We start from the raw sequence: 142,865 nt of genomic DNA, 5'->3' as shown, positions 1-142,865 counted from the left end.
ATATCAGTGATTCTGCTCTTTCATTTCTTTTTATATGCCATTGGGGTAGGCTGTGTAATTCCGTAGGGACGACACTTTTTCCGCGGACACTGTTCACTCGTTTTCCTCGCGGAGAAACGAAACGACGACGAGGACGAGGACGACGATGTCGTCGACGGCAACATTTTTCCATACAATTAGCCGCGGACACGTACCGTCGACAGTAAGACGGGAAAATCCAGTGGCGGCTTCGTGTCGCAGTGTGAAATCGTGTACACGCGGAATCAGGGTCGCGTGACCGGGACCCTGACCGTGGGCCAATGTCGGCATTTTTCAGTGGGAATTCTCCTCGAATCCTTTCGCAGACGTCTGACATATTTAGACGCGGGCGAGTGCAGCGAAGTCATTTCCGTCCGACGTGAAACGTACGAATTAAGTCGAGTACTGTTGCGTGTAACTGTATCACAATTACAACGATAAAGATACAAGCTTGAGATGTCTGATTATGATTCGTCGTTTCACGGTTCTTGAAGTTCGCTGTTCAGAGAAGCCAGTAGATTGTATCTTGAAAAATATTTCAGGACCCGGTGTCGCGCGTTTACCGTGGTGGAAAAATTATTCTCTTTTGCATATAAGATTGCAGGATAAAAAAAAGTTATTTTTATCCTGCAGTCGGCCCAGGAAGTTCCTTCGAGTTGTTTTGATCATCGTCATTCTCGATACAGGTACATACAGCTTGGTCCCGATCGCCCTGTCTCCTAGCATGACAATACTTTTTATAAAAAAGGATCAACAGCACGAAGGCCATCCGATATTTGTCGTACTTCTTTAAAAATAGGCATATCCGAGGTAAACTGATATGACTGGTCAGTATGCAAAAGAAGTCGTCGGCTCCACCGTGGAATCTCCCAAATATTTATTTCGGGACTTGAGATCGTCGGCCTTCGAACGTGCCTCCCCGAATGTGCCTCGAAGGCCAACTGGTGCGTATAATCTGTCTGATTCACGAAATTCGCGAGTCGCAAATGTCGCGGTTCTGTCCAATTTATTTAAAAATAAAGTACGGCTAGAACAAGTCCAAGTTTAGCCTGGAGATGATGAGAGATTTGCTGTCTCAGGACGCTCGAGTGTACGTGCGTGTGTAAAAATTTATGTATACGTTAAATTCGCCCGAAACTGGAGGCCGAAAATCGATCGTCGAGTGGGTCAGTGGGTCGTCGTCACGTTAATTACAAAGAATTCAAACACGGTGTGTACAGTGCAATCACCTCCTGTCCAAGAATCCTCTCCAATCCCCTCTTTTCGCGTGCTCTGCGCCATCCCTTTCCCGTGCGACATCTCGGGTACACATACATACGTACGCGTTCAACGACGTTTCTCTGCGTGACCAGTTCGCTTATTGGTGATGTACACACAATCATAACAGTGGCGGGGGGCAATTAGCTCATCGCAACTATCTCTCAAAAGAAGTTGTGAATTTCTTTGCAACGGTTCTCTTATCAGAAGAAGTAGCAAATTTTGCATAATACAAAAAAGAAATTAATTAAAGGAGGACCTCTCGTGAGATACATCAGATCAAAAATTGAAGCGAACGCTGCGATGAGTGCGCAAATCAGCGTTTATTATTCAAGTCAGGATAACGGACCGTTATATAAGATGACGCTTCCGATTCGGAAGCCGTCCTTGAAATGAGTAATCCCCCGATGAAACGGAGCAGATACGTCTCGCACAAAATAAGTTAAATCCGACGAATCGGCGTGGCCGGCAACCGCGAGAAAGCATGCCGCCACGTCGGGGATTTTAACGGCTTTCTAACAGACGGGCAGGCGGACAATTCGAAAGTTTTATGCAAACAGAGGCGACGGCCGAGAGGTCTTAGGTGCGCGGGGGGCTCGCAAAAATCTATGAAACCCGCAAGTTTGTCGACCCGGCATAAATATCTACAGGCGCTCTGCCGCCAGTACGTACATGTCGAGACGCGGTGGTTTCTTTCACATGCGACGGCCAATTGTTTTCCGCATGCCTGGAACTTCTACGATGCGTAAATGACGACGTCCGCGCGATTAAACCGCGAGAAAGTTTGGTGAAACGTCTTGGAAAAGACGACTAAGCGCTGCGAATCGCGAGTCTCCTCGAAGCCGATGTAACTTCTAATCACAATTCTTCCAGGACAATGCGTGCAATTTTCCAAAAATATGCGTAAAACGCGCATAAAATTTGTCATTTACTCGTATGTTATTTATCCTACCCGAATATTTTCATTTGTTTTTATTTTTGCATTTACCGTTACTTGAATTTAGATTCAGTGAAAAATTGTCACAGTGTCACGTATCTTGTTTTTCAATATCTTTTGTGTAAAATTTTTATTCACCGTTGATTCATGTGGGTGAATTTTTCTTTCTTCCATCAAACTTCAACCTTCCACTTCGTCTAAACATTTTTATGCTACAAACTGCTCGCGTTCGATTGCACTCGCTGCCGTCCACCGCGCGATGGTCGATCGCGCGACCAGGCATTGAAGTCTCCGGATTGAGTAGAGTAACGGGAGATACAGACGCTACAGAGAGCAGATGTGCCGCGCGCATGAGCGCCGCTGCCGCTATCGTGACGGTTCACTTTTACTCACTAAAAAGGCGATCGGATTTTTTGAAACGCTGTAAAAATAATATTTTAGAATTTCCGTCGATGCGATGGTGATCGAAGATTTTTCAACGAACTGAATAAAATATAATGATGTGATAGAAAACACGTGATATTAATGGAAACGTTGAAAATTAATCAGAGACTTCAACCGCGCGACGGTGTCGTCCGCAGCCACAAATGTTACACGAGTGTCGAGTGTCGAGATAATCACATAGGAAAAGCATAAAAGAATTCCTCCTCGTACGCGCATCGGGAGCAACGGCACTTCCGACATGTAGCATCCGTTTTTTCCGTCACGTACTTCTGCTTTTAGACAGGTCGTGGCTCGCAACGACTCGTCGTCATGCCTACTGATGGCAAGTCGGATCGTACGAAGCCTGCGCGAAAGTCAAGCCGTATCGCGTGCGGATCACAGATCTGTTCAGAGTATATGACCGCGCCTAAAAGCTGCTCATGAATTTATTCAGCGATCGAATACCTTAGTATACGTCTCGCTATCATTCTACTCGGTCTGAAGACTCTCCAATACTCGGTCGCGCTCTTGCAGCCACAGCCGTATAATTTCCGAATCCTGCTACAAGATTATTGCCATTGTTTGAATAGTCCCTATAAAATATAATTCTTATAATTATGCACATCTCTCCCAGGAGATTTACCTCGTTATTATTTCAATACATTTCCTATTTTATAAATTTAGATAATGCTGACACACAGACAGACGCAGCAATCAGACCAGGACAGTAATATATCTTAAAGAAAAAGTCCCGCAAGAAATCGATATCGTAATGAACGAACACGCTGAAGAGTAGCGCGAGCAGAGTGGAAAATGCGAGTTGCATTCTGCAACTTTCTTTCGCGGCGCGAATAAAGGATAAGACGAGATCGCGGAGTATATAGGTTTAGAGCGTAGCGTCTGGCGTTAAACCAGGAACTATCACGTGCGCGAGTATAAAGGCCCTGGGGCGCGTGAGACCCCTATAACAGGTCACTGCCATCGAGAGAAGCAAGCAGGTTCGAAGCACTGAATCCCTTTGCCGGAGAAGGGGAGCCTGTTTATCCGTACTGCGCTTACACGCACATACCGACACGCGCGCGGTGCCATCTGCGAATCGATGGATCGCGCATCTCGAGCACGAGAAACGTTGCGCTCTTGTCGAACTTCTTTTTGTTCGGATACTACAGACTAATATGATAATGATAATGATGATGATGATGATGATGATGATGATAATGACGATACCGTTCCCCGTTAACACGAATACGCTCGTTTAATGAGCCTGAGGCTGGGGAGAGACTATCGTTCGCTACTTTTGCATTCGAACGACGCGACACAGTTGTGTCTCTGAGAAATCACAAGCGGAGAGCCTTTTAACGCAACGGTATAATCGTTGACTCTTGAATTACATCGCATTAAGCGTCGTGCGAATTACTTTATTACACTAGAGAGAACTCGTCCAGTACTGTTTTCAGCTTAGGCAACGGTAACCCGGCCACCCGGTATATGTGCCCTGCTCTCCAAGGATGGAGCAATGTTCCGCGCGATTGCGAAGCTCATCAGCGGGAAAAACGACGCAGCGACAATTCCACGCGTCTTAATCTCGGCTGCAGTCTTGCGAGACTGAGGCCGAGGGTGATTGCGGTATACGAAACTTCTTGGGAACATTTCCGTGGCGAGAAGTTGCGTGTAGCTGCTGCTGCAGCTACAAGCTGCACGACGATCGTGTGCGGAGTGAATTGTAACGAACAGCGGGGAGAGGGCATGGGCACGTATAAGTTGGAAATATCGAAATGCGTGCGGAGTTATGTCCCAGGCGAAAAGACTTTCACGAAATTACGCTAATGCGCCTGTTGCACTTTCCTTCGTAAACCACGAGGTACATATATCAATTTCTTCTTGCGCAAAGCCGCCTCGCACTGCATTTCTCCTCTTAACGCGAACACTGAAAGCCGACACACAGCCACATTCCCAGCTATCACTTCGTTGTTACACATTTTTTACGGGTAACAACGTACCGCAAGTTGTTACGGCTGCACGAGCGCGTATGGAAAATGCGTTGGAAATGGATCGATTCATCACTGCTAAGCGCGGTAAAATTGATGAGCGTACTCTAATAATAAACGACGGAGCCTGTACTATTCGATATATCGTCGGTAAAATTCACCCACGACAATATGCGATACGATGATTATTCCGATAGACTTCAGTAAAATAATCGTGGATGGAGACGAAAGACACAGATCGTGAAAATCTGATTAAACATGAGGAAAGATCTATTTATCTTCTAAACCGGTGCGGGAGAAATTTCTACTCATTTATTACTCACGGAGGAACCGTAAATATTGAAATAGTGCATAGTGGTCAACTTCCTGCTTCGTTAACTGTGAAAATAATTTATCGTACTAACCGGTTTACAGCGAGCCGGCCGAATAAAAGACGCTTCTCATTACGCGATAAGCTTTCGAGGCTACGTAAAAACTGCCAATTTATCTCTGCGAGAAGTAGGAACGCTGAGTGCGCACCAGTTATCTTCCCGCGCATTTCTACCGTGCAAAAAATTTCGATGTGCTTCTTTTTCGCCCGAGCATATTGTTCGATAAACTGCGAAACATGATGTGTCCGTTACATGCGAGGTATAAGCTTCGACGACATATAACATAGCCCGAGGGTACCATCTTCCTGGAAGCCGGAGAAATTGTTCCTTGCTGGTCCGATTTTTACCTCGCACGCACATCCTGTGCGCAAGCGCCCGCGCAGGATTCGCCGAATTCATGTTACCACAACTGAATAACCTCTTTACGTAACGTTCCGCCAACGTTGCCGACGATATGGCTGCGGAATAAATTAAACATAGGCTGACGAGGTATTGTAAACGAGCTGTCTCGTAAAATAAATATCCCTCTTATGCAACTGGAAATCGAGAGATGTATTATTCTGTGTGTCCTAACACACAAAGTTACGCAACGAGAGAAAAATTTTAATTGTTCTTCCATCTTTACATCGCGCAGAAGAGAGCTTTACGAATCTTTAGAAATTATACCATATATCGCGTCTTATCTGATAATTAGACATCTCAATTAATAAATTTAATTAATAATTAGACACCCTAATGATTAAATTTAATTAATAATTAGACATCCCAATGACTAAATTTAATTAATAATTAGACACCCTAATTATTAAATTCTCGTGATAAGACAACAGATACTCTGCTCTTTCTTCCAAGAAGAGGAAAGAGGCGGATGCAGTAGATGGATAACATGACAATATGTATATTCTATGAATTGTGGAATGAAAATCGTCTCAGTACATCGATGGATATAATATGTTCTTTAAGCACGCTTACGGCCGTATAAACTGCTGTACGTTTAAAGGGGATTTCCAGCTTCCATGCTTCCAGCGACTTTAGTCGAACAATGGAGGAAAATAAGAAAAAAGATATGAAAACTTGTTGTTACGATTATTATTGATATCGTTATTATATCAATATTATTGTTATTGTTGTTATTACTGTTGTTAGTGTGGCATCCGACGAATAACAATACAGTATGCACTCGGGATCGCGCGTGTTACAGGTCGTTCCCGCGCGGAATCATCTTAGCAACGACATCCTGCGTTCGTACTTTGACAACAAATGATACATAAAACGGTACATAATTGTATTCATCTCAAAAGTGATAATACATATACAAGCTAATTTACTGTCGTTACGTACATACACAATCTCCGATTGTGGCATTGACTGTTCAGTGAGGGAGAGGGCAGGGGAATGAAGAAAACGTCACGCAACATCTGTGATTAGGCGTACGCGAGATTATCAAAAAAAATTCGTATTCTGCAATAATTATTATCGATACGATTTGCGCCAATGTTGGGAAGAGAAAAGAAAAAAGTAACTCTTTCGTGCTGGCGGTCCAAATTCGAGAAACGAAAGCTCTCACATATCGCGATCCTTGTTTTTGCCTTCCTTCGTTTTTCCTTCATCCTGCGTTTTACGACGACGGCAGAGTCGAGGGTCTCGTCCCGTCGCTCGCAAACACACTGAACACACTGAACTGATCAAGGCGTGATACGAATAATGCGTGATAACGATGCGATAATGTCGGTTAATTAAATAATTCATTAATTAACGGGGCTAATCCATCAGTAAGGATGGAGCGCTGCTAGACCCAATCTCGGCGGCTCGGCGTAACTGTAGCGATATCTACCGAGCGCCGGGGCCATTTCCAACGCTGGTCTGGCACTTTCACGATCGAGTCCAGGGTATCTCTCGTGCTCCGACAGTTCCTGGTAGGTCGTGCTCCTCGTTCGTAATTTGTCGCGGAGTTCCCGCGAGTGCTGCGTGCGCTGCTCGCGAAAGTCTCGCATCTGTGACAATGAGCGAACGCGCAAGGCGTGATGAATGCGAATACGATTGCCTGACAGTGCAATTCGTAAACGGTGTCGCTTACTTCTCTTTGATCAACGGGGTTCCTCTGATCTCTGAAATCCCTAGCCGTTGACAAGTCCTCGTAGAAGCTTTTCGGTCGTGGCCTCGAAGTTTCCGTCTCGGGCGGACGTTCAATCGCGTAATGATGAGTCCTTGGTCGCGGTCTGCCCTTGTATGACACGCCATTCTCGCGGTCCAGCGCGTCCGCCTGATTTCGTCTCATCACGTGCTCGTGCGAGGACACGGAGTTCATACTCGCCGGATACTGGCGACCGGATCGGTCGTCGTGAACTTGTCTGGCTGATTCGACCCTGTCAGGTAACATTATAACTTGATGAGTTAGTGACAAATTATGTTCAGCACCTCGGTGAGGTGACTAACTTTTAACAGACTAACTTAAAGAACACAATATTTCCCAATTATCGCCTTGTCAATCATCTGACAGATTTATCGGAACTGCGAGATGTCCTTCAGACGGTTCCTTTCTTTAGAAAAATAAGATCCGACCGACTAAATACGAGCCGCGCTTTACACTTTTGAAAGAGAAAGAGAGATTTCCTGTTAAAAGCTTCACGGAATGTGGAAATGTGGTACCGACGCTAACTGCAATTTCCATCGACCGAACACGCATCGATCCGTACCCTTATAAATCCTCTCGTAGGAATGCGTTTGATCGGTGAAATTGTTCGTTATCTCTCTAAACCCGTTTCGAACGTGGAAAGCTGCGCACAGCCGTATACGTGCAAAACGAAACGCGCGACGACGAAACAGTCGGCGTCGTGTTTGGATCTCTGCACCGATACAACGACAACGCATTCCGACTTTTACTCACGATCGGCCCGTGCACGAGCTGTCCCATGCACCCGCTGAGTGTTTTACGAACTACAAACTCGCTGGTCGAATTTCCTCTTTTCCTTTTTTTTTTTGCAGCGGAAGATAAGCTCTTCGCCGCGGTGCTTCGATTTTCATTTCGCGCGCTTCAACGGGAGCTCTCTCAGCCGTTTTTTATGGAATATTCGAAAGTCGTGAGTTGTCTCTTCGACACGGCGCCCAGCACACACCGTGCACATCGATCACGCTACGTCGGCGACAGTCGCGTCGTCGCGACAAAATCATCGACCCCAGCAATCACCTGTGAACAGGATGATGCTCGGCGTCTCGTTGCCTGGAGAGAACGGGTCTGGCGATGGCCTCCCTCTCCATGGCCCTAAACATTTCCTTAGCATCTTGGAACCTCTCTCTAGGACTGGTCACCTCGCTGGGATTGACTCTGGGCTGGTATTGAGGACTCGGCGATCGCTGTCTGAATTCTGCCGCTCTTCGGTTCCTGTTGCAGTTCGGCGAGACTCCCCTGTTCACCTGGCTGGCCAGTCTTTCCGGGCTCCGCGGTAGCCGCGGCAACGTCAAGCTCGACGCGGCCGTTTCCACTTCCGGCAGATAATCATTCTCTTCGTTTGGCGCGCCCCAGTCGTCATCTGGAAAGATCGTTGTCGAATTACAGATCTTATCGCAACCCCTGGCACGCTAAATCTTACAAAAATAGAACAAAACAAAGAGAAATGTACCGCGCGTGAGAAGCCTATCGCGAGTTAATTAATCGTCGCTCGCTTAATTGCGCATTGACACTTGCGCGATCCAGACTATCCTCCACGAGTACTACGTTCCTCCTGCACCGTACGTGACAAATTCCGCCGAGCATTTCCCCACTCCGGGCGACCCGCGGTAAATCGGTCGGCGTAATTCTCGCGGAATCTGGCATCTCGATGAGGTCAGGAAGATTTAAAGAGCGGTAGCGGGCTACGGGGCAGTGGAGGTGAAGGAGGGGGGAGGGCACAGATGAGATTCGAGGAGACACGTGGAGGAGAAGGAGGAGGAGGAGGAGGAGGAGAAGGAGGAAGAGGAGTCTGAGAGGTGCCTCGGGCTGTGGGCCGAGAATGCGGAACTTTATTCCGTACATGTGGCCTCCCACGAGGTCGACTCACGCACGAATTTACAAGTGCCCGCGTCGTCGTCCCCGTCGTCCTCGTCCTCGTCGTCATCATCGTCGTCGTCGTCGTCGTCGTCGTCGTCGTCGTCGTCATGGTGGCAGGGTCTCATCATCATCGGTATGACTGTCATTATCCGTCGCCGTAACAGCGACGACACGGGGCGCGCTCACGGCCTCTGTTCTCTCGGCCGCGCGCGTGGAAACGCGCCTTCAAGAGAGGCTCTTTGCGCAACGACCCGCCGTAAAACGGAGAGGCGGAGTGCCGTTACTGTATTAGGTAAGAATCGTCGGGTGAAGTCAATCGCGTGCGGGATCCCCTATTGGTCGTCGCGAAATTTCAATGCGTCGCGTCGCGGGCGATGCAGCGTGTCGAGAGGTCGCGCGGGCGTTCCGATCGCTCGTTCGACGTTCGCTTGACGTTTGATTTCGAGCGGGTCGGTGCAATAATTTCGGAGACGACTCGCGGACGACGACGCGATCCGACTGTCCGTTTCGTTTTCACGCTTTTCGACTCCGCTGTCGACAGGCGGCATAACGGCGCGGTATATCCCGTTGAGATCTTACACTCGCGCGCAATAAAGCATCGACGACCGCGTAATTGATTAGAGCCACTACGAAGCGATAAGCCGATAGATCTAATCTCCGGCTGAAGTCTCAGCGCGCTGCGTTAGAACAGTCTCTCTCGCGCGGAATATACAGCTACGTCATGCGTGTGAGGCGACGCGTGCGTGCGCGATAGGCGCACTAAGTGTGTCATCTCTCTTTACACCGCGAGCATTTCTGGCGGAATCGGCCGCCATTCGCACGGTAGTGTGAGAATGCCAAAATTCAAGAGCGTGAACGTGACGGAAAAGATGCATCTCTCTCTCTCTCTCTCTCTCTCTCTCTCTCTCTCTCTCTCTCTCTCTCTCTCTCTCTCTCTCGCTCGCTCGCTCGCTCGCTCGCTCTCGCGGCTGGGATGATTTTTTTTCTCCGACCAAAAGTGACGCGCAGAGAGAAAGCTCCGATAATCATTGGCCGTTGATAATTACTGAACATCGTCGCTTATGAACAAGTCTCTCTCGTTCCGCAGCTGGAAGAATACTCTTTCTTTCCCCCGCACAAAGCGAAGCGCGCAAAGAGAAAGCTCCGATAATCATTAGCCGATTATCTCAGACCATCGTCACAATACTTATGAATGAGAGTATCGTAACTGGGCTAAGATTCGCGAGACATCGTTCCTAGGTGAGAGACGACGCTGAGAGAAATCCGTCGGGGTAATTCGGTTATGTTCGCGATGACAAGCGGCTGATTGTTCTCGCACGCGGTCGAAAATATAATTGGACCTCGACGAGCGTCTCCCGCTCGGTGAAACCCTCCATCGCGTGCGCCGTCAGTTGACACAAACCAAATCTTCCCGCCCCATCCCGCCGCTCGTGCCCGACGATTATGATGACAGCCGACTCGTCGTCGTTGATGCACCTCCGACCGCACGAGTAATAAGGCTCACCGTGAATTCTCACGAACTTCTGCGCCCTACTTGTCAACGACGGCGTGCCGATCGACAGTATCGAGGTAATGGCACTCGGCGACCCCGAGCGCCGGCCGATCGCGCCAATGACACATTCAATTTCAAGACATCGCCTGGCGATCACGACCTGCTGCCTATTGTGTTGCTGCTTCACAGAGCAGGGATCAGCTTCCGGGTGGTAGCTGGAATACGCTCGATCGATTCCGAGTACTCGCCAAGTCCGTCGCGAAGCTGTCGCTGAGCTCACGCGCTGAGCCCGGTTGTTTAATCTCGCCACGGCGCGTCTTCTTTCCAAGCAAATCGGCCACCGGCTGCTTTTTGCGGCCATGCATAGAGGCCCTGGAGCCAGCCGAGATACGTACACCCATAAGCCGTGGTACCTGTCGCTGACACGACGTCCTAACGGTATTCCTTCCACTGTAACAGGTGCTCAATACAATCTCTCTCTCTCTCTCTCTCTCTCTCTCTCTCTCCTCCCCCCCTCCCTCTCTCTCTCTCTCTCTCTTCGCCCTCCTCCTTTCTCTCTCTTTCTCATTCTCGCGTACGACAGAGCCGAATATATCTACCAGTACATGGCACGACCAAGAGTACCGGATCTTTCTTTCTTTCCTTCTTCCTTTCTTCTTTTTTCCCTCCTCTCCTTCATCTCGAAATTTATTCACCGACAGTATATGGGTCAGTCGTCCGTTAAAAACACGTTTCTCGCGAGAGAAGAAGGCACGGCCCAGAAGACGAATGCGAGCACCACCAGGGGCTCTCGGAGGATATCGCGGTGTACGCGCATCCCGCGCATACCTAATGCCGCGCATCGCCGCAATTGTAAGATCTCCGCGTCGGATCGCGCGTCGCTTGGCACAAAAGCAAGATAAGGCAAGTAGGATGCCTTCTTCTTCTTTCGCGGTAATAAAGCATTTACCGCGCTAGGCCGCGGATACCCTGTCCCTACCATTGCGTCCTCGTTCTCGCGAGATGGCTGAAAAGTGTATCGCCAAGCAGGTAAATCTCTCTCTCTCTCTCTCTCTCTCTCTTGATCAGATCGTGAGCTTTCGTTGCGGAGGAGACGATGTCCCTCGTGGGGCGGCGGCAATCACGGTTTGTGGTCGATAATCATACCGGAGCACGGATAACCGCGAGAAAAGAAAAAGAAAAGAAAAGAGAAAAGGAAAACTTGGACCGGGTCGGCAGAAAAGTCTAAACAGCAGACGGGAATTATTAAATGCGAGGAAAACGCACGAGTGCACACGCGTGCGCTCAGCGTTGATCCGGCGATGCAGAATTTTTCTGCGCCACCACCGACTCTCCTGCACGCATTTTCGTTGCTGCCACGCCCGGTGATCGACTTTCCACGTTCGGAGACGCGATTTCGCACGTTTTCCTCGCGACGACACGCGGTGCGTGAAGGCATCTCGCCGATGTGAGGATTTCGGGGTTGGCCGAGGTGAAAGTGGACGATTTTATTGTCAAACGGGACGCGCGCGCGCGCGCGCGCACGTTCTGCGGCGGAATCCGGCCGCTGAATTCTGCATTCAATATGACGGCTCGATAAAAAGGAGGGAAAAAAAGCGAGCGCGCTTAAAGACGCGCGACGGACGCGCGAGGCGATTTTTCGTAGCTACTGGCAACTAGGTTACGAGGTCGCACGGTTCGCCACTGCCCAGTTTTCTACGACAGCCGATAAGATTCGAGTCGGCACACGTGGGCACTTGTCCCACGAGTAGAAAGCGCCGAAATTTTTGTCGCTACCGTGCCCGGCGACGATACGAATTTCGCGAGAGCGAGGTGCCGTTTTCGCGTATCCGCGCATTTTCACGGCGAGTGAGGCTCGGGAAATCTTTAGAGATTGGCGAAAATGTTTATTTAAGAGCTGTTTATTCTCGACACGTGCGTAAATCATCCCGAGGGAGAGCGTGAAGTTTATGAGTCGGCTCTCTCTCTCTCTCTCTCTCTCTCTCTCTCTCTCTCTCTCTCTCTCTCTCTCTCTCTCTCTCTCTCTCTCTCGCTTCCCGATGGCCACGAGAGGCCAGACAAATATGCCATTATGTTATTCGTTCTGTTGACGCCACGCACATATGGCTCTTTATAGCTGCGAAGAAACGACCCTCTCGTAATTATTTCCACGCTTAAACGAAAAGAACCGATTTCACCGATCGCGGTAGTTCTCCTCGCGTCGAAACAAATGATTATTGGATGCGCGATCGTTTCCTGCGACGAATCGCGAAAAGAAGAAGCGAGGACTTTCACTTTCGTCGTGCGGCGCCCAGCTTCGGCTTGCGTTATGCGGTGTAATGATGCGTCCAGTCCCAATATCGCCGCGAGATAATTCTAAAAACTTTCCAATTAGCGTGCAAAACTCTGCAATTAGCGTGAATTAGCGGTGTCAATTACGCAAGAATGTCGCGCAGCTTTCGGAAGCGGAGCCTTCGTTCCATCAAATAGCATATTTATGTTGGTTCCCGATCGTCCTCCCGCGGTCGACCTCACTTCTACATCGTCGACTTTCGGCATTTTACGACGCGCGATTTACAGGTCGATCTTGGCGACGCAAACACCGAGCGGAATGTTCAACTCTGACATAAATATACATAAATATACCTCGTGACGTAGGCGATGTTTTCGCGTCAGTTTTAATCTCCACCGCAGTCTGAGCAGAGAGAGAAGGAGGAAGATACGTATGTACGCATGACACAGCGCGATTTTCTCATCAAGTATGCCAAGTAAGAACGTACGTATTGCAACGGAATACCCAGTTTCGCGGTAGTTTGTGTTTACGTCCTGAAAACCTATTTTCGCGACCATGTAATGCCTACGCAACGATGCTCTCGGAGATATTGGCCAATAACGCGGAATTTCTACGCGGCGCGAATGTAATACTCGCGGCGAGTTTCACACTCGCTGGCGCCGCAATTGTCACGCTCGTAGTCAATATTATGCGCGCTCTGCGTGGCTTTCTTGCTTGAAATGGGGTGTTGCATAGTAACTTGACGTAACGGCCGAGCCGCGAAACTTGTCCCTCAATACTCTGCGATTACAACGATTTGTTTGCCAATACCTGTTCTTCGCCCACGTCCCTCTCAGCGCCGGCGCGAGTTCCAGCTCGTTAGGGACGACAAGTTTGTTTAGAAAATTGCACCACAATCGAGAGTTCGGATCGACAACTGACCGAGGAAAGGCATACGAAAGCGAAGATGTGTAGAGTCATCTCGAGTGATCTCTACGAAACTTAAGAATGCCCGATAATTTCTCTTAATAATCCGCGTAATAAAATATTAATTTATAGAACGAAGAGAATCGTTTGTTATAATTCGAAGAACGATTTGGGAATCTTTGGGACCGAAAATTTTGATTTTATTTTCTAAATTTTGCTATCCTTCTTAACCGTTTTCTCTGACGTCAATGGTTCCTCAGATATCATTCTAGGTGTCGAGAGTGACATCGTTTGGTCTGGCTTATCAACTAATCGGACACGACAGCCGGATAGAAGGGTTCTGTCGTGACGGAAATCACTCACCGGAAGATGAGTCTCTGGACGGTCTGGACGGTCTCGGGCCGAGAGGGTGGTGAGTCTGGTAGGGCGGTGGTGTCGCCGCGCTGTCGGATCCTATTCCGCTGCTGGCTGCGCTTCTCGTGCCACCCCTGTCGACGGCCGTGCTACCACCCACGATCGTCTGATTGAGGCAGCGTCTGAACTCAATCCCGGCCAGGTTGCCGCGGTGTCTGTGCACGGTGTCGTAGTCACGCGGCGGCAATAATATCGGCCCGACGTCGTTATCGCCGGAATTACCTCTGCCTGAAACATGACTGCCTGCTCGTATCTGCGTCGCCTTGACACGTATTCGTATGACGCGCGTGGATACGCTGTCTCGCGCTCATTCTTTCCGGCCGATTAAAATCACCGAGTTGCGCCCGTTTTTTTTTTTTTCTTTTTTCCTACGCCAACAAAGCGACATGTGCCCCTCCAGACCTTTCAGCAATTTTGACTGGAATTAATTCTCGAATCTCATCTAATCCCTTGGTTAAATTTCCGTCGTTGAATTCGATCGATTCTGATTCAATCCACAGGGTTTGTTCTCGTTTTACTCCTGTCCTGGTTATTTTATTTCTCACGTATGCGACAAAATATTCGTCTGATCTTACCGCGCACGGTATGCATAATGTCGTTTGACATTTCTGAAAAATATATCCCATATATTTTTCGCATACCTCGTGCAACGGCGAAATATCAAACGAAATGCAAAAGAAGACATTCACCTAATTTCGCCCGCAACTCGGCGGCCAGAGACTCGTAAATGGTCGTGGTTTGGACCGGATCGTGTCTGAGCTCACCGCTGCCTTCGGAGGACTCGGATTCTCTGGTGCTGCGGCCGTCGCTGCCTAGATTGTTGCGGATCCTGCCTTCGCCCGTCGTGACCCTGGCCAAATTGTCGGCGTGTGACGCCAGCGCTTTCAACTGGCCGCCCAACAATTCGGCGGTCTCGACCGAATCACATCTAAAACGGCCAAGAAGCAAAGGACGGGGGTGAACCGAAAGTTCTGCCTGATCCCTTGAGTCATCAAAGCGAGGGAACAATAAATTAAGACATAAATCGAATCCGGTCTCTCATTGGCCTTTTACCCGTAGTAAACGAGCAAATTGAAATTCCTTTGCCTTTTGAGAGGTTGCATCGCACGCACAGCTAAATCGACTGTTTCACAACGATCCACGGAATTCTACACGGAAATAAACCATCGTCGTATTAAGAGACCATGATATTAGAACACCTGTGTGTACGACAAGAGGTAATCTTAGCGTGGGTTAAAGTCGCCCTGTTTGCGGAAAACACGTGGAAAATGCGCATCGTGTTAAGTCGTGATGTAAGCACACGATAAGAAGCAGGATCGGTGTTCCCAGTGAGAAAAATACCGGCTCTCTCTCTCTCTCTCTCTCTCTCTCTCTCTCTCTCTCTCCCTGTCTCTCATTCAGGTCGTCAGTATACTTAACGAAGCTCATCATGGAGTATAATTGTTATTTGCCCGAGCTGTACTACGAAATGCTCTTTAACGGGATTTTCATTGAGCATACCAGGGAGATTGCGCACCTTCGTACTTCGCTCAAACAATCGGTGCCGACCGATCGACGGAGCGGCGTACAGTGTACGTTTTTTGGACAAAAAATGGCTTGCCGACGTAAAAATCAAATAACTTTAACGAATTTTTTTTTTAAATACGGGGGAAAACTGCAGCAACAACGAAGTGCTACGGAAAATTGGATACTTATAAACCTAATCTATAAAAAACGAGTATTTTCGAGTGTTTACAATACTAGAGCCTTAGACTCTTCCAAGTCTACCTATATTTTCATGCTGATTAATCTAAATTACTTATTGTATATTAATTTAAATTACTTTCGTATTTAAGATACCATTCTAGGATGAATGATGAAATGTAACAATGGACCAAAAGGCAGTCAAATCACTAACTAAACCTCATGATGGCATAGTATGCATTCGCGGATTCGATTCCACAATAATATCCCACTGGAATGTTACTACATAAGGGTCAAAGGTTTGAGCACTCAAAGTTGGAAGGTTGAAAGGTTTTGGGGTTAGAGGATGTCGTAAGTTGGGATTAAATGAGGAAATTCTCGAGTTTAACGTCCGAGGATTTCAGAATTTTTATGGATTGAAGTTTCTAACTAAATGTTAGGGTTACAAGATCCTTAAGCTTATGAGTGTCTATCCCGTATGGATTATATACGTTTCTTACGGGTTAAATTCATAAGTACCCAATTTTCCGCAATAGTTCGTTATTGCTGGAGTTTTTCCCCGTATTTAAGGAAAAAAATTCATTAAAATTGGTTGAGTTTTACGCTAGCGAGCGATTTTTGTCCAAAAACATACCCTGTGCGGCGTCGAGCGTTCTCTTTTCAGTCCCGATCGCGAAATGAAATTCGACCGAGACCTCCGAGCTTCGGACCCGATTACCCGAGAAGTATGTAATTAATTATCGTGCCGTTGTAAGATAAATCGTTGAACTAATAGCCCCAATAATCTGTAATTTAATGACAAAGTTGCTCTGAATATATCTAATCCGCTTGTTTCGCTCCGAGTCGATGCAACGCGGTCGGGCGGCGTGACGTGCGAATATTGCCGGGATGCTTATGAAAATCATTAGCGATCCGTTAGAATTACGAAAGTCGTTAATTAGAGAATGAATTGTGGCTTGTAACGTTGCGGTGGTGAGATCAAGGCGATGAACCGAACGACCTTTATTTAACCGCGAATTCCTCACGCCAGACTCGATGTATAAACAACGTGACTGCATTATTACGTTCTCATGCTGCATCTCATAAAAGGTGTATGGAAAGCATAAATATGTAAGATTGCGCGGAAAGAACAAACTCACTATGTACATACACGAGAAATCGATTAATATTTATGTCGAGTCTCAACGCGTTTCTTATTAATGTCTTCAAAAATATTCTATCACGTTATCCGTGTAACGAGAATTTCTCGAGATAAATTAGAAACGAGTCGAGATTATGTTCATGTTTACACGGGAAGAAAGAATATTTGAACTTCGAATGATGAACTTCGAAGACGAGTAATTTCAATACGTGGATAAAATATTAGATAGTCCTGTCTTTACATCAGCGATAGTCTAACGAAACTCGTCGATAGATTGACGGAGAGATGCTAGCTTATATAGATTTGTAATTCCTTTATAGCTGTACATCGACAAAATAACGCAAAAGTAAGAACGTCGATCTGCAAAGGATTCAAGGATCTTCGCTCGCGACTATCGCAGCTGCAAGTAAAGAAATTTATAATTTCATCTATATTCGTTACTTGCCATTGCGACGGTCACGAGAGTTTCCATCTTCGAGCTGTTCGAAAAAGAGAAATATACGAGCGTGTAACTTCAAAGTTACCCGGAAGCGCACTACGGAAGGTCAATTGAATTTCGCGTAAATTTGCGATTGTGGAGTTAATCGATCACGACTGACTACAGTCGACAGGGATTAGTTGTTACCAGCAATCTAGCTTGATCTAGCTTGCGGAATAAAAGAACGTGCGGGGAGCAACCTGTACGCGTGCACGTGCACAGGATTGTTGGTGGCAGGATTCGGCAGGAGCAGAGTCGCGGCCACGATGTCCTCCCGCTGCACAGCTGCCAGCACCGCGTGGCCTGGTACCAAGTGCTTCACCGCCGACCTCGTGGAGCCACCTGGGTGAACCGTCTGTATAATCTTCAGACCTTTGTTGCTCACCTATCAAATATAAAAGCACTCCGTTCACGTCGCTGGTTGCGAAGCGTGCGCGCTCCTTGCGCAAACCGTGCCTTTGTTTGCGCTCTGTGAATCGCGAGAGAGTACGCCGCGATACATTTCGTACAAGCGTTGCGGCATTTGAATGTGTGGCACGCGATATATTAAATGGATGTAGGTTGACACACACACACACTATTGAATACGCACCGTGCGCCGGAATAAGGCCTCGCTGCTTGAATATTTAATAGAAAAACACTCGCCGAGCGCGTCTATGACGCGCGTGTGCGCGCGTGTATAATATATGAACGGCGGATGTATCGGAGACATATTCATTATTAATAAGACAATCAAGGTTTCCCGCCGTAAAGTTTTAGCTCAGTTAATTGCGTTGTTCTTTATCGCGTCCCATCCTGCGCGAGCGCTCGTCCTTGTACTTAAAGAGAGTCACGTGAGAGCAGATATGCCGCAAGAAGGCGTGTGCCGCCTGCGATTCTGTCCGGCACAATGTGTTCCACTTCGCGAAAGCACTTAATTACCGCGTTGTCGATCATCGCGACGATTCGAATTGCTGAAATGCTCGCGAGAATATCTCGCCGCTCTACCTACGGACTCCCGCGTGGACTCTCCTGCGCGGCAATTAGACTTACACAATAATTAGGTGGGCGTTTCGTAACGCGTTGTTTTCTCTCTTTTTCGGCACGACGCCACTAAATGCTAAATCGTGATTTCCGAATAGTAACCAGAAATCGAGTAGTAACCAGAAAGGATCTTCTCGCTCCTCCCACTCAGACGTGATATAATCGATCTTGATGTTTTTGCACTTTTGATACTTTTGCGATATAAAAAACGCGAACGTTAATGGGGTCGCGATATAATCGGGACTCTATTCAAACGCATAAACACACACGCGCACTCTTTCTCTCTCTCTCTCTCTCTCTCCCCTATCGCGGACCGTTATCGTTTTACACGTGATAATCTCCTTTTAACAGCACGGACATCTGGCGAATTCTAATTCGGTGTAGGTGAAAAATTTGCATAATTACGCGAAACCGCTCGCTTCATTTGACACCGTTACCATGTTAAATCATTCTTTGCGCGGTTTAGATCCGACTTGCGCTTCAACGAGATTTATTGCATTACTTACCGGCGACAAGTACGATTTTGAAGCGAGCGAGCGTTGCCTTTTTCAGATGCTACTTGGTATGCGACGAGGTAGCGCGTGCCACGTGCCCGGTTTAACGGTCGCGAAACAGTTTTGGCGAGTCAGTTTATTTTCTCTTTTCCGTATCGAAGGCATCTAGAAAAGCGTACCTTGCTCCGCACTCGTTCCGTGGGAGAGACTCGCGCACGCGCACGCGCGCGAGCGCGGGTCAGTGAATTTATTATTATGTATTTATTCACGAGCGAACTTATCATGTCGCACATACGCGAGCAGAGTCGCCTACTTGAAGGAAACGGTTTCGTCGCGTATGTTCCTTATCGCGAAGCAAGTATAACAATTAATGTATCTTTCTCTTTTTTAAGGAATATAGACAGACGTTCCTCACTCTTTCTTCTCACTTTTTCGTCATCAGTCTCAATCGACAGTCTCGAGGATAACCGAAAATTCTTTAACGGAGACGAGCAAAACGTGTTACATGATGACTCGCACGCTGCGTGAGAACGTTCTCCTCCACCTTCTCCTCCTCCCCCGCAAAACCTATCGCGAATGCGCGTTCCATCGAGGTTAACACATTTCTCTCTATAGCTCCGCCGATTACCAAAAATTCCCACGTTCTCAAATTACGCATTAAAGCGTCGTCAAGTCGCGTCGCAACTCGCCCGTTCTATCGCGATCGATCGCACGCAGGAATCGCGAGGGATCGTTCCGAGAGGAATAAGATAATCGAGCGAGCCAAGAGAACCTGACCCGCGGCTAAGGTCGTAATTTTGCGATTTTTATGCGATCTCGCGAGTGCTTTCACCGGCATATGTGCGGATAGGCAGGGACAATACGAACAAAAGGAAAGGAAAGCACGAGACTACATCGGCGCGAGGACGGTCATGCGGATTGTCGTCGGTTAATCCGTTTCGCCGAGATTTTCGATGCGCGCTGCCAAAACCGGACACCTCTCTCTCTCTCTCTCTCTCTCTCTCTCTCTCTCTCTCTCTCTCTCTCTCTCTTCTCTCTCTCTCTCTCTCTCTCTCTCTCTCTCTCTCTCTCTCTCTCTCAGGATGTTACCGCTCACCTGCAGTGTGACCTTGAAAGGTTCTTGAAGTCGTTCCCGCTCCAGCAGGTAGGCTATGGCACTAGGCATCGCGTCCACCCCTTTGGCCTCTCTCGCGCCGAGGTACCAGACGTAATAGAAGCTTTTCTTGACATCCTTGCTGCCCCTCAGGCGCAGGGCCATCACTCACTATTCACGGAAACAAACGGAATTTCATCATCGCTCTCGGCTAAGGGCACGTGGAGACGGATTGCGAAACGACGGACACGGTGGACACTTTGACCGCCCGTTATCGCGGAAATATTTAACGTTTCTGACGGACTCGTTAGATGAGTTAGCTGATAATTCGCTCGACTTCGTTTTCAGCGGCCTCCTACGGTCGAAAATAAGAAGTGACGCAAATAAGAATTCTCGTCGCACCCTTGTTCTCAATTTACCTAAAATTCGCTCATTTCGTCAAAACGGATTGTGATGAAACGTGGTGACTACATAATTTATCTTCTGATGAAGACACAACGAGGATGATGTAATGTTTGAGATAAAAGGATAACGTAAAGCGAGCGTTTCTATATATATTCTATATGTTTCTAATATGTGTACTTGTGTAACAAACATAGCGCTTTTGAGAGAACGACTATGACAACAAAATTTTCCGTCATCGAAGGCTTTCTCTGAGAAAAGGTACGATCGTAATCGCTGCTTGAGCGATGAAAACCTGCAAGGGCAAGTGTCTCGATTAGCCATCTTTCGCATACCTAGATAACGATACACAAGTAACAATTTGAAGTTGTACAGCGAAGGTTATTGAGTGATGCGAGCGTTAACACGGAACGTGTTTGAGCGCACGCTTGCGCTCGCGGAAGTGTTTAGTCAAAACAGCGGAAACTGCGGATAATGTTACGAGTGTGTGTGTGTGTGTGTGTGTGTGTGTATGCGGAACGTAAACGGATACTATTTCCTGCATATAATTTTTCTCTAACTATACTCCGCCTCTATCGATCGGAGAAAAACGTCCATTTTCCGCGAGCGAGTCTTCCACCGTGCCTACCGTACGAGAAGCGCGGCCAGCCTGTCGGTTCATCCACTTCCTCAATTACTTTCACGCTTAAACCCGTTTCCACGTTATCCATCTAGCAACGAATGGTTTCCCACTGATCCTTTAACGACGGTGCTTTATAAGAAAAATATTTTACGAGATGAAAGTGCACCGATGTGGATGTCACCTTATGAGATATATCATCAAAGAAAACGCGCCGGTATTTAATGCGGACTATCTCAACGGACAATTGCTGCAATTTATTACATCGTCGCTTCTCTTGTGAAACGAGAATTCTTTTACACACGATATATTTTTCTCTCTCACATCGATGAGAGACACCTCTTGTTTAGCAGCACCGACTCGGCAGACTTGATCAGATTCAATTTCACCTCGTATTCGAGATGCGTGCGAGTTTTCTTCTTGGATTCTCTTCGGTCTGACTTTGACGCAAAACGTTTATCCACTACTCGAACGTACTGCGCACGTCCTATTTCCACTTATTACAGCGAGCGTGCATGTCGAATATTGAATATCTCGTTTTGCATTTGCGCGCAAACAGCTTACATTGTCTCAAAAAGAAAAAAGAAGAACACACTCCGTGTGAAGGCGAGAAAAGTAGCGCAAATTCGTAATTTTTCAAAGATATAAAGTGCGATCAATCAGAGCATCTTCGCGCATTCGCGTAACACCGAGCAACTCGCCGTTACTTCAATCGCGTGGAGTCTCGAAAGGCGGAGCGCGTTTTTCTCAGAGCATCGAGGATCTATTGATACTCATCAGGATCGATGTTGGTAGCCCTACTACCGAGGCCTCAGTCCCTGCAGCGGGGAAATGCCGGGGCCCTATGCCTACACTATTGTACGTTGCCACTTGCTTGGTGTGTGTGTATATATGTATATATATGTATATATAAGTGTATATGTATATATACATATATATGTATGCGTGCGTGTTGTGTCTGTGTGTGTGTCTGTGTGTGTGTATCCCGAGGTCTTCGCCTCGCGTTTTACAGCTACCTCGATGAAGAAACAGCAAAATTCGCGTACGGCCCCTCGTCCCTCGCGCATAAAACACACGCGCGCCTCACACCCGTCACACGCACATGCACCGCGCGCACGCACGAGCACGATATGCACACCTGTAACTCGCGGACTCTTCTGACAGCTGCGGGGACCACCGTTCCGTGCACTGGCCGCGTAAGGCCGCTCCGTTCTTCCGGGCGACGCTCGCCGATCTGAACGGCGGAACGAAACGGAATGGAACGGGGGCCAGCGGGCCCCCGCGGGCCCCGTTGGCTCGCGAGGCGAGAGATCGGCTTTTTTTCAAGGCCCCTCTTGACTCGGCTCGCTCACTCGCGCGGCCGGAGACACGCCGAAAGTCATTTCGGCGTATCGACAACGAATTCCACTGCGATGCTGTTAAATATGACGCGTCAACGAGTCTGGAGAAGGAATGAAACTGCTCAACATGAAAGAACGAGGGAGGATGGGAGGGTGGGAAGGAGGGAAAGAAGGTGTAATGATCAGTGATTCTTACGTCTTGCGATTCTATAGCGACCTCTCACGCTTGTCTCGAAGGTGCTCCTGACGTCTTCCGATCTTCTCTGCCCTTTCTCTCGCTCCTCCTTCCACGGGCTCTGTCTGACCGCCACACCTTGTCGAAGATCGGTCTGAGATCGGTCGGCGGTAACGCGTCCCGCGCTTGGAGAAAGAAAGAGAGAGGGCAGCTTCTAACTGGCGCTGTGTCGGACGGATTCCGTCCTGAATTCGTGTCTCGGACCCCTTTCGTCTCTCTCTCTCTCTCTCTCTCTCTCTCTCTCTCTCTCTCTCTCTCCTCCCTCTCTCTCTCTCTCTCTTTCTCTCTCCCCGAAGAAGAAAGAGAGAGGAACGGGTATTTCCTCCCTCCCCCTTCGGCTCCTCTTCCTCCCCCTCGTCTCACTACACCTTGCTCCTTTCTCTCTTTCTCATGCTCTTTCCACTAACATCTAAGGATTATCTACCTGTCCGTGTCTATGTAGCTCCGTTGCTCGTATTTCACCTATCCGCTTGTCTTTATGCCTTCACTGCATCGATCGTACAGGACAGCGGTCTGACTCGATTTGAAGAGAAAGGGAGAAAGGATGTGTGCTCACCTTTGCCTTAATATCTTCTTGTCTTTCGAGGTGTAATGTTGCATCGTGCACCTTTCCTTCTTTTCTCACCGTGCTGCACCCTCACCCGAAATCTCCTGCGGACCCAAGGAAGCAGCAGGGACCGCTTCTCCCCTCCACGTCTGTGTATTATAGACGCCGTAAATGCGCTAGGATGCAGGATGCTGGATGCTTCCACAAGGTATGACGAATAGTGTTCGATGAGTTATGTAAATTAGTCGCCCCGTGGTAATTCGTAGACTACGACGATAAGAATTTATTTATATCAGAAAACCGAGAACCATCGATGATTGTTATTATCATGTTCAAACGATCAGCACCTGACGTAGCATCTGACGGTATCCAACGGTTTCACAAATATTGTGGCGCAATTTTGCAAGTGTTTTTACGGTTTTGTGATGCAAATATTGCTTTATCATCCGACTGAACTGGAAATTTTTAATTAATAAACCTCATATAATTATAAATACAATTATAAATACTACAAACGTTAGATGTTCCTTTTCGTAATTATATCTCTATTTACAGGAAACTGTTCAAATATTTTTATAATAACATCTCTATCAAGATCGACTGCGTAATTTTTAGTTCCGTAAAGAAATTCAACAAGCATTAACTCTTATTAAGTATTCGGCATACGGTTACTGTTAATGAGACCTTTCTATTAAAAGAGGTCATGAGCGATTTATTGTAAGTAAAATAGACAATTCTAATACAGAGAGGAAATTGTTACGAGGAGATAACTTTATTCTCTCCAAATGAAAACCTCGACGTTCCGCAGTATCATTTTGCAGTGCTCGTCACTAAGTTGAGTCATTAAGTCTATTCAAAATTTTTGTAACGACGGGAAACGATTTTTGTGGCGATTTTCAAACAATACGCTCTGAAACTCATGAAAATGAGTTTGCGTAAACATAACATGAAGTGTATCTTCGTGGTTATTCGAGAGACCGTGTCGCAGGAAAAGATAAAGGAAACTGGAAGAAATCACGTCGACGTTGAAACATTGAGCGTAGGGAAAGTGCACCGTCGATAATAAAACTCGCACACGTCCATACGAAGCAGCTGTTGGCAATTCGTAGAATGTAATGCGTTTCTTCTGAAATTAGAAACTCTATCCGATAGAAACTTACACCCCGAGATTAAAATCGAGAAGATCGTTGCTTCTAAACGCTTTTCCATTCAAATAAAATTGTATCATTTCAGACCGGCTTACCGTGAATGGAAAGGAAAAGTACCGTAATAAAATAAACGTCACTTAAAATAAATGATGGTACGAGGTAAGCTTCTTGTCGCAATACATTTCCCCGAGGAAGATGAAGCCACTGGTGGGAATAGCGGAAATAATATACCTCTGTCGAACAATGAAATTGCTTACATTGATGTCGTTTTACAGTGATATACGCGCAGAGCGGAACTCATTTTTTGACCTTACGACGCGAGCGATGTTAATACCAGCCAAGCTCATAATCTGAGAAATTCCTTAAGCGTGATTAAATGTCGAGAAGTTCTTCTATTACGGTACCAACGAGGAGGATATAGAAAGTTACGATGTCACGTAATGCAAAATTGTAGGATTGGATCCTGGAGTTCCTGCGAGAATTCTGCGACTTTGAATATAAATTGAGGAGAGAAAAAAATGGAATGCATGAGCAAGATGTAATAAAATGTTGAGGGAAAATGCTTCCACCTATTTTGTCCTCTGAATCATTAAATTGAATATTTAAACTGAATATTTTAAAATATTTTAAAAATAGTACAAGGAAAGTCTCATTAGTAATGCTGCTGCGTAAACAAATCAAGAGTTCGACACGAATCATTGTGTCGACAGTATGCGTACGCAAATAAAAGTCAATCTGTTAACTGCTCGCCCGATAATTGTTAGTAAGAGAAACCTACGTGCGAGAAACGGTAAGACTCACCTTTAGCCCTGACATTTCGCCAATCGTACGAGATCACGTGATTTAATTTGCATTATTCCTGTTAGTATTGGGTTGGCAAGAAAGTAATTTCGGTTTGCGCCAATAGATAGCGCTATGTTTGTGTCGTTATTCTTCTGTCAATGTTATAATTTTTTTCTTTTCAGATTTGGTAGTTGACACTCTTAGGTTACTATAGAAACAAATTCCGTGTAATTTTGTTTACAACTGTTGGTTTACGGTCAATTTTAACATGGAGTGCAAAAATGATCATTTTCGACATATTTTACTTTTTTATTTTCGTAATGGCAAGAAAGCGGCTGAGGCTCACAAAGAGATATGTGAAGTTTATGATGTTAGTTGAATAACAGAACGCACGTGTCAGAATTGATTTAAAAAATTTCGTTCTGAAGATTTTTCACTTAAAGATGACCAACGTTCTGGCCGACCTTCTGAAGTTGATGAACACAAAATGAAAGCCATAATTGAATCAAATCGTCAAATAACTGTGCGAGAGATTGCAGAAAGGTTAAATGTGTCACACAGAACAATTGAAAATCACATAAGACGCCTTGGACTCGTTAAGAAGCTGGATATTTGGGTTCCGCACGAATTGAAAGAAATTCACTTAACACAACGGATCAATATTTGCGATACGCATTTCAAACGTAATGCAATCGATCCTTTTTTGAAGCGAATTATCACTGGTGATGAAAAATGGATCGTCTACAACAACATTAATAAAAAAAAATCATGGTCCAAGCATGATGAACCGGCACAGACCGTATTAAAAGCTGAATTGCATCAAGAAAAGATCATGCTGTCAATTTAGTGGGATTACAAAGGTGTTGTGTATTTTGAGATGCTTCCAAGCAACCAAACGATCAACTCAGATGTTTACTGCCAATAACTTATGAAATTGGAGGAAGCAATCAAAGAGAAAAGGCCAGAATTGGCAAATCGTAAAGGAATCGTGTTCCACCACGACAATGCGAGGCCCCATACATCTTTAGCAACACACACGAAATTATTGGAGCTTGGTTGGGAAGTGATGTCGCATCCTCCATATAGCCCCGACCTTGCACCATCGAATTATCATTTACTTCGAAGTTTACAAAACTTTTTAAACGGTAAAAATTTCAACAACAACGATGATCTCAAATCGCATTTGGTTGAGTTTTTCGCTGATAAAGACCAGCAGTTCTATGAGCGCGGAATCATGAAGCTACCAGATAGATGGAAAAAGGTCATCGAACAGGATGGAAAATATTTGACCGAAAGTTCATTTTTTGTATAGAAAAAATTGAGTTTTATTTCACACTAAAAAACCGAAATTACTTTCTTGCCAACCCAATATATGTTAACATGTTCCTCATTCCTACGTTCTTTTATGTAGTACACAGCCATCTTAACAAAAATTATTTCTATATTCAATCTCGCAGTAATCTCGCAAACGGTACATTACAAAAATGTTCTATAGGAAATTACAATTGAAAATGACATACCCATACGGTGTGTATTATTTGAATAGGGAGCATAAAGACAGGCGTTCTGTACAAACGATATCTCACCTTTACATTATTCTAAAGTAAGACTTATTCTCTTATCATTTCGAAGTCAACATATGATATCATACGCACATATTCACGCGCATTCGCGCACGTGCGAGCTTGCACAGAAAATTTTTTTTCAATATTTTTTTATATGCTTTCAAGCAGCTATTATGACTTCTCTACATCGTAACATTATAATAATACTGCTCAGTAATAAAATTTATACGCATGTAATACGTATGCAATATTATATATGAGAGAAAGAATAATAGCATTCGTTATATGCAAATATGAATGTTGGAGCGAAAATGCATCTCTCTATAATAAATTTACTTAAGTTATCATAATTATCATAAGTCATTATCATCGATCGGTCACTTCCTAGACGTTGCAGTAACTGTTACCGTTCATACGTAACAGCTATATCAATCCAAACATCACGACGACCGCTGATAAACCGTTGCTATGCACAACGTAGCAAAAATGATCTGCAAGGCAGATATTATGAAATTGTTTCAACTGGAAACCTTGATACGTGTAGTTTTATAATACTTGCCCACATAGATATAGATTATTATAAACAGAAGGAAAAAAAAATTATTCCTCGGTTGTTCGGAATGACTCTACAAGATATAAATAAATGTAAATAAAATTAATAGTTAAATTGTCACGTAGAATAAGACTCATGAAATAAAAGAGCTGAGTATGTTAAAAACGACTACTTTACGAAATTGAATAAAATTAATAGTAAATAAAATTAATAGTTAAATAATAAATAATAAAATTAATAGTTAAATTGTCACGCAGAATAAAACTTATGAAATAAAAGACCTGAGTATGTTAGAAACGACTATTTTGTGAAACAAATTAAAAAGCTTCCAAAAGTTTATTTAACCTGCTGATCTCTTAAAGCAGATTAATCAATTCAAGAAGATCAAGGGGTCACTTTGAGGATGTAAAGTCGAATAATTACGTGAATCTGAGAAACTTTCGGCTCATGTAATATACTCTTACATTGGAACTTTATCACAGTGGGCGCGTATTGCCGTTAAAAAATATTCTCTTTAAAATTTTGCACATCTCTTTTCTCTGTACAATAATCATGAAAATATGTCGTCACGTAGTGACTGTGTTTAGTTTACAGTATGGACTATATTTACACGTAATTCTTCGTTTTCGACGTCAGGATGTAATACGGCTGCAGTAACGAAGATATAGTTACAATTAATATGATATCGATCTTTGACCGCATTGCAATAGAAGTATATTACATAGAGCGAATGTATATTGATAAGACTTGTAATATGTAAATCACTCATTGACTTCCGTAATAATATAAATACAATTATAATTATCTCTTACGTCTTACGATAGTGTTTCTCCGGCCAAATACTTATATGTGTTTCCTGCATATTATGTGTGTGTGTGTGTGTGTGTGTGTGTGTGTGTGTATAATTATTTAAATATAATTATTTAAATGTATAATTGTATATAATGTGAAAATGTGAACGACTTCATTTAGCTTAACTCAAAATAAATATTTGAATTGTTAGGAATATGTTTTCGTATTATATGTATAAATATACAATATTAATTTTATATGTACACTATATTTTACACAATAATTTTAAATTAAATCAAGGTAAATGAGGTCGTTCACATTCTAATGCAAATATCCCTTTGTACTTTATTATATAGGAAACATTTCGAGTCGCGACAATAAAATGTTTAGCATACAATAGTTTCCAATCACCATGCCGAAATACTTTGCATACGGTACTATTTTTTTATATAAACCGTTCCTATCTATTTGGCCATTAACGTGCGAACATCAGACCATACTATTAGAGACTTCAAATATACTAACGAAGAAAAGTAACATCAGAAGTTAAGGTTGTGCCATAGATGTGTAAATAGAAGGTCAATAACGCTGGAAATAGTGTATCTAACCTAATTAAAGCTAAACAATGAATCGCGACGGGAAAACCGCACTCTTCGAGTCTGGAGATGAAATCGTTATTTCCGGGATCGCAGGCAGATTTCCTAAGTCTGACAACATCAAGCACCTTCAAGAGAATCTACTTAACAACGTAGATCTCGGTTCGGATGACTGTCAACGTTGGCAACACGGTGATATTTTCTTAAATTTTATTACTGAGAGAGGCTCGATGTATTGCGTATTATAGAAACTAATATGTTTTTTTTCGTTTGTAACGTGGCTAATATACAGAACATATGGACGTGCCACGACGCACGGGAAAGGTCAATAATATCGAGAAATTTGATGCGGAATATTTTGACATGCCCTTCAACCAAGCCCACCTGATGGATCCTATGTGTAGATGCCTCTTAGAACATACGTACGAAGCCATCGTCGATGCAGGAATAAATCCAAAGGATTTACGTAATACCAAAACCGGAGTGATTGTCGGAGCGTGTTACACTGAAACGGAGAGGATTTTCTTCTATGAAAAAGTACAGGTACGAACTATTTTGTTCATAATCAACGTACACTAGAAGATCTACTTAAATATTGGCATCATGAATATCTTCAAAATTATGAAAAGCACATAAGAATAATCATCACTCAAAGTGTACTCAAAGCAACAGGGGAATGTCAAACAGCTTGCGTGCGAGATTGCATGCAAGGCATTAAGAGTTATCGAACCATTTAGCAAATATTTAACTTTAAAGAAAAGTTCATGAGCAATTAACTATAGTAGACTGCGAGGAATAAATACTAATGTTTACATAAGAGATACAGAATGAATATTCGATATTTTAACATACGATAAACATATATGACATAATTTCGTAATCATTGCCACAGGTCGCTGGTCTTGGATTACTAGGCATCAAGAGTATGCTAGCAAATTTGATTTCTCGCTGGTTAAGCCTCAAAGGACCGTCTTGTCTTATCGATACCGCCTGCAGTTCAAGTCTTTCCGCTATGGAACGCGCTTACAGAATAATTCGATCTGGAGAGTGCGACGCTATGATCGTTGCTGGGACAAATCTATGCTTGAATCCTTTCATATCCTTGCAGTTTGCGCGACTTGGTACTTGATATTAACATTTCAGTACATTTTCAGAACTTGGGAGATGAAAGATTTTAGGGAGAAATATAACCAAGTATACTTGATTCAAATTTTACTTTACAATTGAACATTTTCGACTTCAGGTGTTTTATCGCCTGACGGATTCTGCAGACCTTTCGACAGAGATGCCAATGGTTACATGCGCAGTGAAACAATCGCAGCGGTTTTCCTTCAGAAAGCGAAGAACGCTAAAAGAATTTACGCATCTGTGGTGTATGCCAAGATGAATTGCGACGGATTCAAGGAGCAAGGCATTACTTTCCCATCGAGCGAAATGCAAGGACGTTTACTTGAAGAGTTTTACAACGAATGCGGCGTCTCGCCGTCTTGCATTAGTTATCTAGAAGCTCACGGTACCGCTACGAAAGTGGGCGATCCGGAAGAAGTTAATGCGATAGAGAGGGTTTTCTGCAAAGATGAACGTAGTCCCCTCTTGATTGGTTCCGTCAAGTCCAACTTGGGTCACTCTGAGCCTGCCAGTGGCATGTGCCAAATTGCTAAGGTAGAGTAACAGTCCTTAATAATTAAGTAATAATAATAGATAATAACAATAATTGTTGAATCTATATTTCCAAATTTCAAAATATAAACAATAACATTATATATATATATATATATATACACATATATATATATATTTATTTATTTCTCATTTTATCGTAGTAAACTATATAAGTAGAGTAACAAAAGTTCTTTTTACAAAATTCATCTTTCCGATAAGGTGGTGATAGCAATGGAAATTGGCATAATCCCACCAAACTTACATTTCACAAAAGAACGAGATGATATTGAAGCTTTTAAGACAGGGACTGTACGAGTCGTGACTACTCCGACAACATGGGAGCCTACTTTAGTGGGTATAAATTCTTTCGGTTTTGGCGGGGCCAATACTCACATTTTGTTAGAACCTAATATGAAGCAAAAAGTCAACGGTGGGGCACCAAAGGACGATTTGCCAAGACTCGTCGTCCTGTCCGGTCGTACCGAACAAGCAGTGGAGTCATTCTTACGTGAGGTAAGTAAAAATTGTGTCAGTTAAAAGACAGAAGTCTGCATTCATGCAAAATACGTCCAATTTAGATTGAAAGTCAATCGGTAGATGTTGAATATATTCGGTTGTTGCACGACCTCCATGCGGAAGAACTTCTAAATCATCCTTACAGAGGTTACACGATTGCTGAAAACCAAATATCGAGCAACGTAACAAGCGAAATACATCATTATGATGGAGTAAGAAAGCCAATTTGTTTCGTGTTTCCCGGCATTGGATCCCAATGGCTTGGCATGGGTACTTTCCTTTTTTCCTAAAAATTTACGAGCAAAGTGATTATATTTATTATTATTTATTAACAAATCTGGATTTACATGTCGATAGGAGAAGCATTACTACGATTTCCAGCATTTTCTAAGGCTGTAAAAGATTGTGACGCCATTTTAAGAGCTTATGGGGTAAACATCATCAACATTTTAACAAGTAAAATGGAAGATACCTTCGATAGCATATTAAACTCGATTGTAGGGATCACCATGATGCAGGTGACAAATATTTTTCTTTAATAACTATTGTACTTATGGTAAAAATCAATATCACACACATATAGACATAAGCACACAATAGCTACCGCCTCACATATTAGTTCAAAATTTATTTATTACGTTAAATATTCAATAAAAAAAACATGTATACACTAAATGCTCTTTTTTATTGAACATTTAACGCAATAAATCCAGAAATGGTGGTAGCTTTGCTTCTACAATTCGATTCACAAGAGATAACTATTTCATATCTTACTCTAGCTTGGATTAATCGACCTCTTGACTTCTGTGAATATCGTGCCAGATTATGTTATCGGTAATTCAATCGGTGAACTCTGTTGTGGATACGTGACAGGCGAATTCACAGCCGAACAAGTGATTTTATCCGCTTATTACATTGGACTGGCATTGAGTGAAGTAAAAACAATTCAATGCGCCAAGGTGGATATTGGTCTGGACTATAAAAGTCTGAAGGCCATATGCCCGGCAGATATCGAAATAATCTGCAGCTATAGCCCGAATGCTTGTTCCATAAATGGACCGATAGAGTCAGTGAAAATATTCGTTACAAAATTACAGGTATCCATTCTTACTTAAACGCATATTGTCTGGCACACTATATTACATTGATGGAACTGTTTATCTATTTTACAATAGGATAGCAAGGTTCCTACAAAGGTAGTTGCTTGCAGCAATATTCCTCTCCATACTTCTTATCTTGCCAATGCAACGCCAAGGATTTCGTCTTATTTGTACCAAACGATATCGCAAAAGATGACTCGCAGCCAGATATGGCGCAGATCGCCTTGCGATTATAACTTATCATACGCAGAATACTTTACCAACAGTTTAGTGAATCCTATATTTTTCGAAGATGTCGCGAAAATGATTCCGGAGAATGCAGCGTTCGTGGAAATTGCGCCGGATGGAATTCTGCAGGACATCTTGAATAAAATTTTCGATACGACAACCATCACGTTGGCTCAACGCCATCACGAAGATAACGCTAAAGTATTTTTGCAAGGACTCGGCAAGATGTACAACTGTGGCTCGCAGCCGCAATTAGCCAATCTCTATCCGGCTGTAGAATTTCCGGTTAGTCGCGGCACACCTATGATCTCGCCGTCGATCAAGTGAGTCGTAGTTACAGCATCGTAGACGATCAATTCAATATCTTGGGATTCATGAAATATACCACGAATCAGCATAGAACAATTCATGATTCATCGATGTATGCTGATGTTTGCTTTATATCACGTTCTTCCAGATGGAAACACTCCGAGGATTGGTACGTAGCGTTCTACTCTAACGAGAAGTGCATCACTTCCGGAGAAAGAATAATCAGGATCTCATTGAGCGACGAAGATCACGAATATATGAACGGTCATGTAATTGATGGAAGGAAATTGGTACCAGCTACAGGATATATATTTTTTATTTGGGAAACAGTTGCCATGTTAAAGGGCCAGTGGCAAAGTAACGTACCTGTCGTGTTTGAGGATATCAAATTTCTCCGGGCGACCCATATGTCCAGCCAGGGAAATGTAGAATTGACGTTAATGGTGCAGAAAGGTGAAATTTGCTTAATGAATAATATGCGCATTCGCATTTTACGCTCCGTAGATTTGTGGTCATAATTACATATCTATGTTTTTGCAGCAAGTGGGATATTTGAGATAATAGAAGGTAACACCACTATCGTTACTGGCAAGGTGCGTGTACCGTCGGATCCTGCCAAGGAAAGAATTGTGACTGATTTCTTACAAAACGACGATGACGAAGAAGAAGTGATGAAGACAAAAGATGTCTACAAGGAACTCAAATTACGTGGATATCAATATACTGGCGTGTTTCGAGGAATAAAAAGTTCATCCATTATGGGCACGCGGGGGCATATAGCTTGGTTAAATAACTGGGTAGCTTTCATGGATAATATACTGCAAATGCATATTCTCGGCACAGACACGAGTAGCCTTTATGTCCCTACTGGGATAGGCAGGATGGTAATCGATCCGCAACTTCACGCTCAGCACATTCAGGACATAACAAATGAAGATAAACGTAAGACTTTTTTTCCTAAACGGCATACGTAGGAATCTCCTCAGATGTCTCGCTTCAAAATTTACCTTTCTCTTCAATATGTACTTTAAATAAGCTTTAAATAAGCTTTTATAATATGGATCCTTGCGTTAAGGCCTGATCAGTTAAAGTGCAACAAGTTGTACAAGCTGAGTAACACATTTTTAAATTTTCACCTAGAACTTGCTGTGTGTATGTACAAAAAGTTGGACACAATAGTATCCGGTGGTATAGAGATCAACGGTATTTCGGCTACTCCTATATTACGACGGAAGCCAATCGGACATCCTGTTCTTGAAGAGTACAAGTTCGTAGCTCATCGTGACGGAGACAAGGTTCCCTTCGAAGATGGAATAATCCTGTCGACGCATTTGGCCCTGGAGTATCATCAAATGACGAGAGTGAACATTATCGAGCTGATCGAAGACGGCGACGTCTCCGAAATAACAACCAAGGAATTAGCGTCCCCAATTTTCGTCGAAATCTTGAGCAATTTACCACTCATTCAACCCAACATCAACCTAATAGCGAGAACCAACAGCCTCGATTGCGTCATACTTCCTCCAGAAATTACAATATCGCAGTCGAAGAAGCTGTCAAAGGATGACAATGCGATATTAGTGTCGGGCTATAATTTGTTAACGAGTGGCAAGAACGATACTTTGAGGGACATCTTACAGGCATTGAAATCCGGCGGGTTTTTGTTGACACGAGGACAGCCACTCGACAAAGAAGACATTGCGACTGCTGAAAGCTACAATCTAGCTGTGGTACTTGAAAAACAGACAGAGAAGGAGCATATTACACTTTTGAAAAAGAGAGGCCAATCGACGAGTAAAACGGATGTTATATTCGCGAACAATCACGAATTTTCCTGGGTGGAGCAACTCAAATTAAGTCTGAGCGAGGAAAATAAATTGACTAACACCACGAGAATAATTATAGTTGGTGAAGGGGACACAGAGTGCGGCTTATTGGGTCTCGTTAACTGTTTGAGGAAAGAACCGGGCGGTGAATTAATTAGAGGAGTATTCATTCAGGACGAGAACGCACCGAAATTCTCATTGCACGATCCCTTCTACGCGGAACAACTTCGAATGGATCTCATTATAAATGTCTTACGCCCCGAAAAAGTATGGGGTTCGTACAGGCATCTTCCGTTAGCGCCTTTGAAATCTAAACTTGTTCACCATGCCTTCGTTAATCAAATGGTATGAACATATATCGAATAGAGTATATTCTCCATTATATCGTTTCCTCCGACATACGACACTTCCAGTAAATTATTTGATTTCACACAGAAATTTTGACATTTACAGGTTCATGGTGATTTAAGTTCATTTTACTGGATCGAGGGCCCGATTAATCTGAATTATGAGCATCCTAGATTTGTCAACATAATATACGCGACTCTTAATTTCAAAGACGTGATGACAGCAACCGGTAAAATTAAAATGGAACGTTTTATGTCTCGCGGAAGAATGGAGGACTGCATGATAGGTTTGGAATATGTTGGTATCGACGATACTGGACGCAAAATAATGGGGCTGGCCGAAAATAAGTGTGTGACTGACAAATCGTGTAATATCAACGAAAAGATATTGTAAAATAATAACGACATAATTCTTTATTCAGGTGCATATCAAACATGCAGGTGTTCGATCAACATCTATCCTGGGAAATTCCGGACGGATGGACTCTCGAGGACGCTGCGACGATTCCCTGCGCTTATAGCACATTTTATTACGGACTGTCTCTTGGTAGAAAGTTAAGGAAAAGCGACAAAATATTGATCCATTCAGGTACCGGCGCTGTAGGACAAGCCGCTATCAATATTGCGCTTCACGAAGGTTGCGAAGTATTTACTACTGTTGGTACCTTGGAAAAACGAAAGTTCATACGAGATACTTTTCCGTCTATTCCGGAGGATCATATCGGAAATTCGCGCGACACCAGTTTCGAGCAGATGATAAATCAACAGACCAAAGGTCGTGGTGTGGATGTTGTATTAAATTCATTGGCCGAAGATAAACTTCAAGCGTCTGTACGTTGCCTTGCCAGAAATGGACGATTTTTGGAAATCGGAAAATTCGATATACTGTCTAACAATACATTGGACATGTCCATTTTTTCGAAAGGGATCAAATTTTACAGCATTATGTTAGATAAAATATTCAGTAGTTCTTTCATAAAAAAAAGCCAATTAAATAATGTATTACGTGAGGGTCTTGATAACGGAGCAGTTAAGCCACTTATTAGAACAATTTTCCAAAAAGATGAAGTAGAGACGGCGTTTAGGTACATGGCAGCGGGTAAACATATCGGGAAGGTAAGATAGTCGATACATATTATTATAGACATTAACTATCCTCAATATATGCGTATATAAGAAAAGAAGTTGCAGTTATATAAAAAACATAAGATTATTGACTTTATTTCGGATTTTCAGATAGTTATAAAGATACAAGAGGAGGGAAAATTCATGAACACGCCTTTGCTTGCCTTACCGCGTTATTATTGTCTACCGAATAGGTCATACATTATCTTGGGAGGATTGGGTGGTTTCGGCTTGGAATTAGCCGACTGGTTAGTCGTTCGTGGTGCCAGAAACCTCGTGCTTATCTCACGAACTGGACTAAAGAACGGTTATCAGCGTATGAAGGTTGAGCTGTGGAAATCTTACGGAGTAAAAGTATTAATCGTATCGAACGTCGATGCGTCAGACATCAAAGATTGCGAGTACATATTGAGAACAGCGGAGGAGCTGGCGCCAACAGACGCCATATTCAATCTTGCTGTTGTACTAAACGACAAGATTTGTCAGAATCACACGATAGAGACATTCCAGGAACCATTCAAAGCGAAAGCGTGGGCCACGAAGAACTTGGACCAGTTGTCCAGATGCATATGTCCTGAGCTACGTCACTTCGTCGTCTTCTCCTCCGTGTCGTGCGGTAGAGGCAATGCCGGGCAGAGCAATTACGGAATGGCAAATTCTATCATGGAAAGAATCTGCGAGAGAAGAACACAGGAGGGCTTACACGGATTGGCGATTCAATGGGGCGCCATCGGCGATGTCGGTATTGTGGCCGACATGCAAGAGGACGATAAAGAAATGGTCATTGGCGGTACATTGCAGCAAAAAATAAGTTCCTGCATCGAGAAGCTGGAAGAATTTCTCTTACAAAAGCAGCCAGTAGTGGCGAGCATGGTTGTGGCAGAGAAGCGTTCGGGCGCTGTTAGCTCCATCAGTGTCATTGACACCGTAGCCAACATTATGGGTAACTTGATAGCGTTAATAAAAACTGATAGAAAATTAATTGTTATATTTTCCGGTGAAATGTATATAAATGTGGGCTATTTATTGCGTTTAATTATTGTCATTTTTGGGGACAACTAATTGGATGTTGGTATATATGTAGGGGAGTTCTGTTAAAATACAATACAATATCAACATTACTTGATTAAAAGCGATTTGATAAAGCCGAAATTTTGGATGTGTATAATATAGGTTTGAAAGATTTGAGTACTGTGTCCGCTCATGCACGCTTGTCTGAGATTGGGATGGACTCAATGATGGCCGTGGAAATCAAGCAGACCTTAGAACGAGAGTATGAAGTCTTTCTCACTGCCCAGGATATTCGGAACCTGAACTTCGCCAAACTTGCCGAAATGTTTAATCAAGAAACGCTGAATGAGAAACTGCGTTCCGATAATCTTAAAGATTCCAGTGACTTGGCTGGTCTAAAATTACTCGTCCGAGTGATAGGCGATGATAATTACTCAATACCCGACGTTTGTATAAGTCTTCCGACGAAAGCTGATACAGCGAGAGACGAGATATTTCTGTTGCCGGGAGTGGAAGGTTGCTGGAGTATTTTCAACTTATTGGCGCCAAAAATAGAAGCTCCAGCTGTATGCTTACAGTACGGAACGTATAATATTGGCAACGACTGTCACACGATAAGCGAAATTGCTGATTGTCTTTTAAAAGTATGATGAATTCAATTTAATACTGTTAAATATTATGTCGATAATCGTAATGCCACACAAGCAAAATATTTCGTTAACTTTGCTTCTCATTATACATGCTTTATGCCTCTTTCCTATGTTTCCAGCATATAACAGACAGAATCAAGTCGAGAAAGAACTTCGTCATAGTCGCGTATTCATTTGGAACAATCATAGGAATTGAATTAGTAAGAAGGTTGGAAGAAATGAGCCTGCGAGGCAGATTAGTACTTATTGACGGCGCACCTGAGCAGATGAAAGCATTGGCGAGTCAGCATCTACCTTTCACTACGATTGATGAACTTCAAAATAATGTTCTACTGGGTATAACGGACATGTTACAACCTGCTGTCAGTGGAAAGGTATTTACTCTCACCAATGTGTGTTAATTTGAGGCTTGAATTTCTCTGGCAAAGATAAAATAATTTCATTATTCCGCAGCTTCTGTTGGAATTAAATAAATTTTCTAACTGGGATGATAAGTTGAATGTGTTTATGAGCCATATTCCGCCAACATATAGGAAAATGTCAATCGACTATTCAAAAGCTACATGTACAACTGTATACAAACATATTCAAGCTCTTCATAAGTATGATGTGACACAAATACAGAAGATTGTGTCATCCGTAATACTTCTAAAACCAACCATGCAATCGTTGCGTGTGCCCGATGAAGATTATGGTCTACATAAGGTACTTGATACAGCTCTTTTAACATTTTGATGGCCGCACATTTTGCTCGTTGACTGTCATTTGACGCCGGTATATCTCGCGTAATTCCTACCCTCTAACGCCGCAACTTTTTGATTAATTTTTGCCAGTATTTTATGAAAAAACTGCACTGGACATATCTTTATAATTTAAATCGTACCATATAATAATACCAACAGCAAGTGGCAGAGCGAAATCACGTAGGCGTGACAGCGGCTGGTAACCGATGGGCTCGCGAAATCACATATACATGAGAGCGGTCATCAAAGTGTTAAGAATTATACTGTGTAGCTCAATAAGCAAAATGTCAGCAGTATGTCAGCGGATGGACAACGAAAAACAAGCAGGACATCTACCATACGTTCCATTTAAATATATTTAAATAATTACAGAAGGACAGGTTCTGCTCGGTTTCTTCCATTAATCTATTATCATATTCTGTTAATAGATTTTGTTGTATCTCCGCTAATAAACTGCTGACGAAACTCACAGAAAACTAAAGCTATGCAAAATGCGATTTTGCAAGTCTGACTAGCTGGAAGTATACGCGGTAAACAAGTTTTAATCAATAATGCAATTTTCAGATTACTACAGGAAGAGTGCAAATTCATTCTGTAGAAGGTAATCACATTACGATCCTTGACAGCGATAAAGTAGTAGCTGCGATCAATGGGCAACAGATTGAAGGTGTCAAAAAAACACAGTCAAATATAATAGACGATAAACCAATAATCTCTGTTGAAAGTAACCGTACTAGATCATAAATACGTTTCTTCCAACAGATATATTAATAGAGATATTAATTTTAACATTTTCAATCCGTTTATCCGTATATCATAGAAATAATTATATAATCCCACTTAAGATAGCAATATTTTCAACCGGTTTTATAAGAGTTATACCGCATGACATATGATTTCTCAGATATATTAATTTTATATGCAAATTTATTACAATTTTATATAATTACAAAGGGAAGTGCTCATGGCATATTGTTCACCGATTCTTTTTGCCTTCAATAACTGCAAAATATTTAAATTACTAGTACCGATACATGTAATAAATAAATTTTGCATTCCCATTTTCCTGTAATATGATGTTCAATGAACATATATCCCTTGCAGTTACTAAAAGCAATAAAAAAATCGGTGTGCAGTATATCAAAAGCACTTCCTTTTGTAATTATACAAAATTGTAATAAATTTGCGTATGAGATTAATATATCTGAGAAACTATATGTCTTACGGTACGACTCTTACAAAACCAATTGAAAATATTGCCATCTGTCTTAAAAGGGATTGTATAATTATTTCTATGATATATGAAAATATCTAAATATAATATAAACTTAGGTCGTTAACTTTTATCAGAAATGTACTATTAATAATAAAATAAAAGATTTTAATAGCACATATGCGCACTACAAAAGAATAACTCCAGAAGATTTTTTCATCCATTTTGTGGTCCTCGAAATTCGAATTAAACTATGTGCCAAACAATACTATAAAATGAGTATTAATTTTAGAAAAAAATTTACTGGGGTATAGAGGTAGTTTTCGAGATACAAGGAATCAAAATGGCCAAATTCTCAATATTATTCAAACACAATAAATACGAGAAGAAAGTTAAAATTTCTTTGATTAAAGTTAGATTTTAATTAAAGTTAGTCAAAATAATATTCTGATCACCGGTCTCTCCACTCTTACTATTGTTTGCTTAATTTCTTTAAAAGAAGAACAATACTACACTCAAAAAACATTTTTGTTAAATTTCTCGAGGACAAATGCAGATATAAAAAAATGTTTCAAGCAATGTGTTATTTGTTTCGGAATTCTGCATAAAAATAGTTCTTTTCTCATACTTTTTTCCCCTTCTTTTTCTTTTTTTTTTTTGTAAAAATAACTTTTTGACCGGAAATGTCTGAAGAAAGATACGAGATTAATTTTACTACGTAATGCGTCACCTAAAATTCTAAAATTCTAGAAGAAAGATATGTAATTTCTGAAAATAAAGGGAATCCTACAAGAAGAAAAGATTACTACAAGAACAAATTGTTAGCGATACTCTTGGAGCGGCAGAAACAGATAACAGTTCTTTCTACTCAATCTGATCTTAATGACCTGGACGATAAGCATAGACCAAATACGTTTTGACAAGGTTAGTCTAAATTATTCCTCGACTTATTGTCTACTGATATAGCGGTAGCCAATCGCAGCCAGAATCAAAGTTTACCGGATGTCATATGAATATGGAAATTTATGATTACGTCTGGGAAACGTTTCTTGCGTAAGCATAACATTAATAGTTATTTTGCTCGTACGATATATTCTATCTAGAATGTATCAAAAAAATAAGGTCAACATACCTAGAAGATAAAAAGGAAGTTTAAATAGAATAGATAAAGCATATAAACTTTCTGTGTATTTCCTATGGTTTAGTAAATACAACGTTCTATACAGGTATACTATATAATACTATTACTATACTATATATATTTATATAGGAAATGTTGGAATCTGTCAATATTTCAAACACTGCACATTTGAAAAAAGGTGTTTTATACAAAAGTTTTAGAATTTTAGGTGACGCGTTACGTAGTAAAATTAATATGACCACAAGTAACGTTATCATGGTCGCGTAAAGATTACATTAAAACTTCTAAATTATAGGTCTTTGCATGATCAAATTTTAAATTTTTACAAAAATATTGATGTCTCAATGGAAAAAGTCCTTCGCACATGATCTACTATAACCGTAAATAAGCTTAACATCTTAACACATAAATAGTATAAACACATAAATAGTATAAGACTGTCGATGTGTTAAAAATACTATTTAATATAGCTCATACGGTGACGGTTTATTCGTAAAATATATAATTATATTTCCGTAATATTTGTTTCATAGAGGGATTAAAAGTGAATATAATAATCAGCGTCTTAATTCATAGCGTCACGGAAATGTCAATGCCTAAATAACGTACGAAACAAATGACACCTCCTAGACGCCAATGTGTAGCTAAAAATTAAACTGAAGAACCAGCTAAATCATTGTCTTGAGTCTATGCATTCTAAAAGATAATATAACTGACGATAAATTTGATGTATGTAGTACTAGTATATTTAAAACCAGTGAATTTTACATTTCTTTGATCCATATAGAGATCATCATACCATATGGCGCGTACTGTTTTGCTAATTTTCATTATTTTATATATTTAATATAATATACACAAGATATCCCATTTTAATAGTGCACCTCGATTATCATTACAGGGAGCGGTCGTAGAGAAAAATGTTTCAGACGAAAGTTGTAGGGTTCAAGGGAGATCATCTGACGGTAACCTTCATCTTGATCTTGGGGTCAAATTTGAAAGTCATACGAAGGTCAACATAAAAGTTTTAAACGAGAACCCCTACTTTTCAGTACATATTCTTACATCTCAGCTCGAGAGCTTTCTAAGACAATATAATTAAGTATTTCTTTATTCTGTATTTTCCGAGGTACAAGGCTTGAAACAGTACCGCCAGCATTACCCAAGGTGTATCAAGCTGGAGGTTGCTCGGTCAGATTTACACCTTTCTTGTGTGTGCGTGTGCGTGTGCGTGTGCGTGCGTGTGTGTGCTGAACTACAAAAATATATACTCAAAAATAGGGGTTCCCGTTTAAAATTTTTATGCTGATCTTCGAACGACCTTCAAATTTGACTCCAAGGTCAAGATGAAGGTCATCATCGGATGACTTACTCTGAACCCTACATCTTTTGTCTGAAACATTTCTCTCTACGACCGCTCCCTGCAATGATAATCGAGGTGCATCATTAAAACGAAGCAATCTATATAACATTATATTTTTAATAACTGTTACGGAAATATTGTTTAATAACGGAAATCGCAAAAAGAGTATTTTACTATTCTCTTTACTACAGTATTTTACTATTCTCAGCCTGATGACCCTTAAATATATCTTAACTTTGTTTAATTACCTTAGTTAATTTATTAACTAGCATGTAATCTAATATGCTAACATACTAACTCAGCTTACTCAGCATGTTATATTCAACATTCAACATAGTGAAAATCAAAGTGTTACAATACTGTTAGCATAATATCGAATTTGCATATATTTCCCTATAACTGCTGCACTTGCTTTATGTACAGGGTGATAATTGATGACAAAAAAAATTTTATGTTTTGCGACTTTCGTTACAGTTATTAAGAACGTTATTCTGTCATTACATGAGAAGATTGGGAAATAAGCACGATTCTTTTAAGCAATTCATTTTATAACAAAAAAAATAGAAAATAGTTGTTTCAGTTCAGTTCAATTCAGTTTTGTTTCTCTCATAGTTCAGTTATTTCTCTCATTCTTGTCGAGTCTATCAAAACAGTTAGGTAATGATTCCATTATACTCCTACACGCTGCACTGATTTCGTCTCCTAGATTTATATTCCTAGATTGTCCTTATAATTAATACGTCAAATGCGAAAAATTATCCCAGAAATGTTGTTACATTCTGTGGAAATTGTATTAGTTTACTTTTACTCTGTTTGTCGTGTATTAATACAATAAGGCCATACATGCATATAACTTATATATGATTGCAAATAAAAATGTTAAATATGTTCTATGATGCATTAGTTTCTTCACATTATTGCAATAAAAATAGCAATGTTGAAAATTTTGCAAATTTTACAAATTATAACTTACCATTTATTTGAATCAAACATCTTTATTAATCTTGATATCGCCGGTCACCGGTGACCTTCACTACGTGACTAGTAAATTACCGGACCCCGTTGACCCCAACAGCATTCAACGGCGTTCGTATAAAAGCGTTCTGCAATTTTTCCATTTCGTCAGTAATGTGTGAGGCTTAATACCACATCGTTAGAAATCTAACATATTTTCAGAGTAGGAAGTAATTTAAAAAAAGTGACATACAATATATGTGAAAACTAAATATAGATAACATTAAAGTTTGCGAGCTTGTATTAATTGTATAAATATATTTAAATATGTATTGTAACGGCACATCCACGATTGATTCGGCGCCGATTCGGGATGAAATCGTTATATCCGGAATTTCTGGCAGATTTCCCGAATCCGACAACGTCAGACATTTAAAAGAAAATCTACTGAATAAAGTAGATCTAGGTTCGGACGACTGTCGACGTTGGCAACATGGTAATATCTTCTTAAGTACTATTATCCAAAGAAGTATCGATATATTACATTTTATCTCATATCTGAGTGTTGTTGCTTTCCACATGTTATTTAATTCGCAGACCATCCGGATATACCAAAACGCACGGGAAAGGTCAATAATATCGAGAAATTTGATGCGGAATATTTTGACATACCCTTCAACCAAGCCCACCTGTTGGATCCTATGACTAGATGTCTTTTGGAACATACGTACGAAGCCATCGTCGACGCTGGGATAAATCCGAAAGATTTACGCGGCACGAAAACAGGAGTTATCGTCGGGACAAGTTTTTCCGAATCGGAGAAGATGCTTGTTTATGAAAAGACGCAGGTACAAAAATGCAAATAACATGCAATTAATTATCCCAATCTTTCTCACAATTAAGTTTGTATGCAGATAAATAGATTTCTTATAAAATTATAAAATCTGTTTCTTATTTCGAAAGATTTAACCGTCTCATTCAAAATTTAATAAAATGTAATCAGTTAATATAAAAAGAAAAGTATGAGGATAATTTAATTTAATAGATAAAGGATTTCTGATCGATTTTTAAACGGAAGTCTATTTTGTATTTTCTCCAATAATTTACGATTTTGATATTTAAATCACAAAGAGATGAGATTGAATGAACTAAATCAAGACAAGAATGAATGATAACAATTGTACGTTATTTACAGGGTGTCCCATTTTAACTTTCGCATTAAAAAATACCGGAAACTATGAAACACATTAAAAAACGCTAAAACACGTTTCCCATTATTTCGAAGGGGAAAGAGAATGGCATTATCAGTTTTTTATTTGGAGGGCATTTTCAAGTTCAGTTGAAGGTCAACTTAATTTTTTTAAACAGAAAGCCCAATTTTTTATTATATCTTCTTCTGTTATTAATCAATTTTAACAACTTTTGTCTGAAAAATTTTTTTAATTGTCTAATATTTTTGAAATATTTAAGAAAACTTGGTAACTTTTTCAACATTTAATTTACGATATGTCGTTAACTATTCGTCGAAAGAAAAATCAGTATTAGACTTGTTTACTTTATTTACTACCAAGAATATATTATTATAATAGTGCCCTAACTTTTGTAAACTTGCCGACCTTTGGAAATTTCAAAATTATTAAATTAACCAAAATTTGGACTATTATAATAATATATTCTTAATAATAAATAAAGTAAAAAAGTCTAATACTATTTTCCGTTTCGACGAATAGTTAACAAAATATTGTAAATTAAATGTTGGAAAAGTTACCAAGTTTTTCTTAAATATTTCAAAAAATATTACGCAAATACAAAAATTTCTGAGACAAAAATTGTTAAAATTAATTGGTAGAAAAGGAAGATGTAATAAAAAATTGGGCTTTCTATTTTAAAAAATTAAGTTAACCTTCAACTGACCTTGAAAATGCCCTCCAAATAAAAAACTGATAATACCATTCTCTTTCCCCTTCGAAATAATGGGAAACGTGTTTTAGCGTTTTTTAATATGTTTCATTGTTTTCCAGATTTTTTAATGCGAAAGTTAAAATGGGACACCCTGTATATAGCTAACCAGCGAAAACTCTTGATAAACTAAATTTGAAATATTGATTGATGAGTTTGTGCTTGTTGCCGTCTGTTCAAAGCACGATCAATTGAGAAAATTTGGAGTTTTATTGCTACTGATTTTATATTAACTTCATCTTAACCGTATAAAATACGATAAAATTATACTATATAAAAGCAAATTAGATAGATATTATAAGATATTATAAAGAAGAAACTATCTACAAAAAATACTATATATATACATATATAATTTTATATAATTATTTCCATACTATAGTATTATATATTGTATACATACATGCAGTTTGCTGGTTATGGAGGACTAGGATGTAGAAGATTCATGCAAGCAAATTGCATTTCTCACTGGTTAGGTGTCGCAGGGCCATCTTACACGGTCGATACGGCTTGCAGCTCGAGTATATACGCTATGGAGCACGCATACAGAAACATAAAATTTGGACAGTGTGATAACATGATCGTTGCTGCGACTAATCTCTGCCTAAATCCTGTAATATCTTTGCAGTTCATGCGACTAGGTACCTTATAATTACTCTTTAAGCCGCACTTCGAACGTCACAGTTAAAATAATCGTTAAAATAATCGTTAAAATACGTTAAAATAATCAATCCCAAAATTTAATAAAGAAATATATTTATAAACATATTTCTTTATATTTTTTTACAAAAGTAACTGCTATCATTTAGCACTTTGCAATTTCAGGTGTTTTATCGTCCGACGGATTTTGCAAACCTTTCGATATTAATACGAGTGGTTACATGCGCAGTGAGGCGATCGGGGTAGTGTTTTTACAAAAAGCGAGGAATGCTAAAAGAATTTACGCAACTGTAATTCATTGCAAGACGAATTGTGACGGATTCAAAGAAGAAGGCGTTACCTTCCCATCGACAAAAATGCAAAGCTTTTTATTACAACAGTTTTACGACGAATGCAATATATCGCCGTCTGTTGTTGCCTACGTCGATGCTCATGGTACCGGCACGAAAGTTGGCGACCCAATAGAAATTAATTCAATCGAAAAAGTTTTTTGCAAGGATAGACAAGGCCCTTTACTAATTAGTAGCAGCAAGTCAAACACTGGTCATGCTGAGCCTGCCAGCGGCCTGCTTCAAATTATTAAAGTAATGTGATAGATATTAATAATTAAATAAACTTATCAAAGACACAGATATTATCAATATCAAAAATAGCTATTCCGTACGCTATAATAATAAAACATCAACTTACGCCATACAACTGAGGTGTTCTGCGCTCATTATTTAAATAGTGTTATTCTTGAAAATATTTGAAATTTTTTTAGTCGAATTGTTGAAAGAGATCATTATTCATAAGGATATTCAAATTTTCAACATAACGCGTCTTTGAAGTTAGAAGTTTTCTCAAAATGGATATTTCCCTCTCTTTCTCCGACAAGGTGCTGATAACAATGGAAACTGGCATAATTCCACCAAACATAAATATCACAAAAGAACGAGATGATATTGAAGCTTTTAAGAGAGGGACTATAAGAGTCGTGACTACTCCAACAATATGGGAACCTACTTTTGTGGCTATAAATTCTTTTGGTTTTGGCGGAGCCAATGCTCATATTTTGTTAGCACCTAATATGAAGCAAAAAGTCAACGGTGGGGCACCAAAGGACGATTTGCCAAGACTCGTCGTCCTGTCCGGTCGTACCGAACAAGCAGTGGAGTCATTCTTACGTGAGGTAAATAAAAATTGTGTCAGTTAAAAGGCAGAAGTCTGCATTCATGCAAAATACGTCCAATTTAGATTGGAAGTCAACCGGTAGATGTTGAATATGTTCGGTTGTTGCACGAACTCCATGCGGAAGAACTTTTAAATCATCCTTACAGAGGTTACACGATTGTTGAAAACCAAATATCGAGCAACATAACGAGCGAAATAGATCATTATGATGGAGTAAGAAAGCCGATCTGTTTTGTGTTTTCCGGCATTGGATCCCAATGGTTTGGCATGGGTATTTTCCCTCTCTTTTACGTATTTACGTGAGCGAAACGATTATAGTTAATTATTTATCAATAAATTTGGATTTATACGTTGACAGGAAAAGCATTACTGCGCTTTCCAGCTTTCTGTGAAACCATAAAAAAGTGTGATATACTTCTAAAGGTACATGGAGTACACGTCATTGATATTTTAACAAGTAAACAAAAAGTTGCCCTTAACTATATATCGAACACAATCGTGGGCATCACTGCAATGCAGGTGACAAATTTTTTAACAATTATTTATAAAGATCAATATCGAAGAGAGAAGATCACTTTACTGATTTCTCTAAAACTCACGTGCTTCGTAAATTTTAAGATAGCTCAATTAAGCTAAAACGCGTGTAATAAAATATTCTTATTTACTTAACATATGATATGGTCGATTTGAAGAATAATCCTTCATGCCCTTCCCAAGCATTACGTGAAATTCGAAAAACATGACTCCTTTATTTCCTTCCCCAGCTTGGATTAATAGATCTCTTGATGTCGGTAAACGTTGTGCCAAACTATACCATAGGTCATTCTATCGGTGAACTTTGTTGCGGATATGTAACTGGTGACTTCACGATCGAACAAGTGATTTTGTCCGCGTACTACATAGGATTGGCGTTGGAAGAAACAAAAATAGCGAAGTACGCCATGACGGATATTGGCGTTAGTTACAAAAAAGCGAAAGTCATGTGTCCAGTAGATATCAAAGTAATATGCAGCTATAGTCCAGACACATGTTCCATCGTCGGGCTGAGGGAATCAATAGTGGCATTTACGAAGAAATTAGAGGTATTCCTCATTTTTCCTTCAGTATATTCAGTCTCTTACACAATATATTAAATATATTAAATAAGTAATTCTGTTTATCCACACACACACAGATTAACAAAATCTCTTATAAGGAGATAAATTGCTGCAATATTCCTCTTCATAGTTGCTATATCGTCCCTGCGAGAGAAAATATTTTGGCTAAATTACAACGGGCATTACCACAAAAGATGATGCATAAACATAAATGGTGCAGATCGCCTTGCGATTATAACATATCATATGCAGAATACTTCACCAACAGTTTAGTGAATCCTATATTTTTCGAAGATATCACGAAAATGATTCCGGAGAATACAGCGTTCGTGGAAATTGCGCCGGATGGAATTCTGCAGGATGTCTTGAATAAAATTTTCGATACGACAACCATCACGTTGACTCAACGCCATCACGAAAATAACGCTAAAGTATTTTTGCAAGGACTCGGCAAGATGTACAACTGTGGCTTGCAGCTGCAATTAGCCAATCTCTATCCGGCTGTAGAATTTCCGGTTAGTCGCAGCACGCCGATGATCTCGCCGTCGATCAAGTAAGTTGATCACATTACTTGGGCACTTTCCGATCCACTTATGATGCGACTGTCTCACTTCTAGACTATGTCATCTAGAATCTAGAGTTAATATTTACTATAGTATATAATGTAGTAAAAAGTTTTCTATTTTACAACTAAATCTTATGGCATTTATTTTGCTTTTTATACAGGACAAATAAATAATAAAATGTCTTTAAAAGTGTTAAGAAACAATATATAAACATAATATATCTACCTAATTCATTTATAAATTTACAAGGTGGAAGCATTTGAAAAACTGGTACGTCGCGTCATTCGCAACGGAGGAACAAATCACGTCAGGAGAGATTGTAATGGAAGTCAACATACAAGAAGAAGATTATGAATACATGAGCGGCCACATAATCGATGGCAGAAATCTGTTGCCAGCTACAGGATATATTGAATTAATTTGGAAAATGGTTGGAAAGTTAAGGGGGAAGCCGTACAACAATATACCCGTCGTATTTGAAAATCTCAAATTCCTCCGAGCGACACTTCTTTCGAACCAAGCAGCTGTAAAACTAACGTTAATGGTGCAAAAAAGTAAATCAATAGTGTTTGCTCAACAAGTATCTTTTTTTCGAATTTTCGATATAATATATTATATATTTGTTTACGCAGGTACTGGGAAGTTTGAAATAATAGAAAATGGTAACGCAATTGTCACTGGCACGGTACGTGTTCCACTAGATGTTGACAAGGAAAATGTGCCCATCGATTATCTAGAAGAAGACGATAACGAGAAAGAAATAATGAAAACGAGAGATATATATAAGGAACTTAAATTACGCGGATATCAATATACGAATCTATTTCGTTCTTTAAGAAGTGCATCCATTACAGTCAGCCGAGGACACATAGAATGGATGAATAACTGGGTAGTGTTTATGGATAACCTGCTCCAAATGAGGATCCTTGGGACAGACACGAGAAGTCTTCGTGTTCCTACTGGGATAGAAAAATTGGTAATCAATCCGAGGCTTCATGCGCAACATCTAAAAAATATTACGACTGAAAATACAGGTAGGTTGACTATGAGACATAAATGTAGATAGACTTCTAGATTAATATAAACAAATATAGATAGAATGAAAGAAATATAGATTTCTTTCGATGTTCCCTTGTCTGTAATCTCCGTAATATTCTCTTTCAAATATTCCTTCATAATTAATATTCTAATTAGAATGTCACTTATAAGATATATATATATATATATATTATATAAATGAATTAGATAAATGATATAAGCTAAGTAAAACACGTTCAAATATTCTCAGAACTCGCTGTGCACGTATACAAAAATTTAAATACAGTAATATCTGGTGGTGTGGAGATACGTGGCATTACCGCCACTATTATACCTCGACGGAAGGTAACGGGGAGTCCTGTCCTTGAAAAATACCAATTTGTAGCTCATCGAGACGGAGCAAAAGTTTCTCTTCAGGTTGGAATAACTCTGTCGACACATCTTGTTCTGGAGTACCATCAAACAACCAAAGTGGGCATTATCGAACTACTCGAAGATGATGATGACATTTCAATAGAAGAATTAGCCTCTCCGCTGTTTGCTCAAATTTTGGGGAACTTACCGCTTATTCAACCTAATATTACTCTGATAAATAGAACTAATCGTTTCGATGACATTAAACTTCCTTCAGAAATCGAAATTACAAAGTCAAAGAAGCTATCGACGAAAAACAACATAATGTTAGTCACAGGCTGTAATTTGTTAACGAGCAGCAAAAAGGAAACACTAAAAGAAATCTTACCAATATTAAGAGATAACGGCTTTTTGTTGACACGTGGGCAATCCCTCACAAAAGCGGATCTTGCTTACGCGGACGCGAACAACCTAGCGGTGATACTCGAGAAACAGGCAGGCAATGAGTCTATAACGCTCTTGAAGAAGAGAGGTCAGCCGACGAATAAAACGCAAGTTATATACGTGAACAATTACGAATTCTCTTGGCTGAAACAAATCAAATCAATTCTAAGCGCGGGGGACGAATTGACTAACACTATGAGAATAATTATTGTTGGAGAGGAGGACACAGAGTGCGGCTTACTGGGTCTCGTTAATTGCCTGAGGAAAGAACCGGGCGGTGAATTAATTAGAGGAGTGTTCATTCAGGACAAGAACGCACCGAAATTCTCATTGCACAATCCGTTCTACGCGGAACAACTTCGGATGGATCTCGTTATAAATATTTTACGCCCCGAAAAAGTATGGGGATCATACAGACATCTTCCGTTGGAGCCCCTAAAACGCAAGCTTGTACATCATGCCGTGATGAATCAATTGGTACGAATCGCTGTCGGACAAAACGAAATATATCTTATATTACCATTTCCATATGGTTAAAATATTATTACACTAGATATGTTACTTATCATAGATAATTAAACAAGGTATCATTTTTATTGTATTAAACATTGTATCATTTTTAGGTGCGCGGAGATTTGACTTCATTACATTGGATTGAGGGCGATATCATTCCGGATTATCAGCACAAAAATCTCGTTAACATAATTTACGCTTCTCTTAACTTCAAGGATGTAATGGTAGCAAGCGGTAAAATTAACATGGATGATTATATGTCTCGCGGACGACTGGAGGACTGCATGTTAGGTTTCGAATATGTTGGTATCGACGATACTGGACGCAAAATAATGGGGCTGGTCGAAAATAAGTGTGTGACTGACAAATCGTGTAACATTGACAAGAGGATGTCATAAAGCAATAACGATATAATTTTTTATTCAGGTGCATATCAAACATGCAGGTGTTCGATCAACATCTATCCTGGGAAATTCCGGACGGATGGACTCTCGAGGAAGCCGCTACAGTTCCCTGCGTTTATGCCACATGTTACTACGCATTGTACCTTCGTGGGAAATTAAAGAAAAGTGACAAAATACTGATTCACTCAGGTACCGGCGCTGTAGGACAAGCTGCTATCAATATTGCACTTCATGATGGTTGCGAAGTTTTTACCACTGTTGGTACCTTGGAAAAGCGAAAGTTCATACGAGATACTTTCCCGTCTATCCCGGAGGATCATATTGGGAATTCGCGCGACATCAGCTTCGAACAGATGATATACCAACAGACCAATGGTCGTGGTGTGGATATTATATTAAATTCATTAGCCGAAGATAAACTTCAAGCGTCTGTACGTTGCCTTGCCAGAAATGGGCGATTTTTGGAAATCGGAAAATTCGATATGATGTCTAACAATACATTGAACATGTCGGTGTTTTCGAAAGGGATTACATTTTACGGTGTAATGTTAGACGCTCTTTTTAACAGCAGCAACGAACAAAAAGATAATTTGAAAACGATAGTAGCAGCAGGTCTTAAAAAGGGAGCCATAAAGCCAATTACTAGAAAAGTTTTTCAAAAGGACGAGATAGAAGCGGCTTTTAGGTACATGGCAGCTGGAAAACACATTGGAAAGGTAAGATGATTGATAAATGTTCCTAATGACATTAGTTATAATAAACGAGAATGTACAGAATTACAAAAGGTATAGTGTTGATATAATATGAAAAGTTTTATATGATGTTTTCAGATAATTATAAAGATACAAGAGGAGGGGAAATTCATGAACACGCCTTTGCATGCCCTACCGCGTTATTATTGTCTACCGAATAGGTCATACATTATCTTGGGAGGATTGGGTGGTTTCGGCTTGGAATTAGCCGACTGGTTAGTCATTCGTGGTGCCAGAAACCTCGTGCTTATCTCACGAACTGGACTAAAGAACGGTTATCAGCGTATGAAGGTTGAGCTGTGGAAATCTTACGGAGTGAAAGTATTACTCGTATCCAACGTCGATGCATCAGACATCAAAGATTGCGAGTACATATTGAGAACAGCGGAGGAGCTGGCGCCAACAGACGCTATATTCAATCTTGCTGTTGTACTAAATGACAAGATTTGTCAGAATCACACGATAGAGACATTCCAGGAACCATTCAAAGCGAAAGCGTGGACCACGAAGAACTTGGACCAGTTGTCCAGATGCATATGTCCTGAGCTACGTCACTTCGTCGTCTTCTCCTCCGTGTCGTGCGGTAGAGGCAATGCCGGGCAGAGCAATTACGGAATGGCAAATTCTATCATGGAAAGAATCTGCGAGAGAAGAACACAGGAGGGCTTACACGGATTGGCGATTCAATGGGGCGCCATCGGCGATGTCGGTATTGTGGCCGACATGCAAGAGGACGAGAAAGAAATGGTCATTGGCGGTACATTGCAGCAAAAAATAAGTTCCTGCATCGAGAAGCTGGAAGAATTTCTCTTACAAAAGCAGCCAGTAGTAGCGAGCATGGTTGTGGCAGAGAAGCGTTCGGGCGCTGTTAGCTCCATCAGTGTCATTGACACCGTAGCCAACATTATGGGTAACTTGATAGCGTTAATAAAAACTGATAGAAAATTAATTGTTATATTTTCCGGTGAAATGTATATAAATGTGGGCTATTTATTGCGTTTAATTACTGTCATTTTTGGGGACGACTAATTGGGTGTTGGTATATATAGGGGAGTTCTGTTAAAATACAATATAATATCAAAATTACTTGATTAAAAGCGATTTGATAAAGAAGCCGAAATTTGGATGTGTATAATATAGGTTTGAAAGATTTGAGTAGTGTGTCCGCTCATGCACGCTTGTCTGAGATTGGGATGGACTCAATGATGGCCGTGGAAATCAAGCAGACCTTAGAACGAGAGTATGAAGTCTTTCTCACTGCCCAGGATATTCGGAACCTGAACTTCGCCAAACTTGCTGAAATGTTTAATCAAGAAACGCTGAATGAGAAACTGCGTTCCGATAATCTTAAAGATTCCAGTGACTTGGCTGGTCTAAAATTACTCGTCCGAGTGATAGGCGATGATAATGACTCAATACCCGACGTTTGTATAAGTCTTCCGACGAAAGCTGATACAGCGAGGGACGAGATATTTCTGTTGCCGGGAGTGGAAGGTTGCGGGAGTATTTTCAACTTATTGGCGCCAAAAATAGAAGCTCCAGCTGTATGCTTACAGTACGGAACGTATAATATTGGCAACGACTGTCACACGATAAGCGAAATTGCTGATTGTCTTTTAAAAGTATGATGAATTCAATTTAATACTGTTAAATATTATGTCGATAATCGGAATGCCACACAAGCAAAATATTTCGTTAACTTTGCTTCTCATTATACATTTATTTATCCGCTTTTCTATGTTTCCAGCATATAACAGACAGAATCAAGTCGAGAAAGAACTTCGTCATAGTCGCGTATTCATTTGGAACAATCATAGGAATTGAATTAGTAAGAAGGTTGGAAGAAATGAACCTGCGAGGCAGATTAGTACTTATTGACGGTGCACCTGAGCAGATCAAAGCATTGGCGAGTCAGTATCTACCTTTCACTACGATTGATGAACATCAAAATAATGTTCTACTGGGTATAACCGACATATTACAACCTGCTGTCAGTGGAAAGGTATTTATTCCTACCAATGTGTGTTAATTTTAGGCTTGAATTTCTCTGGCAAAGATAAAATAATTTCTTTATCCCGCAGCTTCTGTTGGAATTAAATAAATTTTCTAACTGGGATGACAAGTTGAATGTGTTTATCAGTCATATTCCGCTAACATATAAAAAAATATCAATCGATTATTTAAAAGCTACATGCACAACTGTATACAAACATATTCAAGCTCTTCATAAGTATGACGTGACACAAATACAGAAGATTGAGTCACCCGTAATACTTCTAAAACCAACCATGCAATCGTTGCGTATGCCCGATGAAGATTATGGTCTACATAAGGTACTTGATACAGCTCTTTTAACATTTTGATGGCCGCACATTTTGCTCGTTGACTGTCATTTGACGCCGGTATATCTCGCATAAGTCCTACCCTGTAACGCCGGCACTTTTTGCTTAATTTGTCCCAATATTTTATGAAAAAACTGCGCTGAACATATCTTTATAATTTAAATCGTACCATATAATAATACCAACAGCAAGTGGCAGAGCGAAATCACGTGAGCGTGACAGCGGCTGGTAACCGATGGGCTCGCGAAATCACGTACACATGAGAGCGGCCATAAAAGTGTTAAGAATTATACTGTGTAGCTCAATAAGCAAAATGTCAGCAGTGTGTCAGCGGATGGACAACGAAAAACAAGCAGGACACCTGCCATACGTCCCATTTAAATAGATTTAAATAATTACAGAAGGACAGGTTCTGCTCAGTTTCTTCCATTAATCTATTATCATATTCTGTTAACAGATTCTGTTGTCTCTCCGCTAATAAATTGCTAATGAAACTCACAGGAAATGCTATGTAAAACGCGATTTTGCAAGTCTGACTAGCTGGAAGCATACACGGTAAACAAATTTTAATTAATAATGCAATTTTCAGATTACTACAGGAAACGTGCAAATTCATTCTGTAGAAGGTAATCACATTACGATCGTTGACAGCGATAAAGTAGTGGCTGCGATCAATGGGCAACAGATTGAAGGTGTCAATAAAACACAGTCAAATGTAATAGACGATAATCCAATAATCTCTGTTGAAAGTAACCGTACTAGATCATAAATATGTTTCTTCCTATAGATATATTAATTTTAACATTTTCAATCCCTTTATCCGTATATCATAGAAATAATTATATAATCCCACTTAAGATAGCAATATTTTCAATCGGTTTTATAAGAGTTATTCCGCATGGCATATGATTTCTCAGATATATTAATTTTATATGCAAATTTATTACAATTTTATATAATTACAAAGGGAAGTGCTCATGTCATACTGTTCACCGATTTTTTTTTGCTTTCAACTGAAAAATATTTAAATTACTAGTACCGATATATGTAATAAATAAATTTTGCATTCCCATTTCCTTGTAATATGATGTTTAATGAACATATCTCCTAGGTTTTTATATTATATATATAGGGTTAATTATATTATGATTATAATATAATTTATTATATTATAATTATAGTATAATTAATTTCATAAAAAACTGGAAATTATATTCATTGAACATTACATTACAAGGAAATGGGATTGCAAAATTTATTTATTACATGTGTCGGTATTAGTAATTTAAATATTTTGCAGTTACTAAAAGCAATAAAAAATCAGTGAACAGTATATCATAAGCACTTCCCTTTGTAATTGTACAAAATTGTAATAAATTCGCGTATAAAATTAGTATATCTGAGAAACTATACGTCTTACAGTACTAACTATACTCTTATAAAACTCTTATAAGACGAATTGAAAATATTGACATCTATCTTAAGTGGGATTGTATAATTATTTCTATGATATATGAAAATATCTATATATTATAATGTAAACATATATCGTTAACTTTTATCAGAAATGTACTATTATAAATAAAATAAAAAATTTTAGTAGCAAATATGCGCGCTACAAAAGACTGACGCCAGAATGTCTTTTACGCCAATTTTGTGGTCCTTGAAATTCGAATCAAACTGCTAAATGTGCTAAACAATACTATAAAATGAGTATCAATTTTAGAAAAAAATTAACTTGAGTATAGAGATAGTTTTCGAGATACAAAGAATCAAAATGGCCAAATTCTCAATATTATTCGAACACATTAAATAGGAGAATAAAGTTAAAATTTCTTTGTTAATAGTGAGATTTTAATTAAAGTTAGTCAAAATAATTTTCTTATCACCGGTCTTTCCACCCTTACTGTTGTTTGATTAATTTTTTTAAAAGAAGAACAAAACTATACCCAAAAAACATTCTTGCTAAATTTCTCGAGAACAAATGCAGATATGAAAAAACATTTCAAGCAACGTGTTATTTGTTTCGGAATTCTGGATAAAAATAGTTCTTTTCTCATACTTTCTTCCTCTTTTTCTCTTTTTTTTGTAAAAATAACTTTTTGACCGGAAATGTCTGAAGTAAGATATCAGATTAATTTTACTACGTAATGCGTCATCTAAAATTCTAAAATTCTAGAAGAAAGATACGTAATTTCTGAAAATAAAGGGAATCCTATAGGAAGAAAAGATTATTACAAGAACGAATTGTTAGCGATACTCTTGAAGCGGTAGAAACAGATAATAGTTCTTTCTATTCAATCTGATCTTAATAACCTTAATGGACGATAAATATAGACCCAATATGTTTTGACAAGGTTAGTCTAAATTATTCTTCGACTTATTGTATGCTAATATAGCAGTAGCCAATCGCAGCCAGAATCAAAGTTTACCGGATGTCATGAACCGGATCATATGAATAAGGAAACTTACAGTGGCGTGCAAAAGTTTCGAGCCATAGTGTCTTTTTAAGATACATGACAATATATTGATTTGCTCTAAAAATTAATTATATAAAATAGTTGACATAACATTCTTACAAATAATAGTACAGTTACAAAATTTTGAAATTACATAGTTTCTAATTATTTAATCATATAATATTTACATGTGTTCAAAAGTATTGAGCCATATTCTTATTGTGTGACTTTATGAACCCGGTTTATTTAGGTTTCTTATGAAACTCCTTCGTATATATTTGCTTTAACTATTGTTAACAATAAGTTACAGTCTATTGTTTACCGCAATGCCGAAACATACAAGCCTTCAGTTACGCAATGCCGTGATTAATCTTTCTCAACAAGGAAAGGTTTCTCGCGAAATTGCTAATTGCTTATTAATTGATAAAAGTACTGTAAATAGGATTATTGCTAAATATAAGTTGACGAATTCTCTAGCTAATAAACGAAACGGTAGACCTCGCAAAACTACAAAGCGCGTCGATAAAATGATCATATAGAGGAAAATGGGCAATACATTGATATATTAATAATGGAAAACAATGATTTATAATATACAATATTATAATAATATTCGTTAAATATAAGAATTAAAGGGTTAATATAAAAATTAAAGAATTAAAACGTAGATTACCTGTTGTACAAGGGTGGAATTTGAAAAAGAATACAATGGTCAGAATTTCTGACGTTAATATAAAATATTTCCTTTCATCTTGTACGGCTAAACCGCTGTATTCTTTTTCTAATTCCACCCTTCTACAACAGGTAATCCACGTTTTAATCTTTTAATTCTTATATTAATCCTTTAATTCTTTATTAAACTTTATTAATTCTCTAATAAACACTAGTTCGTAAAATGGCAAAGGACTCTTTTAAAATGTAGATTACGTTTCAGAAGAGTCCTTTGTCATTTTACGAACAAGTGTTGTCCTTAATCGTCAGGCACATTGCACATAGAATTGTAATATGTGCGTGTATGTATACTATATACTCTATATTCTAATTTAATATACTAATAAACAAATACTTTCGACAGATACAGAGAGGAAAGATCATGGTATGCTATTTACTGATTCTTTTTTACTTTCGCGAATCTTTTAATTTCTATAATTAATTTGTAGATGAGATTAAATATTAAGAGGCCGATTTTAAGACTGTTTAATAATGCTTAAGAAACCTTCCTTTCTTGCCTTTTCAGAAAGTAAACTGTACGATAAAACATTATCATTATTTGGACAGTTAACCAATTTGACATATCGTAATTTAAGAAACGATATACGTAATTCAAGAGATAATATTTCCTTTTTTATTATTACTCACGAAACCACAGAGCTCTCTATTTTTTTATATTTGCCTTGCTCTCTGAATATTGTTTATTCACAACACTCTTGTTAAGACGTTACTTTAAAATCTTACCACCGAAGGTAATTTATTTGACGATACTAAGCGAAACATCCTGTAGTTATTGATACTACCTGTGCGTGTAGCGTCGGCAGGTAAAAAAGATCACGGTAAAATGTCGCGCAAGAACGATCTCACATTTTACCGCAAATACATCGTTGTACGTTAAAGTTCTACTCGAATGGGAAGAATGGCGTGATGAAAGAAAAAAAGAAAGAGAACAATGATGTGATTAGATCAACAAAAGCGATTCCCTTTTTCATTTCATTTACCTACGCTTTACTTTTTCTGTCCGCACGATTTCTGCGCATACTCCGGCCTACCTGGCCAATTTGTACCTATTCGTCCATGTGCAGAAACACTCCCTAGTGTCGTCGATTTAGTATAGCGGAGCGCGCTTAACGCGATGCTACTATGCGGTGTATTGCGTGCAGCATTATCCGCATCTTTCGGCACCGTCGTGCAAATCGCGATTTTTCTACTGCAAAATTCGAATATTTCGAGAGTGCTCGCGTCCATGCCACCAGGAACCGGTCAGTGATAAATATATATATATATATATACATATGTACCTACATACACGTACACACACTCACATATGATTCTGTATATTTTAAAAATAGTTTCATTCACCATGAGTGAAAATGTCATCGTAGACTGACGAATTCTTTCCTATAAAATAAAAGCGTCATGCACATAATTTTGTATCACCGAAATTGGCACCCAGTTTAATTGCAATATTTTCTGAGATTACATTTTTACTTAACTCAGTTCGTAATCGCCGAATCGTCGATTTTTTTCAACGTCGAGTGCCCGACGAACTCGCTTTATTTTTGTCGCGCAAAGTTAGTCTCGTGAAAAACAGGAGGAAAGAACTGACACTTCCTCTTGCGTGCTACTTATGCTGCATTAATTTTTATTATCATGCCTACCTTTACTACGTGTGTGCTTTCTTCACCAAACAACAGCCGAATACCTGTACTTCGTTTTACCTTCTCTCTCTCTCTCTCTCTCTCTCTCTCTCTCTCTCTCTCTCTCTCTCTCGCGCGGCATATTTTACGCGCGTACACACGGCGTATGTGTGCGTGTATGTGTGAATCAAGCAACGGCAAGCACATATACGTAGTTGGTTCCACGTGCTCGATCGATTCGGGAGCGCTCTTTCATAAAGCGATACACGTGCACGTGAGAACACAAGCGCTCCGCGTCCCGTGATCCCATTTCCGCACGGGGTGCATTCTTCCGCGACCTTGTTGTCAATGTGCTGGCAACTGAAGTCAGTCAGATTTCAGCAGATATTGCCAGCTGGGCGCCAGTCTGCAACACACGGCTTAAGTAATTCAGCACTCTCGTGCAGGTGTACGCGGTCTGCACAATCGATATTATTATCAGCATACATGTGTACGTGTCAAGAGCGACGTGCTCGCCGGAATACGGCAGCGCTATTCTGCGTGATGGTGGCAAGACAGCGCAAGATGTTTCCGATCGATAAACCATAAGCATAATTTATCGGGATATACTTGCTGATACTTCGAATTTTGCACATCGGCGTCGGGTTATCGTGGACGGCAGAAGGCGCGACCATGGTCGCTCCTCGGAAGGAGTCACACGGAGACGCTCCTCATTATATCGACACGTATGCGTCATAGAGACGCGTCAGCACGAGATTACCCGTAAATTCGCGGGAATGCCGGCGATAATGCGACGGAATGAGCGACGCGTTGTACGGGGGGTTAATGGCGATCAATTTCACTCATTCTCACCATAGGAACTCCGTTTTCTATCGATTTAACACTACCATCACGTACTAAAAATACCTGAGACACGCCGCGTGACTATGAACCCTGCGTATGCATGAGATAATTGGCGCTGAGCGTCTGCTTCGAAGACGGCAAAAAAAATCCATACCTTGCATCGTACAATATTTCGTATTAAAGTTACTTGTAAAAAAAAAAATTAAAAGAAGAAAATAATGCATGTGTGCACAGACGCAGCGTGTACTGCACGCACTCCGGAGTGATCGTGAATTTTTCCCCAGCTGCCGTTCGCTGAAGTCTGACGGAGACGAATCGCGAGAGCTCGCGTGGACACAAAGTTGCGAAATTGCGAGCGATTTGAGTAGTCGCGATACCGCGACGATACTCCCGCACCGGAAAGTCAAACGGACCGTGAAACCAGGTCGTTGCGACAACGCGGAAAAAATTACGCGAAGAGAATAAACACCGCGGACGTGTCCCATGTAGCGTCATAATTGATCGGCGGTTTGAAAAGCGGAGTCCGCTTGAAAAGCCTCAACCCAAAGTCAACCTCACTCCGAGGCTCATGCTGTTCGCGGAGAACCGTGCTCATCCGCCGCATCGCGGCTTTCTCGCGCTTGGCGAAACGTTGCGAAACCTCGCCGCGAGGGACATTATCCTTGTGATTAGCGGAACACGCGGTATGACAAAATAAGCGAACAACACAGGCCGGTGATTATCGAAAATAAGCTCCGCTCACGCATGTGAATGGATCGTGCAACTTTTACGAGGCCTGCTCACGTGATTGCGTGATAAGGGATTCCTTCCTCTTAACTTCCCGTCGTCTCCGCTTTTTATTATCGTATCTATTATGATCGGTTCATCCTCCTCCGCGCGCGATGTCGTGACACTGTTGATAAGTCGCATGACGGCCGGTCATTGGCCTCATCGGCGAGCTGCCTCGCCGGAAAAGCTACCGCGGCCACGCACCATGTCTGTTTTCTTACCCTTCTTCCTGCGTGACGTGGTTTACGTAACTTTTCTCCGGCAGGCCATGAGGCTCTTCAATTGTATAGCTTAATTTTATAGTTAAATTATTATCTATGTTTTATTCGGAGCTGAATGCAATGCAACCGTATTGCGACTGAAGATTGGAACGTGTGTAACAATTATTTCTCTCGCATACGTCGTTGATATCTAAGAGAAATAAAGATTTGCCGCAGAGGATCTCATCGGTTCCATAACATCGAGTCGCAATATCGTATCGCATGACACGGTTTGTCCGCGGCATCATATCTCGCGGTAACATGCACGTACACGTGGAAGAGCAAAGAGCCTTGACATCAGTTCTTGTTCACGTACAGAAGACGAGATTATCCTAATCGAGCACTTGCCGGGGCGGCGAGTGCATCTTCAGGATTTCTTCTGGACCGGCCTGGAGGACGCGCCACCATGGGTGGACCCAAGTCAGGGTTTAACCTACTACGAGACCAGAACGATCGTTCACACTGTCACGGTCTACACGCCGACCGACGAGAAGGTTCCCGCGTCGCCTCATCACCCGGAAGCCCACAATCCGGAATGCGTAATGTGCATAGAACCGACACCTAGGTTGGACGACGATGAGGATCAGAGCATCGGGGTCCTGATTGGGGAGGATCCAGGTCCAAGGTAGTTAGGATGGATCAATATTATGGGGTAAAGTGTATCGTTTGGATTGGAGAAGAATCAAAAGTGATCAAATCGATACAACGGATATGTTTTCGCGAGACTGTCGCAAGAAGTAATATCGTTAAAATGAATCAGAGCAATGACATCGTTGCTGCTGAATGATGTAGAGCCAACGACGAAGGAAAATGAAGAGATATGCTAATATCAGGTACTGGCTGCTGACGGTTCTTCGGCCAGGTGAGGTCGTGCCACCCAAAGTCGAGCTTCGTTTGGCACGCCTGTATAGAGCCGCGTTTTCCAGGCAGCAACAACGGCACCTCGGCTTGCTGTCGACCGATCCGCGATCCCGGAGAAACGCATTGTCACGTGGCTACGCAAGCCGGAAGGTAAATTGTTACGTCGTCTCCTCGTTATTCGAGCGCTCGCTGCCCGAATTACGGACAAGGCTAATTTGTATATTCCCTCGTATCGATCATTTTCCCTGCAATGGATTTCGAGCAATCTTTCAGGCGAAACCCGCTTGCGATCAGGCGCTCTTATTCTTCTTAATGCGCGCGTTATGTACAGAGTGCACCAGGACATTTCGGAGCTTCGTCCCAAGCAGGAGTCCGTCAAACAGAGACTCCAGCGAACGCAGGTGAAGCGCAACCGACCGAACTGACCGTCGGTGACTCTTCATCTGATACGGCAACCGAAGCGGGCGTTCCGAGCTTAGCTGGGGACAAAACGCAGCTTCCGAACGACATACGGGTCAAGTCTATGAAAATGATTGAGATCCCCAGGCCGAAGAAGATGCTGCTTCCGACGTTCGACACTATGGACGATTACGAGAAACCCACGAAGGAGGGCCTCGCCCTGAAGAAAATCATAAAGACTTTGAAGGAGGACACGCAAGCCTCGTCGTCGGAGAACGACGAGTTCACAAGCATTGAGCCCGAGATTGGTACGAGCTCTGGCGAGTTATTTCCGCGAGAGTTCACGCCAGCACCGTATGCCAAATCGAACGTCGACGTTGTTGCCTCGGAGAACCGCTCGACGACGAGCTTGAGCGAGAACGAGAGCGCGAGCGCAGCCGTGCGCTCGAAGATGCGCCTGGTGGATGGCTCGGTTCCGGGGATCGTGAAGGTGCGGATGCAAAACACGAGCGTCATCGAAGGCGGTGCGACGAGACTGATCTACTCGGTCCACCTGGACGGCAAGCCCGTCCCGGCGGAAACGGCCGCGAGGGACATGGCGCTTCTCTCACCTCAAGAGGTCGCTCTGGAACTTGGCGCGCCGGTGATTATTCAGAGCGAGCGTGAGTGACTAATAGCAATTTGCTGAAGAGTGAATGGTGTGTTCGATGAGGCGCGAATGCACATGCTTTATCGCGTTTGCAGCTTACTTGAAGGAGAGTCGACCCCTGGCGCTGTCGCGGAAGAGAGACGCCTGGTTGCTGATAGGCGCAGCCAGCGCGGGTGTCGTTTTGTTAATCGTGGTTCTCACCAGCTTGATCCTGGCCGCCAAGAAGAAAAGAGCGCACAGTGCCGTCGTCGGGCCGCCGAACAAAAGTATACTCAAGAAAGATCGCGAATATGCGGCCGCGACTCCCGGTCTCGATAACGCCGCGTTCTCAACGTCGGAAACGGAGGTCAAGGTATGCAATCTGCGCGACACTTGTTTCTATTCTCGGTGTAAGCGGTGTAAACTTGAGGAAGCTTCCAATCCGCGATTGAGCCGGTATCCACGCGGGAGTCGGCGCGGGCTCCTGTGACGGCGATTAAACGCTCAGACGCGGGCTTGCGAAATTATGTAAAATCGTGCAAGCTGGAAGGTGTTCCGCAAACTGCACAATTGTTTCGTCGCGTGCGAAAGATTACGAAGGATACCATGAGGAAACGAGCGCGAGCCATTGAACACGGCACGCGAAAGATCTATAAACAAGCACGTAAATTACAAGGAGAGACAATTGAGTTTCTCGATGTCGCGGTCGGGACGATATCGATTTCAATACGAAATATTACTCCCACCCCCCCTCCCCCCGCCACCACCGGGCGAATCGTACGCTTCTTCTTAAGCGGCCCACCCTTGCCCGCAGACCGACGGTACCAGTCAGCGGCAAACCCCACGAACTTTGTCCAGAACTCCGATCACGCCCGACACACCCGACAGTCTGGAGTTGGGCATTCACGAAGTTTCCAGCGACAACGACGACGAGCCGAAGAAGGCTCGCGGCTCGGTACCTTGGGGCGTTCAGGAACATCCAAGTAAGAAGGCAAGGTAATCAACGAACTGCCTGACTAACTAACTCACAGACGACTGTAATATCGTCGACGATTTTACTTGGGGAGGAAACTGCTGTCGAATCAGTCAAACTGATCAGCAATGGCGTGATTGAAGCAAATCTCTTTGATTCAGCGATATTTTTCGAACTGACGCAGCGTACATTGTTTCAATAACTCGGATGTTGGTTTCAACAAAACTGCTGTTGGTTCCAGAAGATTTGCGACAATTACAGCGCTGTTCACCAATTCTATTGATTCGACAGTATTTTTCCGTGTAAGTGCACAAAACTGTGCAAAAGGTAGAGAAAGATTCGATAACCCATTGATGACCTAAAATGTAGCCGAAAGAGTCGAGTTTGATTGAACGAAGCGTGGTAAACGCGCGAAAAGTTCAATAACAAAGTAGCTTCACGCGTATATTTGTAGGCTGTCGCACGGCAGGATGACGAGAACAAACGCGGTCGACCAGCCCGGAACACCCGACTCGTTGGACACGATGGACGATCACATGGAAACATTGGAGTCCTTGGAGAACGGCTATGTCAGGCGGGAGGACTCCACCGCTTCTCCACGGTCTTATCTGTCAATGCCGTCGTGCAAGCAGTTCCCCAGCATGAGAAGCGTCGAGCCACTGTCGAGGGTGCTGGAACCCGTCATGGTAATACAGGAAAGACACCAACCCGGGTCAGATCGCGCGAATAAGACGTGCACATGATTGTGCCGATGATAAGATCTGCTTTCTTTAGGTCAGGCACCTGGACATTGATTCTCCAGAGCTGGTGCGTCACGACCGAAGCGACAATATCGACGACACGTTCCTCGCGAGGACGTCGAGCGCCTCGAGAGATCCCGGAACCGTAGGGCCGATCGTCTGGAACCTCAGCAAACGATCGTTCTCCGCGGAAGGTACGCGGTGTCGCTCTTCCAGCTTTACGTGCGTTTGGTACTTTAATCGCGATCGCTTGAACAATCCAATAGTCCAACCTCATCAGCATTCCTACGGAGTCGATTACGAGCGATTAAGTGGTAACGTCGTATCTCTCGAGCATTGCACCGCAGCAAGTGAAGCTACGACGACTACGCTCGCTCGCGATCGGCTACTGTGACGTGCGAGAGGAATAGTTCACTTCTTCACACAATCTCTCGAAAGACTCGACTTGTCTGAAGGTAACGGTACGTCCGAAACGGATGTCGATGGAGTGTACAATCTACCAGCGGGACCCGTGGGTCGCGCCAGGAGAAGACTCCATGAGCTCCTCGAGGATTCCTTCAGCCTCTTCGGCAGCAGAGACGCCAAGATTAAAGAGCCGCAGTCGCAAACGACGCAGCCACCGCCGAATGCGGTCTCGCGAACGGCGGACACACTCGCGATACTCTCGGAGACCAGAGGCAAATCCGCAAACGTCAGGTACATATACTTCCTCTTCTAACGGATAATTGCTCTGCTACTCAAGCACATATGTTTCTGTATCCCTCAAAACCTTATTCCTCAGTCCGTCGTCCAGAGAAACTCGAGAGTCTAGAGATTAACTTGTAACAAAGTGAAAGACTCTGCGATAAGTTAGACAGTAATAACATACTGCAACAATGTCCAGTGGTTGGCAGTAAATAGATAATACAGTGTGTAATCTGCAAGCGCAGAATAAATAAACCGTAAAAACGATCGAATGATCATCTAGTCCAGTAGCAACACCCACGATGGAAATGAAAACACGACCACGTACATCATTACCACGCAGAGGTCTCGACGAGGACATCCCGGAAACAGGTCAGACCGGGCCGCTTCATCCTCGCGGTGCCTGGGGCTCGAGGCCACTTAGCGCAGGACCGTTCCATCGGCCGAACTTGCCGGAAGTGGACAGCAGACGCATATTAGCGGAAAGTAGACTTCTACCGGAAGATCCCGCGGTACCTTTAATCGCGTCCATCAAGAAGGAACTGGAGAAGTTCTCGCCTCTGTAGGAGGACACACAGCTGCAACAGGAGTGCATCAGCCTGAGTCCGCCGTCCGCAGAGTCATGTCACTCTTTATAAATTGAAGAGGACAGCGTGTAAATAACTTAGATTAACCTTTTCCACAAGATTTTGTATCTCGACGTTGAAGAATTTCCCTTCTGTGTGAATTAGAATACAGCAAGCTCTGAAATATTTCGCACATAAATACCTCGTAGAAGCACAAACGTATCTCGCAGAAGAAGACGAAAGTGAATTATGTACCGTAGCCTGTCTTGTCTTGTCTTGTTACAAATCGAAATTGTGCCACCGAACTGTTGACTTGTTAATCAGCTGTAACTGTACATATTATTGGGCAAGTATACACTGGCGAAACTTGATACGCCCGATTGAGATACTTCAGGTAGGAAGCTCGACTGATTAAATAACGAAAAAATAAAGAAGAAAACACGATGAGTACTTGTGACTGATCCGTCCAATGTGGAAATGTATCTATAAACTGAAGTATGCAATAAACTTGAATGTAATGTACTCCATATATTATTGTTAGTTTGTATTATTATAAATTATTATTAGTTATTACTATTGGTTTGAATCAGTCTTGGAAGACATAATATGTAACTTGTTCCTTTTATCGAATCTATCGTACAAAAGTAATTATCGCAAGGCGACAAACTTCGAGAGAGCTCACGGTATTGACAACTTCTCTTTAGTTGACTTTCAGTACTTCCACGAAACGATCGTTATTGCAGAAATCTTTGTACGTATGTTCGTAATGCAGCTTCAAATCAGAATACTTGTTAGTAAAAAATTTTATGTACTCGGGGTGAGTGGAATCAACTTCCACGAGGAGACGTCCGCCAGGTTTCAACGCCTTAGCGGAATATCTTAGGAGTGGTTTAATGACTTTCAGCCCATCGTCACCACCATCCAACGCCCTGAGATCCTCATAGCTGCGTGAAAGATACATTATTCGTTATTCATGCTGGTCTAGTCGCTGAAACTTTTGCGACGACTTTGTACGTTACATTTTTATCTCAGGCTCCAGATCCAGTATTTTCTTCGTCGGTACGTATGGTGGATTACTGACTACAAAGTCAAACTGCTTCGAATTCAAATCCATCTTACCGGCACCGTTCGACATGCTCGTAACTTCGACAGTAGCGTCCGGCTTCAGGGTTGCGTGTATCACTGCGATTTGATCCATCAAGTTCAGTTGGCTGCGATTCGTCATGGTCAAGTCGCAAGCGTGCGGACTAGCGTCGATCGCTGTGCACTTTATCTAGATAAAAGTACGCGTCCGCTTCTAGTTTATCAGCGGCGTCATCATAGCGCATCGTGTGCACTCGTTTGCACAACGGTCTTCATACATTTTTGCTGGTGTCGTCAGGAGCGCATCAAACGGTCAAACAATTGTGCGCCGTTGTTCACAGTCTTGCGTGATAAGCGATTGTGACAAGAGCCAAGATGACAGTATACGATGTCAATATTGACTTTCTTTATTATACTCTTATCTGACATTCTGATAAGAATATAAAGAAGATACTTACATTTTTCTCAGAATGTTCTGTGGCAGCTGCGATGTCGGATTATTGCCTCATTTATTTATTGTCACGTCATCAGCTCCTGTCACGAACAATTACCAGGCAAGCTCTCGTGTGATGATTTGATACGTTCCCAATTCCACCGGCCAAAATGTGTGGAAATCATTGTGCAAACGAGTGTACCTTTTTACAAGCGTGAGCAAGCGCCAGCGATATAGCGCCTGAGCCGCAACCAATCTCTAAAATCTCGCAGTTCTCAAGTGGCGACGAGTTTAGTCTCTTCAGGACGAAATCCACCAGTATCTCTGTCTCCGGGCGAGGTATAAAGACTGGTGGCACCAGTTTCACGGTAATGTCCCGAAAGTCCCACTCGCCAATAATGTACTGCACTGGCATCCTGTGAGGATCTGGCGTTTATGAGTGAGCATGAAGGATCCCATACGAATAGATGACAACAAGATGAAATACATTTTCATCTCGACGGGACCAAGATGAAAAATTCATCCCCTACCTCGACAATCGGCACTCGCACAGCGATTCCAATTCCTCGATCTGGCTCGCGTTGAATTTGTCGTTTCTCATGTTAAAAACATCTAACGTCTACAAGAAAAAAGAGAGGATATTAGGACAATTCCTTCCCCACCTCTGCTACTATAATGATGGAGACGGTATTAAATTTTCGTATCAGTTTATCGGATCTTGAGCAGTTCCCCGTCTCTTAAAGAGGTGGATTTCTCAAGTTTGAATTTCTTAAATAATCTAAGAACAAAAATCCCAAAAATAAAATAAGAACAGAAAAAAAATCTAAAAACAATACAATACTTATGGAACAGTAAGCCTTGTAGCAATCAAGCGTTACAAGTTTGCGCGCCAATAATATGTTGAAATGCCACTATGACGCATATATCAATTTAATTGGCAACAAAGTCCACACAGCAAATATGCTTAATGTACGCTCGCGAATGAAAGAATAGTGGTCGATACCTTCCTGGTTCCTACAATGTGCGCTACTATGTGCTCTATCGACTCTACCGGCTCCGGTATGCCCTCGGCCTCAAATCGACGACTCCATTGATCGATAATGTCGCCGATTGTACTTCCACACGCGTTTGAAGCGATCGAGCGTTGCACCGGCTGTCTTGACGGAACAACGTTGAGTTGTTTGGCCGTCGCACTGAGATTCTCGATAACATTGGTACTATTACTCGTCAAGCGCTGCAAGGACGTGAAAACAAGCGTCTTGTTGGAAATAGCACGCGTCCCTAAAATGCCACGACACCACATGCCTGTCCTGTTAGACAGAAGCTGCGAGTGAGCGAGACGCTTTGCTGACGCAGTGCCATCAACTGATGGGCACGCCAGTAATTACATGATATCTCGACCTCGGCTGCGCGCGAGAGCTGCTGCCAGCTGGTGGGGACGTTGTTTGAACGTTGTTTATCGACGATCATGAAGAACGGTATCGTTCGATCGAGAGAAGAAGACGGACGATAACCATTGGAACGGCATTGGAGCAAGATATTGCAAATTCAGAGAGTGATAGAATTCAATACTCGCATACAATAAGTTGCAAAACAATAGTTTTCGAGAAGGATATCAGAAAAACAAATATGTGAACTTGCAGCCCAGTGCTTGCACTGCTAAAATAGTCGCACTGTCCTCGCCAAGGTATTCTTGATGTTTTTTAACACACTGCAACAACCAACTGACTGATTATTTAATCACGGCACACCGTGATATCATCGTGCTGTACCTGCCGAAGCTACACCCGGCCCGATTCAGCGCCTTCAAGACGCAGCGATACAACCGAATCTCGAACCGACCGATGGTGAAGTCACTCTCACGCTCTCTCTCTCTCTCTCTCTCTCTCTCTCTCTCTCTCTCTCTCTCTCTCTCTCTGTCTCTAGGGCAAGCCAGAACGTGGCTGGCAGATCCAGAGTCAAAGACCTCGGCAGGTCGGCTTCAGAAGATGCCGCTACAGCTGTATTCTGCCGGTGGATCGAAAGGTCTCTTTATGCACGCATGCGCGGTTCGGGAATAGCTGTTTGGAAAAGAAGGGTGCTGGCTAACAGGCCGTTGTCTGGCCAAAGGCGCTAGCAGTTGCCACCGGCCCCGCTCTCCATCCGCTACCATGACAATTCTTCGTGTCGCACCGAGTGCACCGAATCGCGCAGTAACACGTTTAAAGAGCGTCGCTTGACGCCCGACTGATGTCCGCGGCCGCCGCGTCGCGCCGCGTCGCACCTCGAGCAGGTCGACCGAGATCCGGTCATCTCGGCTGGGCCGTCACGCTGCTGGAGTCGCAGCGCGATCCACGCGCGCCGACCAGGTAGGCCAGACGGGGACGGCCCCCCTGGGCGTGCTGCTGACTGTCAGCGGAGTGTTCGCGGAGCTGTCGCGGAGAACGAGGAAAAGCAGTGCAGAGGAGAGTCAGCGAGCAAACGAGCGCGCGAGCGTCCGGAGCGAGCACGCGTCGTGGGTGCTCTCTCTCGTGAATGACGGCTGTTGTGGTGGCGGTGTTGTTGTGACTCGCGTGTCTCGTCGACAGCCACACACGTTGGCTGTCAGTTCCGGAACAGATCGTGCACCGCGTACGAGCGGAACGCCCGCGGAAGGTGCGCGTCAGGGTACAGGCAGCTACATTCTCGCTCTTCTCGGGGTCGATCGATGCGCCTCGTCGAACCCACGTAGGTAAGGCGCCCCGCCGCTCCTCTCAGACGTCTAGCCGCGATTTCGAGTGCGCTCTCTCTCTCTCTCTCTCTCTCTCTCTCTCTCTCTCTCTCTCTCTCTCTCTCTCTCTCTCTCTCTCTTATTCTCTCTCTCTCCCTCCTCTCTCTTTCTCTCTCTCTCTCTCTCTCTCGCTCTGTCGTCTGTCCTCTCTCCTCCCCTTCTCTCTCTCTCTCTCTCTCTCTCACACACGCACACCTTCTCCCCGTAAAAAATAAAAGTGCCGCGTGCATTCGGAACAAAGTGCAAAGCTGAAGGAGCGTACGCGGCATCGATCGCGGGCGAGACGGTTGAGACGGTTTTCTCGGCTCGGCTCGGGAGGTGAAAAGTGTGGCCGCCTGCTGCGAAAAATTCAGCGAGTTGCGAGAAGCTCAGCGGGTCGACCCGATGACCTGCGCCGGGGATTTTCTCTCGTGAGAGATGTGACGTCGAGACATTTAGGTACTCGGGACTCGAACGGTATCGATATACTACCATTCGGACGACTGGTCGGAAAAGTCGGGATCTTTCTTCACCGCGAAATCCTGGCGGCCTGCGGGCAGCTTCCGGCGCGAGAGTTCACGCTGCGATGCGAAAATGCACGCGAAAATTGTAACGCGCCGCATCGCGGTGCATCGATCGTGAGTTGTCGGGGTGGTCGGAGGATTTTCGGGAACGGCGTGGTCGAGAACGAGCGCGACCGTAAAACTCACCGGCTCGGCCGCGACCGTTGGTTGCGCGAAATCGATCGACGGCACGCGTGCAGCTTCGCCGTAGACTCAACAGAATTTCCCGAGGTGCCCTTAAGCGAAGGGGAAGGAGGAGCGAGGGGCAAGGCGTGATGGAAAAGCCAACGCGTGTCGTTATGCTGCGCCGGCATGCTAATAGCGCCGGCTCGATGCTCTAATGTGCATCTACTGCTCGTGCGAGCGAGGAAGAGAGAGAGAGAGAGAGAGAGAGAGAGAGAGAGAGAGAGAGGGAGAGGGAGAGAGAGAGAGAGAGAGAGAGAGATCGGAATAATAGCACGCGTCGCGCGCGTTTGTCCGTATAAATATTTATCTTACCGCAGATTTATCGTGCGTTTCCCTCCGCACGCGGGAATGCGATAATTCAATGACGTAAAATCGACGTTTGCGTAACGCGCTCCGCGTGCTCCGATTATGTTCGAATTCCCTTCTCGCGTCAGAGGCCGCGCGGGCATTTATATGCGGAAACGCAGCATTGCAACCGGCTGAAATGTGTGTCGCGCTAATAACAGCCCGTTTAATTGTGGCCTTTCTAGTTTTCTCGTAGACACGCTCTCGTAGCGCCAAGGACGACCGCGACTGTGATTTCTTTAAAATACGAGTAACAGGTGCGAAGGATCTCTCGACGTGTGTATCTCTCTACGTGTGCGTGTCGATATCGCTGGCGGGGTGTATCCGAAGAATACCCAGGCTTCTTCGACTAATTGAATGGCGAAACTGAGGACGGTCGACCGTCGCTCCAATCAACTTGATTTTCACGCGACAAGGAATACGTGCGTGTCAATAATCGCAAAGATAACCGGCGTGCGGTTCGATAATGCACAACTCCGACAACTTTCTTATCTGGCTGATTCCGCAGCCGTCACGCGACGCGACGGGAATGCAGGAGGGCGTTTCGCGCGAGAACTCGCGCGGCGTCTCGAAAAAGGAAAAGAGAGAAGAGAAAGAAAAATGAAGAAAAACAAAAATCCCTCCGTTTCGCTCGGTGTGAGTCCGAGCGATCTCGCGCAATCGCGAACGACAGAGGGGGAGAGAGAGAGAGAGAGAGAGAAAGGGGGAGGGGAGAAAGCACGCATACGCCGAACGATCAACGTTCTCGTCTCGTTTCTTTCGCCCATGCCGTCATCGGCGTAACGAACAAGAAGGCGGCATCGCGCGCGAGAACTCGCAGCCGCCGCCCCGTTTCCGCATACCTCGCGGTATCGAGTGCCGGAAGCGTCCGGCCATGAAGAAGCAGTTCGGTTCACGCCCTTGCGTGTGCGCGTCATATCCGGGCGACCTCCAGCCGCGCGCGACTGCTGCTGATTGTGCGTGCGTGCGTGCGTGCGTGCGTGCGTGCGTGCGTGCGTGCGTGCGTGCGTGCGCGGCGGCGAGTTCAATGTCGAGGATGTCCCGGGCGAATGCATTATCGGCGCGATTCTCTTCGCGCCGAGGCCGGCGTGATTTTTGCGTGCGATCGAGCGCGACACGCGCGAACGGAAGTCGCGCGATCTTCAGGTTCATCCCCCGGGGGCGTCACCCCGATCGACCTCGTCGTAACGTTTCTGTCTGAATGAATTACAGGACACGATCCCGAGAGCAACTCGATGTACGCCGCGCCGTGGTCGCTCGATAAGGTGCACTGGTGCGCTTCAGGGCGAGCCGGAGCAGCGTTGGCAGTCTCGTCGGACGAGGAGGGTCGTCCGGCCCGGGACGAATTGTGACAGACGGCCACTTCACGAGGCGCAAGTGCCGGCAACTCTCCGACGACGAGAGGGCGATGCGACGGCGACGTGCCGCCGCCTCGCACGATTAATAATTCGCGCGCGCGAGCGCGCGCGCGCGCGCGCGGGCGCGCGAGCGAGCGCGCCAGCCTCGGTCGCTCGCGCGAGCGAGTCGCGCACACACCCTCGCCGATTGTTTCGATGGACGGTGCTGATCGCGGGGTGCTACACGGTGCACGTGCATACACATATATGTGCCACGAGGTGCGAGAGATCGACTGTCCGCGATTGCGCGTAGGACCACGAGCGCGTACGAGCAATCGAGAAACGAGATATCGTATGCTATCTCTTTCTCGCGTTCGGCTTGGGACGTTTAGCGTGTGAGAAGATGTTCAACTTTATGAAGAAGGCCGCGGAGAAGGACGACAAGGAGAAGCGGAAGCGCGAGAAGAAGGAGCGGAAGGATGTCAAGAAGCGCGATCGCAGCAGCATGTCCGCGGAGGAACTCCTGCGATTGGACGAGGTGAGAGAGAGAGAGAGAGAGAGAGAGAGAGAGAGAGCGCGCGCGGGGAACCGGAGACGATCCCTATCCCTTTTCCGCCCTTCTCCTCTGGACGAGTCGACACCGAGAGCGTGGTGTCCTTACACTCTGCGATTCGCAATCGCAAGTCCTTCGGCCCTTCTTTCGGCCTGGATGTCGAACGCGTAAACGTGTAAATCTTGTGTGTAACTTGGTTAACGCGCGCTCGTCCGGTGACACAATCCGGTGGGTTTATTACGCTGATATTGCCTGTGATTCATAAGCTGTTGATATCGATATCTCGTTTGGACGTATTTGTCGCCGATATTCCTTTATTTATCGTCGATAAATGCGCCGTTAAACAACGCTCCGCCGGATAACAACGCACGTGGCACGAGCGAAACCTTACGTATATAATAGAAAACAATTAAAAAAAGAAATCGACTATAAAATAGAAAACGCCCTGTTCGCTCACGTGCTCTCCTCCTTCAGGTCGTTAGCAAAAGATGCCGCGAAAAATACAACATGTCGCGCTTTTCCGCCGCTTTTCCACCGGTGAGATCGACGGGCCCCGCCCGAGAGGATTTTTCCCCTAGAGGCGGTCACGTCGCAGAACCGAAAGGTTAAGACAAGATTGTATCTTGAGACACGTGTCCTTGTCTTTTTCCGTAGATTCGGTATTGTCGGTTGGATGTGGTCTCGCGCGATAAGAAGTACCGGCCGTATCTGCGCCCGTTGTACATTTACGAAGTAAGAACAGCAAGATTATGCTCCACGTGCGACATTGTACGGACCACGCGTCGTCCGCGCACTGCATTATTCAAGAAACAAAGGCAGACAAACAAGAGACCCTTCTGCCGGGCCGCTGTAGATTCTCGGGATCGCGGTCTCGAATTGCGCGTGGGAGATTTATTTTCATTAAGATCGACGCGCTTGGTCCGCAGGTTCGTAGGTCGCTGAAGATCCCCGGCCGGCGGAAGGAGAAAGAGAAACTGCCGAGTGGCATCACCGCGGATTACAGCGCCTCGTTTTTCGCGCATCTCGACCGCGACCTCCTGGACGCCACGCAGAATACGTCGGGCCCGGGCTCGACGATCAGCGCCGGCACCAGCTGGACCACCAGGACGCCCGACGGGCTCACCCAGAGTGACTCGTCGGAGGCGTCTCTCACCTCTCTGACAACGACCACAACTACATCCTCAACGACGACGACACACGTCGGAGGAGGAGGAGGCGGCGGCGGCGGTCAGTCCGGCAAAAACCTACCCCCGTTGCCGCCGAAACCACCCAAGCGGGGAATCCTCAAGGGGCCCCGTTTGAGCGTCAACAACGCCGCAGCGAGTGTGCTCTCGGAGGAGAACGTGCTGCCGAACGGCACCGAGACGAGTTACCAGGAGGCCAGCAATCTGCTGGTGAGGAACACCCTGCAGAACGAAGTGATCGCCTACCAGAACGTGCCGGCGCACCTCAACAGCGTCCTCAGCAAGGACGAGATCTGCAGCGAGGAGGAGACGCTCTGCCAGGCCACGTGGCGCGTCAGCGCGCAGCAGCAACAGTCAGCGGTGCAGCAGCATTACCAGCAGCAGCAGCAGCAGCAGCAGCAGCAGCAGCAGCAACAACAGCAGCAGCAGCAGCAGCAGCAGCAGCAGCAACACCAAATCGACGCTAAACTGTTGCAGGTTAGATAACGGTCCGACTTTCTCCCGCCGATCCGCGCATCGACGCCGGAGTGAAACCGCTTTATTACGTTTTCCGAGACGTCTCTCGCGTTACGAGATGCTGAGAATCGAGGCGGAGACGGCCGAGTTCGTGGAACATTGAACGGGCACGACGAACCGACGTTTCCCTGAAACGATCATTGAGCGAGCGAAAGCGAGCCTAGCATTTTTCCGCGCGTGCTCATCGCGAATGTCCTCCCCTCTTTCTCCCGCGCGCGCGCGATGATACAGATGACAGAAAGGATCGAATCGCGAATATTCCGATTTTGCTTTCAAACGTAGGAAACTCCAGCTCGTCGTGTTCTCCCCCCGCTTTCGTCTTGCTCCCGCGCGACGAAAGTGCGTTGTGAACGATTCTCACGTCATTCAAAATTACTTGGACGAGGATACGTCGACACGTCGACACGTCCAACTTGAAAGCGAACGACGGCGTACAATCGGTTGAAATTGACGAAGAACTGCGACACTGTCCCCCGCGACGAGTCTCCCGCAACGTGCGCGACATCCGACAGGAGAATTCGTCTGCTACCGATCCGGGTGGCAGGAGATCCTCTTTCCCGGATCGGAGACGAGTCGCGTTGCGGAACTCGCAAACGCCGGTGAAACGCAAGCTCTGCTCGTCGGCCGAGCCGACGGTACCGGTCAATCCAAACCTGAGACTCGTGCTACATCGCGAAATACCCTGTCGCCAAACACGCAGGTGGTCACCAGCGCCAGCCCGTCCGCGGACTCCTTAACGGACACGACAAACTCCAGTTTCGCGACGCCGCCGTTCAGCCTGTCACCGGTCGGCGAGTCCCAGGGTTTCTCGCGGTGGCGCTCGTCGGTCTCCTTCGAGGAGCAGGGCATCGAGCTGCAGCTCCCGGAGATCGTGCCTCTCGAGCTGCCCGAGCCCAGGGAGCTGACGATACAGAGGCAGCCACCGCCGCGGAATGACTTCGGCTTCTCCCTGCGCCGCGCCGTGATCGTCGAGCGAACGGCCAACGGCGTCACGCAGATGAGGCCGGTGATCTTCGCCGAGCCGGGCGCCCTGGTGCAGCACAACAACGACACGGGCCTCTTGCCCGGTGACAGACTGATCGAGGTCAATGGGATCAACGTGGACGACAAGTCGCGGGAGGAAATAATCGATCTGATCAAGAGCTCCGCTAGCAGTGTCACTGTGAAGGTAATCTCTCTTCGTTCCGGCACGCGTAATCTAGTCCGTAAATTCCCGCGCGATGTCTCGAGCGTGAAGACGCAAAATTGCGCGAGCGACCGTTTATCTCACACCTCGTGCCATTTCTCGCTGCGGCCCGTATCGATCGTTGCTTGACGGACGCGAACCATCCTCGTGAACGGACCTTTCTCCTCCCGGCGCGGGCGAGTGGAGCAACGGCGGGTTTATCAGCGCGAACGGTTCCGAATTCAATCGCGAATTCACTCTCTCCGGGTGAAGCTAGTAAACCTGAAGAATCGGGCAAGCTGAGACGCAACAACACTGCGTCGCAGTGGACATGTCTTAAAATCAATTATCAGCGGCGAGTAATTAGCTTATCGGCCGTTTTATTAGGCATGTGCTTCTTATCGCGCTCACAACGGTAGCCTTGAGAATTCTCGCGGAGAAAAGCGCTGGAAAGACTCGCGTAAATATCGTCTACAGCACACGGCAGAGGGAAATCCGCGTCGAACGTGGTGAAAGGCGCCGAGGAATCCTTAGGTCCCTCGGAGGTCACGGAAAGGAGACGAGATCGGGTGTCGTTTCGTAGGACTTTGACAATCAAATCCGTGGCTCGAATGCGACACAACGACGCGACGTTTCGCGCGGCACCTTTGCGCTCTGCGACAACGCTTGCACAACGCAGCAGAAGCGGCAGAAGTGGTCAGAAATGGCCGGTTCGTAATGCCTCGCGAGAATCGCTCCAATTGCGCACAACGAGGCATTTTGCGTTCCTCGGACGAGCGTCGAGTGTAAAACTGACAGAAATAAATAACCATTGTCGCCCTTTGCTCAACGCATTTCTTCAAGAGCCTGTCGCTTCGCCTCGCCTCGCCTCGCCTCGGAATCAGGTCGCGTTAATTGTCGATTACGCGGTTGATTGAAACGCGTGAAGATCGAAACGGTTTTCTCGGTCGCGCGCCTCCGTCGATTCCGCCTTCGACGCGTTGCGTCGTGTTTATTCGCGAGGCGAATAAAATTCGCGGCTGGCTCTTCTTCACGCGGTCGTGCAAACACGTGACAACACGGGACGCCAACGCGCGTTCTCCCGAGGCGAAGCGAAGCGAGCGTGCGAAAAGTGCGGACGAGCGCAGCACAGGCCCGGTGGTGTGTGATCGGCGTGCGACGTCGGCTGGTTCATTGCCACTGCTGGCAGCACAACGAATATAGCGGGATCGCGTGTGTGACTCACGGCCCGTAATAAAACTATACTCGGGGGGCGAGAGTGTCGCGTGAAAATAGCAGCCTTACCGAGAATCTGATCTGCCGGCCATCGCCAGGCATCTCGCGAAGGCGAGATGCAAATCTCAGCCTCGGGAGCGCGTCTCCCTGCGTCCGAGGACGCGGCAGAGAGAGCTCGAGGGATGTGGTGGTCGGAGAACGCGGGCGGAAAAGTAAAAGGGGCTCTCTCGGCGTGCGGGAGATGCCCGCGCGCGCGCGTCTGACCTTGCCCCGCAGCTGCGGAATGCTAAAAGTGCCAGCGTCTTCTCACTAGGTAGCAACAAAATATGTAATTCCGTCCGTCTCTCCCGTTCCGTTCTCTCCCTTTCACCGTGACTCGTGCGCGCGCGACTTTAATCTCCGGGGTGGAGATCGGAACGGCTGATCCGGAAATTTCGTGCATCGACGCGCTTGACGGAGCAGCGCGGGGGATCGATAGGCGGTGTTTAAATGCGAGACACGTGTGTCCGCGCGCGCGCGCGCGTTTATTGTGTCACCCTGAGGGGGCGTTTTCGCTCGCTCGGTAAACGAGCTCGGGAAAACGGGCGCGCGAGGAATGAATAGAATATAGGCTGAATAGATCGAGTCTCGTCTCCCTTCTCGTTCTACCTGGAAGCGAGCGAAAACCGCGTGGAAAGCCGAAAACGCTAGGCCTGCGAGAGGACCTGCAAGAGAAACGAGAGAGGAAATGAGCGTAAGAGCGGGGGAGGAGGACCTCCAGCGGAGGGGGAGTAACCGGATGCAATTCGCTCGCAAGCCGAGCGCGTTACACGCCCGCGGAGTGTGAATCGGCGAGATCCTTGGCGAGTTTTCAATGTGCGATGTGTGTTTCCGTTTTTTCGCGCTCTTTTTCCCCTCTCGGCGAGCGTCTCCCGCCGGCGCCGCTCGAAATCAAGAATAATCATGTGCACATGCGGACGGGAGTCTCGGGGCGTATCGAAGCGTGACGATGCTCAACTTCTTGAATTCGCAATTCTCTCGTTTATCATCGCGGAAACTCCTTCCTACTGAATGGCCACCGATGTAAGTGGGAAATGCCGGAGAAGCTCGTGTCTATCTGGTGTCGCGAGTCTCGATGTTATCGTACGTGAAAAAGGAAAGAGACAGACACACACACACACACACACACAGAGAGAGAGAGAGAGAGACCCGGTCCTCATCCTCCGCCTCTCTTTCCGCGGCGCAGCAACATCGGCAGAAGGAACGTGACGTGATTTACATACTTATGTATAGGTAACCCGTTGGCAGGCCCCTCTCGGTCAACATCCTGCTTCCTGTTCTCTGTACGTTGCACGAGCTCGGCCCCGATGTGTCGAGCCGCGTGTACGCACGTAAGTCGTGCGTATGCACGTGCCCGTTACACGCCCGATAGACGAAGTGCGCGTATCGAGCAGACACGTCGATAACAGGCGGTGCCGTTCGTAACGGTGATTAATGGGAATTAAACGGTCGGCCGAGATAGGGAGGGGACATATCGACATAGCGTTCTATGTGCATTTCGTATGTCTCCGTTAATCCTCCGATAGCGAGGATGGCGTCTCGAGACGAGACACGCGATCGTGTAAGAAAACTGTGAGAAGATCGATGCGTGAAATAAGTAATTTCGGAGCATCGAACGTACGTCCCAATTTTCCGGGCCAACTCAATGACGTCACGTCATTGACGCGATCTCACTCCCGTGCTGCAGCGTGACGCGGTTGACGACGCAAAAATATTGGTTCCGTCCGATAGACAAGAGAACGTGAGAAAGATAATTTAGCTTCTTCCCGAGAGGAAAGGTGGACAGTTTGTGCAACAAATCGCGAGAGATCTACCTCTCGTATCTACACGGATATCGCAGTGCGCGCTTTTAATTGCGTCTACTCGCCTGCGGTAAAAAATTGCGGTAAAAATCGCGTCAACATTCGCCGGGAATCTTACAAGGATCACGATCGCCCGGCGTGATGCGACACGACGGCTCAAGAGCGTGCGTGTTGTTGCGTGCGTATCACAATATTAACGTCGATTTCTCGTTGCAGGTGCAGCCGGTCGCCGAGCTGTCGGAATTGTCGAGACGCGGCGGCTGTGACGGGCGTCAAGTCGAATTGGCACCTGCAAATATTCGCGGCGGCACGCTCCGCCGATCCGGCAGCCTGCGGTTTCATCAAAATACAGTAAGCCTGCCTCTACTTCGCATCGACGCGCTTAGAACTTAGACGCTATCAGTCCAATCCAAGTCGAGCCGCAGACTCCGCGGAGTAGAGTAAGTGGAATTTCCGAGCGGATGACGCGAGAATAGCTCTGCACGCTCAGAGCGGAAAGGAATTGAAGGATTACTCGTAGACTTATATCATTCAAGCTCTCGCTGTCGCAATCCCGCCACACTTCAACTACCAATCATCCATTCACGTAGGGAAGCCTCTCTCTCTCTCTCTCTCTCTCTCTCTCTCTCTCTCTCTCTCTCTCTCCCTCTCCCTCTCCTCTATTCACTCTGTAAACTCCTGCAGCACTTCTCGCATAGACAATAACACGCGTCACATGCGCGCGAAGAGTTCACGAAAAGCAGGACGACGAGAGCGAGTAGCATAAAAAGCAAGTGCGAAAAAAGAAAAATACAGGCGATTCGACGCGGGAGTCGAAATGTAAAAACGACACAAAGGGCACCGCGAGATGCAACGGCGAGCGTGCGGCGCGGCGGGGCTGCAGTGCGATGAGGTAGAAAGGAGATAGGAAGACAATAGCAGAGACGCTCACTTTCCACCCACATTCTCTAGAGCGGCGCGGTGGCATAGCAATCGCATAACGGTACATCTGCTTCGACTGCTTCGTACCGTAATACCTCGTTTCCGCCGAACTTCGAGCTGTAATCTAGCTGGTGGTATGGGCGTAACTCGTTGCTCGGGGCAATGCCATCTGTCACGTGGCTAATTTATCACAATCCACGTGTATCGCGTAAAACACAAGCCGCGAGAGGCGATTATTACATCGACGTCATTCGAAAGCAGTCTCGAGGACTTGGAACGCAATTCGCGCGCGCGCGCGCGCGATGCGAAATCGACGCTCGATATAAGCAGAATCGAACAATACGGGCACACACTCGCATTGTTCCACGCGCTCGACAGAAGTCCACTTTTATCCCGCGACCTCGCCGCTGCTCGAGAGCTTGCGGGCTTTCGAGCTGCCTTCGTTAAATTAAACTGTCGCACGACATAATTGTCGCGTTCCCGCTCGGTATCGCGACAAGATCGAAGCACCGTCTGACAACTCGACAACCCGGCCCGGGAATCGTGCGGTTTCTGAATTCTTTAGTACAACAAAGAGCCGTGTCGCGATTCGTATCATATGAATCATCAACGCGTGTATTACATTTATGCGCGTAACTGGCCCCAGGCACCCAGAAATACGTGATACCGAAGGTAAGAGTTTTCCACGAGTGGAAAAGCAGTGGAAGCACGCTTGAACGTTATCGCGAACTCTTCGTCATATATCGCGACCTTTGTCTCTTGGTAGTAATTACAAAAGCGAGATAACATTTGCCTAACCTTGTCACACATGCGTACATGCCTTTATACGTTCCTCCTATCCCACCTAAAACCTACACAAAACGGTTTATCTTCGTAAAGAGAGTCTGGCAATTTTTTTCGGTGAAATCAGTTCTACGTGAGCTTTTTCAATCTCAAAACGCGCGAATCTCAAAAGTTGAAATGAAATTGCCGATATCACTGAGACGACACAGATATGTGAAACGAGCAGGAACCGACGTCGAGAGAGAGGGAGAGACGCCCATCTCGTCGCTCGCACTGCGCAATTTATATCCATTTGACGTGAGCAACGACGTGTCGTAATTGGCAATTAGTTGTAACAAAGTGCGACTTGTGTCGCTGTTAAAACGCACAGCGAAATGAACCGCGGTCTGGTCTGTACTGGCGGTCGGTAAAACTGACACAGTACAGCAGAATAGCAGGAGAACGTGCTGCCGGCGTGCCGCTGTGGAGAGCAGCGTGAAACCGAGAGCAGCGGTGCGATTCCGTTCCGACAGAAGCGCCAAAATCGGCGAAACTTTCGTCGCTAAAATCGCCCAGCCGGACGAAAATCCTAGAACATTCACGCAATACACTCGCAGGATCACGCGGCTCTCACACAAGGAAGCGTACAAATCCGGCGCGTACTTTGCCGGATATTGAGTCCATAATTCTAACGATCCACGCCGGAAGGAGCGCGAAGGGGAATTTCTTGGAGTGTCGTAGAGTGAAAAAGCCGAGACGAAACCTTCCAGAAATTTCTGATATTCCGACCACTTGGTGGACGTCGCGACCTTTATTTCCGACGTCGAGTAGACGCACGACGAAAGCGTCGCGAGCGCGGAGGAGGAGGAGGAGGAGGAGGAGGAGGAGGAGGAGGAGGAATCGTTCGAGAGGGGCGTTCGGCCTCTCGAGAAGTCAACGAGTTGACGCACACAGCTGACGGCGCTGCTGCCGATATGCCGATAATACGCGAGATGCAGATCTGCGACCGCGAGATATGTACGCGGTGGTTACAGAGAGAGAGAGAGAGAGAGAGAGAGAGAGAGATAGAGAGAGAGAGAGACGGACACGGGCGCGGTCCGCGTGCAAGCAACGTCCGTAAAGCTCCGCTCTCTCACGGTGCGACGTGGCAGCTCTCGCGCGCTCTCGCGCCCGACCGCCTCGCTTCGTGTACGTAAATGTCAAATTACGTAATTAGAATTGCATGTTACGCGCTACGTAGCGAGTGATTACGGCGTTACCGTCGCAGCGGTGTTATTATTATTATTATTATTATTATTATTATTATTATTATGCCCGGGAGGAAGGCACCGGGTACATAACGCGCGATAACATCGTCAATCGCCGGCGGATCCCCGCTGCGTCACGCTGCCGCCGATTGCCTGTCGCAATATGTAGGCCAATAATGCCATATTTCTGCAGCGCGCACGCGGCACTCGCGCGACTCGCAAGAAACGAGCGAGCGAGCCCGGGAAATCGTCCGGACGATACAATTCTTTTCTTCTATCTTTTTAATGGTTAAAAGATGCGGCGGTTACTCCGCGAATACTCTGCGATGCGAAGTCACTGGAGAATGTTTTGACGGGCAGTGCGAGTCGAGTCTCTCTACGTACATGTCGTAAACCCACTTGACGGAATCTCTAGATCGAGCGCGAACGTCGCATCGCGCCTGCGAGTAAACGAAGCAACGCGAACGATCAACGCGAGCGCGGACCGATGCACTTACGGGCGCAGTCTCAGAGTGACATCAGCTCACAAATATCGGCTATTCGATAAAAAAAAAAAAAAAAGTGGGTTGCCCACGCGAGCAAGCGACCGCTTAACGGCCGCGAGAGTTTAACGGCCCCTCGGGTTCGGGCGCGTCTATGACTTTGTTGAAACTGTTGCCGCGGCATACCGCGTCGATGAGACACGCTGAAATTCACGCGCCGTTCAGTCCCGCTGACGGAGAAATGTGAGTGTAGTAACGAGGCAAGAGGAAAGAGGCGCTCGTCGCTTAATTTCAAGCGGGCTCCTCGCAGAGCGGCTCTAATCCGATGACTGATCGCGGGGAGATATTTCCGAATTCGGAGAAGTCGAGAGAATTCGAGAAGTGTCAGAGCGGCTGGACGGCGGAATCCAGCGTTTAGAGCCGCGGGATTCCGGAGAAACCGACGAATCGCTGAAACTTTCCCCATCGGCGTCGTGTTATTTCGCAAAAATGAATAGCTACGAACGGCTTCGCGCGCGGTTAAATTTGCATGCAGCCGCGATCAGTGGGCAAAAGGCGAAGTCGGTCGCCGCATTCGCGAGAATGCGACGTCGGCGCGGCGCGGCGCGGCGCGGCGGGCATAATTTGAATTTTATGCACGTAATCGCGGTGGCTCGGGTACTCGCGCGCGCACGTACAAACGCACACGCGTATACGCGCGTGCCTCCGCCCTGTTATCCTACCCACGTCGATTCCGAGACGGCGTTAACGCGAGACTCCGGAGTCACGTTCCGTCAACGGGCTCATAGCGAGAGGCTCATCTCGATTGCAACAGACGAGAGATAGCGCGTGCATTACGTCGCGGCTGTGATCCCCGGCGCCTTTCTGACACCGCGCGCGCGCGCGCCTCCGACGCGATCACTTCCCGAACGCGACCCCTTTACCCCACGCTGAACGCTTACGACGCTCTACCTCCGCCGTAATGTCAGCGCGCCTAGCCGGCTAGGTGATTTTTTCTCTCGCTTCCTCCCGGCGAGGCGCGAGAGGGAATCGCGAATAGTTCTCTCGTCTGGACGTGCGCACGCGGTGCGCGCACAGTCGCACGCGCGGGAAACAAGATCTCGCTATTCGTGTAACCGAATAGGGACCGGACAGGAAAACTCGGCGACGCGAGAAACGCGAGATATCCGCGTGACCGCGAGAGCGAAAAAAAATCCGCCCGACGGAGACAATCGGCTGATTAGAAACTTTCTCGAGGAATCTCTCTCCGTTCCTACAGCCGAGTGAGTTCCTCACTCACTTCTCTTCACTCGACGGCCCCTGTGTTCTTCCCAGGCGACGGGAACCTCCAGCCGCACCAGCACGGATTTGTCCTCTCGTTCCGCGCGCGTTTCGCGACGCGAATAATTCACGTCTGCAGGTGCAATTATTTGTAGTAGGAGAAAATTACAGGGAGAGAAAATTACATTAGCATGACGAGCGAGCAAGTTGTGGAGCGTGCTCGATCGACCAGGCGGAACCTCTTATCGGAGGTTCGGCAAACCGGTAAATCATGTCCACTCGCGCTTTCGCGAAATCGGAGCGATCACAGCGCGAGCAAATGTTTGGATGCGAATACGGCGGCGTGTACTACGGATTCGCGACGCGCGAGCCGCGCGTCTCGTACTTGTTTCAAATCGGATCAAGAGGCTTAGGCACGCGGCGTGCGAGCGCGCGCGCGCGCGCGCGCGCGCGCCTAAGCTACTCGCCGTTGCGCAGCTCCGAGTACGCGCGCGCTGCGGCGTTATGGATTTGCGGACTCGCGTCTGATCTACGGCCGCCGCGCACCAGTCAATCCGGTCTGTCAGTCAATCGTCATGAGTCACACAGACTCCGTTATCCCCCTTTGGCCGAGTCGATTTGGCTCGAGCTTTCACCCGAATTCGAGCATCTCGCATGCTCGCAGGCACGCCGCCTCCTCTCGTCGTTGTCTCTCTCCGAATTTCGAGCCGGTCGACCGGCCGAGCGCGACCGATTTTGCCACCCAAAGTCGACTTTCAGCACCTTGGCAAAAAGCATCGCCCGGAGCCGGAAGAATTCTTTCAGTTGCCCTCTTGGAGGGCTTTCTCGCGACCTCTCCAAATTTCCTACCCCTTACCCAAGTGAGATAACACCCTTCTCAAAGCACCACCCGCCCACCCGCCACAACTCCGCTCCGCGCGGAGTCGCAACCACGCCTACGCCGATCGTTACGACGCGACAAGGTCGCTTTAGCAATTCGCGCAGCGTCAAGCGAGTAAACGACACGTTCTCCATTTCTTTCTTTCTCCTCCTTCCAATAACTCGCCGCGACCTCGAACGACCTTCCGTCCCGTGGATTTTACCAGGCGCTCTCGATAGTTTCTCCAACGACGAACGACGACGGGCGGCGCGACCGAAAACGCGTGAGCGTTTGCCAACTGCCACGCTCGCGTGCTACGCCCACTTCCCTGTATCTACCACCCTGTATAAAATGTCGAATTGAAACGTATTAAAAAGTATTGACACTTTGAATACGTCTGAATTCTGCTTTCTGATCCGAAGAAAGGGATTGAACGGTATCAATTAGTTCCCATTAAATTTCACCGCGGTAAATGCGAGACGGCGGTGGTGAACGCTTCGTATTAAAAAGGATTCAATTCGTCTCAGCTATTATGCCTTTTGCATTCAATCGCAATCGATAATTTTCAAATGCGAACTTTCGCATCGAAAAGTATTCGCTTCTTCTCCTAATTGTTTTCGGATTCAGAGGCATACAAGATTTTCACGTTCTATTCCCTGCGCCCTCCTCCCCCCCCCCCGCCCCGTAGCATTGAAAAGTATTGGCCCAATCCTAGATTTCCGCGAAGCAGAATTCACGACGAAATCTTGCGAATGCGAAACAATACTTTTAAATATGACATTTTACGCAGGACACCCGTGACACGCTGCTCATCGCGCCGGATGAAATTTATTATTTATTAAAATTCGGACTGTCCGTTCTCTCCTTCTCTCTTCCTTTCCCTTCTCGGAGATACCGACTCTGGCGAAATTCTGCAGCGAGATAATCGCGTCGCGTCGGCAGGTAGACGATCGCCGGAATCGCCGATCGTTCGGTTCGGCATGAACGAATTTCGACACGTCGAGAGTCACTTCGTCTTTCGTTCGTCGCGCATATGTAATACGCGGCTCGCGCGCTAGGGATCCGGCCGTTTCGACCTACACTTTAATTCCAGCTCGGTTCCACCTTTTCCCCCGTACCTACGTATACTTATGTCGTCGTTCTCCGTTCCCCGGGGCGGCGTAAAAAAGCGCATAGCGCGAGTGACTCCGCGGAACAATGTAGCCGTGAAGCCTGGTCGGCGTACACACACCGTGAGAAACGCCGCTCGGTCGGCAGTTACTTAAAATAGAAAACTTTTCTGGCGAATCGTACTGCGCGCCTTCGCCGCGGAGACCGTCGAGCTCGGCGTTTCGCGAGAAAAATCAATTCCGGTATCGGCGACCGATATCTGCGTCTCTCGGACGCAAAATCGATGACTGCAAAATTCCACTCGTCGCGACTTATTAATTTTGAGAATCTAGACGCTAATCGCTCGGTGCTCTGGCTTCAAAATTAAACAGAGAAAAAGTCACAGAAAATGGGGTCGACCAGTTTGATTTTCGAGGCGCTTGATCAAAGATCGTAATCACCTAATTAAAGAGCACAATCACGTGCACGTCGTGTGACACTCGCACAGTCTCAAGTTGCGTCCTCGTCGTGGCCTCGTAATTGCTAATTTCGGTCTCTTAAGGGAACTGCAGATTATCAGATTACTGAAAAGTCGTGCTTGTTTTTTGATAATATTTTGTGACGATCTGAATAAATGTGCAAGAATGAAAATTTTTGATATATTTATACAACATATGTAGAAGGGTAGAAAAATTTTGTTTATTAACAAATATTCATATAAATATACTTACGTCCGCTTTTAAATTTTAAACGCGTTTCTCTCGAAATTTTATCGTTCAACTTTTTGCAGTGATTTCTCCGAAACTGAGCTTCGTATCGATTTGAAATTTTAAAGCAGTAATATTTGGTTCACCTGGCTCTGTGAGGTGAACCATGGACAACTCCGTCAAAATATTTCATTTCGAGATATTAATTCTTTTATTGTAAAAGAACTGAAAATTTTGAATCTTTTCCTAATAATAGCTGCCGTTTTGTCAATTTTGTCCGATCTTTTTTTATAGTGCTTCATCGGATTATGATAAGCCTCCTTAAGATTTCTAGCTAAAATTCGCTCTGATCAGACCACCGAGAGCCGAGATATTACTGCAAAAACGACAACTTGAGAAAAAAAAGGAGAGTATATTTCAGCTATATAGCTGATATATATATATATATATATATATAGCTGATATATAGCGTATATATACGATATATATATATATCGTACATTTATATGAGTATTTATTAATAAACAAAAGTTTTCTACTCTTCACATGTTCACATAAATATAGCTAAAATTTTCATTCTTGCACATTTATCCAGTTCATCGCAAAATATTGTCAAAAACAAGCGCGATTTTTCAGCAATCTGACCCTCCAGTCCCCTCAAGTCATCAGCGCCCTTTGCACGAATACAAAGTGTGAATGCCGTCGTCGTTCGCTCCTAATTTTTTACCGCGTCACTGTCGCGTCGCCCTTGCATGTCGGCCCATGTCGGCCGGAATCGTTCCACGGCGATTACGCGAGAGATTAACAGGAGAGCCGAGCTGAATCGTTACGCTTTTACGCTCTTCCTTTTAGGACCCGGGCCTCAAGTCCGTGCCGTATGTAAATTCTCATTTATCCGCTTCTAATTCGTCAGCCGACCCGTCCCACGCGTCGCGCGGACGAAACGTCACGGAGAAATTGTCGTGTGGCAATCCACCCACGCCGCGATCGATTTGTTTCTCGTTTCTCGTCTCTCGCATTGAATACGCAGCATTCATCGTCGAACAATCGACAACGACGCGTGCACACCGGCGATCCGGCATAATTCGAAACACGGAGAGCAGCCCTCCTCCTCTCCTCGTTTAGAAAAGTCTAATCGCTTTGATTATCCGGTCGAACGCCTCGCCGCATCCTTGAGCAGCGCGTATCGCCTCCGCTTTCAAGTGGCTATGCCGGCTTGCGAGAGGCCTCGCGAGGATAATTCAGCCGTTGAGAGCGAGAAAGAGGCGACGGGCTTATCTTATCATTTACGTCCGCCACGGCCGACCGACGCTTACGCGTCGTCGTGCCATCGCGGTCAGCGCGAGTCGCATATATTATTATTATTATTAATCATTCGCGAAAACGAATTAATCGCCCGCCTCCTGGCGGCTTTCTCGCACCGGCTCCTGCCGGCCGTCCGCGTCGGCGGAAATATTCGTCGAGCCGCAAGCAGCCAAACACGCACACACGCACGCACACACACACACACATCGAGACCCTCATCGCCGTTATATCGCGTCCCGGTACAGACGCATGTTTGTGGCAATGTCCGTCGGGGAACTTGCTTTGGTTGGACGCAATCTCGCGTGTTACGAGTTTCTTAAAATAGCAGCACGCTCCCTCGAATCTTCACGAATGCGCTTCTCTCAGCACGTGCGGTGCACGCACTACCGTGCGTCGTCCGCACGCACCGCACGTGACTGGTCTGCGAATGTTTTCGTCGGCTTTGGAAGATTGATTCTCCCGCGGCGATTCCGCAATCGCGCGGAATTCCTTCCTTCTTAGCGCGACGATTTTGGAAGCTGAAAGAAATATTCACTCACGACGAAACGTCATGAGTTCACGTGTTAGCGTTGAATGATTCACGACCGCCTCTCGCGGTGCCGAATGCGCAAACGCAGACTTTAGAAGACTCGAATACGTAGAAAACGTGAATGTTTAAAAAATCAAAAGCTACCCCGAGGAGAGAGAGATTACACCGGGGGAGAGAGCGCGTCCACTAAACTGACACGGCTCGTTAAGCGCTGAGATCTGCGCCAATTTTACGTCCCAAAATGAGACTAAACCGAGACAGTCACGTCGGCTAACGCATTCTTCAACTTTGCCGTATCCTTTCTGCGAAAGTCTATATATAAACATTTCTGTGCCGCCCATTTCGGTTTCCCCCGTTTCCCGCTCGAAGCTCTCGAGAGCGCGGCGGCAGCGCGATAAACGATAGCTATACTTGAAGCAAATGATTGAGTCAAGTATTTCTCGGAAATGTCTCTCAGCCACTCACATGGTACTCACGCAGCCTTCCATAGGTGGAGTACTATGGCCTCTAAAAGCAAGCTTGTGGACCATTTGGCTTCGGATATAGATGCATCGTTAGAGTATAGCCTTCTCGGCTTACATAAGCCGATCGTACATGTGTGTGTGTGTGTGTGTGTATGTGTCGACAAAGTAAGAGTTATAAAATTAGTACCTCCCCCCCAAAAAAAAAAAACACTCGCCCAACACACATTCGCAGGTATAAAATTCTTGCTTCAAGGAGGACTTCGCGCTTGAGGTGAGTGGCGCGCGAATTCTCCGATTCTCACCTCGGAAATAGCGTCAACGGAGAGTTACGTCACGATAAGCGGTCATACAGCACCCAGCAGTTAGCATGTCCAAACCCGGCTGATTGCCGGGTCCGAATCCGATTGGCGAATTTTCAAGCTCCGCGAAAATTCGATCGCCGCGGAAACGGCCTACTGGCCGACTGTTTGTCGTCCGTAAATCGCGCAGGAAGAGGACGAGGACGTCGCGAGCCGCGTAACCGAACGAACGAACGAACGAATGAACGAACGAACGAACGAACGAACGAACGAACAAACAGACACACGTATGGTCTACCGATCGGGACAGAGAGGGGACACCTGCGCGATGAAGCGAGCAACGAGGACGGAGAGAGAGACACGCGGAGAGCGAGCGGGAGAATTACGTTTCGTGATGGAGAAAGAACTCTGGGCGGCTCGTGGGCACACGCCTCTCTCGTTCTCCTCGGCTCTCCACGACGACCTGTCTCTGTCTCGGAGCACCAGCGTTGCTTCAGTCGAGACTCGGGAGACCCGTGATGCTCCTCGTGATCGAGTCCTGCCCTCGTGACCGCCGTCCCGGGCCATGAGAGGAACTCGCGCCTCGGTTCTCGCGGACGCGAGCCTCACGCTGAAACGCTCCGTGGAAATCGGCAGGGAAATCACACCGGCGACGAACTGACTGCCAGTGCAATGACGTTCGTCGACTCCTCGGCTGATTGACAGTGCGCGCGCGCGCGCGCGCGCTCGACGGATCGGCGCGTTTCGACCGGGACGTTTGAGGATAATGAACCGACACAGTGCCGTGCGATAACTGTTTTCTCCTTCGCCGGATTCTCCATCGGAAAGTCACGAGTGCGAACCGAGTGGTCGGAAAATGGTAGAAAAAAAAGAATGCTGAATGAGTGCGCAGAAAGCGTAGCGTCTCGCTCTTAATCTCGGGGAGACTCGGAAGTGACGAGGAGACAAAGAGCTTTTTTGCAAAAAGCACGCAGACGTAGAGACTCAACAAGGCCCGCTCTCGAGCGAACTTAAGCCGAGAGAGTCCAGAAAGGTGGATCGCTGAGGTGAAGTCCGGTGCGGTGCAGAAAAAGCGGTGAAAAACGGAAGTTTCCTCCGAAGGATTGATTCACGGTCGTTGGAAGATGCCGCGCAGCAAGGACGAGGTCGACAAGGTGTCACTCGGTGCGCATCGCCTTCTTCACCGATCTTGCCGAGGCAAGGCCCACGGCAGCGGCATAGCCAAGCAGAGCAATTGTCGAATCGCGTCCACCTTGTCGTCGCGAGAGACCCCGAGATCGCCGGTGCGGGATCCCGTCAAGTCCTGCGTCTCGGGCAACGCCGTTCCCGGCAGACTCGGCAGGAAGCACAGCAGAAATAGCACGAGCTCGTGGGAATGCAGCGACAGCGACAGCATGCACTCGTCCGAGATCGGGCAGAACGGCTGCCCGGTTAACGCGGAGGTTCACCGATCGCCTTCTGCCGGCTCGAATCGAGGCGGTTTCGCCGATCGAGCGAAAAGCGACGATGTCAGAGAGAGGATCAAGAGATCTCACGGAGGTAATTACTGCTCGCCTCTGCCGCGAGGTAGCAAGGGCCTCAAGAAGGAGACCTGGGCGGACACTCTGCGTGTAGGATGCATCGACGACAAGATCAAAAGGATGGAGAAAGGCTGGGACGACAGTAACGTCATTAGGACACCGAAGGAGCGGAAGTGGCAGCGAATCACGGCGGAGATAGAGCAGAGAATACCAAACCCGGACAATGGTCTGCGGATGTTCGACGGGATGAAGAACGGCTGGGCCGGCAGTCCGAGGAAAATATCCGAGAGGAGTCGCGGGTGCCACCAGAGATGCCCGAAAGCGATCCAGGATATCATCGAGTGGGAAGAATTGGTCGAGCTGGCTTTGGCCAGGAAGATCAGAAGAAAAGTACGAGGAAAGGGGAACGGGATGGACAGGTCGGGCGTGTTGAAGAGTGTGAAAGCTGGCGAGAAAAGCCGTGTGAGTGGCCGTGTGAAGGACGAGGGAGAGTGCATGAAGCGCCTCGAGGTCCTCCTGGAGAATAGAGTGCCGCCGCAACTCGAGGAGGTACGTTTCGCGGAGGATTCAGGAGCGCGCTCGTTCGGACTACTCGCGGAGTCAACCGGTCATTCGCGAGACACGATTTCCGCGAGAATAATCCTCGAATCGATCGGAAAGGTCGATCGTCGATGATCGAGTTATCTGCTTTTTCCAGCAGTCTCCATCAATCTCGACGAGGCTCCCGTCCCGTGTGATTCTCGCGAAACTCGACTCGTAGACGGACTCGGCTCTCCGTCTTCTGGCGTCTTCTTGCATGAGGAGAATCGAGGAAATTTCAGGCAAATTGTCGTCGCGTGAGAGCGCATGAAACCTGTTTAAAGGGCAAAAGCTCACGATAATAAGCGAACAATCCTCTCGTTTAGGCCGCTCGAGAGAACGCGGCGTTTGCCGCGTTTACTCGCGAAACAATGGCGCGTTGTGCGCTACCAATGAGCCCTAAGTCCTGATACATGGTAATTTATTACCAGGAAACTCACAGTCTGTCGTCCTTACTCGGTGGAACCGTACGCGCGAGTCGCTGCGCCGCAGTTGCTCGATGCGGAAATCGATACGCGAGAACTCGCAGCTGCACCGACGTGGTGGTGATTCACGGGTTTAAGAGGAACGAGTGCGGAATACATTTAGCGCGCTTTCGTTTCTGCAGATCTACTAATACGCTCGGTAGATGCGTGCGTTATGAGCCATGAGCTTCAAACGCGCTCGCTCGCTCGCGCGCGCGCACACGCACGCACACACACACATATAGCCGCGATAGAGACGTGATAGACGTCTCTGATAATTGCAAAATAACTGGCAATGGAGTACGTCCTGGATTCAATATTTCATGTTGACATGATCCTTGATATTGTCTTGCATGTCTTGCATGTACTTGTGCCGTTTCGACACGACGGCATCGCACGATACGAATGACAAATCGATAAACGGCTCATTCCTCGGCTTATTCCTCCAAGATAAAATAATCGTGGCATCCTTCAGAGGGGCAGAGCAAGATACGGAGGACGAGGGGGAAGATAGAAATAGAAAGGATCAAGCGAATATACCATTTAGATGTTAATGAGTAGCCGCTTAATGATACGCGAATGGATTCGTCCGGAGTCGTAACGCGTCGCACAGCCACGCAATATAAGATGTTTCATAACGATCCATCGACTGACCGCCGCCAGTAGCGATGCTCGAGGACGTTGTCGATTCAATTTTATATCGCGTAGGTATGCGCTGTTCTCGCTAGGTCGTGTATAACAGGCGTCGCGGTGTCGTTCTTAGTACGAGATGTGAAAACTGGGGGGCGGGGGGGGGGAATCAAAGTTACAGGGAGGCGTCTCTTCGACGACGCTTCGGGCTCTGCCTTCGGGATTTACCTAATTATGAACGCGAGGATGCATTCGCATTCGCTTGATAATCCGATTGATTTAACTCTCCTTTTGCCTTTTCTCCCTCTAAGAAAATTAATCTTGCATCCACTTCTCCTCAAGTCTCACGTTCACATTTTGTTTTCTCCCAGTCAAGACACTGAAAGTCTGAAGGTTGGTTGTTTCGTTTTCATCGTCGGAGTTTTCAACGTCGAGTCCTGCGCTTCATCTCCTGCGAGATTTTACGAGAGCACGCCAAAAATGACTCATCCGATTATCCGTTTATTTGTGGTGTTACATAGGCGCGATCGGAGGAACATCTGGCGCAAGAGCAAGCATGGTTAACTTCCGAGAAGGTTTGGCTGCTGCACCGCGGAGGCTTCACTCCCGCCACGAGGTGCGGCTCCGCCGATCCCGACACCGGAAAACTGAGGATCCGATTGACCACATCTGGGGAAGAATTGCTCGTGGACGAGGAAGACGTCGAGAAGGTAGATTACACTAGTCACTCGCCGCCGTCGATACCTGGACTTGGAGTCAGTCGCAGATCAGTCATGCATCTCGCTCGACGAGTCGACCGATCTCGAACGACCCGACCGAATTCGATCGCACCTCAGTAATTGTGTCTTTGTGTCTCCAGGCTAACCCACCGCAGTTCGACAAGGCCGAGGAACTCTCCCAGTTGCGTTTCCTTAATGAATCGTCGGTCCTCCACACGTTGCGGCAACGTTACGCCAGTAACTTGATACACACGTACGCGGGAGATAGCATGATCGTTATCAATCCGGTTGCACCATTGGCAATTTATTCGGAAAAGGCAAGCCGGTTCTTGAGAGTTTACTTGAATTCTACATATATCTACCGCCGCGCCTTTCTTTCTCCAATCTCGGCGCAAGAATTTCGTTTGCAGTAAGCAGGAAATTGCAAAGTCTCGAGCATCTGCATAGAGCACAATCGTACGAAACGATTTCGCATTTCGTTTCATATTCCGTTTCCTGCTGTGTCGCCGATTATAACTCATCACAATTGTTCTAGCGTCTATACTCGCCACCGTGGCGACTATACCAACTGAACACTGAAATGGCTTTGCTCCTTCCTCCAGGTCGCGCACATGTTCCGCGGCTGCAAAAGCGAGGACATGCCGCCGCATATTTACGCCATAGCGCAGTCGGCTTACAGAGGAATGCTGGCAACACGCAGGGACCATTCCTTGGTTTTCCTCGGCCGCAGCGGAGCAGGGAAGACTACCAACTTCAAACACGCTCTTCATTATCTCGTGCTGGCCGCTGGCACCGTCAACAAGGTGAGAGCACTCGGAGCATCGAGTACTGCTGCTGCATCGGCACACGCATGTGTTCGCATGCGTCATTATCTGAATGCCGGGTTCTTTCGTTTCCTCATGCAGATTCTCACCATCGAGAAACTGAACGCGCTCTTCACTGTCCTCGAGGCCTTTGGAAACAGCAGGACGCACATGAACTCGAACGCGACGCGGTTCACGCAGCTCTTCAGTCTCGACTTTGACCAGTCGGGTCAAATCGCATCGGCCTCTTTGCAAGTGAGAGAAAAAAAAAGCGCATTTTGTGTGTCCGCCTCGTGTCCGTAAATTGCCAAATGAATGATAACTTGTTCTTTCTCTTCGCGAGGTACTGCTTCTGGAGAAGTCGCGGATAGGTCGACGAGCGAACGCGGACCCGACCTTTCACGCCGTTTACCGTCTGCTGGCGGGCGCGGAGGGTGCTCTGCGGAAAGAGTTGCACCTGACGAATCTAGTCGCTGAAAACAATCCCTTCGTGACTCCGTTGCAGAAGCACGAGGACAAGCAACGGGCTATGGTCGAGTTCAACCGGATCGTCGTCGCGTTTAGGATACTCGGCGTCTCCGAGGCCGACGAGAAGGTTATCTGGCTGGTGCTGGCCGGCATTTATCACTTGAGCTGTGCCGGCGCCGTAAAAGCCGGCACCAGCTCCCAGAGCAGGTGGCAATTCGCGAGGGTGGAGTGCGCGGAGAAAGCCGCCAACTTGCTGGGTACCACCGTCGAAGAGCTCAGCCGAGTGGTGTTCTCCAGCAACGGGGGCGGTGCCGGGACACCGAGCACCCCGAGACCGGCTCTGCGAACGCCCAGTCCGACCGAACAGGGCAAGGACGTCACGGGTCTCGATGCCCTGGAGGGTCTTTTGGTCGGGCTCTACTCGGAAGTCTTCCACTGCGTCGCAGCTCTTATCAACAAGTAAACAAATTGCCCGATTAATCACACTCTCTCGCTGCTATCCTAACGGGGCGCTGGCTTCTTCATTTTCCAAAGCTCGATTCGATCTCACCGTTCTCACGGTCGTGAGAACGCTGCTTGCTTCTTCAATAATTTCGATATACAATATATTATATATATAATTTTGAAGTAATAAAATTAAGGCTCGATAAGCTCGAGGGAGATAACGAGTAGTTATAATAATGCGAAATAACATTCTGCAAAACGCTGTTTTAGCCTACCGCTCGACTGATTTTTACACACCACCGATGTCTCATTGCACAGTAGTAATGTACTCTTGTTATTTTTTAGATCCATATCATCCGCTGTACACACAGTCTCATCTCTGCTGCTGTGTGATTCGCCGGGTTTTCAAAACCCAGCCTCGTGCGGCCGGCAAACAGGTGCATCATTCGAAGATCTCTGCCACAATTATCTGCAGGAACGCCTGCAGTTGCTGTTTCACCACACTACCTTGGTCGCCCCGAAGGACAGGTACGAAATCAATTGTCTTGGACTTGTCCTAAAAATTCCACTCGATTATTCTGCGTGTCACCAAAGGTATTTTTCGCATTACGCAAGTTATCTCCGTTTGGCTGATAAATACAAGAGAGGTTTTTTAAAAACGTAACACGTGCGCGATATGTCAGTATAATTTATGTTACGTGGCGCGAAGCGATCGTGGATATTCAACTCGTGAACATTTATCAGATACGTCCAAGAGGGCATCGATGTGGATTACGAGGATGATTACGACGAGGACGGCATCGGATCGCCCCAGGGTTTGGTTTCTCTCCTGGATCGTGGAAGTTCGCAGAGCGCGACGATGTTACGGACTAGTCAAAGCGACCTTAGCGGCGGCAGACAAATCGAACGGAAAGGATTACTCTGGCTGTTGGACGAGGAGACCGTGTGCCCCGGAGGCAGCGATGAAACTTTCTTGGACCGGCTGTTCTCCCATTACGGGGACCGAGGTAGAACGTTCAGGTTTTTCCTATCGCTCTCTCTCTCTCTCTCTCTCTCTCTCTCTCTCTCTCTCTCTCTCTCTCTGTCTCTGTCTCTGTCTCTCTCTCGCTCTCTCTCTCTCTGGCTCACTAATCGTTTCATTTCACTCGAGGAGAAGAATCGTGAGAGAAATAACGAGACGCAATATGTCTCTGTTGCAGACCACCAGATGCTTCTGCGAAAGGCGCCGGGTAATAATCAGTTCGTCTTGCAACACTTATTGGGCACGAACCCTGTGCTTTACACCGCGACCGGTTGGCTGAAAGCCACGCGCGAGAATCCTGTCGCCAAAAGTGCCATTACGATATTACAAGAGAGCACGAGGTAACCCCTCGAGGACTTCTTAGCCCTGACGGTGATACGCTTATTTTTTATGTACTCGTGAAACATCGCGCGCGTACTATGAACGCGTGTATTATCGACAAATTCATTCGCGACTTTGCGTCAAATCACATTTTTCCTAAGTTGCGATGCTTGTTTCCTGGTTTGTTTCACTTTTAACGTACATTTTCGTAATTTCGAGTGGAGAAAAAAAAGCGTACAGCAATGCGTCCGAGAAGCGCTTGATATCGCCGTCGGGGTTAGCACACTGGCCACTTCAATACCCTAGCCGTGAAAACGATCTTTCAGAGAACATGCGAGCATGCTGTTCGTGAGTGCTCGAGGTGCTGGCGTTTCCGGTGCTCTGTGCAGTTCCATGCCAGGACTCGAAGGTTCGCAGTCGTTGAGACGAGCCTCGAGCATACGAAGGACATTTACTGCCGTAAAGAGGAAGAACGTCTGCTTGCAAGTGAAATTCACCGTTGTGAGTAGCCGATTTCCCTCTCGCGCTCTCTTATTACTTCTGTTTTGCGCTATTTCGGCTCCCCCAGGCTTATGGAATTTTCTTTATCGACCCGCCGCGGCCGGCTTGATTTCTGCGCGTCTCTTTGGTTAGCGGCCGCGAGTATCGCAGCATCTACGGATAGAATGCAGTCTATTTTTGTCGCGCACGCGTCACTGCTCATCGGTGTCAAAGATCAAGCCATTATCGCGGATTCCGCGCGCGCGCGCGTTATCGTTAGGCCACGCATTGGTCATACGAGAATACCGTTAGCTCGGGGCGGGTCGACCTCCGCCCTACGAGATGCGAGATACTCTTCACGCGGAAAATGCACTGTGAAATATGCGTAACGGTGTTTTGGTGTTACCTTCTGCTGTTATTGTGCCTCCTTCTGCTCGGTCGCTATCTAGTAAGGACAATACCGTGATTCTTCATTTATCTCGGCCGGTGTGTAACCTCTCGGCGTCGAACGGAATAAAGCACGAGCGTTAATCGTTTCCAGGATGGCCTGATAGAAACACTGCGAAGAACTCGGGTGAAGTTCGTCCACTGCCTTCTGCCGCAACACAACGCCGGCTGCACCGACAATAAGAGCCTCCTCTCCGTGAAATCGAATCAGAGCGAGGACAGCGTCATTAATGTCCCTCTTCTGCGATCGCAGGTAAAATTGTCGACTTACGTCGAGAAATACGAGAGCAAGAGAAAACGAGATTGCTAAAGCACACCTGCCGAGCACACGCACCCGCGATTTCCCACAAAGGGCTCTACTTTGCCGTTCATTTTGCCGTTCACTGCTTCACCGGCTCTGCTCTTCTTTTAAGACTTTTTGTAAAGACTCGAGATGCCGAATTTAATGAACATTCTCGTACAGATCCGCGGCAGCCAGATAATAGACGCTGTGCGACTGCACAAAGTTGGATTCCCGAAGCACATGGCCCTGGGCGAGTTCAGACGTCGATTCGGATTGCTGTCGAGCGACGTGAACGCTCGTCCCGGAAGCCCCGTGACTGACGAGCGTCGCGCCGTCGAGGATATGTTGCTCACCGTCGACGTGGACCCCGCATCCTACCGAGTCGGTCAAAGTCAGGTGAGCGAAGCTAGCTTCTTCCTAGTGAGTAATCGCGCCGTTTTGTCAGCTAAAAGCGACGTACAACGTACGAGGCGCACGCGCTCCGTTGGCAATAGTGAAAACGCCATTGATCACTCATGAAAAGCACAACAAATGAAATTTATCGCGGGAAAGTTTATTAGCGCGCTAAGATTTATCAAGGGACAAAGTATCCCGAGGAGCGAGGTTCCTTGTATCGGCTATACTATATAGGTGTTCGGCGGGGGGGGGGGGGGGGAATACAGAAACGCAGGATACGCAGTGATTAACGTTACTTCTCAAAGGAGGCGCTTCGATCAAGCAAGTTTCCTCGAAGAGATATTAATACATAATATTTAATAAGCATCTCTCTGTGTCGAGAGTGTCTCCCCCGGTGAATGAAGAATGGAATGTTAACGAGCTGCACACATGTAAGATTCTTAGAAAGCGCGTGTGTGCGCGCACCTCGTAATTTCATCGTCTTGTTACAATATTTACGAAATCGTGACGTGTCTCTTGCACGTCGCGCGCGCACAATTTTTCCTCCGAAAAATATGACGATACAATACATTCGCGCTTTCCAATAGAACTTTTGCCGCCCGACGAGCGTGTAAAAGCGCATCGAGTTCTACAGCGTTTCCGAGCGCAAATAGTTACTCAACCGCGAATTTCCTCGCGACCTCGCTCTCGACGCGCTTTACGACGTGCGCAAAGTTCGCGGAGAAGCGCTTCCGTCCCGCGGCGCGACTTGTGTCAACGCACTTTCGCTGGCCGGCTAAGAAGACGTTAATGGAATTCAGAGGAGAAAATAACGACCGCACTTCCACGGACGTTGTGCAAATCATCGCGGTCGACGTTTCCGCGAGTCAATAATTGTCCCCGTCACGAAGACGATCGAACATCGCCGCCGCTCACGGCGACTCGCAGCATCCGTCGTTCGAAGCATGACTAGACGAACGTGCAGACTTCAAGCCTCTCGAGAATATGTCCACGTAAGAAATATGTCACGGAGAACGCTCGTTTCCGAACAACGCGATATGACGCAATCATAGCCGTAAAAAAAAAAAAAATTGTATTTCTCATCGAAAGATTCTCTCGTTTCTCTCGATTTCGTTCGCGATTCTGATTTGATAATTTCGGTCTCAATGTTTTCCTTACAAACAAATAAGGACGCTCGAGGGAATTGTTCTTGGAACGCATTCGGAGATCCTGATCGATAGCGTAGCGCATGAGGATATTTTGCCTGCTGCATCGATCAGACTGCGGATGTATGCGCTGAGAAAGGATTATACCTGCTCAACACCGAGCGAAAAACAGGAAGAGAGGAAGCGAACCCACAAAGTGGGGGTCAACGGGGTCACACGCGTATTAGTCTTTCGGTAGTTTCGCCCGCGGAAACGTACCGAGACGCTTTCCAAAGCTCGACGCACGCCGGCAGATCGTATTCTCTCTCGCACAGGTGCTGCCTCTCGGAATACCAACTCATACACGCGCGGAATACTAACGTGTAGGCGCGCGCACACACACACACACGTATCGTCGCAACTGATACGATTTCTCCGTGCCCGAATCGCGAGTGTATGTCGGGAACAAAATCAAAAGTAGCGTGCTTCTTTCACTCGCGAGTATTTTGGCGGCGCTGGGGAACAGATAGCAACAACAAAACAGGAACAAGGTGCAGAGCATTTCGATCGAAACGTTCTGATCCGGCTCGATAAGATTGTGTTTCGGATTTTAAAGAATGATTTTCTCGCGAGTAACAACACAGTCGGACAAGTCCAACTTGCTTGTGCGAAACAGGCAATATCGGATTTTCTCTCCTGGGAAATCCGGAAGTACTCTCGTTACGCACACCTCAATATATTTTACCTTCTGTCACGGTTTTAATGTCGCACAGCTCATACCGCTAATAATTATTATCACGAATTGTCATAATTATAATAGCCGTCGACAATTAGCGTCATGATGTTTTTGATATGATGTCTTTCGCTGTTATAAATTCCTTCTCCGCGTGCGTGAAAGCTTATGAAATGAGCCCCGCGACGCCGACAGAGGGAACAGCTTCGCGCCGCACCTGTTGTATTCGTATATTTTTCGCTGTGAAGGGCCACAGAGAGAGAGAGAGAGAGAGAGAGAGAGAGAGAGAGAGAGAGAGAGAGAGAGAGAGAGAGAGCGTTTGTGCATTTCACCGACTGTACTTGGCACGCAAAACCAGCTTCGCCGGCGGAGCTTTCACTTTGCAATGCGCGTAGCGCTTGCAGCGCGGGGAGAAAAAATGGCGCCGAAAGGCAGCCTTCATGCAGATTTCCACGCACGGATTAAACGATATACCCGGGGCGAGCCCAGTTGGCACGCGATCCGCACCTCCCTTTCTGAGAGAGCAAAGTTGGTCGGGATTTCTTTTCCCCGTTCTCGTCCGAATTCTCCTTGTTGTTTCACCGACAAAAACCCACGGCTGATTCTGATGCCGCGGCGCCGCCGCGTCGTATCGATGCATTATTCATGAGGGCGCATTGCGGAGAAAAGCAAAAAAAAGAAAAAAAGAAAAAGAAAGGAACTATCATCGTGGAGGCAACTTTTATTCCAGGACAAAGCGAGACGCGCCTTATACTGCACAAAACACCCCGGATTTTTCAGTCGCCTGTTCCGCGACTAAGCGGCGTGTTGAGAGTCCGACCTTCGCAGCAGAATTTAATGAGCATTCGCGCGAGCAGCCGTTCCGACGTCGCCGATTTTTACCGGAATACGCCTTTCATATTTCACGCTGATACCATTACGATGGGCATGAGCGTTATTTAATACGAGAGTACGACGTCGCACACAGTGACTTGTGATATTATTTTAAGAAGGTGGAATTCTCGCGTGGCGTGACGGTTGCCGCGCGCGCGCGCGCGAAGCAGCCACAAAGCGAAACTTAAAACTGATTCTGCATCTTGTACGAGGCAATCAACCGTTAACTCCGTTTATTCGCGGACAACGAAGTCTCGTGGTGCGCGCGCGCGCGCGCTATAAGTTATGCGCCGGTCGTTTGCCTCGGCGATAAACCATACGCGGCATAAACCCGCCGCGAGACTCTCTATGACGTGTATCTACGCGCACATTACATAAATACGACTCGTCCGTCTGTCGACTTTTCGAGATTGTTTACGACAATGAAGAGATATAAATCGGACTGTGTCGCATTAGCGGAATTCAAATTAGGAACCTATTCATGCCCGGCCGTGAAACGCGAAGTGTGTTTATCCGACACGTAAGTCTTCCGGATTATATTCCAGCACGTATAAGGAAAATTACTCTCTCCCCCGATTATTTATCGCCGTTCGCGGCGTAAATAAATACATATAGGCGCGTGCAGCAGACGCTGCTCCGCGCGCGAATCCGTAGTAATCGTCGAGGCGGATTCGCCCGCCGCGAGAGGACTTGGCGCGGCAAGAATCGCTTGAAAATCGGTCGAATCGTCGCTCGAAAATGCACGTTCTTCGGATTAAGAGCGCCAGTATCAGCGGGCGAGAGCCATAATGATCGAGATTTACGGAGGAAACTGTTGGCGGATTACGCATGTTATCGCGTACACGCCGATTTCGGTTCGTTGACTTTTGCACGGCTCAGTTTCTCTTGCCCAGTCCGCATTCCCCGTGCCCCTCCTTTACCTTTTACCTTTACCTTGGCCTTGCCCGGTGCCTCGTTTCACCTCCGCCGCCGCACGAAATCCGCCCCCCCCCCCTCCTCCCCGTCCCGTCCCGTCCCGTCCGTCCCAAAGAAGCAGGGAGGGCAAAGTGCCTTCCACCGACTCTCCACCTGTTCTCCGTAGAGTTCTCTCTTAGAAAACACGGCGCACTCGAAGAGAAATGACTGCGCGAGTGCGAGTGCCACGAAAGTATCGTCGTGAAAATTCAATGGAAACTTTCAAATAGGCCGCATAATCGGCCTTCTAATAGATGTTAATTTAATATTAAAAAGTCAGACGTCCTTCGCTCTTCGAATGCTGGAATTCGAGAAATTTACCAAGCGTATCTACTTTCTCTCCCTCTCTCTCTCTCTCTCTCTCTCTCTCTCTCTCTGTCTGTCTTTAAATAGCATAAAATGCTGGATCATAAATTTCACGAGAGTCGATTCGGTCAGAATCAATAATTTATTCGTCCGTAACGATAACTATGACGACGGGATGACACAATCCGCTGATCATTATATAAGCGAGTCGCTCTTTCTCTCGACACGGCAGAATGGAAATTCCAAGCGGTCCATTAAATTGCTAATACGCCCAGAAGAAATCGAAATGATCGAGCTCGGGCGAGTTTAGTATCCTGGAATTTAAGCGAAGCAACGAACGCGAAATCACGCGAGGTGTCCCAGAAAACGCGTGCATAATCTTCGAATTAATCGAAGCGTCTCTCCGCTCTGACGAACAGAAAAAATGTCCGTATTCTTCTCTCTCTCTCTCTCTCTCTCTCTCTTTCTCAAACGAGATCAACGCAGATCAACAGAGCTGTCTCGGTCTCCCGCGCTACTATCCCCGTCTTTGAATCAGGCTCTACGAACTGTTGTGAAGGGTCATTGCATCGTTTCATACGCGCGCGTACGCAGCTCGACGCGGCGCTTCCTGATTCCGTAGAAGCTTAATCGAAACAGCTGCAAACTATCGACGTCATGCCAAGTCGCACATTGCCGCTGGACAAGATGCCGTAAGGTCCGATTTATGATAGCCGATGTTCAACGAGCGATTTACGCTTTTCTCCCTCTCTCTCTCTCTCTCTCTCTCTCTCTCTCTCTCTCACAAGACCGACCTCGTGGATATTTTTAGCATCGATCAAAGCGTTTTACTGTTACGTCAAAATTCTGCTACTGCCGCGGCTAGCACGAGAGCCCGTCGAGTCTTCGCTCTCTCGTCAAAAACGCCAAGCGTGTTCCTCCGGCGCCCGGGTACGAGTTTCTCTCGCGAGGAGGTTTCTTCTCGTAAAGACGGCGCACGATAACGCAAATTCGAGAACGCTGCATTCGAGGAGCAGCAGCACCGAGCGCGATATCGCGCGGCCGCGAAAGTGTAAAGGAGACGAATATCTCCTTCGAAGGGAAAAAAGGCGCGCTCGTGACTTTCTCGTGGCCCACATACAAATTGTTGCACTGGTCCTTACTGGTTCGCCGTGCTCGCCGATCCATTTGTAATTTTGTGCCGTGAAGGTATCAGCCTCCTTACATCTCGCCCGGCCTTTCATTTCTTCCCACCTAGATGCACCTGCGCGAGATGTAGGTTCACATGGACGCTTCGCCACGATACCGCGACGATCACCGACGAATTTCACGAGAACCCCCCTTCGGCACGGAATTAAATACCACCGATTCGCGCGAGACCCCACGTAAAGGCGAGCGAGAGCGCACGTCGCGTCGCTCTCTGTCCTTCGCCCTGAGACGGCAGGATACGAGGACTGAATTACACACATTACGGCGACGCCCACGACAACAACGACGACGGCGTAACGGCGTGTCACAAGAGATGGTGGCATTTTCCCTCTTCCTGGAACAACGCAATTACACGCCAAGTGCAAATTACACGACGACCCAATGAATCTTCCGTCGTCTTCGAGGCTGCTCACGCATTTGCCCCCTTCGTGCCGATATACATCTTCTCGAGCGCCGCTTCATTTCCTTCCCGTCCCGCCGCGCCGCCGACTTCTTCTCTGCCGGCGCGATCGTCCGCCCGCGGCGCGTCGCATCGAAAAACTAGAATGACCGGCTTTTTCCCCGTGTTTTCCCCCGGCGTTACTCGGGCTCTCGCCCGAGGAAACGGTAACGTCGCTTCCGTCCCGACATCCTCCTTTCCAGCGCCGGCCGCGCGGCCGATTCGTCTCCGTGGCGTGGCTCTTCACCTCGCGAATTAATACACACTCGGCAGAATGTCGTTGCGATAAATGCAGCCCGCGGTGGGGTTATTTAATTTTTAATGTCCCCTCATCCTCCCGACATTCTCAGTAATTCCGCGACGACGACGACGGCGGCGGCGGCGGCGGCGGCGGCGAAGGTTGCCGCGCGCTCAGTCAGTGCTCCACTATGTTTCGCAGTTTCATCGTTTTTGATTCTCCTTTAATTCCTGTCATTTCCGTATCCTTTCTCCTCCGTCTCGCGCTTTTTATGCCGACAATCGTGTCTCACCGTCGCGTGCTCGTCTCTTCTTTTACCGCGCTCGTCGCTCGCCGATGAAATCGCCGTTGAGCTCTCGGCGAATTCATCCGTGAGACGTTCAAATTATATTTATACGTATATTATATATAAATTTACACGACCGTCGCCGACGCATTTGCGGGCGTAACGTCGCCCGACGTCGGTCAAGCGGTCGTCCCCGCTCGAGCGTACGTCATGAGTACCGAAATATATCAGCCGCTAACGTTTCCCACAGAGGAAATGGAACCGCTGATCGCGCGTGCCGTCCGATTACCACGTGTCCTGCATATCCGAACGATTGCCGTACTGAGCGGCGATTCCGCTAATCGATAAGAGGCGCCAAGTAGAAACGGCACGAGCCTGCTTCAACTCCGTCGGAATATTAATTTATCTCCGAGCAAACGCCACGTATACGATCGACGATCCTTATCGAGAGTGTTTCCGCGACATAATGATCATAATAGAGCGGGATCTCCACTCCGGCGAAGATTAAACGAGCTGCGCGGAAGCGTCGGCGGAAGCACAAAGCGGCGGCACGTAAAAAAAATTGTGAAAATAAGAGTAAAAAGATAATTATGATAATTTACGAGCAGAATTAAGTACACGCGCTTTCGATACATGTCTCACTTAAGTCATCGAAGAGTCGAAGAGTAAAATCTACGAGAAGGGGAACGGGATCTTAAAATGGAACTGTTGAAATCTGCAGTTGACTCGTGAAGATAGAGCCATTATGCAAACGAGCGTCGCGCGAGGCTTTTGCCTCGGAAAAACACGGAAAAAGGATTGATCACGTACGCGTGATACGGGACACGTTTGATACTGCCGGATCACGGTAAAAGGCAGCGCGCGCGCGCGCGCGCTCGAGGCACATACAAATCCGCCGTTTTGCTCCAGAACACATTTTAAGCAACAATTAATTCGCGTTAAGTAGCGCTAAGTCGCTCGAGGGACTACTAATCACGCGCGTGTACCGATGGAGAAACGCGATTGCTTATCCAACAAGCTTGCGTGCTAGGTCAGGTTCGCACGACAATCTCGGCAAGCAGCCAGATTCAAATCGCGGAACCCGCACACCTCCACCCACGATCGTCGCTAATGCGGAGGAGCATTTGAGAATCTTACGTGTCGCGCAATTCACGCTGCGTCCTCGCTGCCGCTGCAGCTTTTTCGTCTTTTTCGTCTTCAACGTCTTTTTCAACGCCGGTACACAATCTCTCCGGAGAGGAAAAGCGCGTCTTAACAACGTAGCCAGAGAGAGACGCCGACTCGCGCGCTCCTACGATGCTCTTAAAGTCTTGTCTTTTTCTTTCCATCTTGGAAGCGAAATATTTCGAGGAAATCAAATTTTCCCAGAGAAGGAAAGTCCATTTCAACAACACACAACCAGATAGAACCTCGATTCCCTTGTATTCCGCTATTGTGAAAATCGCTATTCCTCTTTCCTTGGAAATCTTGCAAGGAAAATGCCTCAGAAATTCTACGCTGAAGAAAGTTCAAGCTTGTCCCGACGCGAGCTTTCTTCCCCACCGTCCGGCTTTCAAGCATCATCTATTCGCAATTTCTCCGATACTCGAGATGGATGATTTTTCGCAAGCGCCGACTAGTATAATCGACGACTTCAAATTGCTATTAGCGAGATACAGTGGCCGTTTCGGCGGCGGCGAAGCGGGCAAAAACGTTGAACTTTCCGGTCGTTGTCGGGCGACGAATTGCACAGGTGAAAAGTGGAGCTGGCGATTCGTCCGCCGGTTATTCGTCGATTAGCTTAATCGGAGAGTTCGGTGAAAGTAACCCTAAAACTCGCCGTGCGTGCGTGCGCGCAAACGGACACACACCGAAATGAAACTTGCGAAGATCGGCGCGCCGATCGTGAAAATCGACGGCGGCTCGCGTCGTGTTTCTCACACACACACACACACCCCGCGGCGTTTTCCCTCCGTCGGAAAGCGGAAACGTTGCATACCACGGCATGGCAGCGGTGCGCCGCATACGCTCAACCTCTACGTCGTCTACGCGTCTGTGTGCCACAGCCGGCTCGGGGTCACAGATTCTTTATTTCTGCCCGGCGGTTAATTGCGACAGGCTAGACGTAACTTCCTCGTGCTTTTCTTTCGGTCCCTCGCGTGTTGCAAGGTGCAAGACGGCGGCGGCGGCGGCACAGCGGCTCCCAGCGGTCATTAATTCACCGGTCTTATCACGTAGGCGCTCGATGTCTCGCCGATAAGGCGCGTTCTCTTACGAGAGCGCGCGCGCGCGCGCGCGCGAAACGGATCGCTCTTTTAAGCGAACCGACGAGCTCAGAGAAGCGGGGGTGGATGCGGGAGAACATCTTTCTGCTTTCTAAGAGGCCGTAATTATCCCCGCTGGGGAAATCATATTACGATTAAATCAGACGTGAGATAAATTCGTAATGCGCAAAACAGCGCGCGGCGGCTTCTTTTTCACTTTCCGCAAGATTTTCTAATTAACCTCTCCTACTTTCTCATGCGACGATTAACATTAAATGACACATGCGTACTTACGATAAAATTACTGGGTCGCGTCACAGATACGAGATCGTCGCCGTAGATTCTGCGCGCGCGACGCTCGGCAACTCGTCGATCACGTTTTTGAGAGCCGCGGCTCTTCCGCGTAGGAGAGAGAGAGAGAGAGAGAGAGAGAGAGAGACAGAGACGCGGACATTTCTTTTCCACTTTCTACGAGCTAATTGATTGTTAGGAAAATCGCGTCGCGATGAAATCAAACGTGCGACGAGCAGCATAATACTGCGCGATCGTGCGCGCGAGCGCGCGGAACGAGTTCTTTTTTACTTTCTTTACTCTCTATGCTCCGGGCGAAATCGCTCGCGACGCGATACATAAAGCCGATAAACTGCCGGGTCCGTTTCTGCAAAAGGAGCGCGAGAACGGGACGTTACCGGGCTCGATCAAGCGCGCGCGCGCGCGCGCGCGAGAGCTGCCGAAAAAGCGGAATGATAAGCTTTATCGAGGGCTGATTGCGGTGCGTCGCGGTTCATCGTCGCGTTAAAACGAAACGCGCCGCGGCCGTGGCGGCGAGCGTCTGGTGTCTCGCGAAAGAAGTTCGCGATTTCATAACGCGGCCAGAGCTCTTTTCTCTTCTTATGTGATTCCCTTCTCCCGTCGTCTCGTCTCGTCTCCTTTCTCTCGTTCGTCAGTAGGCCAGCGGACATTCTCGCCGGCCGCTTTCCAACGTGCCGCGTCTGCTTCGAATTTCTCGATGCGGCGCGGCGCGGCGCGGCGCGGTGAGACGGCGGCCATTCCCGCGGAGATCTATCGATCCGACGGCAGGATGCAGGGACCTTTTCTACGTGTCCGAGGCGAACGGCCCCGCGTCCTCGTTTCCGCAATTCGCTCGAAAAACCCGCGCGCGGCCGAGTTGGCGAAAAAGCGCGCACCTTCCTTCGCAGGAGGTTCGCTCTCTCGTGTGCGCGGCGAACCTCACGTGCGCCTTGCGCGATTCTTCGTGTTCTCACGCGCCTACTTGCGGATTATATTATTTCACTCGAATATATCCGACCTGCGTGCGCATCGAAGGGCTAGCTGAGCTAAGCCCGTGTACGGGCTCGAGAAATCGCACTCGTGGAGCAGGACGAGAGAGAGAGAGAGAGAGAGAGAGAGAGAGAGAGAGAGAGAGAGAGAGAGAGAGAGAGAGAGACAAAAAGCGGACGGGCAAAATGGGAATCGCCGAGCGCCTTATTCGGGTAGATGAGAAAACGAGAAAGAGGTCCGCCAGTTCAGACCGGTCCTTGGTCCATTTGGCAGTGTTCCGCTGCTCCATTCAAGGTCCACCTGTCCAAATCTGTCCAAATCCCTTTCCCTTGCACTTTCAAATCCACGGCCACTTTGGCCGAGGGTAAAATCGCCACGCATGCCTAGTCAACGGATTCTGCCGCGCTACCCTGTCACGATGAGAGATTTCACCTGGATATATTAAGATGTAAATGCGACGATGAATGCGCGAGACCGGTCTCTGTTCAACATTTAGCAGACGTTAATTTGCTGGCTCAACGAATTTAGCTCCGTCAATTTAGTGAGGAGTTTGCGTTAAAATTCTCTATTATACGAAGAAAAAAAGCGATTCCACTGAAGTAACTAAATTTTCCGTTGCCGTTGGAGAAAATCATAGTCACCAAATGTAAACGCCTTGACTGCAGGAATTTCTCCAGTCGGTCAAGTCACCTTCGATTATCTCAGTCGAATTCCTTCATTTCCGTCCTGAAGGTTCGGACAAATTTTTTCGTCAGCGACAACAGAGGTGTCTCACTTCTCGCCACACGAATTTTCGTCCTGCCCGCTGAGATCTTTTTCTGCCTATTAAGACACGTGTGGACGTTCTTATTATTTTGGTCTTCAAACACGCGAACATTTAAATTTTCATAGAAAGAAACATAGAACATATGTACATATGTATTTAATACGAGTATTTAATACATATATTCTATGAGAATGTTGAAAGTCAAAATATTTCCTATTTCTTAAAGGCCAAAGTTATAAGAATGTGTCTCAACTTTTGTCACGCTTCTCTCGGGCGCCAAACTCTCGTGTCCTCCGATCTCGCCGCCGATCGACGATCGGAGAAAAGTGCCAAGAGAGCGTCGTTAACGCGTATACGCACATCCTACTGCTCGAGATAATTTCCGTGGTAATGCATACCGAGCACAATCCGAGCGCGCGGACTCATTAATTACTCGTTATTCGCGTAATTGCAGTTTTGATTAATCGAGCGTCTCGATACGCCTCATGTATTCCTCGTCTCTCAGCGCGTCTTCCGCGACACAATAATCCCGGGATTTATATTCGGTGGTGGTGGCGGCTCCTCAGCACACCATCACCAGCGCGCGCGAGCGCAGACGTACGTTTGGACCCGCGAGATTTATGCGCGTGTGTTCGTCACATCACCTGTGTGTATGGTGGGGAGATAGAGGAACGCGCACCTGATGCGGAACGAGCTTTCCGACGCGACGATGCGACTGTGTAACCGCTCCTGCACTCAGTTGCTGCTTGGTCTCGCTTGAGATCGCGACAACGGACGTCGACGAGCATTTTTCGGCCTTGACATTGCTCGCCCCGGGATCGAGTTGTGCACATATGCGTTTTTAGTGCGAGTGTATTGTCGCTCCGAGTCGCAGTCCGCTCTGCGCGACTGACCCGCCGCGGTCGGTCCGCGGAAAAAGGCGTTCGTCCGCGAGGTAACGGACAATCATCATTTAGAATGCTCGGCGAAGGGAACCGAGCCGACGAATCGCCGAGCGACTGTGCGAGGAATTGACGTGTCTGATCGATTGGAAACCGCGCGAGAATAGCCTCGCGCGACGTCGTCGGAGAAATTAACGCACGTTAATCCGCGTATGGGCGCATTCACGTCACGAGAGTGGGACGCATTATACATGTATATTGATGAATGTGTCGGATAATCTGTCGCTATTCCGTGTTAACGCAACACAGATTTCCTTCGAACAACGAATTCGCGCGGCCTCCTGAGATCGCGACGCGTTCGTCACGTCCCTCTTTCGTCAAATTATTCGCTCGTCTTTTTTAGCTCACGTCAAATTAGTCTTCGTGCTCGCTCATTCTAGCGATAGATAGATTCAACGGGGAAAACTGTACTTGTCGATTGCCTCTATCTTGCACGTACACACAAAATGGTTCGCTTCAATCTCCGGTAAAAATTGGCGAAGGGTGGCGAAGAGAAGCGGCGAAGTAGGGCCAGCGGGTTCTTCGCGCCGCACGCTTCGCAACGAAGCCCGCGATCGAGCGAAGAAGGGAGCGACTGTGTGTGTGTGTGTGTGAGAGAGAGAGAGAGAGAGAGAGAGAGAGGGGGGGGGAGGGGAGGGGGGAGAGAGAGAAAGAGAGAAAGTCGATTTCTTAATTAACCTGCGGGAGAAAGAGAGGGAGAAAGTCTATAGCCACCGGTACTTGTTAGCTTCGATAACGGTAAACGTCATCGGCCTGGAAGTAAAGCACCGAGCCGCTCGAGTGCTTTCTCATTGCCGAGCGATCGGGACGCCGGTATTACGATCGTACATCGTTATACGGCGGACTAACAGAATCGACTCGCCCGCAAAGATCAACGATCTTCTCTCTAGATCCGCGTGGGTCAATTTTCGCTCTTCCCCACTTGAACGTGAACGCCGCACGACGTAGGTAGGTTCTCGCCTTCGTACGCCGCTCTCTTTGACCTGTCAACGAGCTCGAATGCCCGATGTAATGTTCACAATATAATTCATCTAATGCCGAGCTCTTCTCCCTTTTTGTAAGCTTTGACGGACGAGAAATATAATTTCTCGCGACGCATGTGCTGCACTCTGACTCCGAATTACATTACATTACGAGATCGCGAAAAACGCGACTTTATCGAAGCAGGCGGAAATTTAGAGACACGCGCGTACACTTTTTCCTCAGAGCTCGATATGGAACAACATGTCGGCTGTATCATCTTCGCATGTCCGTTCCGCGCGGCCGAGATCAAGACGCGCCGTCGCTCTTGGTCGTCTATCTCGCTAATCGACGAGCTTCATGCTGAATGGGCTTTTTACTCGCGCCCGCAAACGGATCGTGTTTCGATTTGAGAAACGAGAGGGACGGACGCGCGATGGAATTTATCTCGCGGACTTGAGCGGACCGCGAGATTTAAAATAATATTCGCGTAACGGTTACCGTACCTCCGAGTGGAAAATGTATCGTCTCGCATGCGCGAGATTAACGGTGAACATTGTACGCGACGAAGCGCGCGCGTGTAATTATTAAAAGGACATTAATGCTTTCGGCGGCGGCTTTAGCGCAGGAGGAGCGCGTTCGTTTAACGGATGTTTATCCGGGAACGAACACGTCGTCGCGCGCGTAATTAACGACGAGAGGAGCGCGCGGTCAACGTTGCGAAATGTACTTTGCACAATACACGCCTGTTGCGCGTTTAATTAACCAAGATACAGTGAATTCAACGCGCCCGCGGTTTCTGCACTTATTAGCATCTCTCTCTCTCTCTCTCTCTCTCTCTCTCTTCGCGCAACCCACTCATTTCGTAAAAAGAGAGAGGAAGAGAAGGAGAGGCGATACTGTTACGTCGAAGGAAGGTAGAACGACTCCAACAACGTTTCAATACATTCGCGACGCAGGTTTGCGAGTCGCGTATCACGATAATTCTTCGGCGAGCCGGGCAACGGTTCTCCCGTAATAAAGATTTAACGACAGAAGGATTGACTTGAAAAATTCGATATAGTCAAAGAGGAAATAATTACAAGATCTACGTCGTACACACACACACACATACGCACCATTCCCGATGAAATTTCGTACCTTGTTATCCGCTGAAACGCTTCGGGAAAAAAAAAAGAAAAGAGAATAAGAGACACCCAGTACATTCCTAAAGCTTTCCTCTCCGTTGCGACATCGTCCCGATATCGTCATCCTCTCGCCTCGAAGAGATTCCTCGATATATCATAACATTAAGAATCTCTCTGCGCGCGTTAGGCCTTTCGCGATCGAACTCTCGCGTCGGTTTATCTGGAAGACACGGCGTATCCCTTCAATGAAAATGATAAGCTGGCACCCGAGCATTAACCGGCTGCATCTTCCTGCCATTTGAGAGTTGCAGGCCGATGCGTGCAACCGGCTTCAAGATAATCTGCCCCCTTCCCACCGGTACCTCGATCCTCTCCTCTTTATTTCCCTCACTCCTCGCGCCCCCCTCCCTCCTCCCCTCCTGTCGCGTCTCTCGTTCTCTCTTTCTCTCTTTTCGCACACACTTGTGCCCTCGCGGTCGGGTGCGTATCCACTTTTGCGCGGCTTTTACAGCACTAAGTCGCGGCTCGTTCTGGCCGACGGAAGAGAGAAAAAGGCTCTTACAGCGACCATTCATTTCGCGAGTGCAAGAATCGCCGAGATTTTGCTAGCGTCAGTGATAGGGGTTGCGATCCATCTCGGGTCGACGATAAGTGCGCGGCGAACGATCCCCGACTTTAGCGATAAGCGGTTAAGCTCCGAGCACAGATACTCTATATATATGTGTGTGTGTGTGTGTGTGTGTGTGTGTGTGTGTGTGTGACTAGTTTTTCAGCCCTGCCCCAATCGCTATTGAGCCGGAACTTTCACGCAGAGATTTTTGACACTTTGACGTTGCCACGTTGCGATAAAATTCGACGCTCGAACGGATTTGACGAGCGAAAGCTCTGAAAGCAACGGTTGGCCCGCCGTACGTTGTTCACGCCGGTTCGCTTCTACATAAAGCGCCCACGCGAAATATTAAATTAACTATTCAGCGCCGAGTGTGTGAGCTATCAGCAACAGACATTATTTGAAACATGTGGTGTTGTCACATAATTACGCAGCGGAAATAATAAGCGCTTGTTAAAGGCGCGAGTGGTCTGTAGTTAAACCTCGAGTCGTTAGTCCGACGCTCCGGAGCGGAATATAAACAGATTCCCCTCGTGAGACAGCCTTCATTATAGATATTTACTGGATAAGTTGCTATCGTTTCGCCGGCTTGTTAATGTCTAATCAGCGCGCGAGTGCGAACGTTCGCGGTTAGAGAGATCCACCACACCGCAGTGATCCGAGACTGTGGCCGATCACGACATTGATTGGGGTAGATAATTTCGTGAGATAATTCCGTAGGGAAATTTCTCCGGGGATAATCTCGCGATAATTCGTAGGAAGGCGCACACACGCGTCTCCCTCCCATCCCTTTTCTCATTTCTACAGTTTCCGATAGAATCCCGTCGAAGACGACGCCGTAATTCAGAGGAGGAAATCGTTTCGCTAGCGAGGCAGAGGAGACACACGCAACGCGTGTGCCAGAGAAGAAAATTATATCCCGGCGAAATGTCACACGAGGAGTGAAAGTCACACACCGGGAGAGAACTCTCAAAGGTGAATCACGAAGCTAATGTTTATCAAACGAAGACACGTGTGAGAGAGAAGACGAGAGAGAGAGAGAGAGAGAGAGAGGAACACACTTAGAAACCGTCGCTGGCCACTCCTCTATTCCCAAATGCGCCAGAAAGCTGCAGAAAACTACCCGGGGCTGCATGAGAATTTGGATGAGACAACCAAGGATGAACTAGCGGCTGCGGCAGAAGCCGACAGCAGCAGAATCGGAGCGTGCCCTCTCGAGCGGAAGTAACGACCCGAACAAGACACCGTCCGTCGTTCCTATCGAAATCCTTATCGAAACCGACTCGCGGCCGCCATTCGTTTAAAATGTTCGATAACGTGTCGAAATGGGGGGCCGTCGGCAGCGGCAGCGGCGCCGGCTCGCGCCTAATCAAAGCTAAGAGCAGCCCGAACGTGTCGAAATCCTTGTCCCCGGCTGTGAAAAAGCAAAACCCACCGAACCACGCCGTCTTGGCGTCCCCGTCGGGCAAGGCATCGCGTGTCGCGAGAACGCCGGTAACCTCCAAGATATCGAAGACGACCACTAACGAGACTGTCAGCCCGGCCCGTCGCGGCCCCGCCGCCAATTTGGATGCTTCCAAGACTCGATTGTTGTTGCCGTCCTCAAAGCCGCGACGATCCCCGGGCGAGAGCCGGCCGGATACGGCAAAAAGCGTCGTACCCGCCGCCGCACGCCAGAGCGACAAGAAAAAGGTCTGCAAGTCGGCCAGCTCGTCTCCCACTTGCACGATACTCGAGGACCGAGCGTTGCTGAAGAAAGGCCTGATTTATACGCCCAACGACAAGACACGCCCGGCGAAGCCCGAGGCCTTGCGAGGGAGAGCCACCTTGGACCGTTCGGTCAGCCTGGGCTGCGTGTCCTCGTGCAACCAAGCGACCATCAACTATCCCGCGAGTATCCCTCGCGGGATCCCGATCCCAGCCTCGGTCGCTGGCGAATCGTTGGCTCACGAGAGGGAGCCCTCCCGTAGAAGATTGACACCTATGAGCAGGTCTACCAGTCTGTGGAGCGTCCAGCAGACGCCGAGGGCGGATTACAATCAATGCAGGAGATCTGCCGGCGGGACGTCCGCCGCCGCGAGGCTCAGCAGCTCCAGCTCGGTCTTCAGGCCGAGCAGGATACCGCTGCCGGCGACCCGACCCACCGGCCTCGGCCGATCTCTCGCCGATCTATCGCAAGTAGATCGCGTCGGAGAGTCGGCCGGCCAAGTCATCAGCTTCGAGCTCGATCTCGATCTCGATCTCGATGTCGCGTCGGACGAGCGCATCTACGAGAACTGTCGCGAGAGCCTCGCGAGCGCCAAGTCCAAGTTGGGCGGCCCCGGGATCTCGGTGTCGACGAGCAACCTAGAGGAGAGAGCCGCGCGGCTGATGGCGCAATTAGAGGATGACGATGAGATGACGCCGATCGCGCCAATGGACGTCACTGACGTCACTCCTCCGCGTAGAAAGGAGACTGTCTACGAGGATCGAGAGACTTCCGACGATAAAGCCGACAAGGCAGCTCGTGTTATCAAGGAGAAACGTGGCTCCGATATCAGCGGTATGGGAGCGATAAACAGGAGCGATAACAGACCGAGAGTCGAGCAAGAGGCCAAAGAAGCAGAGCGAGGGATCGCAGGTGCCTCGAGAGATAACGACACGCGGCAGGAGGGGGGAGCTCCGAAGAGAAAAGAAAGGGACTTGGTCGCGCGGGAGCACAAGTCGAGCCGAAGGGACTGGACGAAAGGCTGCGAGAAGCCCGAAGAGGTCGCCGACGAGTCCAAGAGGAGCAAGGAGAGCCCCTGTGGGAATATCCAAGAGCTCAGGCGCAACTGGGAGAGACACAGCAAAGGCAGCAGCGCGGAGCGAGACTGCAACGACGCGAAGACGACAATCTACACCTTCGGGAACTTCGCTAAGAAGACCGTCAACCTGTCGAAGATCGCTCGGAACGAGAGTGACATGATCGACGGCGGCACGCTCGAGGCCAAGCGGAAGCAGCAATGCGTCGGTAAGAGAGCCAAGGACATCGAACACCTGGTGAACTTCTTCAACTGCAAGAACGCCGAAGCTTCCAAAGAGACGACGACGCGCGAGGCTTGGATCAAGCCGCGATCGGCGGAGACGGTCTCGGTCACGGTGGAGACGCCCGCTACGCTGAAGAAGAACGAGTCCAAGAGCGGCCACGAGTACAGCGGCTACGCGTCGGACGGGAATTGCTCGGAGGACAGTGGACACATGAGCAACGAGAACGAGGTGGAATGGAAGGACACCGTGGACAATCCGAGTCAGAGAGAGACGGCTGACGACTTCAAGGCTGCGGCTGAATCGTACTACGGTACGATCGATCGAGCCGACGACATCAAGATCTTCGACGACTCGACGATCGCCCGCAGACTGGCCGAGTCCGAGACGAAGAAGATGAAGAAGACGATGATCGGGATGAAGCAGGCGAGCCCCGCGGTGTCCAGCGGTGCCAGCAGTATCGACAGTTGCCGGGACGACAGATGCCTGGAAATTGGACGACAGGTCCGTCGAGTGATGATGATGATGATTACGGTCTTGCGCGATCGTTGCTTTCAAACTAACCCGATAGCGCTCGGCAATTAGGAGCTCTCTCGCCGGAGCAGCCGGATAATTAGATCGCGTCGGTCGCTCTGCGTGTCCGCATGCGATCCTCCGGCGGCCGGCGCGGCGGTTTCGCGCGGCACAGCGCAGTCTTCTCTCCACGATCGAGCGATCCGGCACAATCCGGAGCACGAAACGCTCGCTCGCGCGTTCGACGACTATGCGGCCGCGCCATGAGTCACCGTCAATTATTAGCCGTCTCCCATTTCTTCATTGATATTTCATCGCTCCGACCTTTCTTCTCGGACGGAAGCTAATCCGTCGTTATCTATGCTCTCAAATAATAAGGGGAGCGCGCTTGAGGCGCGCGCACGGCGCGATTAACCGAACGATTCGTAAGGATCGTGCGCGGGGCTACATATAAAATTGAAAGTGACGGCGTTATCGATGCCAAGTACGTTCACTGGTCTTACTACGCGGTCTTATGTAAAAGCGTATCCTCTCTCTAATGCAATCGAGAAGACGCGCCGCACGGTGCGCGGCACGGCGCGCGCGTTTACGCTCCAGAAGCTATTTATGCTCATCCTTCGTTTCCACACGCTGAAAGCGGCGGAAAACTGTGCCACGCGCATATTTTAACATTTCCCATCCTGCCCCTGAACCCGGGTTCGACCGGAGATTTTTCTCTCATTCGCGCGCGCACGTGCTGTGAACGCGCGCGGGCACCTCCTCTCTCGGTGTAGGTCGGATTCGATCGGAGGATATATTAACGCAGGCGCTGATAGAATTTGTGTCTCGAGTGACAAGGAAGATGACGATGTTCATCGACGAGGAGAGACTGACGCGGGGACCGCCTCTACTTTTGTTCGCAGATATTCTTCAGGTCGGGCACTCTCGAGCGACTGGAAGCTCAGAGGGACGAGAAGCTCACAGGTCATATTATTCTACTGCAGGCGAGATGCCGGGGCTATCTAGCGCGACGCAAACTCAATACTTTGAAGGTGAGTGTTCTTCTCATTCGCTTCTCATTCTCTTGTCGTACTTTTCCCGAAACCGGAAAAATTCACTTGGAAGGAAAGGGTGTTTGCGCGGTTGAGCGCGAGAAATCACTCTCTCGTTTCCTCGATTAGAGGAGATTCTCTCTTTTATTTGAAACTAAAATCTAAAATCTGTTAGAAGAAGAGATGAGCGTCTTCGCTTAAGCGTCCCCCTTATGCTTCCCTCGCTGTAGCGACAGCACGGCGAGGCGAGACAAACGGCACCGTCATACGATTACCGCGATACGATTTCTGTGTGTACATGTCGAATTGCGAGCTGAATCTCTTTGCAGCTGCAAGATCTCGCGGTGAGATGCATCCAGAGAAACGTGAGGAAGCTAATGTCTGTACGAGAGTGGCCTTGGTGGAGATTGTACGTGAAAGTCGCGCCCTTGCTGAACGTTCATCGGACCGAGGATCAGCTAAAGGCGCGGACGGTGAGAGAAAAGAAAGAAAAAACGATCTCTAGCGTGGTCTACCCGACATCATTGTTGTCTAATGCACATCTCTGCACTTCAATAGGAAGAGCTCGAGCTTCTCAGGGCGAAAGTGGAACGTTTGGAGCAGGAGCGTAATCACTTGAAGCACGACAATGACAAGTTGGAAGCGAAGGTAAACTCACACACAACGAGCGTCAAAAGCTTCAGAGTCGCTGTGAATCTCTGAATTCACGACGTGTCGTTCGCACTCTTTCATCTACGATTACTCGGCACAGTGGTTTTCTCCCTTCCGCGACCGCTCGAAACCGCGCATAGCAACCAACGGTGCTGTGCGTGTATCCTGTCTCTCTGTCCCGCCGTCTAAGTCGCAGTATGATTCTGCGTCCGGCCGCCACGATCAATCTAATAGAGGCACTCTTGAAGGATGCATCGCGTCGAAAGCGCCCGTTTAGGCATTCGCGGCACGCACGTCGCGCAATTGGGTTAAGCACGCTAGAGGACGCGTGTCGAGCATGTGCAACTATTATCGTGACTCGACCAGCGGATCGCGCATTATATACATCCATTCCGACCCCACTGATACGCAAAAATCCCGACAACCCACGCGCGAGGAGGACGGATATTCGAAACGCAATCAACTTTCCTCCCTGCACCTGTTCCCTACACCTGCGCTTAGCAAACTGCAATTAACCGAGACTACCATTTACCAATTATACAGCGATTACAGCGATCACTCGTTTTTTACCAGACATTCGAGTAACGGTAACTAATCGAGCCGATATCGCGCGACAAATTTTTCCAACATTCCCGACGGTCGAATCTCTCGGCTCGAGTCGCCGCCGGCCGAGTTTCGTTCTTGATCGCGGGACGATTTTTCTCCTCCTCGCTGGCGCTCCCTCTCTCTCTCTCTCTCTCTCTCTCTCTCTCTCTCTCTCTCTCTCTTTCTCTCCGTCTGTTCTATTTTTATAAGTGCGGAGGTGATCCTTAGATTTCTTGCCGCGCGAGCTTGCCGCTAATACTATATACTCTCCCTCCCACCTTCTCTCTCTCTCTCTCTCTCTCTCTCTCTCTCTCTCTCTCTCTCTCTCTCTCTCTCTCTCTCTCTCTCTCTCTCTCTCTCTCTCTCTCTCTCTCTCTCTCTCTCTCTCTCTCTCTCTCTCTCTCTCTCTCTCTCTTCCGATACTTTTCTCACGAAATCCACGGAGAACCTGGCGGATAACCAGAATCGCCGTCTCGTACACATCTCTCCACCTTTATCGGCCCCGTGGCTCCTCTCTCTTTCTCTGGCCGTCTCTCCCTTAGAATAACTCGGAGGTGACCGCCTCCTCCGCCGGACGGCCGCCTCCGGCAGCCGCGCGATCGGCCGACCCAGGAAGAGGCAGCAGTTGCAGCGCGACTCCTTGCCGATACGGACGCCGTTGTTGTCGTTCGGCGTTTCCACGCCGAACTCGCCGACATGGAAAGCGGCTGTTGAGAAGCCGACGACTCGAGCCGACGACGAAAAGCTGCGAGAGCAAAACCGTTCGAAATGTCAGTCGCGACGTTCTTGCCGCTGGAAATCCGTCCAGTCGTCCACCGCACGGATCGGAACGATGCTCTCTCGTGAACGCTGGCGCGAGCTTAACCATCGAACCTGACCATTCGTCGGTCGGCTGGACCAGGCGATATCATCCGTCAAGTAAACTTCTCGAACTCACACGGCCTAACACGAATCAAGATGCCGTCCCTGCCGACAGTGTACTCGCGCGCCTCGACTCCCTCCTACGACAATCGACGTCCGCAAACGTTGGGAAACACAAGCCCGGGCCCGGGCACGACGCAGTCGTTCGGGCTCGGCATGGCCGAGAAAAGCGACTCGATGAGCAGCCTGTGCTGCAACGGCTTGTTAAGTCCGCCGAATCCCGTGCAGGGCTTGGCGAGGAGACCACCCTTGCCGCCGACATACAATCATCACAGGAGACCGATCAGCGGAGGCCACGTTAGCGGCAATTCGAGCCCCATGTTGCGAAGTCCCTCACCCAGCAGTGTCTCCTCCTTCAGTCTGTCGCGCCGCGCCAGGTCCTTAACCGCGAGATCCGTAAGATCGCCGCCATCCGTCGCGTCCTCGCCAAGTCGTTCCCAGCTGGGATCGCCGACCTTCTCGACGCCGCCGCGAAGAACTTACCCGCGCGAGAGCAGCATGTACCCACCGGCGGCGCAGGAGGGCTTGAGCAAGGAACAGGCTCCGGTAGTGTTCGACGCGAGTCTCAACTTCGTGCTGGGTTGTGAACGGCAGAGGGTGAAGCAATCCTTCAGACCCACCGCCTCTCACCTGGAGCCGTCCACCGCCTCGTCCTACCTCTCGTCCAAGATCTCGCAGTTCTTGAAGCGCACCGACCACATCATGGACGAGTGGCGCAGCCTCGGCCACAAGGACGAAGCGGAGGACGAGCCGATGAGTTTGCCGAATCAACAACGGGACATGCCTCGCATCACGATCGGAAGGAGTCAGAGCGCAACGAATATTATGATACGCGGCTTTCAATATTTCAGCAGATCGAACAGTATAGGGAAGAGTCTCTCGAGGCACTCTTTATCTCGCGCCTCCGAGGATCGCACTCTGTCGGACGGATTACAGGAGGTAATGCAGCGAAAGGACGAGCGAAAAATGCGTCTCGAGGCGACTATTTACTATCTCCACCGAGAAAGAAACCTCCAAATTCCAATGATCCAACAATCACCGAGACTCATTTCATAAGGATTTTTCATATCAATTAATAGTAATATTATATTATATTAATATAATATTACAATAATATTAATTAATAATTAAGAAACCTCTATGCGATGATATACCCCGCCTCATGATTCCAAACAGTATTTCACTAGCAGTATAGCGCAGACTGCACCACCACCACCCTCCACCCTCCTTCCAATACTGAAAATCTGCAATCAGACATTAAATACGATTTCCTTCTCACGATCGAAATCCCGAAGGGTTCTTGCGACTATCTTGCGGAATATTTGCCTCCAACTCTTGATTATGAGGCATGAAGTAACGATAATCCACACGATCGCCCGGCGTATCGTGTTTTACAGCCTTACGTAAGATCCGCTTTTCTCGTTCAAGCTGAGCGAGATGACCGCAGACTTCGCGGAGGAGCATTCAACGTCGACCCTGGCGGCGGAGAGGATCGACGCCGAGACGTCGGAGCGTCTGCGGCTCGAGCGAGAACTGCAGGATGTGACCGAAGCCAACAAGAACCTCCAGCAGACGACCGAGCGGCTGGAAATGGAGCTCCTCTATGCGAGGGCCGCCGATTTGAACGGAGTCGCCTCTGACGGCGAGGAGGGCGAGGACGGCGGTGTCTACAGACAACGATACGAGCACGCCATCCGCGAGCTCGAATTCACCAAGAGGAAAATGGCGCAGCAGCACGAGGACGACCTCGAGCAACTGGTCGGTCTGAAGAAACAGTTAGAAAAGAAGGTGAGTTCTCTAAAGAGCCCCGAAGAAACGCAGCCCCGAACGAACAGCCTCGGCTTCATATTACTCACAAACACCGAACGTCCGAACAGTTGGCTGATGCTTACGAAGAGGTGGAGGAGCAACGACAAGTCGTCGGACAGTGGAAGCGACGAGTGCAGAAACTCAACGGCGAGATGCACGATCTCAGATTGCTGTTGGAAGAACAGACGGCCAGGAACAATTTGCTCGAGAAGAAGCAGCGCAAGTGAGTCGCGTCCAAATTCTCGTACAGAGCGCCGCCGGCTCGACGGATTTATACGTACAAGGCTACGTGCAAATTGTGCACTTTGTGTCGCGCGTTGAAATATATATGTTGTACTTCGCGCGCGCGCGCGCGTTTAATCCATGATGTTAATGATGCGCGGAGTCGGTATCGGGTGGTAGCTCGCTCTATTCTCATTTCACTCGCGGCAACAAGTGTTTCTGGCAGCCGGCCAGGCCAGTAACGCCATCCGCGCTACACTGCCAGCGTTCAGCGGCGCGTCTGGTGCGCCTGTAAATCACAATTGACCGTTCGCAAAGATAGCTTCCTGTTCATCTAAATGCAGCAGCGACGCCGGTTAAAGCCGGCGAAATTGGACCAGCTTCCGAAATCCTCTGTCAGAGCTCTCTTCCCTTCTCTCGGTTCTCGCCACCTTCTCGGCACGGCATTCTCAATGATCGGCTAATTCGTCAGCTCGAATGTATCGTTTTGCAACATCTCGTTAGATAATCGAATTCGAGAATGTTTTTCGCAACTGAATGTTGTCTGCGTGAAATAGGAAGGTAGCCTAGACGGTAGCCGGCCGGCGGGCGGGCGGGCGCGCGCGCGTGCGCGGTAGATTTAATTGTTGTTGCAATCTCGTTTCTTCGTTAATTGCATTCAGATTCGACTCGGAAACGCAGAATCTGATGAACGACCTTAGGCAGGAGAAAGCGCAGCGTGAAAGATTAGCGAGGGAAAAGGAGATTGCGATCGCGGAAAAGTTCACAGTAGAGCAGAATCTGAGCGTGAGTACATTCTTTTCTTTCGTCCCTACCTGTTGTTCTTGTTCCTTCTCTCGGGATTTTCCCGGGAGTCCCCGGGGGACTCCCCGGGGGAGTCTCCGAACGCGAGTCGGTCAACGCGCGTCGCTCTCTGCTGGCAGGACGCGCGACTGGAGATCGAGCTGAAGGAGGAGAGACTCCGCACGTTGACCCAAGAATTAGAGGAGCTCACTTTCGGCGGCAAAACCGAGGAGGAGGTCGCGCAGCTGAAGAAAGCGAAACACGAGCTGGAGAAACGCGCCAAGGATCAGGAGGAGGAGCTGGACGACCTTGCGGGACAAGTGCAGCTGCTCGAGCAGGCGAAGCTCAGATTGGAAATGAGCATCGAGCAACAACGCAAAGAGATGCGCAAGGAGATGCAGCAACGCGACGAGGAGTTGGAGGACGTTCGCGGAAACGCGCACAAGAAGGTCAAGGCTCTGGAGTCGCAGCTGGAGAACGAGCACGAGGAGAGGACGATTCTTCTCCGAGAAAAGCACGAATTGGAGCGCCGCTTGGTGGCTATAGAGGAACAAGACCGAGCCGACCGCGCGGCGGAAGCTGAAACCATGCAGAGGTGAGCAAAAATTTGCGGATTCTCCAACGCGTTGACCTGTCATGGCGGTCATCTGATTTACGTACAAGACGCAGGCAGTTGAACGCGTTGAAAAGAAATGAAATATGCAGCCGATAGAGAGCCGGTGAAACGAGCTAACGAGTAACTCGGTTTCTCGCCAACTGAAACTGTTATCTCGCCAGAAATCTTAAATAAATGCGAGCTTTCTCTAATGTATAAGGCGAAGCAACGATAACTCCAAGATCCACCGTGCTAATTGCAATTTCTGTCACGTGTGTGTGTGTGTGTGTGTGTGTCGGACAGGTTGAAGAGAGACTTGAAGAGAACAAGGGCATTGCTCAGGGACGCGCAAACAATGCTCGAAAGATCCAAGGGCGATTCGACGGGCAAGGCTGCGTTGCGTCAATTGAAAAATCAATTGGAGGACGCGGAATGCGCTCGTGCAGCGGCGATCAAAGCGAAACAGGCGTTGGAGCAAGAGCTAAATGAGACACAAGCGACCTTAGAAGAAGCTATGCGGCAGCGTTCCGAGGCGGAGGAGCGAGCTAACGCAGCTAATCGCGAACGCACGGAACTGTTGTCCCAATTGGAGGAGAATGAGGAGGAACTTGCCGAAGTACGTTATTTCGCATCCCTGCCTCTATAAGTTCATATATCATACAATAAGAAATATTACTTTTATATTATATAATATATGACTTTTATATATATATATAATACATTATATAATATACTATATATATTATTTTTTATTTTATCTTTTTTATTTCAATCATAAAAACGCTGGTATGAATCAATTTACTTATGACTGCCGATTTCAACTAACGAAGTGAAGATCGTACGAAGAATGTACAAGTAGCTTTCGCGATATTTAAAATTGATAGTGAAAATTTCAAGTGAAAATTATACGAGCGTGCGGATTGTTTTGTTACGACCGAAGGTACTGAAGAAATATCGAGCCGCGGTGCAACAAGTTTCCGCGGAGCAAGGCCAATTGCAGGAGGCACAGGTGCAGATCGCCGCGCTCGAGGCGGAGAAGTCATCTCTAAAGGACCAACTGGCGGAACTAACGCAGCGATTAGAGTCAGTGGAGCAACTCGGCGATCCTACGGCGAACAGCCTCGCCACGAGACGCTTGGAATTCCGAGCCAAGGAGCTCGAGAGCAAACTCGAATTGGAACAAACCACGAGAGCGCGGCTGGAGGTATTGTTGAAGAAAAACGATTTCACCTCGTTACAAGCTAGTTTCACGAATTAATCCAATTTGCGAAGAGCATAAATCCCGAACAAATGAATCAATGCACTTTACTTTCGCAGACACAAATAGCACGGTTGAAGGAGAGCGTCGACAAGTTGCAGACCGAGTCGGCCTTGCTTAGAACGAAAGAGCAAACTGCTCAAGACGCGGCGAGACGACTGCAACGGTCTTTACGCGACGCGCGCGACGAAGCCAGCGCGGCAATCTCGCGCGAGCAAGAAGCACTGCGTGCTCGTCGCGACATAGAAAAATCCTTGGAGGCCGCGGAAGCCGAAACCAAGGTGGCTAGGGACGACCTCAGACTGGCGTTGCAAAGGATCGACGATTTGCAGAGCGCCATTCAGGGAGAACTCGACTTGGATTGCAGCGAGGAGGCCACCAGCGAGAACAGTGATAGGTAAAAAAAGATATTATATAAATATAATTCTAAATTCTATATTACAAACGTCGGATATATTTTAATCCTCGTGTCCGTCCGCTAAACCCCCAGGGAAAATGCTCGTTCCTGTCTGTCGTTCAGTCACAAGTTTTTCTATTCTGTCAACAGTGATTGATCCGAGCCCTCATCGGACATCGAGTCCGATCAGAACGACGAAGACGCGACTGAACCAGAATCGGTGAGGCAGAGTGCAGACGGACTTCCAAACAACGAGGCGTCGAGCAGAACGTAAATACTATATCGAGCCGTTGAATGTTTGAGCGAAAGTGACGAACAAGGATCACACACAGTCCGGAGAGACGAAAGACTGGCGAAAACAAGGGCGATGTTAGCCCGCTATCGTTACGGTGGTTAAAAGATCACATAATAGATTTTACATTTTGTGTTAATCGAACGATGCTACCTAAGGGAGGCGCGTAGAGTCTCCTCTTCGTCGCCGTGAAACAGAGAACGAAATCGATGCAAAGGGGAATCAAATTGCCTCTAGCGCGGAGGCTAGTCGAACGCAATCAAATTTACAATATAAAGTTCGAACTGCGGGTTAAGCTAAGAGATCGCTAAACTAATCGACCATGACCCCTGCCCCTCTGCGCGGAGATGAGCGATGATAAACATTTGTAGGTGCTAACTATGTATAATTCCCTTGAAAATCTCGATGTCGTGGCGAGTTTGCATGCCGCACTTGATCGTAGCGCGTCCGATGCGCTACCTTGTCCATTTTTCCTTTTCTTTTTGTTTTTTTCTTCTTTAACTATCGGTGACAACGACGTCGTCCTTCTCCAGTCTTCCAGAGAAATTCGAGCCATTTCATACGAGCGCAAATATTGATGGGAAGTGCGCGTACGGCTGCCGAACGAAAGTTGGAGTACGTCCGATTACCGGTAACGAGATACATTTTTCATAGAGATAAGCAAAATTTCTTGCTCTCTCTCCCTCTCTCTCTCTCTCTCCAGTAGAAACCTATAAAATTGGGCGAGAAGGGACAAGAATGGGCCACGGAAAGAATAAATTTAGAATCTGGTTATATACTGGTTTCATCGGTGCTTCGACTTCGGTGCGCGATACATCCGTACTTTTGTTCAACAGCTCGAACACGTGCGTATATTTTCTCACGAGGAAGTAGCTCCGCGACTGGATATCTTCTACGTAGGATGAAATACACCGCGCTTCTTGTCCTTGCAATTCACTTTGCCTTCGACTCAATTACGTTTTACACTTGTACCGAGGGAAGGAGAGAAGAAAAAGGGCGAAAGGCACATGACAGGAGAACAAGAAACGCGTGCCACGACTCGAATTGGGGGCTTTGGTTTCGTGTAAGGATTCTCGTGTAACTTATTGCTTTGTAAAATGCAGATCTCCTATTTAATTACTCGGCAGTGTTTCTTCAACCGCACCCGCACCCGCACCCGCACCCCAATATGAGATCCTCTCCCAGTAAGTCCCTCTCGCAGTTTAATCGGCGGAGCGACCGGCGAAAAGTCGCCGAAGGCAAAGTGGTCGAAAGAGATACGAAAGACGGATGAAAGATATAGCACGGCGCTCAGTTGGCACGAGTTGGTTATCAAATTAAACCATCACACACACAGACCGACAGTCGTATATACCGATGCGCGAGCACATCGTCCTCCTTCGACCTTCTTTGAACCGTCAGACATTGATTTCCCGCGGGATGACCCTTCTCACAAGTTTCGAACTAAAGTTAAGCACTTTTCCTTCTGTTGGCCGCACTCTGGTCTCCCCATTTCTCCCTCCCCCGGCTTTGCCCGTCTCTTGCTCTCCTCCACCATTACTTCCGTAACGAGAGAGACTCGCTTGGTTATACGAATGAAGCGAATGACAGCAATTAAATTGTAACCGAGTTACCGTCAGTGCCACGACGACAACCACGACGAGAACGAGAATGGATGCGCATTTCGACCACGAGAAAGTCCCGCCTTCGCAAGGTAAGCCTGTCAAATTTACTAAGTCGCGCCGGTAATTGATGATTTTTTCGCTCGCGAAGGGGATCTCTCGAGACGTCGACGAGCTTCGTACGCGGATGCTCTCGCAGGCGTATATAACACGCGAACCTGCATGTCATCGATACGCGACACACATTTTCCTTCGTTACCGTCTATGACGCTGAGAAACACACGGGAAGGATGTAATTCCATCCGTTTGTGTAAATTGAGCAGCTAGCATGCGGTGTTCGTTGACTGCGCATAATTTTTTCAGTCCTTCCCCTGACCGATATTCATTATCAGAATCAGCGAATAGTGGCTTTAATATTCGATCCAGTAATGCACACACGTACGAATATACACGGCACACGGCCGAGAGGTAGTAAAATTGCAGCAACGACGTGGCTCCTCATTAGAGATTACGTTATATGCAGGAATTCCATTTGCAACTAACTACATATAAATTACTGCCCTACACGGGGCTAATGCGTGTATGTCGAGGAAGAAGGAATGAGAGAGAGAGAGAGAGAGAGACAGAGAAAGAGAGAGAGAGAGAGAGAGAGAGAGAGAAAGTCGTGTAATCGCCGTTATTAGTGAGTCTAGGAAGAATACGGAGGCAAAACTAGCACGGCGCTCGTTAAGAGGAAAATGCGGGGAAAAAGGGAGAGCACACACGCTGCTCCTGTGCGCACTGCGTCATTTCTGAGATCACCTCGGTAACGCTCCTGAGAAACATGTACGTTCCATCTTAATGTCGCGTATCATAACCTCGAGATGACAATCGCGACGTATTGTGAAGTCGGATATTGACTTAAACGATCCGTCTGATTGAGCAGACTCAGCAGTTTACTACTTGAATAAGGACTTGCCGCTTATCGTTCTAAAAATAAGCGATAACAGGCGAAACAGCGGTTATAAACAGCACACGCCACTCTCAGAGCTCCGTCCTCGAGGACGACTGTTTGGGAAAAAAATGAAACAATTGAGAGCGGCTTCGCGGGGAATCGAGCGAATTTGAGTTTCGAACAGCGAGCTGTTCGGGATTAAATGTAGGTCGTGCCAGTCGATTAATTCGGCGTTCATTAATTTGCAGTTTATACATGTTGCAATTGATTTGCGCCTATTCAACCGTTAATTCGCGTCATAATCCTCGATCGGCTTGTAATCCGCTGACTATACGAAACAAGAATCGCGCGCGAGAGCTCATGCGGCTTAACGTCATAACATTTCGCCGGCTTAGCCTAGAGAATATCAATTTTGCGAGTGGATCGCTCATTTATGTAAGCCATCCGAGAAAGTTTGGGACAAAGCCCCGAGGAATAAGCCGTGTCAACTTATTTAACGATGCCGCGAACAGTCAATTAAAATTGTACGCCTCTCCAAAAGCGCGTGAAGACCACGATGGAACGATAACGACAAGTCACGTTCATCTCATTACTTTGCTCATTAGACACTCGGTATTAGCACAAATCAACCGGAACGGTGTTGGACGTGCACGCATATGTAAAAAAAAAAAAAAAAAAGAATAAAGAGAAAAAGAAAAAAAAAAGAATAAAATGAACAGAGACAACGAGATGACAGATAGATTCCAATTCATCTGGGAATTTTCTACAACGGAACAAATATTTGAACTTTTAGATGAGCGCTCCTGAATGAATTTAGCCTCGCTCGGCGTCGTTGAAGAAAACCCAACATACCGCGGTCTTCTTGAGGAGTCAATAGTATTTTCGATGAAAGTTTCAAGCGCCAGCGATCTCTCACAAAGTCTCATCAACAGCTCATTCTAATTTTACGAGGTAGCTCTTTACGACTGCAATATCCACACACGCGTGCCAATTCGTTCTACAGAAGCGATTAAAAATACGAATTTCGATGAAACAAGAATTTATGCGTAACTCTAACGAGAAGGTTGGACGCCTATCAATTATTGCCGAGCAATTTGCGAGAATTTACAATACATGCATAATGAGGAATATTTAACTCGACCGTGGAGCGCCAATTTTGTCGGAAGAATTAACTTTCCGACTCTCTCTCTCTCTCTCTCTCTCTCTCTCTCTCTCTCTCTCTCTCTCTCTCTCTCTCTCTATCTCTATCTCTATCTCTATCTCTCGCTCTTTCTCCCGTCGTCTGACCTTTGCATCGTCGAAAGTCCGTTAAAAACGTTAAAAACGGCAACGCAAAAAACGGCCACCCTCGTTACGGTGCTTATGAATGGCAACTTGCAAAAATTTCTCTTTCACTCACCACCGCGAGTAAATGATGTTCTTTTGAAAGAATACACGACCGTGCAATGCACGATGCGGCGGAATACAGCTGTATGTAAGTAATTTAACGAGACTCTCTTCTTTTACAAATGCAACAGTTATGATTCATGTGACACAAAGTCGATATGGATAGGGGGGAGGGGGATTACTGCGAAACCGTGTCTTATGTACGGCAAGCGTATTACATACGTGTTACATGGCGCCTCATGAATTTTTCATGGCGAACATGTAACCGTCCAGGCCCGTGAGACGTCCAAAGTCATTGCTCTTGTCGGAAGATCAATAAGAGGGTGAAAAATCGCACGTCTCGTCAGCGCGCGCGGCGTTCGAAAAGATTAATGTCTTACATAATCCCGCATCGGCGCTGATTTATTCCGCATAATGTGACGTGCACCACTCGTTACGGCGGGCATAGTGCCGCAGAATCGAACGTGAGGGGCGCTCGCTTCCCTGGCTGAAACCTGACCGAGACAAATTCGTATCAACGTAAATTTAATCAAACCGGCTCCCGTGCATTTACCGTGAAGAGAAAGCGCGGAGATCTTACCGGGAAGATTTTTCTCCCCGTATCCGTGGAGTCTTTCAGTACGATCTTATTGTGAAAACTCATCGTAATCCGCCCTACAGGAAAACTGATTAAAAAAACATGTTGATTTCTGCCTATTTTCTCCTCTTAATTTCGCCATCATCCCTTTGTTATTCTTTGATCCGGAAAGAAAAAGGAAATCTAATAAATATATCTCTAAACGGATAAATGAGCTATCGGTGAGACTGAGGCGGAACAAAATGGAAAAAAGGCACAAGACTGAAATGCCGATATTTCATTGAATCGTTATACAAAGGAATGCTTCGAATGTCATTCTATATCGCGACGTGAGAGAGCTTTATACATCCGATACGCGCAGCGCCGTTGCACAAAGCGACAATACACGAGCTACGGGAGAAAAGAGTGAAAAAAGCAGTACTTCCACAGGTTACACAAACTTTTCTCTAGCATGTGGAACAAATAATCAACGATCACCCGCGGGACAACCTATCTACAGTACGAACGTATCTTTTTCAACATGTGGATATACATGTGTCGTTGCAATTAGACAGAGACTCCGACAACTATGCTTCTTAAATGCTTCTGCGCAAATCGCGGAGATACGAATGAATATTCTAATATCTCTCGATTCGCTCTGAGAGGCTGTACAACACCGCTGGAAAGCAGTGTTGGGCATTAATCGAATGAAATGTCGATTAAAATGTTGACTAAAATGATGAAAATTAACAACGAGAGTAAATTATAATTGCATACTTATAATTGCATAATTATTTCAGACGGTTACTTTAATCTGATCGACTATACATCAATTAATATTCAGTTTCATTAATCGATTGAATTATTCACACACAATTACGTGTATGACGAATGATCAATTGCGACTATTGATCTGCCGATTACGTTAGTCGAATCGCAAAACCATTCCAATCGATCAACGTCCAATATTACTCGATACGATCGTGGTATAAACTACATAAGTTCCGTCGCGAATAGCCCCGAATTTCAGCCCCTTCGCGAAGCGCGGAAATAAACAGCTGAAATATAAATCTGTTTACCGAGGATCAGAATAGAAGACGAGAAGAGATACAGATATCCAACGCGACTTCACATGAGCGTTCTGAACCGTTGGACCGTTTGAACCAACGATCCACTAATTATTCCGGGCAGCGTACAGTCTCGTTACGTCTCCTCCTCGAGTGTGCGCGGCGCCGTCTTCAATAATACATCTGACGCGAGATAACGAAGGCGTATAACATTAACAAGCGAACGGACAACTAAGCGCGTCCTTTGACTCGGGCGTGGGAAAAAGTCAAAAGACACGGGAACGAGGTCGATACTTCGTCGGGGCTCGTTTCGCCGAGCAAATGGCGTGCGCGCCGCTTTAAATTTTAATCACGACGAGCGGCAGGGCGCGGCGGCGCGGACACCCTGCGCACTTGTAAAGGCGACATAATGAGCGCGCCGCGCCGCGCCACGCCGCGCCGGCGACGCCGATTAACCGAGGATTACTTTAATTAACTTTACGTTCGCGGAATAACGACGCGTCGAGCCAGCCGCGACGTTCGAGAGCGGCGCGGCTCTGCTCGAGCGAGCGAATTCGCGCGATTTCTCGCGTCCCGTCGTGACGCGAGATGCGCCGCGCCAAGTCGTGAAGATCGAACAGCTGCGAGAGGAGACTCGAGAGCCGTTCGTGCGCCGCTGTGCAACAACCGGTTGTTGAACAGGAACGGCTAAGACAATGACAATTTATGTGATTACGCGACGGCACAGCGGAGGCAAAGCGAAGCAATTTGTCGCGTAACGCATTAAGTCGAAGTCATCATTTTATTCGAGGGAGCGCAACGGGAAAGAGAATAGATATCTGTTTAGGCCGCGACGCGACGAGCTGTTTCGAGATGATTAAACGATCGCGCGACGTCTTGACGTATAGAGACAATGTGAAAGGTTGACGCCGAGAGAAACAGTACGAGCTATATGCCAGATTCGAAATCTCCGGTTTTCCGATTGGATCTGGCCCGGATCAATGGTATTTCCGAAAGAAACGTCGAGAGGAAAGCATCAAGATCCAGCTTGCATTCGCGTTCTTATCGAACCCTTCGACGGACGCGAACGAGGCCAGGATAAGAATGCGGGTCGTGGTTGTTTGCATGTAACTCGGTAGATTCTACTTATGCAATCATCACGATCTATCTTATCATTCTAACGGCAATTCGAGAAATCTCGTTAAACACGCGGAAGCCTCTATATGACGGCAATGAGTAGCGAGATAAGGAACGATTCTTGCGTCAATTAGGAAAATAACGTTCATAGATAATTTAATGTGCAGAGAAAGAGAGAGAGAGAGAGAGAGAGAGAGAGAAAGACGGTGCAAGGCGAGCGATTAAGCGATATGAAATACGTTGAAATGCGACGGTGACGACAAAAGAGAAATTATTAAGAGCGCGCTACTATTGACACGCAGTTGACGCCTCGTTCGATGCTGTCGCACCGTGTGAATCTATTTATCAGAGTGATTCGGAGCATCAATCTCATCCATGTTAATCCGAGTCGGCGCAGTTAAAGCCGTCACTGTTTTCGACACGCGAACGCGCTCCATATAAACTTCTATCGCGTTGGAATTACCATTCTATTTACCAATCAAACCGAAGCCCGCATAGGAATTAATCATGGCGTATGCGTGACGCGACGATAGTCGCGTCGTTAATAATATATCAAGCATAATCCGCCAGTAATCTTATGATTGATTAAGTTGTGGCGCACACATGTTGAGCAATTCCGGATCTTAGCAGTTAGAACACACGCGGGTTCGATTCCCGCTAAACTGCAGAGCGCGACTCGCGCCATTCCTAACTGCAATTTCCGCCGATGGTCGTCTCCTCATGCGCGAGAGAACGCTCATTAACTCGAAATGTCCAAATCGCTCGCGCCGCCGCTTAATCAGCGGAGTGTATCGCGTGAACACGCGTATTGTGTACCAAAGTCACAAATCTTCCCGACCGCGTGTGTGCTTCCTGGAGCGAGCTCGTCCTCGTCCAGAGCGTCGAATACGTCGAATACAAAGATTTGCTCTTGATAGTTGCGCGACCCTGATTACCAGATACGCCAGATACGCAATTTAAATCAATGCGCGTCAATCCGCCGTCTGATTGTAACACGGCACAGTCACAGATTAGTTTACTTATGCGTCATGACGAAAGACGGTTCTATAAATTGCGCCAGGTACTGGCGCAAAGGCGCAGCCTCGAAACGCTAAATTATTCTGGAGATCGCGCATATCCCAGGAGAGAGCCCGAACGATTCGCTCTGAAACGCAATCAGCTTAACTTCGAAACGCAATAAATCCCTTTGACGCACCGTGCTTGTTGTTCCCGTTATTGTATCCGCCGAAAGCGCACGATTAAGACCCTATTTGATCAATTGCCTTTCTCGCCCGATCGAAGTGAAAAGGGGGGTTGACACAACACACACACACACACACGCACACGCGCGCCTTTTGTACTATTCCTGCAAATGAGAGCAATCTCATTTGCAGAAAACAAACACACACGTGGAAATCTTATTCCCGCTGCAATCTTTTCCAATAGGCGAGGATTAGCTCAAACAAATGTACGCGTGCTTTTCGTGCGTAGAGAAAATTGTAATAAATAAAATTCATGTACTTTAATTATAACAATAAAGTTTATCGTAAAAGTTACCGAGAGAAAGAGAGAGAGAGAGAGAGAGAGAGAATATCCTTTCCCAACTATTTTTATAAAAAAAGCTGCAACACGACCTGTATGAACTGGACCGAGTAAATCATTTAATTCAACGGATAGACACGAGTTAGTAGCTTTCCCGCGTGCTTTTCTCTCTTCCCCCCTGTCTCTCTCTCTCTCTCTCTCTCTCTCTCTTGTTCTCGCTCTTTCCGACTCTACGCTTCGACGATAGATTCGAGCAAACCAATTCGTGTCCTCCACAGAGACCGATCGAATAATTCAATTCGACGCGCGACGCTTCTATCTAGCGACAATTAACAACTATATTGTCTGCCGTCGCAGTTTGTTTGAGAACACGCAGATCAGAGGCATGCGTGCGGCAAGATAAGCCATGACGCGTCTCTCTTGCTGAACCCAAGCGTATATACGGTAGGGCATACATGCACCCACCACGTCGAGATAGCGGAGTACACGCGGGCGATAAGGGACAAAAGAGATAGAATGTCTGGGCAAAATCGCACCACCATGAGGGAACAAACTCGCTCGCTTGCTTACTTGTTTGCTTGCTTGCTTGCTTGCTTGCTTGCTTGCTTGCTTGCTTGCTTGCTTGCGACGAGCAACGACCGCCTGTTGCTCGTCATCAGTCGGCGAAAGAAGACGCGAGTCCGCGGAGAGATCCTCTGACCAACGGTTATTGTCATCGCTAAGCGCAGCGATGGTGGTGGCGTGCGAGCCGTAATGTGTACCGGCTTGCAATTAACGACAATCGGATTAAGGCCAATTGGGCACGAGAGCGGTAGTGGGTTGTCGCATGCACCGTCGCGGCTGGACCCGATTACGAAGTAACGGATAAATAGATCTATCTAGATCGGCCGGTCGCCTCGATAAGACGCGGCCGCCGCCGCGATACCCGCACGCCACGAAGAATTCAAATTCATCGCCGAGCGAGTAGTGTTTACGAGTGTTGAGTGAGAGCGAGCGACGGGCAATCGCCGAGGCATGACCATGACGAGGCATATTGAGAAAACCACTGTTGGGAACGAGTAACAGCTGGTAGTCGCTCGATCACGACCTTCGCGAAAACCGACTAATCGGTAGATGCGTCGCGCGGTCTGTCGGACCGAATACGAAAATAGGAAAAAAGGCGGGATAAGAGAAGCCGCCGGCTAGATTTACTTATTGGTTCCGTCGGGAAACCTTGACATTTCGAAGTCACGATTGCGCGAGGACGTTTTGCCGCTGAACCGACAAACGTAAGAATCGTAAACTCTCGCGCGATCAGCGGTTTTTTCACAGAAAACTTGGAAGAAATTCGGAAGGTCGATATTACATACGTAGCTCTTGTGAAACAGCTGCTATTACTGCTGCGAAGTGTTGTTGTTGTTATTACATGCGCTAATTGTGTTACCGTCTGAGTATCGGCTGTACGATTCGCAAGAGCAAAAGAAAAGAGCGTTCAGGAATCTCGGGGTGATCATCATCATCGGGCCTGGTGGAAAACAACGGTGAAGAACTCGATCGACAAATCGCGTGGACCATCAACTATCGACCGGCGACAATCTCGAATCGTGTGCTGAAGAGCTACCACGACGGTCAATCTACCGGGAAGCTCGAGGATCAGCAGCCGCGGTGTTTATCACACTTTGTCCCGCACTTCCCGACCGAAAGCTATCAATAGCCTGAAATTAAGGGCGTTCAGTGCTGCTCGCGAAAACTACTTGTTGAATTCATCGTTGAAAGCCCAGGCGGCGGAATCGCCAGAAGAAATAGGACGGCAGTTCCATTCTCGTCTCACATGGCTGCAACCACGAACGTAAGTGACACAGTTTCGTTCGCGCTGCAGTTGCAATACGCCGCTCCGATTTCCATTCCGTCGGCCGCGTAAACAGACGAAACCGAAGTGCCGCAATCGCGAGGCGCATAATTAATCCGACACTCGGATAATCAACAACTGCCGGCGCGTTATTCGTTACTCGGCACGTAGAGTTACTCCGCGCGCAAGTCGCGCATCGGTCATGCGATTTTTCATAGATTCGAATCGAGAACTGCTGAACGGTCGACCTGCTGATAGAAATGGATGTTTCCCTGTAATCTCATTATGTATGTCTACTCGTATATCGAAATATCTGATTTTCATATCTTTATTATATTTTCCTCAACTGTACTTGGTGCTCTGGGTGCTGGGTGTGATTCGATAGCAATGTGAAGCGATTCGCCATCGAGATATAGAAAGAAAAATGTTAATTAAAACTCAAGATCTTTCTTCGTTAACTTCGTTGCATGAATATATAGCTTCTGATCCGCAATCAGCTGTCATAATAATCATCAGTCAACATCGCCGGCTAATGTAGAATAATGAGAAAAAATTCGTCTCCTCACATCTCCAACTTGTCTTTCATCTGTCCGTTGCAAGCGGGGATCGAACAAAACCATTCTCCTATAGTCCCAAACTCTTCGTGATCCAAGCGATCCACGCTTGGAGCGAGACCACCAACGTACGAACTCCACTGTCTCGTGGATTAAAAATACCGCGGTTGGGGAAGGAACGTAAACACCAAACAACGATAATGAGAGAGCGACGGAAAAAAGAGAGAGAGAGAGAGAGAGAGAGAGAGAGAAAAATGGCACAGATAAAGAAGTGTGATCATCCGCGCGCGCGCAAATGCGCGGAGGCAAACTCGAGTGTGGCGCCTGCGCGTTTCCCGAAGTATCCGGTAGCACGGGTACGGTGGAAAGATACAAGCGAAATCACGGGAGCAGTCGAATCCCCGGCCGGGGAAAGTAGCTCGATCGCGATAGGTCTTTTTTCCGATATCGCAGGTGACTTTTAAAGAGACCGAAGGCGAGGAGTCATGACAGGGACGACGGATCCGCTGGTGAGTATCGATTTCACGACGTCGGTTTCATCGAAATCGCGAGGTTCCGCGCTCGGTTCTGCCTCTCGTGTGCCAGAAAACCCGCTCCGAGGTTATTTTTACGAGCCAGGAGGCACGAGGAGACGCGCGATGCCATGCAGCCTTCGTGGAAGCGCGACACGGCCATACCGACTTGTGCACTCACGTACGCGCGCGCACGCGCGCGCGCGCGCACGCACGAACGCACGTGCTTCATGACGCGTCGAATGGCTGTTTGTCGGTTCCGAATATTCACGAGACTTGTACCCTCGATTTCAGCTGTAGGTAAAAAGAATAATGACATGCGAATCCAACGGCCGCTGGCAAAAAGCAAATGAGAGAGAGAGAGAGAGAGAGAGAGAGAGAGAGAGAGAGAAACGCGCCAGACGCTTGTCGCGTCGCGCGCAAAGGCGAACCGTGCGCGAACGGAACGGGTTTTGAGTCACGGGAGGTCACCTCTGTAACGCGGTAATTCGCAAAATGCAAATTTCGTAACTTTCGGCAAACTAAACTCCCTAAAGCTACCCGCGCGCTATTTACCCGTGCGAACTTTGTGTTCGCGATCCGATCAAAGCCTCGAGTCCGCGAGCCGGGGGAGGTGTCCGAGTCGCTATCGGTTATCAGTTCGCACACGGATTCGTCCAAACATAGCCGCGTTAATCGTCGACGACGAAAGACGAGTTGTGTGTGCCTAACCGTGGATGACGTAGTGACTCGACGTATTCGGACGTGTTCAAAGGAGGAGGGCATCGCCCTTTGCCGAGCGTGTTGTGTAACGAACGTTGCATGCTCCGGGTGTTCCCCGGGCACGTTGCACAGCTACGTCACGCGGACGTACATGTCGGCGGCCGTGCGTGCGTACGCGGTGGACCAGCCGCGCTGCCGGGAAGAAAGTCGAGACGCGCCCGAGAACGTGTCGTCGCGAGGCAAAAATGGGTGTTTCGCTCGAGGCCGCGGGTCACAAGTGCGCACGGTGGCTCCGACGAGTCGTGAGAAGCACGAAACTCGTATTGGTGAGTAGCCGCGCGAAACGAAGGCCGGAAGGCTCTCACCGTTGCTCGCCCGCTTATCAAATCTCGTTCTCGCGTGCATCAAACTATCGCGATAAATCCGTGTGTAGGCCGCGTCGCCTGACGAGCTGCTGCTGCCGCGAGTTAGGTTATGTGGCGGGCAAGCACGCGATGGACGCGAGGAACGGCCTACGCCTTGGAACAAAAGTTGTGCGCATGTGCACTCGATCGCGCTCGCTTATCGTGGCGCCACGCTCAATCGGTGGAACGATGACTCCCCGATGGGCAATTGCGCGCCGCGAGCGTTTCCTCGCATGCACGATCTCATTAATAAATAGAAAATAAGGAAACGACTCTTCCCCTCCCTCTCTCCAGCCGTGAGGCCAATTATGCATTGTTTGTGCCACGCTCTCGACAAAACCGCGCGAGTAATTTACTCCGCGCTGTGACAGATACGGAGGGAACTTACGCGAGCCGAACGATTCTCGTTGGACCACACCTAACGAATACTTGCAGAGAGAGAGAGAGAGAGAGAGAAGAGAGAGAGAGAGAGAAAAAGAAGAGGAGAGGAGAGAGAGAGAGAGAGAGAGAGAAGAGAGAGAGAGAGAGAGAGAGAGAGAGAGAGAGAGAGAAGAGAGAGAGAGAGAGAGAGAGAGAGAGAGAGAGAGAGAGAGAGAGAGAGAGAGAGAGAGAGAGAGAGAGAGAGAGAGAGAGAGAGAGAGAGAGAGAGAGAGAGAGAGAGAGAGAGAGAGAGAGAGAGAGAGAGAGAGAGAGAGAGAGAGAGGAGAGAGAGAGAGAGAGAGAGAGAGAGAGAGAGAGAGAGAGAGAGAGAGAGAGAGAGAGAGAGAGAGAGAGAGAGAGAGAGAGAGAGAGAGAGAGAGAGAGAGAGAGAGAGAGAGAGAGAGAGAGAGAGAGAGAGAGAGAGAGAGAGAGAGAGAGAGAGAGAGAGAGAGAGAGAGAGAGAGAGAGAGAGAGAGAGAGAGAGAGAGAGAGAGAGAGAGAGAGAGAGAGAGAGAGAGACATATAGTTTTCACTTCACTTTTTGCATTTCACATTAATCTACGACGTTATCATTCGTTGTCACCTGTTGCTTCCCCGCTCCAGAAAAGATTTCTATGTCCTGTCATGCGCGAGGAGATTTACGCTTCAACAACAACAACAACACAACACATGTCGCTAATTTGAACCCTACACCCGCCGACCGAATTCACCCGATAGAACAAGTTTTTGTGCGTCGCGTTAATAACAAGAATGTCATGATCTTGACGTTTGTAGTCAAGTCAATGTTTCATCTACTCTGTTTATAAATAGAATTCGTGAATACCCTGACCAGCGGATAAAACTGTTAAAGTCGAGAAAGTGAAAAAGTAGGGGCGCCTGCTGCAAGCAGAGAGAAAGCGCCTTTTCCAAAACGATCAATGGCACGTTTTCTACCGCAGATCGGCACCCTGAAAGAAACCTCATCAAAGGGGGAGATCGTAATTCAAGCCTCGCCCGAGCCGGAGAAGCGTCGTGACAGCAAACGGACGCAATGGAGGCAATGGCTGGCATGCATATCAGGTTTGTCAGGTTTCGCGAGATGTCGCGCGCGTCTCTATAATGATAACCCGACGCTCCCAATCGTCCATTCATCCTCGACCAATCGTCATTTTACAGCGACTCTATCGATGGTGGCGGTCGGCACCGTTTACGGATGGACCACCACGTCGCTCTCCCGGCTCACATCCGGCGCCAGCGACGTGCCGGTGAGGATTACCGACGACGAGGGTTCTTGGATAGTGTCGTTGACCGTCATCGGTTCTATGATCGGCCCGTTCCTCGGAGCGAGTCTCGCCGACAGATACGGCCGTAAGAAATGTCTGTTGTTAGCCAGCGGCTTCTTCATGATCGGCTGGACCGTCGTACTCTTCGCCCAAAGCGTCCCGGCGCTCTACATCTCCAGGGTGATCCTCGGCGTAGGCGTGGGCATCTCGTACACGACCAACCCCATGTATGTGTCGGAGGTCGCCGACGTTGGAATCCGCGGTGCCCTCGGCACCTTGATCGCCGTCAACGTGTTTACCGGCTCCTTACTGACCTGCAGCATCGGTCCCTGGGTGTCTTATCGGGCATTAGCCGCCATACTGCTCGCTGTACCGATCCTCTTCGTGGCGTGCTTCTCTTGGTTCCCCGAGACACCCGCTTTCCTCGCGGCCAGGGGCCGCAAAGCGGAGGCGACTAAATCCCTGGCCTTCTTCAAAGGAATCCGCGATCGAGACGAGGCCCGTAGGGAGCTGGAAGTGGCTCTCCGTAGTGTCTTCATCGAAGACATCCGCGACAACATTCCCGTAATCGGACCCGGCGCCAGGACCGAGCCGGTCAAACGCAGTTGGATCGGTAAACTCAAGCTGATGCTGTTACCCAGCAACGCCCGAGCGCTTGGTATCATACTGGGCCTGGTGGCGGCGCAGCAGCTTAGCGGAAATTTCAGCACTATGCAGTACCTCGAAGTGCTCTTCAAGAAAGCTGCTATCGGCATCGACTCCAACCTGGCTACGATACTGGTGCTCGCGGTCGGCCTCGTTTCGGGAGGATTATCGACTGCGACCGTCGAGGGCGCGGGTAGACGTCCGCTGCTGATTGCTTCCACTCTGGGCTCCTCCATTACCCTCGCCATCCTGGCGATATACCTCATGCTGGACGGCAGGGGCGTCGACGTCTCCGCGGCGAATCTGCTTCCGGTGGTCGACGTAATCGCCTTTCAGGTGGCATTTCAGCTCGGATTGGGCACGCTGCCGAATGCGCTCATTGGCGAGCTCTTTCCCACCGAGGTGAAGGCGTTCGCCGGCGCTATCATCACCGTCTTCGACGGTGTGCTCGGCTTCGCAGTCTCCAAACTGTATCAAGTCATCGGCGACCTACTGGGCGCGCACGCCGTTTATTATTTCTTCGCGAGCTCGTGCTTGTTGGCATTCCTCATGGTGATATTCGTCGTGCCCGAGACCAAGGGTCGGACGTTCCGCGAGATCCAGGAGCTTTTGCAACGCAGGAGGAACAGGGACGATGAGAGCTCGCAGAACCAAACTGTCGCGATATGACAGAAAGAGACGCGCCGCGCTTCGCGCAGAATGCGGCGCGAACTCACCGCCGTGATCTTGTCGTCGGCCATTCTTCTCGACACGAAGGACTTTCCAACGATGGCGATTACTTATGCTCGTCTGTATACGCGTACAACAGTCTGTACATACTTTGCGCTCGCGTCGGGAACACGGCGAGCAGATCGCGAAGACGCACCGCCTGCGCACCGCCGCAATGTGCAACTTACTTGCCGACGAGGGGCGAAGCAAATGTCGTTATGGAATCATTCGCGAGCCGTATAGGCCTGCTGTACGTAACTCTTCGATCATTTTATCTCTGTCACAAGTAGTTCTCTTTCCGTTTTCTCTTGAGTATCATTGCGCGCGAATATTTCCGAAATAACAATCACGTTGTTATCTTTGATACGATATTTTTGTCTTCTTCCCTTTTATGTATGTTCCACTCCAGATGTTATATGCGAATCTGAGAAACGTCAGACAGCTGAGGGGGATTTCCCGCATGTGCGCACGATGAAATATTTAAGTAAGAAAAACTGAGAGGAAGACGGAAGTAAAAAAGATTAACAAGTCTAATTTTTCAGTAAACGCCACATCTCTTTTTCCGGTAACGTAAAAACGTCGTGGCGACGGTTAAACGTTGGGGCAAAGAGCGAGTAAGACGCGTGAAAAATTGTTTCAGGTCTCACTGGACAATAAAAACGAGTAATACTGCCACATTTATTCCAGTATTATCTAAAGGAGCGACTTTTATACTTCCACATGTGCAGCAACTGATTACATATTGTTATGTTTGTGTGTAATCAGTATATGTATAGAGAGAAAATGTACGTGTGGACACATATGTATATACAAATATTTCTATTTAATATATTTGGATAATTCAGTGGAACTAAATATAAGCTTTAAAATTTCGCTATTCTTTCAAATGACGCAATCGGTGAAAGTGATGACGAAGGTGATCGCATGTTCGCGCTATTATGATAAGAAGCGACATAAAATATATATTTTATATGTACTTTCCGCGGAGCGTGCATGTGGCACAATCGTGAAGGTGGCGCAATCTTCGCACAATGTTTTTCCGTGCGGGGTTTAGTTGAAGCCGTAAAACTTTCAATTTGTAGGACATCCCGTGTACGAGAAATTCGCGCAACCTGGTCTCCCGCACGACGGCAGCAGATAAAATATTTTACTATTTTGATAGAAACAAAGTTTTTGGTCAAGCGCATACTATGAAACGACGTACGAACTGCAGCTATCAACTTTTAAACGTGCGTTTCCTGTGTAATAGAAACATTAAAAATACACGGACCGAGCTTTTTAGATTTTGTCATGTAAAACGCGTAAATATATAAAAGAGATATTTTGGTATGTCAGAATGTTTTCAAATACAAAAGCTACAAGCTTCCTTGAAAATAATACGAATTTAGTATCACACGCAAACAAAATGCCAATTGTAATATTGCAATTTCAAATTCGAAGAAGATGAATAAAAGGTTGGAACGTGAAAAGAAGTCATTCTACTGTGTGTTGTGACGGAGAAGGAAGAAAGAGAATAAGTAAATGAAAGAAATCAATCAACGAACGAGGGGATTCTTGAGAAGCCAGAAATCCTCCATATAAAAGTGTTTTAAATTATTATTTCCCTTCTAGCGCATCAGCAAAGCTGTCCGCGAGTGCGCGATGGTTAACAATAAAAATCCCAATTTAGCCCTTTATGTTCCGCACAACTATCGAGTTTATATTATATATTATTTTCCGATAGAACAATATACCATTCATTTATTCATTAAATATAAAATTGGAAAAAAAATACACGTTACAAAGCAGTTATACGGACCGAGAAATGAAAAAGCATTTACACGTACGAAACAATGAATTTAAATATGAAAATAACACGCGCACATTCGTGCGAGATCAATATGGGGAAAAGGAGACAGTGTTTTTCCAGGTACAGCTTCTCCCGAAACAACGACAAGGGCTCGTGATTACAGAGCGAAAGGATATACGGTAGCGTTCGATACAAAACGGAAAAGCTCACGTTATACTTTCCGTACTGCCCGCGCGGACAAAGTATGTATCACAGTAATGCACGAGAACAGTATAATACCCGAGAAGTAACCCAATTGCTGCAGCCAGTGCTCTCACGGTGATGGCACGGTGATAGCGGATGGTTTCTTCGTACAAAACGGCCCGCGTCTACGTCGATTCAAAGAGAATCCGCTAGAATGACGCATTTTGCTAAGCTTGAACCTTCGCGACTGTGCAAGTGCAACGACGCGAACGTAACGTCAATCGAGCGAGCGGCGACGCGGCGCCGTGGCGCCGTGGGCTAATGAGCTTCGATTTCAAGGATCAGCGGGTAGGATTAAAAATCAATTATCGGACAGCTTCAGCGTGCGCGCATTTTGAGCTTATCGGGGAGAATGCCGGCCTGCCGACTCGCAGTGTCCATGCGCCGTCGCGGAATTTACCGCAGCCTACCGGCGGCGGCGGCTCCTCTTTCGTTCTCGCGCAAGAGATTATAGCTTCCCAATCTCTCTCCTTCCGACTCTTTTTATCGATTGATTCTGCGCGAAGAACGCGCGGCTCACCACTGATGCATCGGAGGCCGGCGGTCGGGTCGCATTGTGTACCGCGGCACGCATATCAACGTGCACGCCTGTTTTGTTTCCGGGAGGAACAATGAAGGTACCGGAAAACCAGCCAGCTCGAGCGCTGCGCCGGCACTTGCCGGCGATTCGGGACGATTTACGCGCTCGATCGCGAGCCACGGCACGGCACGGCACGGCACGGCACAGCGGCGATGGCAATGGCGGTGGCGAAGGATTAAAGTGAATTAACGCTCCGGCCGGACGTCGTTGAAACTCGCAAACGCCTCCGGCCGACGATTGCATGGGACGCCCGATTTTTTCCCCGCTTGCTGGTCCTTCGCGCGGCTCTTTCTCCCGACAGCGACCCGCTTTGTCCCAACCCGTCGAAATAGCGAGAGAGCCCGGCGAGAGAGCCGCTGGTAGTTTTATTCTAGCGGCCGATGCGACGCGTCGGAGCAATCGCCAGACAAGGAGAACGCGCGGCGGCGACACGCTGCTGCGAACGAGCTTGTAAAGCGGAATCGGGATTTTCTCCGCACGCGAGCGCGCGGTCAGATGTAACCCGCAGCGCGCGACAGTCCAGTCCACGTTGTTTCCGAATTTATACCCGCGGATTTTTCCCCGTAAACAATGCCGCACGGCTACGCTCCGCTGTTATATGAAATATGTATGATTTTTTACCGCAGAGGGAAACGGAATGAACGCGCGTGAGAGAGAGTGATCGGTGGGGGAATTAGTAGATACGCGAATGTGAAAATAACTCAATATACCACTCGCCGGTGTTCCAATTTTGCAGGAATCGGGATGAATCTTTACACACTCGCGAGTTTTACACTCTCTGTAACTCGCTCTTTCCTCTATTATATACCGGTGCACGCGTTTTGTTTTTTTTTTCTTTTTTTCATCAGCCGATTATTCGCCAACATTGGCAGTGCCTGTTTGCATTTTCATCAGTTTACTTCGTGACGGAAAACAAGTGACCATCATCGTTTTCAGTATTCATTATACGGCTTGGATATAGCGGCGAGGAGACTGCCCCCTTTAGTCCGTTTCACGGAGCGATCCAGAAATTTTAGAGCGGATTATTGCGACGCCATATGACTCGTATACTGCGCGAAACTTCATAAAAGTAAATTGCGGATACTTCCCGCTCTAGACGACTAATGCGATTGTCGAGGGCCTTCGCGTAATTCAATTTGTCCGCCACTCGAGGAGTCATCGATGTGTCATCGGAGGAAAATAAAACCAACTGCCGGAGAGTCTCGTTGCGCTCTTCTTTACCCGGGCTAAGATCGAGCTGAAGAGAGTGAGGGAAAGAGGGAGGGATCCATCGTGTTACCTTAACCTTCTTACTATCGCGATTCTCTTGGTAAGCAAGCTATGTAAGCCGAACGAGAGAAGAAAACTTGCGCGCGCGAGAGAGTGCTTTTTCTGAACCGTGTCACAGAACGTAGCTTCTCGCACGACATTCGCGTTCTTCTCTTCGTTATTTTTCTCTTCGCTGGGCAACGACATAAATCTTCCTTCAGCGGGATACATTTCTCTCGCGCCCTTTCTTCCTTCCTGGTATTCAATAAGTTTGTCGAGCTCGTTAAGAGACATTGCATTACGGACTCACAACATTAACTTGATACGCACAAATTATATTGTACGTATTACGGGCAAAAGTGGAGAGACAAGCGTGGCGAGTATGAAGAG

At 46.9% G+C, this 142,865-nt stretch overlaps 6 protein-coding genes across 15 annotated transcripts; 4 read left to right on the top strand and 2 right to left on the bottom strand.

Moving 5' to 3' along the window:
• Window positions 1-5,909: 5,909 nt before the first annotated feature.
• On the bottom strand, window positions 5,910-22,824 carry LOC105185681 (uncharacterized). Of its 3 annotated transcripts, XM_025301968.1 has the most exons (9): window positions 22,575-22,823; window positions 22,177-22,479; window positions 20,021-20,188; window positions 17,608-17,792; window positions 14,795-15,033; window positions 14,055-14,333; window positions 8,182-8,524; window positions 7,072-7,360; window positions 5,910-6,988 (listed from the first exon to the last, which is right to left on the bottom strand). In XM_025301968.1, exons 3-9 carry the CDS (start codon window positions 20,180-20,182, stop codon window positions 6,764-6,766), a joined length of 1,722 nt encoding a protein of 573 aa, XP_025157753.1. In that variant the 5' UTR covers window positions 20,183-20,188; window positions 22,177-22,479; window positions 22,575-22,823; the 3' UTR covers window positions 5,910-6,763. The 3 variants fall into 3 exon arrangements, with proteins under 3 accessions (XP_025157753.1, XP_011143659.1, XP_011143658.1); XM_011145357.3 differs by lacking the exon at window positions 22,177-22,479 and having other exon boundaries at window positions 22,575-22,824; XM_011145356.3 differs by lacking the exon at window positions 22,575-22,823 and having other exon boundaries at window positions 22,055-22,192.
• Window positions 22,825-28,427: 5,603 nt separating this feature from the next.
• Window positions 28,428-55,141, top strand: LOC105185960 (fatty acid synthase). Of its 2 annotated transcripts, none has more exons than XM_019842586.2 (19): window positions 28,428-28,789; window positions 28,890-29,140; window positions 29,490-29,718; window positions 29,841-30,259; window positions 30,479-30,772; window positions 30,838-31,045; window positions 31,133-31,293; window positions 31,555-31,872; window positions 31,951-32,426; window positions 32,561-32,865; window positions 32,953-33,354; window positions 33,553-34,583; window positions 34,692-34,933; window positions 35,008-35,701; window positions 35,822-36,653; window positions 36,884-37,365; window positions 37,491-37,745; window positions 37,825-38,076; window positions 38,679-39,463. In XM_019842586.2, exons 1-19 carry the CDS (start codon window positions 28,627-28,629, stop codon window positions 38,856-38,858), a joined length of 7,194 nt encoding a protein of 2,397 aa, XP_019698145.2. In that variant the 5' UTR covers window positions 28,428-28,626; the 3' UTR covers window positions 38,859-39,463. The 2 variants fall into 2 exon arrangements, with proteins under 2 accessions (XP_019698145.2, XP_025157752.1); XM_025301967.1 differs by lacking the exons at window positions 28,428-28,789; window positions 28,890-29,140; window positions 29,490-29,718; ... (14 more) ...; window positions 37,825-38,076; window positions 38,679-39,463 and adding exons at window positions 42,861-43,281; window positions 43,383-43,633; window positions 45,154-45,385; ... (14 more) ...; window positions 53,827-54,078; window positions 54,677-55,141.
• Window positions 55,142-57,921: 2,780 nt separating this feature from the next.
• LOC105191659 (uncharacterized) lies at window positions 57,922-66,104 on the top strand. Of its 2 annotated transcripts, none has more exons than XM_011155203.3 (10): window positions 57,922-58,519; window positions 61,087-61,393; window positions 61,602-61,779; window positions 61,961-62,690; window positions 62,773-63,029; window positions 63,471-63,652; window positions 64,084-64,315; window positions 64,404-64,563; window positions 64,825-65,065; window positions 65,337-66,104. In XM_011155203.3, the coding sequence occupies exons 1-10, from the start codon at window positions 58,393-58,395 to the stop codon at window positions 65,617-65,619; spliced, it is 2,697 nt and encodes an 898-aa protein (XP_011153505.1). In that variant the 5' UTR covers window positions 57,922-58,392; the 3' UTR covers window positions 65,620-66,104. The 2 variants fall into 2 exon arrangements, with proteins under 2 accessions (XP_011153505.1, XP_025157751.1); XM_025301966.1 differs by having other exon boundaries at window positions 64,808-65,065; window positions 65,337-65,430.
• A 122-nt stretch (window positions 66,105-66,226) lies between these two features.
• On the bottom strand, window positions 66,227-68,516 carry HemK1 (HemK methyltransferase 1). Its single transcript, XM_011155216.3, has 5 exons — window positions 68,139-68,516; window positions 67,666-67,754; window positions 67,338-67,551; window positions 66,639-66,892; window positions 66,227-66,563 (listed from the first exon to the last, which is right to left on the bottom strand). Exons 1-5 carry the CDS (start codon window positions 68,436-68,438, stop codon window positions 66,320-66,322), a joined length of 1,101 nt encoding a protein of 366 aa, XP_011153518.1. The 5' UTR covers window positions 68,439-68,516; the 3' UTR covers window positions 66,227-66,319.
• A 3,936-nt stretch (window positions 68,517-72,452) lies between these two features.
• LOC105191674 (Myosin heavy chain-like) lies at window positions 72,453-124,306 on the top strand. 4 transcript variants are annotated; one of them, XM_025301969.1, is made up of 26 exons: window positions 72,453-72,832; window positions 73,774-74,508; window positions 75,248-75,715; window positions 78,985-79,119; window positions 92,407-92,595; window positions 92,745-92,921; window positions 93,207-93,407; window positions 93,510-93,662; window positions 93,751-94,334; window positions 94,665-94,847; window positions 95,064-95,326; window positions 95,519-95,681; window positions 95,988-96,162; window positions 96,683-96,841; window positions 97,052-97,267; window positions 115,758-115,886; window positions 116,216-116,359; window positions 116,445-116,534; window positions 119,472-119,831; window positions 119,921-120,075; window positions 120,737-120,860; window positions 120,998-121,452; window positions 121,756-122,068; window positions 122,393-122,656; window positions 122,770-123,107; window positions 123,258-124,306. In XM_025301969.1, the coding sequence occupies exons 1-26, from the start codon at window positions 72,698-72,700 to the stop codon at window positions 123,262-123,264; spliced, it is 6,315 nt and encodes a 2,104-aa protein (XP_025157754.1). In that variant the 5' UTR covers window positions 72,453-72,697; the 3' UTR covers window positions 123,265-124,306. The 4 variants fall into 4 exon arrangements, with proteins under 4 accessions (XP_025157754.1, XP_011153529.2, XP_025157755.1 ...); XM_011155227.3 differs by lacking the exons at window positions 72,453-72,832; window positions 73,774-74,508; window positions 75,248-75,715; window positions 78,985-79,119 and adding an exon at window positions 89,725-90,761; XM_025301970.1 differs by lacking the exons at window positions 72,453-72,832; window positions 73,774-74,508; window positions 75,248-75,715; ... (10 more) ...; window positions 96,683-96,841; window positions 97,052-97,267 and adding an exon at window positions 111,504-114,846.
• A 7,930-nt stretch (window positions 124,307-132,236) lies between these two features.
• Window positions 132,237-140,087, top strand: LOC105191698 (facilitated trehalose transporter Tret1). Of its 3 annotated transcripts, none has more exons than XM_011155277.3 (3): window positions 132,237-133,408; window positions 136,939-137,059; window positions 137,156-140,087. In XM_011155277.3, the coding sequence occupies exons 1-3, from the start codon at window positions 133,391-133,393 to the stop codon at window positions 138,574-138,576; spliced, it is 1,560 nt and encodes a 519-aa protein (XP_011153579.1). In that variant the 5' UTR covers window positions 132,237-133,390; the 3' UTR covers window positions 138,577-140,087. The 3 variants fall into 3 exon arrangements, with proteins under 3 accessions (XP_011153579.1, XP_011153578.1, XP_011153576.1); XM_011155276.3 differs by lacking the exon at window positions 132,237-133,408 and adding an exon at window positions 134,245-134,471; XM_011155274.3 differs by lacking the exon at window positions 132,237-133,408 and adding an exon at window positions 134,915-135,502.
• The last annotated feature ends 2,778 nt before the right edge of the window (window positions 140,088-142,865 follow it).

Source organism: Harpegnathos saltator, unplaced genomic scaffold (assembly GCF_003227715.2).
Source record: "Harpegnathos saltator strain DR-91 unplaced genomic scaffold, Hsal_v8.6 scaffold460, whole genome shotgun sequence".
Classification (NCBI taxonomy): Eukaryota; Metazoa; Arthropoda; class Insecta; order Hymenoptera; family Formicidae; genus Harpegnathos; species Harpegnathos saltator.
The sequence above is the reverse complement of the archived record's forward strand: the minus strand, read 5'-3'. Positions and strand labels throughout refer to the sequence as shown.

Bases quoted from the DNA above. Each gene is read 5' to 3' on its own strand.
- LOC105191698 (XM_011155274.3), top strand. From the start codon at position 135,422: ATGGGTGTTTCGCTCGAGGCCGCGGGTCACAAGTGCGCACGGTGGCTC. The intron at 135,503-136,938 runs GTGAGTAGCCGC...TTTCTACCGCAG, and splicing joins GAAGCACGAAACTCGTATTG to ATCGGCACCCTGAAAGAAAC. The intron at 137,060-137,155 runs GTTTGTCAGGTT...GTCATTTTACAG, and splicing joins ATGGCTGGCATGCATATCAG to CGACTCTATCGATGGTGGCG.
- LOC105185960 (XM_025301967.1), top strand. From the start codon at position 43,113: ATGTATTGTAACGGCACATCCACGATTGATTCGGCGCCGATTCGGGAT. The intron at 43,282-43,382 runs GTAATATCTTCT...TTTAATTCGCAG, and splicing joins CTGTCGACGTTGGCAACATG to ACCATCCGGATATACCAAAA. The intron at 51,710-51,823 runs GTAAGATGATTG...TGATGTTTTCAG, and splicing joins CTGGAAAACACATTGGAAAG to ATAATTATAAAGATACAAGA.
- LOC105191674 (XM_025301969.1), top strand. From the start codon at position 72,698: ATGTTCAACTTTATGAAGAAGGCCGCGGAGAAGGACGACAAGGAGAAG. The intron at 95,327-95,518 runs GTAGAACGTTCA...TCTCTGTTGCAG, and splicing joins CTCCCATTACGGGGACCGAG to ACCACCAGATGCTTCTGCGA. The intron at 115,887-116,215 runs GTGAGTGTTCTT...ATCTCTTTGCAG, and splicing joins GCAAACTCAATACTTTGAAG to CTGCAAGATCTCGCGGTGAG.
- HemK1 (XM_011155216.3), bottom strand. From the start codon at position 68,438: ATGTGGTGTCGTGGCATTTTAGGGACGCGTGCTATTTCCAACAAGACG. The intron at 66,893-67,337 runs GTACACTCGTTT...ACTTTTATCTAG, and splicing joins TTGCTCACGCTTGTAAAAAG to ATAAAGTGCACAGCGATCGA. The intron at 66,564-66,638 runs GTAACGTACAAA...TCTTTCACGCAG, and splicing joins CTGGAGCCTGAGATAAAAAT to CTATGAGGATCTCAGGGCGT.
- LOC105185681 (XM_011145357.3), bottom strand. From the start codon at position 20,182: ATGGCCCTGCGCCTGAGGGGCAGCAAGGATGTCAAGAAAAGCTTCTAT. The intron at 14,334-14,794 runs GTGAATGTCTTC...GTCATGTTTCAG, and splicing joins CGAGTTGCGGGCGAAATTAG to GCAGAGGTAATTCCGGCGAT. The intron at 6,989-7,071 runs GTAAGCGACACC...TCATTGTCACAG, and splicing joins ACCCCGTTGATCAAAGAGAA to ATGCGAGACTTTCGCGAGCA.
- LOC105191659 (XM_011155203.3), top strand. From the start codon at position 58,393: ATGCTACTATGCGGTGTATTGCGTGCAGCATTATCCGCATCTTTCGGC. The intron at 63,030-63,470 runs GTATGCAATCTG...CCTTGCCCGCAG, and splicing joins CGTCGGAAACGGAGGTCAAG to ACCGACGGTACCAGTCAGCG. The intron at 64,316-64,403 runs GTAATACAGGAA...TGCTTTCTTTAG, and splicing joins GGGTGCTGGAACCCGTCATG to GTCAGGCACCTGGACATTGA.